Here is a 109,409-nt window from a genome sequence, read left to right on the forward strand (position 1 = left end):
AATAATTGTTAAATACTTAATATAAATGTCACTTTTCACATTGTGTAAAAAGTGTTATATCAGAAGAATAATCAGATATTAGATTGTAAATGTTCATCTGTTCTATAATTAACAATGTGTATAAAATTCTTCGTCAAGAAGGCATTTACCATCTATTGTAATTTGTAATTTTATACACAAATCAGATATTATAAGGCTTAAAAATACAGATTTAATAACTTGACATATTCAATTTGGTGTATACCATGTAAACTATCAACTATTTCTTCAAAACGATATCTATATTGTAATTGTAGTTTGCGTCAGGGAGTTGAGTAATTAGATGTTTTGCCCTACTCTGACGTAATTTGTACTTTATACGAAGTACATTTAAGAATACTATAGTAGTTTTTGGGTGGGACTCGAATCCACGACCTTCAGATCACTAGCCTGGCGTTCATACCTCTATCTACATTTCTATTTTTGTCCTTCAATTATCCTTCAATTAATTAAATCATTATACACCATTATTTGAATGACCTCAATTGCTTTACAGTATAACATCACCTGTATCAAACCTTTTTTTTAATTTATAAGTATAAAACTAATCAATATGTTGAATTCATATAATTTAATTGTATACATCATTTATATGGATTTCTGTACATTTCTATATTTACATTCTACAGTTTAATATAATTTACATATTGTTACTGTTCATTATATTTGCATAAATTTACATAATTTAAATATATCTTTCGAGGCCTCTTGTTGTTGAACTTTTTTAGTAAGAGTAGTAGTGTAATGGCAAGCAGTTTGTCATCTTTGAAATGCATGGAATTCAAATTTGTTAATTATCATTTCATTTTTTATTTATGAATTATTAAAAAAAAAATATATCCACATTCAATGGAAATACCAACATATTTTATGTCAATATACCCTCATAATTATCATACAGAATAAACTAGACTTCAATAAAGGTAAAAAATGGCTATTGGCCAATTATTAAACATGATTTCTGGCTTAGAGGCCTATGAACCCAAGCTCACATAAAAATTTGACTTTATCCAAGTACTGTACTACACCTGCAATCAGAATAACAAACTGCTTGACATTAAAAGAATATACGTACGCGTTTGATTCATTCATATTGAGGGCAGCATATTACAAATTTATTTCATGCAAAAAAAATAAAAAATTATGAAAATATCGGCTCATTATGAACAACAAAGCTAAAGAGTTGGAATTAAATTGGAAATTGTTAATATTTAACTGATTTCAGTTAAAAAATCATTTACAAATGCATAATGAATAAATTACATACAGTTTTAGAATATCTATTGAATATCAGATATGAATATCATTTGTGACAACATTATCAAAATATAATTTCAGTACATTAATGCTGTTAATTATAAAGTTAAATTAATTTCAAATCCATATGCAGTTCCTATTTGCAATACACAACTGGACACAGCATGTAAAAAGAACGCAAAAAAACAACAAAACTAAACTATAAATTAAACAAAATTGTTACTACCAATTAAAACAAATACAAGTTTGAAGACAGTATTTTTATTTTATGAAAACAAACGTTATCGAATTTTTGAATTTCATATTTTCCATTTTTATACCTCAAATGGCAAGAATTAAGGTTGTTGGAAATAGCATTGAACTTTGTATGAAGAAATTGGTGAATTAAAACCAAATTAAACTAGTTTTATATACTGTAAAAAAAGTAGTATAAACTAGTTTAGACTAGTTTTATATAAAGTGGTAAAAACTAGTTTAAACTAGTTTTATGCACAGTAAACAAGCAGTAAACTAGTTTATATAAAACTAGTATACAGTACATACAACTAGTTTAAACTAGTTTATACTGCTTTTTTACAATATATAAAACTAGTTGATTGTTAGTTATAATTAGTTTGACGATACTGTCAACAAACTATTCACAATACTATTACTATTACTACCAACTAGCAGACAACCATTTTGTTAAAATACAAAACTAATACTTAATGGATTATACCACTTTAATTTAAGGGAAGATATGAATTTCATTTGAGGTTAAATTTACCCAAAAAGACAATACATTCATTGCACATTTAACTACCAACCAACCCCAGTAGATATAAATAATCCTGTAACACTACCCTTTAGATGTCATTACTTAATGCCACTGCTTAATACAGGTATTTAAAAACAATTATATACTTCACAACAATTGTACCATTGTAAAAGGGGTGCTAGCACTTTTCTGCCGCTCCTCGAAACTTTGGCCCGACAGTACAGTTCATCATCATCATTTTATTAACATCCAATGACTTCCCTATATTTGAGTTAAACAGCAAAATGAAATAAAAAGTAAAAAAAAAAAATTATATAAAAACAAAACAGAAAATGAATTTTTTTGCAGGAATGTATATAAAAAATTGGAACTAAAATTAAATTTACAATTAAGGGCAAGCCAAAAAGTAAACTAATCCTCCCTATCATTTGAACAGTCTCATAGCCAAAATCTATAATACAGTGTCAATATCTCTGCAACCCTAAACATGATACAAGCAACACATGTGATGCAGAAAATCTGGTGCAAATTATGCAGGCCAAAGAGAATTTCATTTAATTTTCCTGAATAGAGTAAGGGTTTGGCAAAATTCTATATCTCAAATTTATATCTAAAATTAATCATAAAAACCTAATATAATTAAAAGAATTGAGCCTACATAACCTAGCATGATTGTACACAAATAATTCTCTACTCGTGCAAATATTTAAATCTAACATGAACCCGATGAACCATGCAATACAAATGAAAAATAATTGAAACTGATATGAGAATAAGGAAGACACCAATTAACTATAAGAATCATGACATTAGAAATATTACAGTAGTTTTAGCTAATTTTATTTTAATTTATTATGGACATTATTATTATAACATGATTACTTTTATTATTATTTTAGATTTTAAATAATGTAATGGGGTGCCAGTTCTTGTAGGTCATGAACGAGGCCTATATATTTACACAAAAAAAGAATTCTGTATGACTGACTAAACTTAAGTAAGCTCAAGAAAAGTTCAGAATTAAATAGGGTAATTTATTGCGTTGTACAAAATTATATAAATAAATAAAATTCCAAATAAATAAATAAAAAAGTAAAATAAATAATATCTCTATGATTGAACCAAAGAACACAGGCCAGGCTGTCTAAGTGCTTTCATGAATATTCATGACCTACAAATTTGGCACCCACTTAGGGCCTTCACACCTGCTACGGTTCCAAAGCCGCAAATAAAATCGCCTCTCGAGGATTCATTTCTACGATGTGCCACACCAGTTATGTGCCAATCTTTTTACTCAATAGGCACATGCATAGCCGCGAGCCGTGAAAATCCAACAGTCACAAATGCTGTACACGCAATCTGACACGAATATGAACTGGAGCTGGACCGGAGTAGGTGTGAAAGACCCTATACAGGTGCTTCTATAAAAATATGTTAATGACGGTTTAGAAATGAAACACATTTCTAAAATCAAAAATAATAACTAGTAAATAATAAGAAAGAAGAAAAACATGATGCAATAAATATTTTAAAAAATGAAATTAAAACATAATGCTGTATAAAAAACAAATAATAAATCAGTTTTATGTGTTAATTGTGATTTTATAGTAAATACTGGGTTAAACAAATCAAAATTATCTTTGACCCTAACTGGTCAATTTGTGATAGACTCCATGCAGCAACGTGTATACCATCATGCAAAGCAAGCCATCATGCAACATCGACCAAGCTTCCATAGCAACTTGCTTTACAAAGTTTTACTTAAATCATGACTTTGAATAATGCATTTTTGTAGGTCATAAAGTTGCTATAAAAACTTGGCTATTGATAATTAGCAAACCATTATATATAGTCTTGATTGGTCAAGCCAGTCTTCATTCTCAGTTGGAATAGGAGAACATAACTCGATAAATATAGGGTTGGATTATGAAAGTGGAAGAAATACTGTATCAAACACAGATATAAATATATTTTATTTAAATAATGTAAAGTTTTGCATAGCAATTTAGATAATGTTCTTTTTAAACAATTGATTTTATATTTAATTTAATTTTCTAAAAATTGCTATGATTTCAATTATATGATTTCTGAACATTAATTTATTATAGTTATTTCTCAAAAATGAATAATTACCAAGAAAGTGTTCACAAAAGTATCCAAAAGTCACTCAGAGATAGAAGGGTCAATGAGGTCGTGGAACAAGCCAATGAAACATTGAAATCATGCATGGCCGAGAATTACATGGATTTACGTTGATTGTATTTACCGGTAAACATGTTTCTTTGAAATTTTTGGTAAACGTTGGTTGAAAGTTGCCGGGCTGGAGAAAAGTCAAAGACGAAATAAAAATATAAATTTGTTTGCCTTTACAAAAAAATACATAGCCAAGACTGATATTAAAAACACAACATTAGCATCATACTAGGTTTATATGGACAGATTTGTTTAAATAAATATTCTGATTTTAAAAATCTTAGAATCATTGCCAGGGGCCAAGATATTTTGAACAGGGGAGTAAATTAATAGTAGGTAAAAAATAGATACCTCATGCTTGATTGGTAACATTGGGAGATTTTGTTTTCGTGACGCGCCACCTAACAGGCAGTTGTCGAGTCATTCAACGCAAAAATATGAGTATGCGAAAAATTACCATTTACCCGACACTTACTTCATAATCGAGTGGAGAGTTTGTACAAACATAATCTCCTAAATGTTACATGAACTCGCATTCCAGTAGCAACTTACAGTCGGTAAGACACAAACAAAGTTTTTCTTTTTCAAAGAAATAATAAGGGCATATACGCAGGCTAAAAAAATGCACTTTACAAAAATTTAAGTAAAATAGGAAATGGGAAAAATGTTAAATGAAAAAGCTTGTAATGTAAGTAAAAGTTTTTAGTTGGGTCTTTGCAATTGGTATGGGATTCCTCAATATTTGATCTGTCAAAGCAAAAGCTCTAGCTAGACATTCTAGAATCTGAAAATAACATGTTTTTCACTTTGTGCCTTCCATACTTATATGTGGCGCATTTAGAAACTGTGCATTTAGCACATGAAAAATAATGTTGCTACTGGAATATTGTGGTTTGAGAAAATAAAATTATAAGCAGTGCCTTATATTCTGTACAAACCATATGAAATGAACAGTACAGGTCATTCTATATTGATAAAAATGTAATCAATATAAAATTTAAAAAAAAAACATTTTAAAAAGTCATTGGACATTCTAAAGCGAACTTTTAATATTAGGTTACTGTTTGATTTTATAACTATTAATTTTAATATTTTTGAGGTGGCTATTATAATTCTAATCAAATTTATAAAATATTTGCTTTATGTTTTTCTGGATTCTCAAAACAATAATTGGAAATAAGTTAATATTTGTGTTACTTTTTCTTGTTTTTTATCCTTTAAATTTAAATTGTATGAATTTCAAATAAAATGAAACATTTGAGAGAAAAAATAATAAATTTTGTCTACTGCTAATTCACAGAAATAATATGTTCTATCTATTTCAAATATTATTATCACTGTCAATGGGTTTGTGTCTATATTGTTGCCTTTTAAACACATTTTTAGAAAATGTGTAAATCTATAACAAAAAAGTTGGTAGTATAGTAGTAGTAGTATTAACATTACAAGATATCAAAACATTCTAAAAATTGAAAAATTTCAGTTATATAACAAAATATAAAAAAAATGTACAAATGTATACATCTTATTATTCATATCAAAACTTACATCCAACTTAATTCTTAAGTTATTAAATTCCAGATAAAGAAACGTCTTAAAAATACAAAATATTGCATTGAATGGTAACGTATTATTTACAACCTAAAGTAATTAATTACATAATAATGTACTGTTTACAATATAAATATATAGATCAATTATATACCAAAGATTCCAAGAAGCAAGCAAAGCAAGTGTTTGAAAAGACACTTTGGAATTCAATATTTGCGAAAAAAATTAAAAAAGCATTACGAATTTCAAAAGCTCAAAAAAGCTAGCCCTCATGAATCATTGAATAATTACAACGCCCTCTATAGTATAAACATAGAGGGCGTTTAAAGGAGCATTTGAATCAAACGGATGATTGGAAGACAATGCAACTTTCAGAACGTTCCAAAACATTACCAGTTGTCGTAGCACCATCGTTATCAGAAGACAGATCATCCAAATGCGATATAGCACCAAGAGAGAATGCTCGCTGCGGCTGGTACGCCACAACTTCCATGACATCATGCAATCTATGTGCTACATCTACATTTGCGATTGCCCTCTGGGCACGATAACTACCATGGTTGTTTGATCGAAATTTACCCGGCGGAGAACCGGTAAGAAACGTCTTTAGTGGCAAGTCCTCCTCCTCATCGTCTTCATCATTGTTATTATTACAAGCATCGGTTCGTGGTCGACCGGTCACCGGCATCATGCGATCATTGTCGTCCCACCAGAAGTCGGGACTGGACGTGGAAGATAATGAGGATAGATGCGCCAGACGGGAACAGCAGAGAAAAGTGCAACAACAAGAGGTTACTGGTAGTCATAACATTGTACCTGAATTATGCGCCTCACGTCCGTGAGACGATAGAGATTGCATGTCAGTTGGGATACCACTCGGTTGCCGTGACATCCCTGTCCGACCATCTTTCATCGGTTTGTTTCCAAGAATTTTGTCAATCTCTAACATCATGTTTGGTGTTAATTTCTTGATAACCTTGGGTTAAGAAAAACAACCAATTGTTAGAATCCTTTCTCAGGAATAATTGAGCCAAGTAGTGCCGAATAATTGCCTATGCCTATTTTTGGACCAATATTCACCTATAGGAATAGTTCCTTTATGAATTTAGGTTAGGCCATTTTCTTGTAAACCATAAACTATTGAAAGTTATTTAGCCTAGGAAGGACAACTTCTAATTACCATTAGAACGGAATAGTTATGAACCAATTGAGATGAAATAAAGCAGTTAAGGAAAGAATGAACATAATCATTTGGAACATTCCCAACATGTCTCCAAGGATTAGAAAATTAATCAGTATTCTATCAGTAATCCCACTGACAGGGGTTATTTTGTGAACAATTTCAACGAAGCAATTCCCCGTACTCGTCTTGAATGGTTTATAGTCCTTATCTGAAAAGACTTCACCACCAGAACTAGGAGCGAGTCAGCGTCAAACCCATGCCTTAGTTATAGTAAATGGCGGCCCTGTCTTAATTTGACTTGCTGAATAATAAACAAAATCAAAAAACATAAATATAATTCAAAACTAAACATTTAAATAAGTAGGCTAAAAGCATCCACTAAACCTGCTCTGTAGTACTTGCTGATTTCCGTTATTTTTTCTTAACCGAGATTAATTAACAAAGTCAAGTACCGTATCGTTATGCCACGTAGTACACAGCCACGAGCCAATTACGAATGATAATCAGGTTACAGTACAAGGTGTTAAGTTTCAAAATTGAGATGCAAATTGATTCCAGGAAATTTCAGAAGAAATTTGAGAACTAAGTTTTTCCCTCAAGGTAGTGAAGAAGGATATTAAACGTTATTCCCTCAAGGTAGTGGAGAAGTTTAATAACCATTTGCCTTAGTTATCTTACTTCTTTGTTCTATGTTCTTTTTCTTTTTTTTATATCAATTCTGTTTACAGTCATCAAATAATTCACCACAGCTGAAATAATTTAATCTATGCTTTCCTGTTTATTGATGTCCCTAATTTGGGTTCCTATTGTTCCTTATTATTTTTGCTGGTAGACACTGTGTATCAAGAATGTGTATATCTTAACATAGATTCTAAGTACTGTATATTCCTTTGTTCATATACTAATTGATATGCTAATTTAGTGTCCAAGCTTATGTATGTGGGTTGCATTTAATTGGTTTTAGTATTACAGTTTATTTTTAATTTGGTTTTATCGAACTTCCGTTTTATCTGAGTATTATCTGTTTTAATCTAGTCTATCTTTATTTTTATACTCATATTTTTTTATATTGTATGTTTAATTGTTTTAAGGATGCACCATTATTATGTGTGCCGCTGTTCAAAAAGCGTTTTCCAAATAAATTATTATTATTATACAAATCCTAAACTATAGGTAAACATGCATAGTTCTATAAATGTAAAACTTATTCAAAGCCAGATTTCAACTAGGTGAATTTATATTTTCATCTACTTTTTGTGACGTGATGTGCAACAAGTTAGAACTTAGAAATGTTTAATTTCCACGAGTATAATTGTCTTGTGGAAAACAGAATATAAACATTTATTATTTGTTCTATGATACACCTACTTTTATTTAATTTCTTCATCATAAATCATTGACGAATGCTAGGCTAGAAAGAAAAAAAAGGTAGTGCTTCAACTTTAGACGCGGAGTAGAACAGCTATATATGGCACGCACAACAAATTGTTTTCCAACGCGATAAGTCAACGACGTCACAAAAATGTTCAAACATTTTCACAGAAAGCTGAAAGTGCATTTAAACATTAAAAATTATCATTATAAGATATATAGTGGGGTTCCTAATAGCTAAAAAAAAAAGGGACGATACTTCAAATTTGTTTAGAAGCATGACATTTGGTATGGCAAATTGTATAAAAAATGTTCAACTAACTGTGGAGCCCCACTAATAATTTTTTCATTAGGTAGAGCTACTAATTTCAAATGACACGCAGCGCATTATCAAATGGCAAGAATACAATCAGGTGTGTTATAATACAAATTACATCATAGCTAAAATTAAAATAAACTACAAAAAAAAAAAAAAAAAAAATATCCTAGGGTCTAAACATGTACATTTTCTTGTGAAAATTAATTTTTTTTTTTTTCAAAGGTTAAAATTTGATGGTCCAAAAGTTGATTTCTGACAATTATCATAGCATCAACATGATTGAACCGTCTGTGGTGGTTGTTGCTGAAACATACTGCACCTGCCTGCACACAATAACGATTTGGCTGATACATTTTTTATTAGGGCTACCCACCCATTCCTCTGTCTTATCAAGTAATGTCTAATGCACAGATCGGGTTATATGCAATTATAGTACACTTTTAAAATTTAATTTATGTTTGTTTTAATAATTACATACACCAATATGGTACACCACCTGTCTCCCTATATTTATACATAGTTAATAATAGCAGTGATCTCAAATATCACATCAAAAAGCCACAATTAGCTTTAAGTAAATAAAATGTCATTAATATTGATTGCTATCAGATAATGTTATCATAATAGAATTTCTTACTCGTAAAGCCTGGATATTTTCATAGAGTTGATTAGCGTTGGAAGCCCCTAGGATGACTGAGTTTACTTGTTCATTCTTGAGTAACCACGCTTAAGAAAAAAGAAAGATGATTAGTTTAAAATTTAAATGTCGATAATGATTATGAAACTGTTGAAACAAAGAGCAGTGTATAGGCAATCAAATAAAAAAAAAATACACATTACAAAAACATGAAGTTTGTAGTGGAGTTGTAGCTTAGTGGTTAACATGCTTGCCTTCCAATAAGGTTTTTAGATAAGGTCCAACAATCGGCTTAAAACAGATAAGATAAAACATACCAATTGCAAGCTGTGGTAAAGTGCATCCTATACGATTTGCAATGATGGCAATCTCTCTCAGTTTACTTTGCTGTCGTCGACCCTCATCACTTAAAATTCGTTCTTTTAACCATCCATACCCCTATTCAAAAAATTGTATTAATTAATTTTTTTTGACACACCAAGGAAGAGGTCACAACTATTTTCACAGCCACCTATTAAAAAAAAATTGTTATATTATTTATTTCTAGCTTTAAAGCTCAGGTACAGGCATGAATTTTAAATATAATATTTGGTTAATTGTACATAAATCAAATATTTGTAACAGAAATGAAGATGAAAAAACATGAATTTCCCTTAATATGGTCAAATACAAAATTTGGCAAAATTCTTCCATAAAAACCAGTAGTTAGGTAGGTAACCTATGGTAATAACATGTCTGGTGACTCCCTAGAAGGTGAAAAAAGATGGTGGATATACGGTGGATAATTTTTGCTATAGCATGAAAATAAAAATCTGAAGTTGAATAAAAATACCAGATATGTAATATTCAAGTTAAATTACCTATATTTAGTCATCTGATAACATTTTTTACCACACCATTTAGTTTTCATAGCTTTTTAAAATGCCTCTCTATTTACAAAATTTGTGTACAAAAGACCCCACTGATAAGAAAGTGCTTATTTTCAACAAGCTCATGTAACACAAATAAAATCTCAAAAATTATGAAACATAGGGGAAACTATATAGATCGATAATTATTGGAATGTATGATCAATAAACAATTTTTGCCTGCGCCTGGCCTTTAAAATTGTATTACTTAAAATGTTAATTATTTAATAGAACATTTCCTCAATAGCTAATAATGTTTTTTTTGTGTCCACTCTACCTTTCAAGTAATCAACTTTTGTACGCACATAAGTGGTGGGAACAATGTTAATGATATACAACTATAGTATATAACAAAGTGATATTAATAAAAAAAAAATGCAATAAAGCTCATTAGAATAATATCAGCTAATAGAAATGTAATTTATCCATTGTAAATTTGATAATACTGTTCACGATACCTCATATATTGTAAAAACATTTTTGAGTCGATAATAAAAAACAATACTCTCGCAGGTAGTTAAATAGAAAACGATACTAAGTATTTTGTCATTCAGTCAGTATGTCTACACCTCATGGTTATTAACAAGATATAAGTTTTTTTTTAAAACATGATCTTCTTGTATAGTAAATGGTTAACCAAAGCATTGCTTATGAAATTGGCTCGGTGTCATTGTTATGCTTGAACTGTAGCATATTTTATTGATTTTCCTCGGTTTTGGTTTTTCCCTCAACACAATATTTTAAATACTGTAGGTTAAAAAAATTGGTGCATTTTGGCAAAATTATTTTTTCTATGCTATGGTTGTATCATTAGGTTCTCATTGCCTTGTCCTTCAGATGGGATGTAAAGCCAGTGTCCTACAATGCATGACAAAGAACTTGGTGTGCTGGTCATGGTAGATGATGTCATGGGTCTGTAGAATGCCTAATCTGATTTTTCCCAATTGAGTATGAAAAAGATTAATTTACATTTATTTAAGAATAATTTTGCTTTAATTTCAATTCAATTTAACTTTATTTAACCATGACCCAGATCAACATATAGTTGTACAATTTCAACAATGTTTTAATATCACAATAAAGATATTTAAGATGCGCCCTGAGCGGTTAAGACAGGGGCGCCGCCGTCAACCATAGCTATACAATCGGCACTGGTTCAAGTCACTCCTCGACCATTGTTCTGGTGGTAGAATAGGTCTTCTTGGATAAGGACTTAAAACTGGAGGTCCAGTGTACACATCTGGCTTGTGTGCACTTTGAAGAACCCAGTACATCTTTCGGAAGAGTAGGGAGTTATCCGGTGTACTGGTCCATTCAGCCCCAGATAAACGAGCGCCGTATGGTGGCAGCACTCGACACGAAGGGACCCTTAGGGGAGTAAAAAGTTGCGGTATATGTCGTCACACCTGTGCATAATTCAGCCCAGTAGGCTACAAGTCACAGGTTATTCTCCCATTTACATTTACCTAATGTACAACAATAACATACAGTATAACCAGGGAGTTGAAATTACAACTTCCTGATATAACATTATATTTTTTCCAACTCAGTAAAAAAAACATCCAGTTCAGTTTGGCTGGTTAAAATGTTTTTTTGCAATCGTATTCTAGTAATTCAGTGTATACTATTGGTACTAAAAACTACAGTGGCGTGAGAGGCATGTAGTATGCCATTTGATTTAATTCAAGTCTGATACAAACAGTAATTCAAAATAGAGAAACTTAAAAAACATGCAATATAGTAGAATTGATAGTGAAAAAAATATAATAAAAGTATAGATTTAATAGTCATTTTTATAGGAATTGGACATTTTCAATAAAGAATTTCTCATATCCTTGAGAAAGCAATTTTTAAAAGAAATGTCACACTATGAATAAGAGATTACTTGAATTTATTCATTTTAATGATAAAACAGCAGTATATTATACAGCAGATTTATACAGTAAGCCAAATATAAATTGCAATGTTGTGTATAACAACAGCAGTACACACTTTTTTTCCCTGCCTATATCTTCTCAGTTTTTCCTGATTTGTTTATTTAATTGTTTTGTTGATTTGATTGGAAATAAAATAATCAGAATATTTGATTAGACTAATTAATTGTTTTAATGTGAAATTGATAATTAATTTACTTATGTTATAAATATCCTCTCTCTCTCTCCCCTCCAAACGTTTTCCGTCATTCGGACATTACGCTTTCCACGATTTCTTTCCATATTTTCTCTTTTTGGCAGAATGGTGCCAAAGTCTATATTTTTTCTTTTAAATCGGTTTTTCAATTCGGTTTATACAGTACAGTATATCTTTTGATCTTCCTGGTGATCTTTTTATTATTTTTCAGTTTCCTTCATTGCATATCTTTCGGTAGTTTAATTATGTGTCCATACCATTTTAATCTTCTTCGTTTAATTATTTTACTCCATCTTGTTTTGTTATTATTATTAGTAATCTTTTGGCTTTCAGTGAAAAAGTCACCCATTTTTTTAGTATTTTGCCTAAAATAAAACACACAATTAGACTCCTAGTATGCTGAAGTTTAATTTCATAATTACTTTTCACCTGGAACATGCTACAGTGAAAAATCACTGTCACTCCTTCCTCGTAAAACCATTATTTTATAATATATATAAAAGATTATTTTGTAACATTCATTCTTCTTCACAGCTATTGGAACGAACTCATTATCATAAACATCATTGTAAATTTTGAAGAAGTTTAAAACAAGGGAGAGATAGAGATTGAGATATAGCTATAGTAAAATCTTTGTGTTAATTACTGTAGATGAATGTACATGAATTTGAAATCAGAAATTAACCTAGTATGTCTGTGTCTACGTGTTGTGTCGTAATTACAATATTGACTTGCAGATTTCAAGATTATAATATCATCATTTGAGCTTTAATATTAGATTTCAGCTTGTCATGCATTGCTTGAGATTGATGTTCATTATGCCAGACAGGTGGAAAATTAGAAAAATAATGAAAAAGTCTCCTAGACATGCAACCAATTCTAGACATTATTCATTTTATGGATTTACAACAGTTTTTTAGTTATTATCATTGTTCAAATTCCTTCACTATAAACTATATGCATATTGTATAATATTCATAATCAATTTTGGAGTTAAACATAATTATTTAATAGGTTAAAACAACTGTGGAAAGGTCATGTCATGATCTTGTACATTAATACACATTTTGATTTAAAATTGAAATGTATTTATAATTTTGTAGATAATACTGTATTTTATTCATTAGTCAATATTACACCATATTTATATTAATACAGTACACAGTTAGCAAACTACAATATCATATGTATGCCCTCTTGGGCTCCAAAATTGTCCCATTGATAAAGCTGGTGTTTATTATCGTAGTTTATTGATAAAGAGTTTGTAATTATTTATGCTTGAGCCCTTTGCATCGTAAGTAGCCTATATCATTCCGCAATGTCATGCTTGGTAGAGGGCTGTACACATATGAGAAGTCTACCAATACAAGAAAAATATACAGAAGGGCATATAGTCTGAAAGTGGAGGCAACAATTTTAGAAAAGCTAAATTTGTTCCCTCCAATTTTCAGTTGAGGAGAGTATCTGGTTATAAGCCACTAATATTTAATAATAATTTTCTATTTGTAATATTGTCTTTAATAGTACATACCCACCATAATCTTTTAAAAATGTATACATCTGTGGACTGTGTCAATCATGGTATCTGTGATAGCGTTGTCTGCCCTTTTTCACAATGATGTTGACACCTTATTTTACTTGTTAAAACCATTTTAATCTTTTGATTCGTGTAAATCTTCATTTTGATGTGTTTTATTGTATAGTTTTTATATGTATCTCCTAAGGGAGGTGAATAAATTTGAATTTGAAGTGAATAACTTTTTCACTGTAATTTACCTTGAGAGCAGCTCTTGAACCTAATGGTATCCCATCATCATATTTGCCGGTCAATATTCCACTAGCCAAAGGTGACCATGTGATGGTTCCTAACCCTGCAAAATAAATAAATTTTACTTTTTTGACTATATATTACTGATGGTTATTCAGACAACCAAAATTGGAGGTTTATTTTAATTGGAGAGGTCTTGATTGTAAAGACTTGAAATAACAATGTGTTATATTTAATATTAAACACCTGTTTGGTTTTTGTAATTTAATAATTGTAAACAAATTGTTCAACAAATCATAACAATAGTGATTTACACTGATGAAATAAATGGAAAAAGAAAATATGAATTGATAAAAACCTATTTTTCTGTTAATATCTGGCAAGTATTTTTCCACTTTGTCTCTGTTGAAAAAATGATACTCTGCTTGTTCTAAAGTGGGTGGAATTAAGTTAAACTGCCTGGCAACTGAGTAAGCCTCCATCACTTCCATGTTACTCCATCGTGATGATCCCCAATACATAGCCATTCCATTATTTATACAATAAGTGAATGCTCTAACTATTTCTATCGAAGAAAAAGAAATAAAAAAACTGCAAAACTCGAAGACCAGTAAGGTCTGCTTCATAATTTTAGGTTAAAGACAGCCATAGACAATCCATGGACAATCTAACAACAGGATGCTAAGCTCCGGAGATCAAAGGGTTTATCTGTGGCTGCGACAATTTTAGTTCCACATCCCTTTGTAGACACTGCATGCCGTAGAATATGTACTGTACACAGTAAAGTACTGTTGGTAATTGTAGAAGCCAGACATAGGATTAAAGAACTGTTGAGAGTTCCTATCTTGGCAAGGCGAGCTCAGTGTCCTGTTGTTAGATTGGCTTGATAGAACTGATTATGTCTCTAGTACATCATTCTTATGATAATTACGCTAATGTGTATATTTCGAGTAGGTTACGTATGTCAACGATCAGTATAACTTTCCGGCATGCGTATGTAGAACTTTTGAGTCATACAATGACATACATCAAATAATTTAGTACATGCACAACATTCACCATACTACAATGTATACCATTGTGTTTCAGCATTTTCTGAACTTACACAAAGCACACCCGTAACTTATTTGACGTGTCAACATTGGCATACAGTATGTTGTAAGACCTGCTTCCATAAATTCCAGGTTCATCTCAGCTAGCAGTGTAAAAGGGTATTTAGATAATATTCTACAATAAACCATGCTATGCAAGTATACCAGCATACTGTATATAAATACTATTTATATTGTTTCAAATTATAATTACCATCTGTATTAAATGTAATTCATATAACATTATCAAAACATTTTGTTGCCGTAGAAACTTAGATTTAGATTTGACATACAATAGAGAGGTCAAATTATGTTTATGATATTCATATAAATACTATTTTAAATATAACAATATGATTATCTGTATACACCAGAAAATCAATATATTTTATGCATTCATCCTTTGGCAATGTATGTGTATCTGGGCTAAAGAGACATAAACTGTTTATCAATATGATTGTTCGATTAACAATTTGCTTTGCAGACAAATTAGTTTCTTTTTGTTATCCTTTTTTGATTAAAAAAACTATAAGGCTTATAGTTTAATATACTTTTAGTATTCTTAAGCCAGGTAATTTATGATAAAGTGCTCAAGGCACTGGTGCGGAGCAAAGTATAAATAAATAAAGATGCTAGTTACAACATCAACATTTTATTACACAGACTGCCTGTTTCATGAATAGATAAAAATATCTCCCCAATCAAGTGCTAGACTATATTACTGTATAGAGTTGTCACTATAGGCATAAGATACTGTATCTGACCAATTAGCACCAGGCTCTGCAAATTTGGAGTGAGCCAACCAAGTCTGAATGTGTGGCATGAGATATTCCTGGGTGTCGGATTGAAAGAGGGCGCAGTAATTGCGTAAAGGGAAAAATGTGGAAGTGGTTATAAGAAATGAATTAATATAGATGTTTTACGAAGCAAGATTAGAATTTTACAGAAATAAGTAAATGTGATACCACCACGTAAACATATCACTTCATAGTTTGGCTTCTTTGTCAATAGTTAATATATGTAAAGTGACTTGACGCATTCAAGTGTTAGAAGACGTTTAAGAAATCATGCATACGTGCAAAAAGCACTCAAATGGAACTAATGAATAAAGGAGCAATGACAAAGAATACAAAGGTAAATGGCAGAAATTTTAAGAATAAATAATTTGATGGAATTTAAATACCATTAAAATTATGTTTTAAGCTCTATCTATCAACACTATCAAACTAGCTTGACAAAAAAGTGTGATGTGCCCAAATATGGTAGTGCTATGCCCAAATATGGTAGAAATATGAGATCATCATGTCCATATATGACCACATCAAATATTGTTGTCACATAAAGTTTGATAGTGTAGACAGAGATTAAAGCTATACTTCATGTTTGTCCTTTCAAACTGGATTCAATTTTGTTTCAAAATGAATGTAATATAATTCCTTGTCTAGACTATAGACTGTCCAAACTAGTTTGACAAAAAAAAGTGTGATGTGTTCAAATATGGTGATGATATGACATCATCATGTCCATTTAAATGGGCACATCACATTTTTTTTTCTAGACTATAGACTGTCCAAACTAGTTTGACAAAAAAAGTGTGATGTGCTCAAATATGGTGATGATATGATATCATCATGTCCATTTAAATGGGCACATCACATTTTCTTCTTTTTTTTATAAAGTTTGGTAAAAATGTATACAGAGCTTAATAAACAGTTTTGAATACAGAAGTCAATGTTTTAATATTTTCCATTATTTCTAGATTCTTCTGGTATTTAAGGGACCACCATGTCAAATTAATCTACTTTAGTTACTGCAGTAATTTTTTAACCTCTTCTTGTATTTATTTAGCAAGCTTTTTTTAATAATCATTTATGCACTGTTTATTGCAGTAAAAAAATATAGTTACTGCAGTAACTTTGGTAGAAGGATTTTGACATGTTCCCTAAATGTTATATGCACAAGTTATTTTAGCTGTTTCCTTTCCATATATGCTACATGCTTGAAAAAATTATAAAAAACCTTAAGATATGGTGAGCCAAGGCAATCGAACAATAGAGCACTGAGCTCGCCTTTCCAAGATAGGAACTCATAACAGTCCTTTGATCTTATGTCTGGCTGCGACAAATGCCAACAGTACTGTACTGTGTACATATTATCAGCAGCGCACGCACGGTGACTGTGTTATGGGGCGTGGAACAGATCTTGTTGCAGCCACAGATAAACCCTTTGATCTCTGGAGCTCAGCATCCTGATGTTAGATTGCCTTGGGTGAACATAGATTGAATAAAACAGTGACTAAATTAAATATGTATGTTTACTATAAACAGCTAGAAAAAAATAATAATGGAACAATGACTTGACTTCACGTTTTCCTTTTTCTTCAGTAAATATTTGAAAAAAAAATAATCATATGTAGTGATTTAAAATGTTCAAATAAAAACAGGTCTTTGAAGTCTGGCATTTTTTAAAAATATTATATCACATATTTCTAACAAGATGATTTATCAACCGATTAATATTTGTGGTTGTTAGCTGAGTTTGTACAGCACACTTTGTGCATAATCATATTTTCACCTATATTGTGAATAAATTAAGGTTCGCATAAATTATAAAGTATCTTTCTATGTTTACCTTCCATTGGCGTGTTTTGATCTGGACGATTTGCAAGAACCACATCTACGTAACTAAGCTGCAAGCGCTGCAGTGAGGCTGTTAGTCCTTCAATGATATGTTTTCTAGAGAGTCCTCTTTCTGTTTCTGACCTGTTGAATATATCACATTTTAAATTATAAAATTACAACTCTTTAAAAGTGGTATTGATTCAAAGTTTTAAGATATATTGTTCCCCTGAAAAAAATATCTTTTTTAAATGATTTTGTTTAATATGCCATTTTAATGTCAATTAATCATAATTCACTTTAACAAATTTAAAGGAAAAAAGTAGTCAATTGGCTGCCAGCCAATGGGTTTTTGGTTGAATTTAAACGTTATTTTTTCATTGTATTATAAAAACATACTTTTTTTTCTATGAAAGTGATTAACTTGATTAAAAATGGCCTATTCAAAGTCTGATTTTATTCATTCTCCATGTTTTTTTATACCTGTAGATCTTTAAGAGTAAAACATGATGTCCTACAATATCACAAGTATATATGTATGATTAAAATTCATGAATGAAAAATTATTTTAATTCCAATTCCCCTTGTGAATTGATTGTATAATTGAGAGAAAAAAAATCATTAATTGGTCAAATAATAAAAATTCAGAAAACTTACTTTCCACCCCAAAATATTTTGGTTGTGACGACATAACTTGACCTTCGCCAATTTTTCTGCTTTAGAATTTTACCTAATACAATTTCTGCTCTGTAAAAAAAAGTGAAAAACATCTTTAGAAATTAAGATAAAAACATACTTATATTCAAATCATATAAAAAACAAATCTATAATATTCTTTTATGTATGTAGCTATTGCTACTATGTGGTTGATATTTCAATTTATTCCAGACAACATAAAAATTAAAGTGTTGAATTATTGAATCCTATACTTGTGTATGTATAATAATAATAATTTATTTGTATAAAACACTTTGTTATCAGTGGCACTCAACCATGTTGACAGTAAATAATATTTACAAAAAAATTACAAACAAATCTAAAGTAACAGTTAATCACCATTACCAAAATTCTACTGTTTACTTTCATATGACACTTTATAAAAAAGGGAACCCCTAAACCTCTAGCTAAGGGCGTGAAGAATGTCCAGACAACTCCCCTTTGTCATTGATGCATCCAAGATGAATTTGCAATGCACAATCCTTTGTTTTTAAATCGATTCAGTAGGTCATCAATCAATTGGGGGATGTCTTTTGCAACACTGTCAACGTACTTCACTGGTCTTCTTTCACTAGAAAGACAGTAGCCTCAAACAGATGTCGGAGATGACCAGTCCTGATCTTTTGATCTATGCTGGGCGACTATCAATAATAATAAAATAATAATATTTTTGTATATTTCTATATTGCGACATTCCAACGATCATTGTTCATGGCGCTGTGGCTTAGATGTTGCGCTTTTCAATTACATGCTTTTTCCCTACGGGTCACAGTGCTGCCAATTGTAGCGCACCTTCGCTTGTCCACGGAAGTGGATGATCGTCTCGAAAGATGTACTAGGTTCTTTAAAGTCCACACAAGCATTTATGTACTGTACACTGGACCTACGGTTTATAATCATTATCCGAGAAGACAGAACCATCAAGCGAGTGAGCCTCAAACCTTGCTGATGTTTATGGCTATAGAATTAAGGTTCCACTCACTCACGTTCAACTAGTCTCACAGGAGCATGCTTCACTCAATAAACCCCATCTCATTTTAAATTGATTATGGTACCGTAATATTATAAATCTTTAAATATTGAACGAAATCAGATCGTCCTTGGCAATTAATAGACTAATTGGTGCAAAAATGCATGATAAATCGACAACACTTGGTAGAAACCTTGCTTTTAATCCACCTATTAAGGATCTTTCACACCTGTTTCGTCATGGTTCTGGTCCGGCGCCACCAAATCAACCGGAACGTCAATGTTTATGTTTTCCCGTGGCTCCATCACGGTTCCGGTCCGGCGCCATCAAACCAAAAGGAACGTCAATGTTTTGTTTTCACATGGCTACTCGCATATTGGTTGGTGCATAGTCGCGTGAAGCATCGTTAGATTTGATTTGCCGGAACTGTCAAAGACCATTTAAGGGGACACCTTCCCATGAAATGAATGAGGGACAATACATGGACTTGGGTAACCAAATTTAGACTTTTGGTTATCCTGCGGGCAATGTTATTTATTTTATTCTGCAATAAAAACTGAAATTATTATATTTATTTTTATTTAATTTTAATTATCAGTGCTTTTTATAATAAAGAAGTTATTCTGGTCTTTAAATTGGGAAAATTTGGATTAGGCTCTAACACGGACTCACGGCAGCCAGCAGTACAGTGCCTACCATATACACACACCGGGAAACATAGTGTACCAAGTTCTTTAACATGCACTAATTTAATTAATTTTGTGACAAAACACAATTCAAAAAGTTACAGGCTTAAATTATGGGCTACTGTATATTGATGACAATTATGATCATTGGAAATTACTTTCTCTCTTTTTAAAATTTTAAATGTATTATCTCGATTTAATAGAGAGACTACTGTATGTTTTCAATTATTATAAAATCTATAAACTTAGTGAGAAGGCAGGAAATGTAGAAAAACGAAGAGCTCTTGTAATGTGTAATACATTCCATTGGGCTTAGGTTAGCAAGATTAGTGACTAGAATTTTCACAACACCTAGTTAAAGGTATTGATCGAACTTGCAAGTGAATGAATTATTGAGATAAAGAGATGAACCTCGAAAGATAGGTGGATGCGAGATAATTAGGTTATGAATTATTGAAATGAAAAATCGTTTCAACCGTAAAAGATGAAAACAAACATTTGAATCACGTTCCTCTGATTCCTTCATGTTTAATATTAAATGTGGATTTTATTGTCATTCCAGTAGATCAAAGGAGTAGAGGAATGATATTTTTGATGCATGTATTTAAGAAAATGCAATAAATAACTCAAGCGTTAATGTGTCTATCGTGGCTCAGTCCTTTGAAATGTTTTTGAAAATAAAAAAAAAATCTAAAAAATATGTATATTCATGTGGTTCATTTGCATAAATACACAATCATTAATTTTAAAATTAAGAAGCATACTTTCCACCAGCGTACACTTCAGCAGTATCAAAAAGATTAATCCCAGACTCATAAGCTAACGTGACCATTTCTTCAGCAACCTGCAATAAAACAAAACATTATATCAATGCAGAGATTTGAAAGAAGTGCAAATAATTATATTAACAATACGGTGATACAGTCCTGTAGCCATCTCATGGAACATACAAGATGTGACAAGATAAGATATTTGAGAAAATAATTTTGTTAAAAATGATCCCACGCACTTTACAATAATATTATATTGTACTTTTTATTTTAAATGAGCTAAACTTGAAACCTCCACCTTTAAACAACTTAAAACTTAGTTTTTATTAGCACGATAAATTGTAAAATAGCTTATCCATCCTGTAATTGGCTAATTACTCGCTGTTTAATGCATATGAAATAACAAATTTAGAAGGACATTAGCATTAACAAAATCTGTGATAGTGAAAAATTATTCTAGAAATAAATGCATATTGTAATCGACTAAAAAATTTAAATGCAGATTATTTTTACATAAGTAATATTTGATTTTTAATATAAAGTTTATAATATTCATTTACATATCTATATCCGTTTCCTCACCCTAGAGTAAAAACCTGAACTTCCGAAATGCTTTATCTGCTTTTATTTTAACTTATGAATTGAAAATATAATTAATTGTTATTTTAAGATCATAAGATTTATAGTTTTGATTCTTTGTATACTACTATATATGGAGGATTGCAATTTCCCTTTATACTGGCCTGATCCAAACAACATTCTAAGCAAGGCCTTAAAGATCTTACGCCTCACAAACCACAAATTCCTTGACATTACAATTTAATGACGCCTAAGAGTAGGAAAATAGTAGAATTCAAAAATTCAAATCCATCTGGGAGAGGCAGAATTATGTATTATGCATACTGTAATTATCCACAGGAGTCAAACTGTAAAAGGTAATTATACGAAATGAGGGTATAAGTACAGAGTTAAAGAACACGGACCATTTGAGATTGTTGATTATATATATTTAAATTTTAATAAGGAAAGATTGCGAAACGTCTCATTATGATTCTGCTATTAAGGTATGGACGGTTTAATAAGGTTGAGCTGAGTCAGGTTGGGTTCACAGAGGGTTGTGAAAATAAAGAGGGGCCTTCTTTGTAAAGAGGAAGAAAGGAGAAACTGGTGAAGCAGAACACAAAGTAATAATGAGAAAAACGTGTCATAAAAATATGCTGTTACATCTCAATTCGAAATTAATCTTGATGTAATTGCTGACTAATTGCTCATCAGAATACATGATGATAATCTTATTGATGAAGTGGTGTTGACAATAATGCTAATGATCATAGTTAGAAGGAATTTTGGGATATGGGTTATTTGAACAAGCACCGGGGAGGGGTCGGGGGGTGGTTGTAATACTGTACTCTGTAGTATTACAACAACAAAAATCACTCAATAGTTTAAAAAGCTTCAAATTATATCGGTATACTATTGTTTTCTATTACAATTTTGTAAAATCAGAAAAAAATATAATAAATTCATCATTAAAGTTCTTCACTGTCTGTTTGTGTTATGCATGTTTCCAATTTTCTGATTCATTGAATGCAACATCAAATTATTTCATTCACATAGAAATTCAAGAGAGGAAGTGTAACATACACCAAATGCAATGAAACATTAATAGCTTATTTTAGAAATTTGAGAATATAATGTAGTAATAAAAATAATAATGCTGTTTCAATTTCATTGCATGAATGGATTCTAAAATGGATCTTAACAAGATATTCAGATCAAGGCTCTTGGATCGGAGTACATAGACAGTTATGGTCAGGAAAAAGTAGTCTAGGTTCTTAGTAAGAAAATTAATATTTTGGCACATATGGCGTTTCATACATATAATACTTGTGATCCTTTTCCAGACAAAAATCGAAAGGCCAACTGGTATATTAACTTAAAGAAAGGACAATAAATAAAGAGTTGGGGCAATAAGTCTAAGAAAAAAGGTGTGGGGTGATTAACTCATAATGAGATAATTATAGTGTAAGAATTAATAATGTAAACATTTGGTAAAAATAAACAAAACCTTTATGCTACATGTGTATGTGTGTATTCATTCATTCAGTTACATAAAGTTTAGGCTTAATACCAGAAAGTTTTCCTTCAGTTGTAGAGTTGTGAACTCTGGAATAGCCTACCATATGTTAGTAAAAGCACAAGCTTAAATCAATTAAAGTCAATGCTTAATGATCATTGGACAATTCTCTTTATACAAGTTTACTTTTTCACACTTACTTATAAGAACATCCACCCAAACTCAAATATTATCATTAGGTATCTTTTTAATATAACAATCGTTAGAGAAGTACAATAATTTCCAAAAAAACTATTAAGTTATTACCTGGTCTGTCACCTGGCCACCAAAAGTCACCCAAGTACCTGAAAAAAAAAAACATACTAGAAAAATCATTTTAAGTATGTATACATCATAGAATAATTGTTAGTGTAGCATAGCAAAAAGCTATACAAAACGACCTTATTGCTACACATTCTAAAATTGTGTAGCAAAAAACACAATACAAAAATATATTTCTGGACTCAAAAATCTGATTAGCAATGTTGTAAACAAAATGTTAAAATAAAATTTAAATAAATTAACACATTCAGTTTAATTTTATCTCATTAATTATCTCATGAAACCCGATGCTAAAATGTCTGTGAGGCATCGTACAGGTGAGCAGGTATTCACCGAGACCATAATAATAAAATATCAATTCCCTGTCTTCAATTCAACTTGATATATTATCTCAATCAAGATGGGATCCCCATGGGTGGATGTACTTGATATGCGGTTATCACTCACTTGGGTCCTACATAAATGAAATGGCTTCGGTTTATTAAATAACACAATGTACTTTACTACATTATGCAACATATTTCATTAATGTATTTCTAGTTTCATTGTTTTCAAGAATGTGTGGATGGTAAAAAGTGATAAATATATTTTAAATATTTGTGAGTTTCTACATTAAGATGTGTTTACTAATAAAAAAGACTAAATCAACAAATAATTATATAATGAAACAATTTGCAACTTATTTGTTAATAAAAATTTGTATTGGTTTAGAATGATATAATATAATATTGAAAAACACTCAACAGATGTCTAAACTTATGATAACAAGGATGGAACTATAAATACTGTATTGACTTATAAATGGTAAATAAATGGAGTGTGTAAACTTCCAATCTCATAATGCTAAGAAAATTCTAGAAGCACCAATTTGAGACAGAGATTTCGACACTTTCTGTGTTGGAAAATAAGTAACATAGGAAACTCCTAAAGAATTGAGAAAAAAAAAGAGTAAGCGGAAGAGGGAGATTTAACATATCCCACTACCGCACATATACCATATATTAGGTTAATGTTTGCCGAACATTTTGGAAAAACTGATTATTTCTACCAGTACAAGAGTTATAGTAATCAACATATAATCCTTTTTTCACAAGGATAACGATCGACGATAAATAGAAAAAGTACAACTCATGGCAAAAGGAGGCCTGGACGTCCTCGAACATCTTATTCTGCCTATGTTCAACATGTTGTAGTGTACACTATGATGAAGGCATGATACAAGCTGAACAAATAGCCTCACTTGCCCAAGATCGAAGTGCTTGGAAAAGTCTTGTAATTGACTGTTCCACAGCATCATGATGTCATTGTGATTGGACGTGTGAAAATATTATTTTCATCAAAGGAAGCATAGACGGTTATCCTATAGTTCTAGATTTCTTTTTGTTTTATGTTTGAAAAATGCATATTTTTTATGTATTTATCGTCAATCGTCCTAGTGTAAATGGGCCTTATAGAGTCTTCAGTGATATTCTGTTTCTACAATTAAGATGTCAATTGTGATAACTCATCTAATACAAATTCTAGATTCAGGATATTGAGAGATCTTTATCTTCTTTACCTAATACGTAATTTGCATATTGCTTGCAGAAAGATGCAGTTACCATAGTGATACTAAGTTCACATCACGTATGACGTCATTGTACGATGATTATTATTAACGCCACAAACTACCGTAAAAGGGAGGAGCATTTCTTATGGATTCATAAAGGTGTTAAATCCTATTTATACAGTAGGATTAGCCTTTACAAGGTGTTAATTATAATTTCTCACTATTCTACAGGATTATAGTAATAAAACTATATTCAGAAATACTTATACATTTCTCTGATGCTACTATACACAGTAAAATTATACAGTATTCTATAACAGCAGCATTAGACACTCAAGCCCTACAGCATAGGTATGGCTTTTGGGTTCAGAAAGTTGTTTGTGGTATTAAGGCACACTCTAGCTTTCCTACCAAACACACTTTTTATGCCGTCTATTCTTTCCTCTTGAATGAATGTATGTATATACTTTTACAATATGCTTCATAACTTGTTGTATATTGTCTTTTTATTTTATTTAAGCATCAAATTGATCAAGACAATATATCTTCCATTCTAATTTATACTGTAGCTGAAAGTTAGGTGCAATAAATACTTTTTTGTTACTTTTAAATAGACAAAACAAGTGAAAAAGTTTAAAATGGTTCTCAGTACAGGTAACAATGCACAGTTAAGGACGATTTCATTTAAACAGGCCAGTAAGTAATTTTCACTGATGAATAATGTACCACATTCCCTTTGTGGATCAACAGGTGTCTCTCTTAAATGCCAAAAAATCATATATTCAAGTTGATTTAAAAAAGTGAGCCTAAATTCTAATTGATTTCTGAACTAAAAAAAATGCATTGACAGTGTCTGGTAGTCCTATAAGTAATAATATAAAAAAGTCACACAAACTAATCAACTCAATGATCACTGTTATGTGTACAAGAAAAAAAAATGACACTCCAATTTGTTTCCTAAATGGAAGAAATTCAAGCATTTATTTTCTTAGCAGCAGAAAAAAGACTCAATCATGAAAATATAAGTAAAAAATGTTAATTATTTTATTATTGTAGACTGATGTTGCAGCAGGTGTACATTTCTGAACAGATTGCATACACTGTTTAGGATTAACATAAATTATGTTAATATTTTTTCCAGAAATAAAAAAGGCAATACATAAAACAGTGCTTACACTTTCGGAGTTTAATATGTCACATGCACATCAGTTAAGTTTGTTTTACTCAAGAATGAAATAACAGTCCCTCTTTAGCAGTTTGGAAAAAATGACAGATAACACACACAAAACTAGCTCTTATTAACTCCATGTTCTTCTTAGATTTTGCTGGTTAAAGAAATCATTATATTCTACTGAATGCAATGAGAAATAACGGAACAAAAATGCTTTTAAATGAGTGTTTCACGAAAAAAGAAGGGAGAATCAACTTTATCACTGTGTATCACCAGTTTTACAGAGGCCTCATGATAACTCGGTGGCTTGAATAGAGATTGTTCTATTTTCTTGTGAAAACCGCACCACTTTATTTCTTGTGACTTATATTGTACATCACTGTATCAACTTTGCTTATTAAAAAGCATATAAAATTGTTCAATAAATAAATAAATGTATTATGCAACGGTAAATTATAATGTGCACAGCAATTCATGAATAACCATTTTGCACATGAATACACAATCTCAAATGTCTAGAATTTTACAAGCCAGACAAAAACATACCTGAGATCTGTGTGAAATAATTAGAAAAAGTGAAATCACTGAATCCATTGGGATTATTCAGTGAGGAACCTAGGCCTACTTGGGTTGTGTCAACAGCCACCATTAGATGCCTCAGACACAGCTCTGAAGTCCCCTTAATATTATATGAGCTACGTGAATATTTAGTCTAGCAATGAAAGATATTAATGAAATTCTAGCATAGCGGATTCTTCCAACAGATTAAAAACTAAGCTTACACATCCGTCACTCTGTCAGAGAGCATGGAGAAATAAATTGTGAGTTATGAGCTTTTGCTGACTCTCGGTTTACTTGATTTGTTTCTGTATAATGAGAAAATAATTAAATGTTTTGTTGGATTTCATAGTTGATACCAAATGTACAGTAGTTATAGAGCTGGGTAACTCGTCATAAATCCCGCATTACATTCTCTCTAAAATATTTTGCTTCTTCCTTCTAGACAGTAACTTAATTTGCTGTTTAGCTCCTAGAGTAAAACTGTTTAACAGTCTAATACTTAGAACACCACGTGTAGCACATGGCAGACATTAGGGACTTTATGAAACAGAACGGAAAGCCACAGGACGGTACTCATGAATAATTTATGCATGAGTTTTAACAAAGTGGGCAAAGCTTAGCGTGAAATTGAACTTCTAATTTAATTGTTTAAGGAAATAACATTTTCATTAGGTTGAAATGGCTGTGTTAAAACATCTTTACGCCATGGTTAAAAGGAATACATTTTGCTCGGCGTTTGAATGCAAGGCCCTACCTAGGAAGACTAGGCCTTGCTGTATCACCAGAGCCAAGCGATTCAGAAGGGCCCCGCGCCGCGAGACAGGGGATTTGAGGGAGAGAGATATTGCCGGTCATCATCTTTGCCCAAGGGTGCGTAACTTATAAAACGGCTATGTCGACTGTATATGATTTTACGCTCTAGCGAACACAGGATGTCCGTCGCTGTTAATACTCTAGAGTGGAATATTTTTAGTTAGTTACTTTTAGGAGTGGTTGATTATTAAGGGGCAGTATGCTAATTGGATTATTAATGTGAATAGTGCCTAGGGTAGGTGTGTGTGGTATACAGTGTTGTGCAACGTGTTTAGTAAGACTCATTTATAAAGTCTTTCAGATGTATCAAAACAATATCATCTTCAGTTCATTTGTATTATAGAAGGATAGGCTGCTTTTGTTACATATGTTGTAGTAAAATGTACGCATTTAATTGACTTGTATGGTCCTTGTTAGCGAGTCAATCATTATTCACTCAGGAAGTATTTACAATACATCACTTGTGAATGTTTATTACGACACGGTTTATTTTCAGATTCAGAGTGTAATAAGCTGGGTAAATATCAAAGCCATACTTGATACAGTTTGAACGTGTGTGGGAATTTATAATTAAGCGTGGGTGCACAATTTTCTGCGTTTTACTGTGTAGTAATAAAATATGTTTCAAGTTTAAATTTATCAGGTTGCCTAAATGACCTACTGTACATTAAAACATTATTACTGTTCATGTTTAGACATAATCACAATATAAATAAATTAATTAATGTTGTTTTATTATATAGAAAAACTTGTTCACTATTTAATTTGTTTTTACTCTACTCTACTCATGGTTTTATCAGGACTTTTTTGTATGATTCAATTTTTTGTCAATGTGAATGACTACATGTGACAAAAAAATGATCTATTCAGTAAAAAAAAAATCATGTTTTCAGTGGAACAGATATCTCAACAGCACAATTCTTTCTGTTACGTAAAGACATCAAAAACTACTTGGGGCTATTTCTAGAAAACTTGTCTAGACTTCCTGCAACACCCATCTCTTGGCCTTGGCAAGTATGGATAACTCAAATACAAATCTCGTCAAAATATCGGCATCGACATACATCAAATATTCATGACTATCGAATGTGACGATTAAAAACTCATACTGTAAGTATTCATCCTTATCCCAATTTCAGATTACGTAAGTAAAAAATAAACCCTAAAATGAGAGGATGATATTAAGTCTGTGCAAAAAAAAATACATGTTTTGACTTTTTGAAGAGGCATTATGTTATTTTGAACTGGGGCTGAAACCATAGTATGGAGGTTTAAATTATAAATATAATGTAATTGTGACTAAGCCTGATTGTAGAATAAACACGAACAATACTGAGTAAATCTACTGATTTGAAGTGAACAGACAGTACAGAGCAACAACCATACACAAGGCTTGAAATGTATACAGTAGTAGTACAGTGGGATCAAACCACAGTGTGCAAGTTTAAATATGTATACCATAAATATACTATATTATATAACACCTATATAAATTCCTGTCATTTAATTGGACGAATGTGGGTCACATGGCGTGCAATAGTACGCACTATTCAACGATCGTTAAATAGTACTTTTTGAAACATTTTTGTGTACGAAAAAAAAACGTCTAGATGTTATATAAAACAAATAATGAATGTTTTGTATTCGTGTAATGGTACAAATAATGGCACTTGGTGAATGATGAAAGGTTATATCAACTCGGCTTTGCCTCGTTGATATAAACCTTTCATCATTCACCTCGTGCCATTATTTGTACCATTGCACTCATAAACATTCATTATTTGTATATTAGCAACTGAGCCTCCAGGGTTGGTAGTACAGTAGGACACAACAAAAACCGTAGAACAAGATTTTCAGATAGGTAACGAACATAAAGAGTAACTACACTACTGTACAACAGCAGTGAAAAGTGTATCCGACCAAAGACGTATCAATTAAAACTTGGTATGGATGATTATTTATACAGTATCTGTATATTTGTATATGCGACGAAGCTTATGTGGTAGAAGGATAAACACAAAGAATACCGTAGAACAAGATTTTCAGATAGGTAACGAACATAAAGAGTAACTAAACTACTGTACAACAGCAGTGAAAAGTGTATCCGACCAAAGACGTATCAAGTAAAACTTGGTATGGATGATTATTTATACAGTATCTGTATTATTTGTATATGCGACGAAGCCTATGTGGTAGAAGGATAAACACAAAGAATACCGTAGAACAAGATTTTCAGATAGGTAACGAACATAAACAGCAACTAAACTACTGTACAAGAGCAGTGAAAAGTGTATGCGACTAAAGACGTATCAAGTAAAACTTGGTATGGATGATTATTTATACAGTATCTGTATATTTGTATATGCGACGAAGCTTATGAAGGATAAACACAAAGAATACCGTAGAACAAGATTTTCAGATAGGTATTAGAACATCAACCACTGTACTACAAGGGGTATCAAGTAAGACTGGTATGGGGGATTATTTAACTGTATAATTATTATATAAACACAAAGACTAAAGAACAGGATTTCAAATTGAAAATGAATGGACACTACAGTACATTAACAGAAACTATGACACAAGATATTGATGTTTCGAGGTTGAATGGTTATCGGTAGAATTTCAAACCCTTTAGCCAGCAAACGTAGACAAAAAAGAAATAACCAGATACCAAGGCATATCATTCAATCAAGTTGCCGATTGATCTGATTAGAAAATTACGATCGACAAATTTTCACACCATGCCTGGCAGACAATCAGACTAACGACATCACTTTGCAAGACATTCTTGTCTTGCGAACGTGGAATGCATATCGATTAGTGAATGTACCATTATGGATAATAAACTCGCAGCTTTGAAATAAGAAAATAAGAAAACAGGATTTTAAATTCACCATCTATAGGTTAACAACAATATGAGTTTTTTTTCGTATTTTCAAAGGAGAGGTTTGTCATCAGCAGAGAAGGTTAAGAATTATTTGTGCCTTAATTTATAAAAGTAATTTATTACTTAATATGTATATAATTTGTACAATTTTTAAATATGTGTATCAAATACAGTATCTTTATGTCACATAACAATTCAAATAGGTCAAATCTGATTTAAAAAAATAATCAATAATAACATTTATCTTAAAATCTTTGGTATTTAATCAATTCAATGCATTTCAGTAAAACCATTTTTTAAATTAAAGCAAATCTTTTGAAATGATTGAACATTTCTAAATTTGTTTAACCAAGATTTTAGACTGCATTAACAACAAATATTCTGTCAAATTTACATTGACATATTTTGCAGCAAGTTTCTAAGCCTTTGCTGTAAGTAAAATCGATTATCGTACACACAAGCTTGAGGCTAGAATGCTACTAATTCAGAACAATTTAACATTTCTCTGAAAGTGTTTACTGTATATAAATAATATTACTATAATTTTATTTTTATTACTATTGCTGTACGCTGCCAGCACTCCAAATGGTCATTAATAGTTTCCATATAGCCATTCATTTTTGGAAGCATTATCTTTAAACCAAAACATGAAAAATGAATCATACTTTGAATAGGAAATTTGTAGTAAATAGTAAGGTTATTCAAATTTGAGGCAAAAATGGTAAAAAAGTTATTAATCAAAACTGGGTTTGTTGTGGAGGAACTGTAGATTCATGGGCAATGGTGGAGCATTAACATCATTGTACCGTTTAGTCGTGCGCCCCCACCTGGAATATTGTTCAGTCATTTTTAATTCAATTTCTTGTACACAATCTCAGCATATTTCTAATTTTCAGATCAAATTTATTAGATTCCTTACTCGCACTTGTCCTAATTATAATGTTTCTCTTATTTCTCTTGAAAATCGTAGAGTTGTTTTTGATATGGTATTTTTATACAACTTTTTCAATTCTGTTTATGATTATCCTCTTGCTTTGTTTAAGTTGAATATACCAACTCGTACTGGCAGCAAGTGTTTGCTTCACATTACTTGTGGTCGTGTTGAATGCACAAAACGAGGTATTTTTCAGCGGTTACCTAACACAAATAGGTTGCTTGTTACTTGTTTGGATATTGATTTATTTTATGATAGTTTAAATGTATTTAAGGGTAAAATTTTTTAATCTCTTTAATGTTCCGATCTCTGTTTATGTTATTGTTGCTTATTTGAATGTATTATTATAGTTTATTATGTTTAGATTCAACCTGTCAACTGAATAAAAAATATTAAAAAAAACATTAAAAACAATCAAGACAAAATAAAAAGTTATTTGACTTCCTGGAAATGGACTCCCAGTTGAGAATCCTTTTTCCATTTTTTCCTGATACTATTTTTCGCACAAAGTGAAAATTATTATGTCACATTACATTTTGTTCAGATAGACAATATAGTGTACTGTAACTTTAAAGCATGGGTTTTAGTTCCTTGGGTTAATAATAATAATAATAGTGATAAAGTGAAAATTATCAACCAACAACCACTGTCCTAATCTATAAAACTACAAGTGTACAATTTAATCTATTTTAAATAATGACATACACATTATTGAACTTACACTGCAGTATACAGGGATGTCACCAGCTTTTTGGGGTGCCGGTCGGCAAATTTCTCGGGGGGGGGGGGGGGGGGGGTTTGTCGTTATTTCAGCGAAACATAAAGAATTATGAAAATAAATAACAACAAATTGCGTCAGGTCTAGGCCTAACCTTGTACCACCGGGGAGTCGCCGTTATTATTCGCGAAAACAAAAAAACCCTCACGAAATGAATAGCAATAGATCGCGTCAGGCTTAGGCCTAGCCTTGTAGACACTACGACCACTAGGCCTAGTCAAGGCTTATAGATAGATGCCCCAAAACCTGAATTCCACAAAAACGGGCGCTTCTTTATTTAGGCCTAATCCCTAATCAAATAATGTAGATAAATTATTAGCCTAGACCTTACTACTTGTTGCTCGATATAATGTTCGTGTTCTTTTGCGCGAGAGTTTTTTAGCGTATTCGCGAATTCCGGATTTTTTGTTTCACAACTGTGCGGCAAGCATGTAGTGCATGGCCGGCAAGAACAGAGACACGTGTTTATGGGTTAACTGAAGTTCAGCAACCTGAAGTTATCCCAGGGACGTGTAATTATTGTACCATGCTCGGCGATCATAAACGAACGAACTTGCCCGGTCTCACTGAACCATGCGCATGTTTTTTTATTTTTTTTAATAGTTCGTAGAGTACAAAAATGTAAAACTAGTAACATAATATAATTAAAGCAGGGTGACAAAACATTCAGCAATTAAAAATGATTTTGTTTGGGTCTATGTAGTTATACATTTTTAATTACTGCGTACTTGTTTGTATTTTTAATCTGTGCAAAATAAAACGCTTGAATGGTCGCTATGTGAACTTTAAACTTGTACACTATGTGCTGTGTAGCACGTTGTTCGCCATGACTCACAAGCTGTAACAATGAATACCAGGGCAGGGTAGGCCTGGTAAAGTAACGTACGTAACCACGGAAACATTTGCTGTAGTCTTTTGTCTTATCTATATGAGGCTAGCTTGTCTGTTATTAACGATGTGCTAGGTAAAATGTTTTAGTACGAATTTTAGTTAGGCCTAGGCCTAATATAAATATCGAAATGATTAATAAATAATAGTGGTGGTCGGCAGCCTGTAAATCCTGGTCGGAAATGTTGAGTGCTGGTCGGGGTCGACCAGCGCCGACCAGCGTGGTGACATCCCTGAGTATAGTCTTAACATTAATATAATCATAAATAAAAAATATAATAAATAACAAACTTAATGTACTGTATACACATACTTAAAATCATCACACGCATCATACATAGGCCCAATAAATATATGACAATTAAGTTTTAAATTTTAAAATTCATCAGTATTATTTTTATTAATTATTTAGACATTTTTGTTTTTACAAAAAGCTTGACAATTTACTGTGGTTGCTATATATCGGTTTTTAGATAGCAAACTATAAAAGCTCTGAAAAAAAGTCTGAAACTTTCAAAATAAAATGCAAAGCTTATTGATTGATTCAAGTACAGGTTCACATTAGGACAAGTGAAACACACACTGGGTAATGAATGGCATAGTGACGATAACTCACCAAGAAATCAATTCTACAACCACTATAAGCAGTTTCAACGCATTTACTAAAGTAGATATGGAAAGTGTTATCAATAAATGTCATGTGATCAATTCGTTTCGGAAATACTAAATTTATCATGTAAACCTAAAAATGTGTACTAAAATGAAATTCATCAAGTATCAAGTAATCTCTTTAAAATTTATAATTTAAATATTTACTGTAATGTTGCTCTTTTTAAGGTATTTTAAACAGTGTATAGATAAAGCTACTGTACACTAAAGTTTAAATGAAAGAAAAAGACAAAATCTCACAATGCCTCAATGAGTGAGGCATTGTCTGCATGGAAACAATCTCAGTTAACAGAAAAGGCCACAATGAGAGTAAAGTATTCATTAAGCCTACTTAGTATATATATATATATATATATATTATTTTATATCTTTGTTAATTTTGTGTTTTTAAAGTTTATTTTATTTACTGTTTGTATTGTTTGAGGGTCCCTAATGATCAGCTTATGCTGGATGGATCACCCTCATAAAATATTGTTGAAATAAAATTTCGACGAAACATATTATTTTTTAAGTTTGGTTTAATGAAAATATTTGTCTATATTGCTAATTTCACACCACTCTATCAAAACAAGGCACTCCTACAAATGATCATAATTATCTAATTAGTTCTTTTATCTTTGGCCATCAACTCATCCAAACAGTCCTAAATGCTTTATCTGAGGTACATTTAGATTTTTCATAATAGTTGTATATTCAAGTTAAACAGATATCTGCCTTGCACAGACAAAGTGTTAGGTCAAAGAACAAATAATTTTGAATTTGAAACAATTTGTGCAGAAATATATAATTGTATGTGTTTATTTAGTGCAGGTAAATTTCCTTCAGCATATTTTTTGCTGTGTTATTAATTATTAATGCATACATATTAACAAGTATAGTATATTAATCTTGCATTGCATTAATATATAGCAATACACAGTTTTCACTCTGCATCAACACAATTAATATTTATAATCAATTAAAAGAAAATGTGATCTTAGCTGTACTGAACAAGGTGCTAGTAAGAATAGCATCTCATTTGTAAGATGGGCCAATAAATAATATGACTGATAAAAAAAACCCAAAAAATAGTTGCAATTTAAAAAAAGAATAGATCACCCTAAAGTTTTGGTTGGGCTGTACTGCACTTATTGCACGGTGTCACATACAGTAGAAGTTGTACTAACTATTATGCAAATTAACAGTGCTGGTGAATATGCAAATTATGTGGACACGGTGGACGAACAGGAGACCATCATCAGTGGGGTTTGTGAAAGCGAACTTGGCGGTTTTTATGAAGATAAAGGCAGTCGATATAAACTTAAAAACAACTGTAAGAGAAAAGCTTGGGAACCACAACTTGTTGATGTTCCTGTTTAATGTTGGCCCCGTGGAATATGAATGTAGTTTATAGCTATTGTTTGTAAGGATAGCTGACGTTCACCGGTTCCTGACTGAAATAAATTAGTGTTTTGGATTCTGTGGATTGTGGTACGTGTGTGAGATGATCGGCATGTATAAATACCACATATATCCGGTAGTGACCCCGAAGGTGGATTGGTGGGGTGGAACGATTTTCGTTCAACATTGTTTTGACTCAACGTTTTTGTTAAAATGGCTTGTTTTTGTTGTGTACGTTGTAGTTGTCTGCCGGGAGAAGAAAACGTCAGAACAGGTGTATTGCAGCTGATAATTCCGGAGAAGTGGAGGCTGGAGCTGAACAGTGTGGTGCGGAAGTCTTTCCATGGATCCAGCATTGTGGATTCTGGACTGACTATGAGATTTGCTTGAGTATTGTTTTGCTAATAATTGCATTTTTTTTTTGTCTCTCATAGTGGGTTGGTTTAGGATCCCTGTATATCTAATCCATGCATAATTATAAGGCTGGGGTTTAAAAGGTGTTTTAATTAAATCTAATGTTGACCATCACCCGGTTATATTGTATTTCTTTATATGGTTTGTTACAGGACTGACGACGACCATTATTAATGTACACGGTGTCAATCATTGGAAAGCAATCACGTTGCTGTTAGATGCTTTACACAAAGAATATGGAAACATGTACTGTACATCTTGTTGTTAATTAATGCTTTAGAATACAGTACTTACCTAATCCTAAGCATGATACCCTTAGCCCTGCCCTGCCTAGATTTCTGTAGAAAGAAAAAACATTGAAAAGAATTTAAACCTCAAATAAACAATTGACTATAATACAGAAAAGGTAAATACTTCAAGGAACATGAGGGTGTGGTATTGTACAGTACTGTTGGTATTTGTCGCAGCTAGCTAGACATAAGATCAAAGGACGAGTTTAGTTACATGTTTCTATCTTGGCAATGTGAGCTCAGTGGCCTGTTGTTAGATTCTTGGTTAATATCCAGCAGTGGATGACGATGACGACAAAGATAAGGTTGCACTGGTTTGTGGAGGAACCAAAATAAAATTAAGGGTGTTTAACAACTTAACCCGTAAGCACTCAGACTGCCTTTTTACATGTGCTACTAAACTGATACTGTTAAGTAAAATTCCTTTGAAAACACAGAGCAAAGAAACATAGCTTTCTGTTAGTTCAAGTCTGTTAGAATTTCAGTTGGTAAATTGTATAGAATTGAGATTTTGATCACGGATGTTATCTGTAATCAAACTTAAATTAAGAGGTAGTATGACAATCAATTTAAAGATAATATCAAGACAATAACAATTTTAGCAATAAATCATATTCTATTCTAGTGGTATATTTAATGAAGAACTTTTCTAAATGGATTTCAATTATATAGAGAGACAGGTAAAAGTTAAGGCAAACTCGTCATACCATGAAGCCAGACGAGTTGTCTCGACTTGTAGGTGCTGTTTGAGTTGCAGCATGATGAGACGAGTCGTCTTGAGATAGCATCAGGCATAGTTTTTAGGTCGTCGGGAGAACTTAAACATGTTTATTTTTTCCCCGACAAGACGACTTGACGTACGACGCTGTCTGAGTTGGCCTTTACTGTACTTTATTTAGTCAGTATGTCAGTATAGAAAACAGTCCATATCCATACATTCATTTCGTCATTCCCAGACGTATTTTTTTTTCATTTTGGCGCTAATTAAATAGGCAAGTTTAAATATATTGCCTCATATTATTTTGATATTTGAGAACATTTTTCAATGCATGAATAGCCTTAAATCCCAAAGGTAATCTCAAATAAAGACTGTATACTGACATAATTAGTTTATACACATAAATAAGTAATCTATCTCCAGATATTATACTTTATGACTTAAGTAGTTCAACAGTTTCAATGATTTTAATTATTATTTTTAATTAAGTGAGCATACTGTATGTATAACTATAATACCATTATTGTTTATTCAGTTTTTTTCATTTTTTTATCAATAATACTCAATAACGTTTTATTCACGTAGTTTGTACAATCTCTATGTATAATTATTAAAACATGATTTAATTAATTAAAATTGTTACATTTTATTTTGTGTTATTGTAAAAAAAATGTAAATGTATAGCTTCATGATACAGATACTGTATAACAAATACAGTATAGCATTCTTCTTGCATTCTCTTTCAAATATGTTGTCCCTCTATATTGTAGGGCACCACTACTGTAAAACCTTTTTGCTGTTCCATTTCTATTCAGCTTTTACAATGTTTACTTATATTTATTTTTCACGAGGGCATGAAATGGAATAAAATAAATATCAATAATTATGTATATACTTAATTTATTATAATTGTAAAAATGAAACATAATACATACTGTATTGAAAAAAAGCATAGAAATGAACAAAAACAACAATTTTGGTTGCAAAGAAATGAAATTACGTATTTTTACAATGTTACAATTTGTATCTGTATATGTACAGTGATAGTACTGAAAAAATGGAAAAGAGATGAGTAACTCTCAAAAGACAAAAAAATATCAATAATTCACTGCATATCACTATACATTTACTGTGAGGTCTATAATAAAAAACCTATTGTTGTTTACATTATTTATCAATGTTAAAAATAGGTTTGAACTAGTGAAAGTACTGTAGTATTAAAAAAAGGTTTTAATTAAAATGTAATCACTTTAATAGAAGGAGACTACGTAGATTGATCGGAGCTCACAACAATCGATAAATGGAGAATTTAAAACCCACGGTTCACTGACCCTGACGCCACACTGCATGAATCGCATGATAATCAATCAGGTTTGATTATAGTGTAAGTGAACTATGAAAACTAATAATAATGTATTCATTTATATAACGCCAATTACAAATACATTTAAATGATGCTTTCACTTTATTAACACGGTTATTTTGATCAAACACGTATGGAAACATACTTTATTAATATTATGTTGCCGTCAGTAATCAGCACAGTTTGTGCTTTGACCTGGGTGGAGAGAGGCAAATGCAAATAAAATGTCTTTCCTAAGGATAAAAGCAATACGACGAGCATTGTGCTCAAAAGCCTAATCACGAGATCAGAACTAAATAATGAACAATGGGTGAATTGTTTAATATCTAGATAGAGTCTCAGTATTTTGATTTCTTAAATTGTTCTGTACTGTGCGGTTTAGTAAAACACACAGACCTGTAAAACCATGGTCAGTTAATTTTTCAAAGAAATGTAAATATATGTTTAAATTGTTGATGGCCACAATAAACAAAAGGTTTACTGGCCCGGTGGCCCATTTAAAAGACTCATGGATAGTCCCTGATTGGTGTTTAAAAAATGGTTTATTAATGCATAGAGTGCTTTATTCCATGATGAATGTCATAAATTTACACCTAAAATAAATATAAAATATTTTTTTCTGAACTATGATATTTAAAATGTATTACCTATATTGCATATCCATGGTGTTCTAGTAAAGTTCCTCTTCACAGCATCTGGTGAAGGAAGCCTACACCATCATTAACTGATCATGCTTTCTTTGCTGCAAAATAAAAATAAATAAATAAAATACACAAGTGCCGAATTCATGAATTATCTCTCTAAAATGACAATATTACAGTCTGTATGGATTGATACATTATCAATGTTACTGTTTTAGATGCGATACCACACATGTGGCCTGAGATTATAATGCATAAAACCATTGATTTTAATGCCCAGATGGTTATTTTATGTACAATAAAAAAGAAAATGCAAAAATGTATAGTATTTTTTTCTGTATAGTTTTGTTGTTTGGAATAGGGAATTTTTGACAGATTTGAATGGGATTCCTCGTACAAGAAATTAAAATTGGACTATAAATAAATAAGAAAGCTACAGTAATTATGATAAATAAAACATGTGCTGTATACTAAGAAATGCCACATTAAGGGGAAAAAAGGATAAACACTATAAATGAAAAATGCTCATAATGACCATTCAAACCAGCATACATTTATTTTATCTTAATCCAGTTGTTCGATTAGTTTCTTCAACAATACACACTAATCGAATCATGTAGATAAATAACCAAATGGTTTTAAATAAAGAAAAAAAACTAGAGAAACCGGAACGAAGATGTATCCCTTGGGTGCCGTAACAACACGGAACTGTCATTCGCTCTCAACTAACAACCCGTTATAAAAAGCTTTGAAAGATATGTGTTAACATTTTTATATTTATTGTCGGTAAACTTAAGGAATTGCTTGATGAAGCACCATGCTAAACGGTAGGCCGATTTCAACAGTGTCTTTTGCGGCTCATCGTAAAACAAGTGCTAAAATGAGATCCAATCGTTACGATGGAGTTTATTTGGCTAGAAATTATAACTAATCAATTAGATTGCATTATTTGACATCAGTGATAGTTTGTTGCGTATCATTGTTACTTGACCAGGTGAAAGGTGTGAATTAAGTTATGGATATTAATCAATACACCTAATCAATTATTATAATTAGATGTTGTTATTTGTTTAATTAGCTATATCAAATTAAGCTACTGGTATTGGATAAACCTTTCATAGGCTTGCAAGCATTAGAATAATATTGTGTTGTTGTTTTGTGCTTCAAAGCAGATGCAATTTTATCTTAACAAGACATTTGACTTAAAAATGTAAGTGTAAGAAACAAACAGTAAGCAACAGAATCTTCCAAAGTATATCACAATTAAAATAAAATCAGGTTGATACCTTAAAAAGTAACCAACAAAAATTAACCATGATTTCTGGTAAGATTCCATTATTATCTTAACTTATAAGCAACCATTTACTATATCATGTCTGGAAGTTTTGCAATCCCACCTTGGGTCACGACAGGATCCCTTGCGGTACCCCGATGGTTTTATTTAAAACTTATCAGAATACAAATAGAAAATCTTCCCAGAAAAAACAAAATTTTGGAAAATAAGATGTCTTAATGTGCCAGCAGTGTGTGTGAGAGTTGACTGGTACATTAAAAAGAACAAAATAAAATTACTGTAACGACAATATATTCATGAGAATTCATAGAAACTTTCAATTAAACATTACAATTTGTGATTTATTGATCAATAATTCTTTTTTAGTGTTATCGGTACTTTGCTTAAGTTGTTTAGTTCAGGAACTCCCACTCATGGTAAAAATGAGATACAAAATATTGCAAGCAGTCAGCAACAAACAACGATATCATGATTTACCAGCACTACAGTACAAAATATAATTGCATTGGAAATATCATGAATGCACAAACATTTCGTTTAAAGTAATATCAGATATTTGTTATACTCTGGTCAAGTCGTGTGATTTTAGTTTATGATTCCGTCTCGTAAAGAATAAAAAGTTTGATCTAGTTTCATAAATAATGAATTCAAATTGCCTTTGCCTTTATTCAAAACCTCTGTTCATTTTATTATAACATTACTAAATATTCTATTTAAACATATCCAAGTGCATCTTTGTCATTTGATTGGTTGATTCCCTATCTTCATGCCTTGGACCAATGGCTTTACGTCCCATCCGAAGGATGAGGCAATGAGAGTAAAGCATCTTGTCTAGGGATACAGTTAGTATGGTACAGAAAGGTTCGAATCCATCACATGCTAGTCCGATATATCATTACACCATTACTGGTTTTAGCTGATTTGCATACGCAAAGTAAAAATGCATCCTCATCGCTACATTCAACACTGATGACAAGCATTCTCTTACATTTTGTTTCAAATTATTAAAATTTATTAAAAGAATAATCTAATATTTGTTTGAATTTAAATAAAAATAATAAAAATACTTTTTACGTACACATATCTTCAAGTGCTGGTTTAGCTAAAAAAGACAAACAATAATATTTCATTGAATTGGCATCAATGAATCATCTAAGAAAAAAATGCATTTATTAATCAAGATAATAATAAAAATTTGACAAATTTTAAAATTAGTCAGAGAAATTCATGAATAGGGTTGTCATGGATATTAGTAATATCATAATAATTCTAAATAGAATTGGTTGAAATTTTAGCACAACAGATCTCAATCAAGATTATGTTTATCGATCAATACATAAAGAATTTACAATTATGCAGAAAAACATTTCTGATAAAATTGTTATATTTAAGTTGATATTTACCTATAACTTGAGAAAAATATTTCTAATTTTAAACAGGAATTATACAGTTCATAAAAAAATGAAGTTATGCTTTTACTTGCAACTGTAAAATTATGGTAATGGTGTTTGGGTGTTTCTTAATTGGTTGGTTTGAAAGGGGTATTACAGCAAGGCACGTTTTTTTTTTTTTATTTTGATTCTTCAGCTTTCTCTTCAGTTCTAAAATATGGAAAGAACAACTTTAAAATTTGATTAATCTATTTATAGCAATAACGTAGTAGAATTTATAATTAAACATAAACAACATTTAAGATGTCATAAACACATTACTACAATGTTGAAGGTCACTAAATCTATATTTATGGATTAAAAAAAAAACACCCAACAAAATAAAGTAACAAAAAACCCAATAACAATAAAAACGTAGGTAATAATAGCTTGTTTCTGGATTTAACGGCCGCGACAATACGCTCTCAATGATGTAATCTTCAGAGAGAAAATTGTTAATAAGTAACAATGACAACGAATAATATTGCGTGACGACTCAACGTCTACCAGATCTTTAATGTCATGCCACTTTACGAGTTGATTTATACTTTGTGCTGTTTCATTCATTAGTGAGAACACTTTTTTTTGGTTTGGCTCTGAATGAAATTGTTATAGTAAATTCTATCATGGTCTTAAAGTTAGAAAATCAAAGATGTCTTGATACTAAACACACACATGAAATGTATCCTTGCCATTTGATTGGTCAATTTTTGTATCACATGGTATTACTTCTATTGCACTGAAACAATTTTTTGCAATGCAAGGCTGGAGACTGATGGATTCTCTTGAACCACTCAATTCGTGTAGGCCATCAAAATGAGTATTTTGTTGCACCACCATAAGAAGTTTCTGTGTAGCAAAAAGTTTCTTTATCCAATAACAATATTGTGGTAAGCGTTAATGTCAGTCTACACTCCCAAGATTTTTCCAAGATAAGAAAATGATAGTGATTATACGAGTGAATCTGTTTCATTGAAGCATATTTTTATAGAAAATTTTAAACCAATTTAGCTTGATTAATTTTTATTTTGCATTATTGCTTTTGAAAAACTCATTACAATCTACTTTTTGTACTAAAACACCAAAGCCACCTAACAGTTTTAGTTAAAAAGTCTGAAATCAATTTCTAGAATTACTGTAAGATTGCTTGCTTGCCAGTTTTTGTCCACTCAGGCAAACAGACGCATATTGGAATGCCATCAACGTACAGACATTTGTGTTTACTCTAGAAAATAATTCTGGAATTTTTTCTTTATATTAAAATTTCAAAAACTGTAGGTTGCATTGAAGATTTATACTTCACTTAAGGAAATACCAATTTCTAAAAAGCTTACAAAATTGTATTTAAACTAGATGGTACGCTCGCTTTGCTCGCGTACCATCTAGGTCGTGCCCACATATGGTTATCGAATACATAGTAATTTCAGCGTAAAAAAACTGGCGATTTCAAAATGTAGGCCTACGTACCGCATGACTATAAAACATTTATTTATGTATTTATGTAGTCAACCAAAATTAGCACCGTGCGAATTACTTCCAAAAGAGAAACTTCTCACAAAATGAGTCCAAATGTTTAAACAAACCCAATTTGTATTTTGTATCTAACATTATTGAGGGTTGGGTTTTTTTTTTAATAGGCCTATAAATAACATAACACTAAATAGAGTAAAACATTTCCGATTTAATAACTGTTAAAATTGTCACTGTCATAGTCGATTGAAATAGTAAAGTACATGTAACGATACACCACCACGACGTTTATATTTTTTTTGTAATTATTAATTAATACAAACGTTGTGAAGCAACTGTCAGTAATAAAGTATTATATTATTATGTGTTTATAATCTAAAAGTAGGGGCTACCCACACTCACAGTAATAAAGTTTATTAGTATATTTGTTTATATTATAATAAACAGTAGGCCTACCAACGCACACAATAAGAAATTTGCGATTCAAATGGCTATCAAAAGTGGTTAATACCTATTTACAGTATTGTATAGCTTTACAATACTATTTATGTTTATTCTCAAAGGGCCCATAAATTGACCTACTTGTGTTAAATCATGGAGGTATGCAAGCATGGTTAAACCAAATAATTTGGAATGTTCCATTCATCGCAAATCAATACATTTGTATAAACGTATATTAAATCTATCAAAATAGTATTTTTTAAAGAAAATCGGCCTGTCTTCAACATTATGATACTCTACTCGAGCTGTTCAACCGGTTTTCAGCTATTAAAAGCAATTATCGTAGGAGGAGATAGGAAAATGCGAAGTATCCTCGTATTATTGTGTACAGGTATTTTTCATGAGGACATCCATTAGACAGTGTATACCACGATCGGAAAACACCCCTATTTGGGGCAAATGGTTGAACCTAAATTCGTTTTAATCGTCAATAACTAATTATCTAACTAAATTTAATTAGTAAACAGGGTTACATCAGGTGGTTAAAATCAGTACCGAGATTATAACCAACTTTATATACCATCGAGTACACATTCTAGAAATAACACGCGATTTACCGAATTTTGCCCTTACGTAAATTTATATATAGATGATATGAAAGTGTACTTTAATATTGGAAACAATTACATAAACGTTTTTAAAGTTTCAATATGAAAGTTCTGTGTACAAAAAATTAAAAAAACAAATTTTACCTGGTTAGATTCTATTGATTCAGGACAAAGTCAATTTTAGACAATTTGGATTTTTTACAGAAACGTAAAAAAAAACAGTTTACGTACATACTGACCAAAAACTATCTGGATAGGAAACATAATCGAAGAACTCAAAAAATACAATACATCATTCGAAAAATTAATGACAAGCCTTTTGGATCACAGAAGTGAAACAGTCATGAAAATGATTAGCGTATGTGACGTCTACCTAAAGACGAATAGCGCAACAGATGATGATGATGGCAATAAGGTAATAATGGTTGTCTTCACTTTTCGCAAACAAAAGAAAGAATTAATGACTAAAAGTAACAAGAAAAATGATGAGGAGGATCGGAACCATTTTTACCGCTTCTATTCACAGCACTTTAAAGCCCACAAATGAAAAAATCACCCGAACAGAACTCAAAATATAGCTTTAGTGAAAATTGTGCCCAACTATATTCTATCCTGTACTGTAAGTTTGATTAAAATACATATATCCGTACAGGTACAATAACTTTCCAACCAACATGTCAAAATTGTATTCTGAATAATCTTACAAAACAAGACATTAACATTTATTGATGCGAGAGGTTTGATTATTATATAATTGCTAATAAAATAATGTCATTAAATCTATTCCAATTTTATCACTAATTACATAATTTGAAACTAGAATGTTACTTATATTTTCATGTCTTATAGTACACTGTAATGTAAGTATGACATGATCGGAAACAGTCCGTCCATTTTTAAACATGTGTTGAGAAAAAAAACATGCATCGTAAATTAAGTAAATCGTAATACTCTGTGGTAACATGGACGAAGGATTATGTGAACGGAATAAAATACATTGAGTATGATGGATGACAATGTCGGGGTTGCTGCTCTTATGCAACAAAACGCTATTTAGATGTAAAGCAACAATGCAGAAAATATTTGCTACAGTCTGCCTGATGCAGACAAATAGAGCACAACCAGAACATACATTACAGTATTTTGTAGGATAAAATAATATAAACTGTACAGAGAAAAACATGTTCAAATGTACATTTGGTGGTTGAGTGTCTTGTACACAATTTATCCTTTCTAATATTGTAAATTTGAGAACGTAATTATATCCTGTTCCCACCAGTTACCTATCATTATGTATTGATCAGATTGTAATGAACAATATTATTTGAAATTTTATAATATTGAAGTCATTAAAATTGTAAAGAATTATAACATTATCACCTTTAAGTATAGGACAACCTACAGTATGTACAAGACAGTTTTGTACCTACGGTGGCCCACAACTGTCACGCACACTATAACACAGAATCACACAATTAAAGAAGGAATTACACAATAAAAGAAGGAATCACACAATTAAAGAAGAAATCGCACAATTAAAGAAGAAATCGCATGCTGAATGCTGAAAGAGCCGAACGTAATGGTAAATGGGCCGAATAGAAATGCGGCTAATGCTAAAAGAGCAGAACGTAATGGTAAAAGAGCCGAATAGAATTAAGTTTGCTGCCGGAGGCAGCTATGGCGTTCCATACGGACTACTGTACTTTAATTGTGCGAGGTACTTTCGAATTTGTTGCGGACTTCTTTAATTGTGCGAGGTACTTTCAAATTTGTTGCGGACTTCTTTAATTGTGCGAGGTACTTTCAAATTTGTTGCGGACTTCTTTAATTGTGCGAGGTACAGTACTTTCAAATTTGTTGCGGACTTCTTTAATTGTGCGAGGAGCTTTCGAATTTGTTGCGGACTTCTTTAATTGTGCGAGGAGCTTTCGAATTTGTTGCGGACTTCTTTAATTGTGCTTAGCTCAAGTTCTTTAATTGCGCGTTTCTTCTATTTTTGTGCATTTCGTTTTATATTTTCATGCTTTCTTTTGTTTATATGCGATTTCTTCTTTAATTGTGCGATTTCTTCTTTAATTGTGTAATTCCTTCTTTAATTGTGTGATTCTGTGTTATAGTGTGCGTGACAGTTGTGGGCCACCGTATGTACCTTATTTCCAGCAGTATTTGACACTCACTATGGTACTAAGACAATACTAAATTTTGGTCATTCCTACCACTAAAAACACTACGATATGACAGGACTCCCAGCACTGAGATGACTTGTATTCATTGATTGCACATAAAGAAAAGGTATTAAACATTAAATTAAGATATTTTAGCCTATGAATGTCAATAGTACTTTTTTATGTCGTGCTCCAACAGTAACTTGATGTATAATTCTATTTTAGGATTTTTGGACACTGTAGAAATCTACATTTTACGAAAATGTCTTTGATGTTGGAAATAAAAGAACATGCCAAAGCTTCTAATATTACTGTACGCTCAATAACATGCTTTTTTGTATGACATAAAACATAGATATCATGTTCGAATTACCGGTGAATATATATATACAAAATAAGCCTGCAGGTAGTGATACAGTATGCATGAATTAATTAATTTCTTGTTGGCAGTTAGTGGTGTGCATTGCACGATTGAGCACTGTACATATTTATATATGTTATTTTGTTGACACAGGCATTTCAACATCTAGGCTCATAAAGTACTGTATACTGTAATGTGTCAAATTGCAGTGTGTTTTAAACATTTTTTTTCACACAGTTATGCAAGAAAATGCAATTATAAAGTGTTGGAAAAAAAGTGAGGTGGTTTACATTTTTACCAGTACTGCATTTCAAAATGCAAAAATAATTACTATTTTGAAAATTCTTTACAGTAAGGCTGTTATGTGATTTTTACAAAACTTTGGTGAACCTGTATTAGTAAGAAATGAAGAATAATTTAAAAATCTTTGAAATTAAAAAATATTGAAATATGACTAAATAATAGAAATGCCACACAATCACATGGCATCACATGGCATCACATGGCATCGCATGGCATCACATGGCATCACATGGCATCACATGGCATCACATGGCATCACATGGATAAACACATTTGAGTTAAGTTAAGCTTTAATAATCACTGTCCAATAGGTGGTATTGTCCCTGATACAGGTAATATTTATTTGAATAAATGCCCAGCAGTATTTATTGTTCAGGAGGGTTTTTATGGGGGCAGGGAGGCATTTATTAATAATTGTATCAAAATGCTTGGTAAGTGATAGATCAATCAATGAATTCTACTACATAGAAATGTGTACTGTATGCATAATAATAGCGGGGTGTTTATTGGAGGAAATGAAATGAATACCTTGGGCGTTTATTTCAAATGATGTTCTATGAGTACGAGGGAGGGTGGTTATTTAAAGCGGGAAGTTTATTCGAATAAATATGGTAGTGTATCTTTTAATAACTGTAATGGAAAACAGAAATCTGAAAATTTTGTTTATTGAGTAAATGTAATTAACAATCTGCTGAGGTTTGTTTATTATGTCAAATATAAATATCATAATTTTTTAATAACATCATTATGATTGCTATCCCTATGTAGTGATTATTATTATTTGTTCTGCTATTTTAGATTGTAATGTACATTCAATGCAATTTACAATAAATAGCTGTGTACTGTAAGTTCAAAGAAATTGTATATTAAGTTAGTTACAGTTAACAAGATTATACAATTACAGGAGACAATACTTCAATTAGATTTGAACTCATCACTAGGATGATCATTCCAGCAAATACAACAATTTATAGTGCTACAGTATTTTGTTTACACTAAGTCCAGGGAATAATTTCGCCAAAAAGCTATACAAAACAACCTTTTTGCTACAGATTTTTAAAATTGTGTAGCAAAAGGTACAATACAAAACTATGTTTCTTGACTCAAAAATCAGTTTGATTAGCAATAAACAAAATTTAAAAATTAAATTTTCCCCTGATGTCATACAGTATTTTAGCATAGGACTGGTAACAGGTATGGTCTTATCAAAAGCATTCTGTCAAACATTGTGTAAATCCTTTAGTCTAGTGTGCAGTCTCAACAAGCACAGCCTCATCAAGCATGGTTTCATCAGCCATACAATATTCTTAAATACGGGTAGGGCCTTCTGCCCAAAAATCCTTTGCTATTTATAATAATAATATCAAATAATAAATATTATACCCTTTGAGAAAAAGAGTTTAAAAATTGCAGAAAACTCATACTTAAACTATTAACCCATAAGAACTATTAGTATATTATGCATGACTAGTCATCAATAAACTAATGGATTGGAATACATTTACCTTTTGACTATTTCAGGACTAATATATGGAGAACAATTTATTTAATACTATGTACGGTATGATTTCTTAAAATAGTATGGCAATAATACATTATCGCATTAAATTATAATGAATAATAAAGTTGTGCATGTCATTATGTAGACAGGTTTGAAGGATAATCAGTAAGCATGGATATATGTAGCATGTAATGCTATTTTGTACAGTACTGTACAGTGTAACAAGCATGGAAATGTGGCATGTAATGCTATTTTGTACAGTACTGTACAGTGTAACAAGCATGGAAATGTGGCATGTAATGCTATTTTGTACAGTACTGTACAGTGTAACAAGCATAAATGTGGCATGTAATGCTATTTTGTACAGTTATTGTACAGTGTAACAAGCATGTATTTGTGGCATGTAATGCTATTTTGTACTGTACAGTATAACAAGCATGTATTTGTGGCATGTAATGCTATTTGGTACAGTACTGTACAGTATAACAAGCATGTATTTGTGGCATGTAATGCTATTTGGTACAGTACTGTACAGTGTAACAAGCATGTATTTGTGGCATGTAATGCTATTTTGTACTGTACAGTATAACAAGCATGTATTTGTGGCATGTAATGCTATTTGGTACAGTACTGTACAGTATAACAAGCATGTACTTGTGGCATGTAATGCTATTTTGTACAGTTATTGTACAGTATAACAAGCATGTACTTGTGGCATGTAATGCTATTTGGTACAGTACTGTACAGTATAACAAGCATGTACTTGTGGCATGTAATGCTATTTGGTACAGTACTGTACAGTGTAACAAGCATGTACTGTAATTGTGGTATGTAATGCTATTTTGTACTGTAAAGTGTAACAAACATGCACATTGTGGCATGTAATGCTCTTCTGTACAGTACAGTATTAAGCATAGTAAGCAAGTAATGCTACTCTCTATAGTAGTGTAGCAAGAGTGCAATTGTGTCATGTAATGCATTTATGTACAGTACAGTGTAGCAAAAATCCACTTATGTACAGGACAGTGTAGCAAGCATAGACATGTGGCATGTAATGCTCTTCTGTACTGTACAGTATTAAACATAGACATGTGGCATGTAATGCTACTCTCTATAGTACAGTGTAGCAAGCATGCACTTGTGTGACATGTAATGCATTTATGTACAGTAGTGTAGCAAACATGCACTTGTGGCATGTAATGCTACTTTATACTGTACAATACAGTGTAGCAAGCATACACCATTTGTTAATTACGCATTCACCTTTTAAAAATATAATAATCAAAATCAATACAATTTGTACTCATATCATACCCTTTCCACACCTGCACATCTACACACTTATGGCATTTAATGCTACTTTATACTGTACAGTGTAGCAAGCATACACCATTTGTTAATTAGGTATCCACCTTTTACAAATATAATAATCAAAATACAATCTGTACTCATATTATACCCTTTGATGTAATATTTCAACCCAACACCTCCTTCACATAAATTACTAACACTTTTTACATAGAAAATACATTGCTTAACATGTACAGTAAAAATGTTTTTAAAAACACAGCAGGGAATGCATTAGTAGGCCTACTGTACTATTGGCTTTATTCAAAAAATAAGTCTGTTATTTGCTATTCTAAATATTTTAATACATATAAAATTAATTTTTTAATTATGCGAACACAACAATTTAATAGTATACTATAATAAATTACAGTATACAGTTTTTTGGGAAAGGTGCACTTTTATTAAACATTTATTTAATCAACATGAACTAATCAATGTGTAAAACACTTTAATATTATCGCAAAGCAATTTTTAATGAGCATTCATTTTTTCCTTCTTATTAAATAATCCTTCAATTTGAATAGTATTCCACTTACCTGTAGAAGTTATTATCCAGTGCGATTAAGCCTACACGCGGAGATAAATATCTCTGCGTGTATTTATGTGAACGTGAGGAGCCGAACGCAGGTAGACAAGAAATTCTGTGATGTGCCAGCTTCGTCAATCTCAATCCATGTCCTCTTTGCTGCGAAGAGTACATACAACACATTGATTACTTAACTGGTTACGCTTCAACGAATCTAGTCAATAAACTGCCCATAATGAATATTAATATCTTAGACTCCGATATCCAGAAACCACTCACTATGCTATGCTTGATTGGGTGGAGTAAATAAATAAAATTTCCATGGGAATATGGTGTGTGGAGTTGATGCGCATAATTTGTGCGAATGGGCTTTGCTGAAGCATAAGCTCTTCATTATGATTACACAGGTTGACTTGGCTGTGGCTATTTTATACAAGCTAAAAATAATACAATTATTCAGATGTTTTATAGACAAATGGATACGTAATCGTGTGGCATGTTTTGAACTAAAACTTTAATATTACTGTATTGTAATTAATAATTATTAATCAATATATTTTTACTAAAAAAAATATATCATTTTTAATGTAACAAATTATGATAAAGAAACTCTTCATTAAAAAAAAAATGTAATTACAAGTCTCCAAACAATTCAACACACTTGTAATCAGAATATAATACTACAGTATATTTATATAATTTTAAATGGTAGCTCCAGGTTTAAAACATCTATTGTTTATTTATTTATTTATTTATTACCATCTTTACTGAGGGTAGTCTATCCAGTTGCTAATGGAACTGATCATTTAGGGCCCTCGATAAAACATACATACAGTAAAACACATAAAATATTCAATATTCAAATGACATAAAATAGGCCTAACAATTTACAATGGTTATATTGTGAAATATAAACATTGATAAAATAACCCAGTTATTTTTTAAGTCAGTAAAACCATGGAGAAATCAGTTCCTAACTGATTTCTCCATGGTATAACATAATAACACGCAAGATAGTGTTCACCACTGATATTGTATCTATAGCAGAACACTCACTTTTTTTGGCAAAATAATACAAAGACTTCAAAAATAAAGGTACAGTAACTATAACTATACTGTATAGTTATTGCCAATTAGTCCAACTCTCCATACATATTGTATTAAAACTAAAAGAAAAATGACACAAAGGAAACAATTTTCAAAAATACTATACAGCAGAATTGTATAAAAAATTAAGTTTCCATAAGCAAAATATTCCAAACCCGAAACATAGACAAAGAAATACCGGGATTCAATTCAATTCAATTCAATAGACATTTATTTACAAAATCTGAATACATACAGTAGGAAAACAAGAAACAAGATTGTACAGAATTATAAAAGTATATCAGAAAATGAAGGCAAAAGCCCTGAAAGATGTTTGTAACATCTTGTGTTGGGCGAGCCTTAACACAAATAAAAAAGAAAAGAAATGCATTGAAGAAAATCATAATAAATTTCATAATCTAAAATATGAATAACAGAAAAAAAATAAAAAATCTTTTGGTACTGCAGATCGAGACATGACCGATTAATAAATATTTAATAAGTAGAAAAGGTGTATTTTTTTAATTTTGAGAGAAGTATCTTAGGGAAGCAGATTTTGAAATGGAGGGTGGTAGGTTGTTCCATAGGGTGGGTCCAGAGTATCGAATGTTATGTTGGAAAGAATTTGTTCTATGGGAGGGTATAGATAATTTATTTTTAGTACGTGTGTGATGGGAATGATAGAAGGATTTGGAAGTAAATAGATAACAAAGATGGTGAGGAAGGATGTTGTTTAAGGCAGAGTAGACAAAAATGGTTTGTTGAATTAAATTGATATCATTAAGTTTGATGAGATTAAGATTTAAAAATAAATGAGAGGAATGGGAAAGCGGAGGCGCGCCAGATATAATTCTGATAGCCTTCTTTTGGAGGGTATGCAATTTATTAAGGTTTGTGGGGTATGTGTTGCACCAAACAATATTACAATAACCCAAATAGGGAAGAATCATAGAGCAATACAGGATGCGTAGGATATTAGGGGGTAAATATGAAGACAAACGAAAAATAATACCAAGGCTTTTGGAAATTTTGTTTTCAGTTACACTAATATGTGTTTTCCACGTCAGGCCAGAGTCAAGATGGACTCTTAAGAATTTTGCTGATTGAACAGAGGGGATGTTTATATTTTCAATGGTAATATTGTATAGAGATGGGTCAACATTTTTTAACTTCTGGGGAGTCCCAAACAGGATGAAGTTACATTTTGTATGGTTTATAGAAAGTTTATTAGCAGCAAAGTATTGGGACAACATCTCTAGGTGGGAGTTGGTAGTATTAAACAGAGTTTGGATTTCAGGGTGAGAATAGGTGACAGTTGTGTCGTCAGCGTATAGGTAAAAATCAACTAACGGGGAAGAAAGATAGATATCGTGGGATGGTGACCGGCAGAAGATAGTTTATTACGTTAGCCTTTTATTACAAATTTATTTTCACTCTTTCAAACAACAAACGTCACTATATATATGTAATTAAAGAATAAGTTAATTTATTTCATTTTGTTTATTATTGTTTACCACTGTTACATTTTAACATTTTTAAATGCAGAATAAATTTGCAGTATTTATATGCCCGGTAAACCAAAATTAACCAACTAAAGACAGAGCTTGGCGAACTTGGTGGCCCCCTAGCACCCCATGGTTGCTCGGTTTGCTTACAAAGTACTCCAATATTATGAAATTGGTCCCAATTATATAACTCTGCACCCACCGAAAAAAAATACTGCATACGGCCCTGGTAGTACAACGAGGCTAGTGATAAAATTAATAATTTTAACTTACCGCGTAATGCTAAAATAAGGATCTTAAGTGTTTCCTTCTTTGCATACCTAAGTCTTGCTTATTCTATGCTATAAGTAGTAAAAAAAAGGATTTGTTAATGTCTAGTATTATCACTCTAATATCTTAATCTCAGTTATCTCACAATGCATGTAAAAATCACTTTCCATTAGAGAACTGGTGTCAACACACAACTGTAAAACATAGGCCCTAACCTTTTTAAAAAAATTGTAAAAACATAAATCTGGAAATCAAACCAACAACCATACAATCCCTGACCACATACAGTTAAATGCCAACAAACCAAACGAGTCTTAAAGCCACTTTCCCTAATCTGATCTAATTTAAGGTCACAAACTACATTTTATGTCAATTTAAATACTATATTTTTTTGTCTTTAAATGGTCAAAATGTGAAATATAAGTTGATTCTAATAATTAAAAAGAATGGCCAGAGGACTGAAAAAAGGCAGTTTTTCTTCACTACCTATTAAAAAAGGAAACACTAGAGAATGTGCAAACAATTGTACAGTCTCACATGCAAGCAAGATCATGCTCCATATCATCGCAGCAAGATTAAGAAATAAACATGAAAATGAACTACCACCCGAACAATCTGGTTTTAGAAAAGGAAGAAATCAGATTGGAACTTTGAAGAACTTGATGGAGAAGAAAATAGAGTTCCAACAGCCTGTATTTCTATGTTTCATTGATTACAGTACTGTGTACAACCATGGAGTAATCTTTACTCCATGTACAACATCCAAAATTATGGAAGATCATAGAGGAAATGGGTTTTTTCTACACATATGATTACCCTGGTCAGTCAGATCAGTGACCTGAGAGTGACAATAGTGTTTACAATAGGGAAAGGAGTTCACCAAGGATGTATCCTCTAACCATATCTATTCAATATTTATACAGAATACAGCATGCGGAATGCGCCCACCAATTTTAGATGCTTATGACATACTCTCCTTGCAAGATCCAGGATCTGATAGAAATAGTGAAGAACTTCAGTGAAGAATATGGTGTGACTGTTCCTCAATGTTAAAAAAAAACAAAAGTGATGGTGTGTACGCGAAAAGAAATGACCAACAAGTTCAAGCCGACGGTGAGGATATAGAGGTTGTCGATCACTTCAACTTCCTAGGCTCAATGGTTTTGTGGGGAGAGGCTCTGTAAATGTGTTGAAACAAAACGACGTCTTGCTTTAGACAAGATCATCAGCCTTAATACAAATATCTGAAAGGAACGAGGAATTTCTAGGAATACAAAAATTACAAAAAATTATGATTTCCCTGGTAGGAAGCTTGTTTGTTGGGATTAGGCCAACTTCGGCCACAGACAATTTCGGCCACAGACAATAATACTACCATATCTATGGAACGCCCATAGTGCCATTGATAGGGGAACAATGAGACACGACATTGTAATACAGGATTATCGATTTCATTGTGTTTTACTTTTGTTTTTTGTTTTTACACAGGAAAACACGGACACGGACAAACTTGGCAATTAATTAATAATGGAAATAAAATACGAACACGTATTTTGTAGCTAGGTGGCATGATGAGATAAGAAACAAATATTTCAGAGTACAAAAAATACAATACGGTGAAAATTAAAATGTATAGTTTTTACAAATAAACAAAATGAATTGAATTAGGCCTAAGTGATACTAATTGTATGCGCCAGGGTACAATAGAAATGATTTATAATATAAGAAACAAAGATTTACTAAAGTGATAATGAAATGTTTTCAGTAAAGAATTATTAACGTCATGTACATTTTTCCTGATATTCCTCTTTGTTCCTTAGGTCACCTATTAAGCAATGGAAGGAAAAACGTTTTAATTAAATTTCTTTTTGTTTTTCTTAGCATTTCTTCTTTCATAGCCAAACTATTAATACGTCTGTACTAAGAGCAAACTAATAAAATACAATTTACTCCATGATACAACTAAACTGGAAACAACAAATCTAATAAATGCAAATGCAAATTGTAGTGGAATAACGTTAAGAATGATAACACTGTAATGTGTAGTAATAATAGGGCCTAGCTAGGCCTAGTCATAAAAATACTAGGCCTGTACAACAACAAAACATGAGATGCGATAACTAATAATTATTAATAGCAAAAACAATAGCACGGTCTAATATATGCGTGAATGGCGCGCCATAGAAATATGTTGTGGCCGAAACTGTCTGTGGCCGAAACGGTCATATGCCGTTTGTTGGTGGGCAAAATCAAATCCCTTTTGCTTGGCGCGCCTCTAAAACACAAACACTTGTACTAGACTACTAGTACTAGGCTAGTAGTATACTGTCAACGACTTCTAGGCCTATTCAACGTTTTCTAAATATATTATGTACCTAGGCCTAGGCCTCCTAGCTAGCCTTTTTAGGCCTCTATAGTACTAGGCCTAGGCCTAGCCTAGGCCTAGTTATAATTAAATTAATTAAGATTGTGTGATAATATAATATACGCCTAAGACTCTATTTAAAAAGATCAACGTCATACACCACCACTAGACTAGACTAGATTACGTTCATACAAACAAAGAGCGCGCACTCTTAATTTTGACCTAAATACTAGCTAGGCCTAGCCTAGGCCTAGGCCTAGTTTTTGTTTTACTCTCTCACTATATCTTTGGTATTGTATGTATACGTAAACAAACTTCATTCAAATTTGGCACCCTCACCTCCTCAACGTGGACGACGTATAAGCGTCAACCACCGTCAAATGATTATCCTGAATAACTAATTTGCGTCACCTGTTACAGTTTTAGGCAAACATTAATTCATTTTCAATGTTGTATACAGTACTCTTTACAATAGGTTCAAAGGACAATAAATGAAAATAAAATTAGAGATTCCTGCTGGCCACTACGTTTCTATCAAAAGAATTAGTTAACGGATGCTGACACTAGTTGACGCACGAGTTCTGTGACTTCTATCGGGCGCACTATTGACAATTGACGAGATATCATAATTTTTGCGGAGGAGACATCGCGACAAAAAAACTGATATAATAAGTGAGGCATTTAACACACTTTCATCACATTTAGGGCGCTAATCGTAAACATTATAATTTTAGTAGAAAACATAGTAAATACATTTAAAAAAAACAAGCCTAGCTAGGCCTAGAGGTAGGCCTATAATATAATGTGGCTAGGCCTAGCGAATTACTGACATCCTACTACTACTAGGCCTAGCTAGTAGGCCTAGCGGTAGCTGGATGATTCGGCCCAGGAAGGACGATTCGGCCCCGGCCTATTTATTTAAAGCACGTACCCGTACATGTACTCAATATTTAAAAAAAAACGGTTGGTAGCTAAAATTATCAGACAAAATAGCCGCACGACTTTTATTTGTTGAGTGGAAGGAGGAAGAAAAGATATAATTAATGTACTTACTAGGCCTACTTATTATTGTAAAGTAGTAATAACCTATAGTAGGGCCCTAACTAACTAGGCTGGATATCCTACTGTAGCTAGGCCTAGTTAGTAAATCCGTTAGTAATAATACACTCAATCCAATACCGGACATCTTTGGGCCTAAATATGTCTGGTTTTCTAGAAAATCTGGTATTCAGAATGTGCTTTTAATGGTAAAAAGGAATTTGGACGTCTGGTAATTGGGAAATTTTCAGTGAGTCCTGTATTGGGAGAGTTTACTGTAGTAATAATACTATAGTACAACTGCATGTGCTTTCACAGTTTCAAATTATGCAAAAAATAACATTTTGAATTTTATACTTTTTTGGGGATTTGGTTATAATTGGTTTGGCTTGGTATATAGGAGGACTTCCTTCTGGTTTATTATATTAAAGTATATAGTATTCCCCACCTCTAGTCAACCCTAGTCTTAACCGTATTTATTTGAATAAACGCCCAAAAGCGTTTATTGATCAGGCAGGGCGGAGCTTGGTTTTATTCAAGGGAGCCGTTATTTTTTGGCTGTAAATGTAATATGATAACATGTTTGCATTTAATCAAATAAATACCCCCTAAATATGAAAAAAATGCAACACAATTAATATCGAGAATTGTATCAAAATGCTTGGTAAATTTTAGATGGAATGTCAATCAATGTTCTGTATTCTACTACTACAGAAATAGAAATTTGTTGTAATACATGCGTTTATTTGAGGAAATAAATAAAGTCCAAGGGAATTTATTTGAGGTGGGGTGTTAATTCAAAATGATGTTCTATTGGGGAGGTGGGGGATGGAACAATTAATCAAGGGAGGCGTATAATCAAAGCGGGGCGTTTATTGGAATAAATACGGTATTCCCCAAATTCCATACCCAGGCCTTTGTAAAACAAATTAAAATTTTTACACAAAACCAAATTTTTCATCACATAATATTTTCTTTTAGAAACAATACTTGCAAAGAAAAAAATGATGAAGAGAAGTTAAAAGGAGACAAAGAAATAAATTAAATCAAGTGATTGAAAAGAGAAAAAAAAATGGTTCAGGTGTATTCGTGCCACCACTTTACCTCTCAGGAAGTGTTCACTTCTCAGTGCGAGCCCTTAGCGTCATGCTCGTCTGAAGAATTTGTCTTTGTTGCCACAGCTAGACAGACAGTGGAGGCGCATACTATGACAAAGAAAGGCTGCCCTCTATTGTGCACTTTTAGTACAGTTGGCATTGTTACAGATTTAAATTACTGCAAAAGAGGTAATAGTAAGAATTTACTATCATTATATTTCATTTTAAAGTACTGTAGTTTCTTTTTCGTGTTAACTTTTCAATCTATCAAAACCTACTATACATTCTTGAGTTTTAAAATCATTGCCAAAGGGACTGCCAAATTGTCATAGTTCAGAGCTGTTAGCCACCAATACAGTTGGTAAGGTTTCAAACTGACCACTTTTTGGAAGAAGCCTGTGATATTCCCATGGTCTGCATAGGGGATTGTACCCTCTTGTTGCGCCAATAACTGCCCCACCTTAATTCATGTGGCTGGCTATGGAACTGTCTAATCAGTCTAATCCTGATCATTATAACCAGCAGCATAACTCCATTACAGTGCCATAGCAACAGGCATTAAAGTGGTGCAGTGCAGTGGTTGTAAAAAGAGGAAACAATCCCCTATGCAGGCCATGGGGTTGTCAAAAGGTCTTGTCAAAACGTGGTAAGGTTGAAACTTTACCAATCAGACAGGTGGCTTTGACTCTGCATTATAATTGCCATCATCACTATCTCTATGTATAATAGTCACCATGTTTAACTACTCTTATCCAGTAATTATCATTGTCATCACTGTATTGTCATAATATATATCACCATATCTACAACAACTAACATCAGAAGAAGTCATCACATCTTAACTGCTGTACTGTATGTTAACACAAACAGTAGGCCTCTTCTTAATGATCAATCATCACGACTACAGTACCACCACTGTCATCAGAGCAGCTTCACATCATTACAACTACTAGATGGCACGCTCGCTTCGCTCGCGTACCATCTAGGGGTGCTCACAGATGGTTCTCGAATACAGTAGAATAGAATAGAGACAACAAAACCAATACTGGATTCCATAAAGGACAATTAATTTATGTGGACTAAAGAAATTAGGGAAAAATGGAAATGTATGTACCGGGGAATTGGGCGGCACGTGGTGGTGGTGATGGAACCGCAGTAATAAAGTTGATTGTATTTATATAATATTATAAGAACCAAACTAAATAAATAGACCTAGACATTCTGCATTCAAGCTCCTATTCAGTGAAAAATTAAACTGTAGTCTACCTAAATATTTAGGGCAAATCATCGGTTGTGGTGGTTGAAATTCCTGTAAACATTTGTGTGAACCAAACTGGGTCGAATTTCTGTCATGAGTTCTGATTTGTTGGCCTGTGATTTATGACGCCTAAGGGATCTATCTAGACTTATTTTTTAGAATAATGTACGTACCTGTCAGATACAATTGTCTTGTGTCGTATAATAAATAAGTACTGTAATAGTTACTGAAGTTACTATTACAATCTCGTCAATGAAAACACGAAAATGTATATGCACTTACTTATGAAAACGTATACAGTATTATACTCAGTTGTTGAAACAGTAGGTTTAAAAAAGTTTCGTTTGTCTGTAAAATGATGTAATCAAGCTGTTTACATGAGTCTTATTTATAAGCACATCAATAATAAAATAGTTTATCTATCCTGTAATTGGCGAGATTATGGTCGCTGTTGAATGAAATAAAGCCAATCGGTATCATATTTGTACAGAAACGTTTTCGCGGCCGAAGGGTGTAACCTAAATTTGGACTAAAGAAATTAGGGAGAAATGGAAATGTATGTACCGGGGAATTGGGCGGCACGTGGTGGTGGTGATGGAACCGCAGTAATAAAGTTGATTGTATTTATATATTATAAGAACCAAACTAAATAAATAGACCTAGACATTCTGCGAAATGGAAATCGGAAATTCAAGCTCCTATTCAGTGAAAAATTAAACTGTAGTCTACCTAAATATTTAGGGCAAATCATCGGTTGTGGTGGTTGAAATTCCTGTAAACATTTGTGTGAACCAAACTGGGTCGAATTTCTGTCATGAGTACTGATTTGTTGGCCTGTGATTTATGACGCCTAAGGGATCTATCTAGACTTATTTTTTAGAATAATGTACGTACCTGTCAGATACAATTGTCTTGTGTCGTATAATAAATAAGTACTGTAATAGTTACTGAAGTTACTATTACAATCTCGTCAATGAAAACACGAAAATGTATATGCACTTACTTATGAAAACGTATACAGTATTATACTCAGTTATTGAAACAGTAGGTTTAAAAAAGTTTCGTTTGTCTGTAAAATGATGTAATCAAGCTGTTTACATGAGTCTTAATTTATAAGCACATCAATAATAAAATAGTTTATCTATCCTGTAATTGGCGAGATTATGGTCGCTGTTGAATGAAATAAAGCCAATCGGTATCATATTTGTACAGAAACGTTTTCGCGGCCGAAGGGTGTAACCTAAATTCGTTGTATTATCGTCAAGAACTAACTGTAACTAAACTTACATAGAAAGTAGGGTATCATAAATTTGGCCTTAGCACTCGGGGGAGTGGCTAAGATGTCCGTGGGACTACTAAATATAAATTGTAATGAACCTCGAGGGACATAAATAGGAATATTTCATGTTTCATTATCAATGTATAATAAATGGAAACTGTTTACCGATTCAAATAATATAAATTGGTTTTTAACATTTTTCGAACCTATTGCAAGTTTATTCTCAAAGGGCCCATATATTTACCTACCGTATGTGTTAAACCAAGGGCTCATAAATTTACCTACAGTACTTGTGTTAAACCAAACTCTGGCAGACTGAGAGATTGGGATGTTCCATTCATCGCAAATCAATACATTTGTATAATCGTATATTAAATCTATCAAAATAGTATTTTTTAAAAGAAATCGGCCTGTCTTCAACATTATGATGGTGTACTCTAGCTGTTCAACCGGTTTTCAGCTATTAAAAACAATTATCGTAGGAGGAGATAGAAAAATGCGAAGCCTCCTCGCATTTTTTTGGCGGGTATTTTTCAAGACGGACATTCATTAGACAGTGTATACCACGATCGGAAAACACCCCTATTTGGGGCAAATCGTTGAACCTAAATTCGTTTTAATCGTCAATAACTAATTATCTAACTCAATTTAATTAGTAAACAGGGTTACATCAGGCGGTTAAAATCAGTACCGAAAGTACGAACCAACTTTACATACCATCGAGTGAAAATTCTAGAAGTAAGGCGCGATTTACCGAATTTTGCCCTTACGTAAATTTATATATAGATAATTATTATCAGAATAATTTTCATCACATGACATGTTGCTACCACTACCATTGTTGTCTGAACAGACATCACCAATTAAAAACATCATCATCAAGTTAATAATTATTGTATAGTACAATACTGTAAGTAAATTTAAAATTTTTGTTTCTAAATTTCTTTTCCATATTAGGCAATTTTGTTGCAGCATTAGAAAGTAAAAGCCTGAAACAAAAATTAGTCACATTTACAAGAGTCTACATGAACTGGGCTAGAAGCGCACCAGGTCAACCAGGTCGTGTCAGGGTCGCAGGTCACAGCTTACGAAATAAGAAACTTACAACAAAAGGAGATCAGTTTGAAGTAATTGAAATACCAACGTTTAAATCTCCAAACTCAATACATTGTTGCAATCTAACGGGTAACATTGCTATTGGTGTCGACACAAGCGTTTGCCTGTTCCATTTACGTGAACAGGGAACCGACAAAGTATTTTATGACTTTGAGCATCTTATAAACATTGATATGGGATTTAAAATTTTAAACTCTGCTATATGTTGCAATTATTTAGCTTGTATCTCGCAAAATGAATTACACATTTTCAAAATTGATTTTAAATCCAACCGAACAAACAATTTACAAAATGAGGAAGTTGAAATGGGCCAGAAATTAGACAGAATTACGTCGGCTGCTGGCAAAAGTAATTCATTTTTTGTTGAGGATGATGATTATGTTTCTTGGTCATTTAATGACGTAGAAAGCTATTCTAGTTTCCAAGATTCATGTGATCATAATCAAGGGTTTGAAACACTGCTGGCAGCTGTCAAACTGGACAATTTATCAACCAACAAAACATGCTTACTGCCTAGTGTCAAACTGGAAGAGATGTATATCGATAGGTCTTCTGACCCAATGGAAGTGCTTGGGCCAATAAAAAAGGTTAAAGGTCATCCATTGAAGGTTGATTTACCAGGAAATCTAAGGTATTTTTCTTTTTCAAGCTGTTCATCTCATCTAATGTAATATGAAAATAGAAGTCTTTTATTACCGTATTTATTTGAATAAATTCCCCCTCGAATAAAGGTCTCTCCCCCCACCCACCCACCCATAGAACAGCATTTTGAATAAACGCCTCACAAATAGTTTATTTATTTCCTCGAATAAACGCCCCCACATCAAATGTTTATGAGTGTAATAGTACAAATAATGGCATGAGGTGAATGATGAAAGGTAATATTTCAACAAGGCGAAGCAAAATGCCATTATTTGCACCATTACACGAATATATTACATAGCCTATGTAAATACGCGAACATGATTGGTTGAAACTGCATCACATGACTTCCACTGCGAGGATCGTAAATCGTATATATCCTCGAGAACGATGATATTGACTGAGTAATTTTCGCGTAATTATCGTGTCCGTGTCACTAATCATATAAATTCTCGAGTACGATGATATTGACTGTAATTTTCGTGTGGCAACACTCGCGTTTGCCGATAAATAAACACAAGTCATCTACTGGGTCTTGAACTCGCGATGAAATTGTCACTCCATAACAAAACAACGCTTCATGCGCTGCGCCACGGAACTTGCTTGACGAAATTAGTCATCTAAACTATTTAAACTATGCAAACATAGCGCGCTCATTTATTTTTAGTCCTCCCTAGATGTGATGAAACACCGTTTGTGATTGGTTAATGCTCATAGTAGTAACGGGTACGCACTGAACATCTGGTGATTCGGCTCGAAAGAAGACGAATTATTATTTATTTGGCCTACCTGATAATATTAGTATTATTAATGTAGGCTTACTGATGGAAATTCTTCTGTTATTATTTAAACGACCTAGGCTAGTGAATATGTTAATGTCAAGGAATCATTAATTAGTAATTATCTGTATATTATTCTTTGAAAGGTAAGGTGTCTGGGCAGCTTGTTTACATACAATACAAAAAGGAGGCCTACCTAGCCTAGCTACCCGACCCAGCAGATATTCTACTTGTTGTTGGCTATGTAATATAACAGATATCGCCTTTTATATCGGTAAAATATAAGATTAGACATCCCCTCGGGAATGATATTAAGTTCTTGGGAATTATATATTCCCTCGAACATAATTTCATTCCCTCAGGGATGTCTAATCTTATATTTAACCTCTAAGCAGTCAATATCTGTATAATAAAACATTCATTATTTGTTTTATATAACAACTCGTTGATATATAACCTTTGATCATTTACCTCATGTCATTATTTGTACCATTACACTCATAAACATTATTAGTAATTTCACCCAAAATAATAAGCCTCCCTGAATAATTTATACTTCCAACAGTTGATTAACTTTTTTTTGTTTTCTTAGTTTAGGTGATGACCAGAATGATGTTGTTTTAACAACGTTAGTTTATCGTCGGTTTGAGGCACCTGAAAATAATGAGGACGCTTTACATTCACTTCAGTTTCAGTCAACTTTTTCTGGCAAAGGTATGATAAACTTACATGTGATTCACATATAAAATAATGTTTTTAAAAGTATCCAATTTAGAACTGTCTCAAGATAGGTCTATTATTTTAGGTAATCTTACATATTATGTAAGTAAAATATCGCTAAAATAATAATATGTTGTGGCAGCAGGCAAGTGTAAAAAATGGAGACTTCTTTCCTCTTTAACAATTTTCTCTTAAAATTTTAATATTCAAATGTACATGTATTTTAAAGTAAAGTACTTAGTCCTTAGATTTATTAGATTTATCCTTATATAAATGTGTGTACAGTATGTACAACAATATTCATGTTAGTAATTTTATGACTCAGAAGGGTCCAGGGGTCATGAATTTCACATGCAACCCTCCACAAAATTACAGTCCTGATTCATTTTTTCTCTGCCACATATTTAATAATAGTTTATTTGATTTTTACAAGATATTTTGAAATGTGACTTTGGATGTCTGGGTTCCAATGTAGAACCTGTTGGATTATGCTGCTTTGTCTCAACACAGACCACAGGTGCCCTCTATGATGTGCATTCAAACGTTCAACTCATTGCCACCTATCCTTACACAGCAGACACGAAGCTAGCTGTAGTAGGGAGAGACATGATTCATGTTGTAACAAAGAACGGTCTAGAGACATACACTTCACGATCGTTTGCTGCAGCAATACCAAACATTGAGACGATTGATGACATTGATAATGTAAGACTTTACATGGTTCAATCCTGACCTAGTGCCATGGTTGTTACTCTCAAATCTCTTTCTACTCTACTCCATAAGCCTCAAATTAGACTTATACCCTTTTCACATCTGCAAAATGTAACAAACCTAACCAGGTTTGCGTAGCCAAAGACAATTTTGTGGAAAAGCTTCCGTGATTTTACAGGGGTCCCTTGTGAAATCTCGGAAGAAAAAAACACAAAACAAGACACCTGTGTTTTGGTTCCGAGATGTTCCGAGTTCTTATTGCGTGCACATGTATTGCCCTGGTATTAACTGATCAATCATAGTAATCAAATAGCATGCAACTATTCTTTCCTCCCGAGATTTCACAAGGTTCGCGTATGCGTGTGTGAAAACATGTAATAAGTCGGGAAATCACACCTGGTTACAACTTGTTACAATTTATGTAGATTTGAAAATGATATTAGTGTATAATACATTGTCAAACTAGTTTGACTAAAAAAGTGTGATGTGCCCAAATATGGTAGTGATATGACATCATCATGACCATATATGGGCACATCCCATTTGTTTATCACATAAAGTTTGATAGTATAGACAAAGCTTTAGCATGATATAGACGGTCCTACAAACTTTGCTTTATTGGTTTTAAAATGTCAACTGACATAAACTTGTACCAAATACATAGAGCACTCTCGAATACTTGTACAAAAATACTAAATCATTAACCTCTTTAATTTGTTTTCAGACATGTCCACCTGCTTCGCAAGAACCCAGTTTGATCGGTCTTCGACCTTTCATTGGTATATTTGACATGGCAAAGTCCGACAACCATCTTATTATGTTATCAAAAGACTCACAAGCCACGAGGTGACATTATCGCATTCATATATACGATATGTTTACTGGAAAGACTTGCATGAAGTAGCCAACCCTCCAAAATATTGAAATAATTGGGCTGGCCAAAAATATCTGGGCTTTCAGAAATGTTGGTATTCTGAATTTATGAAATGTTTAAAATTCAATTTAGTGTTTACTTTAACTGAAAAAAATTAAGTAACAGTAACATTTTTTTGGTGAGTATTACTCATAACAATATTTCTCCAATGGCAGGTTTCATAGTGTTTACCATTATTTTACACCTTTAATTTGTTTTCAGTGATGGAAGTTGGGGAATTTATATTCTGAAGGATGCCCGCATGGTTGACCTGTACACTGATATCATTGATTTAGCCTTTCGTTACCAGACATGTAATGTGCCTGCATATCTAGTTTTATTGGAAGAGGCACACTTGTTTCTGAGGTCTGCTATGTTTCATAGTGGAGCGGAGGATGATTTGTTTGAACGATTCAGGCGGACATGTAGATTACTTGGAGATCATTATGCTGGGTATCAATATTTAATTTCCTTCACTACATTTTAGCACCAAAAATAATGATGTTTTGCAATTTAAATAGTAAAAAATTGATATTATCGACAGCTGACTCGGTTGGTTTGTACAAAGGCTGTGGAATACAACACTTTGTAATCAAAAAAAAATCTAAAATTTGTAGAACAGAGGCTAATTATCAAAAACCACTATTGTGCTGTTATGGTACAAACAATTTTCATCAATGCAAAAACAAGAATACAAGCTTTCAGAGGTGATATATCTATTATATTGGATCATCCATTTAGAATCTTGCATTTAGCTATCTTTCTGTCAAGCTTTGCTCAATCCACGATTCAAATAAATTATAGAAATTAAAAAATGAAGAATTGCTTTTTAATAAGAAATATCAGACATAATGTGAGAACCAATTATATAGTTCAACCTAGTAAATATAATCAAAAAACATATATACTACAAAAAACCTATTATTCATTGGTAATACAAAAATAAAGATTAGTTATACATTGGTAAATTTGATTGTGTTTTTTTTTTTCACAGGTCAGACTCTGAATGTCCTCATCTAGCACTTCCATATTACAACATGTCTGGAAAAGAATTGTCTAGCATAGTAACAGATCAAGATGAAAAGCAAGTCAAACAGGTAAACTAACATTATAAGATATAATCATTGTCCCCCTGAAAAACATTTTTGTTGTTGTTGAATATGCCATTTTAATGTCACATAAAAGTTATACACTTAAAAAAAGGATTTACCTGAAAAAAAAACCTGTATTTAAAGCAAACAAATGTGGCACATGCAAGCAAAATCGGACATAAGTCGCATGTGTAGATTTGTAGAAACAGCCAAAAACAATAAAAGGCTGAAAAATTACATTTATTTTATTTTTACAGAAAATGATAGCTAAAACAATATTTATTTACTTTACCTTGGTGTTTTTCTATTTTGAGAAAAATAAATAAATACAATTTAACAATTTGTGTGGTTGTTGGTTAAAAAGATGGTGTAAATTATGTATGATTTTTATAAAGAAACCTACAGTATCATGTTTATGCTTAAATTGAAAGTGTTCCTTTGGGTTGATTTTAATGAAAATTGTTCATAATAATAGAACAATAGTTAATTAACAAAGGTATGAAGTTTCATTGAAATAAAACAATTAGAATACCCTTTTGCTAAGGCGTAAACTGAATTAAACGCCCTATTTATTTTTTTGTACCTGTCATTTCCTGTTTTTTAACTTTAAAATCATTTTTCTCAAACACTGATTGTAACAGCCAAAACTTCAGTAGACATGGTATCAAGACATTTTTTTCAGCATTTTAAATCTAGGATTATGTAGTTTCAGTATTTGTGGAAATCTCAATTTTGAAAATTCCAACTTACTGTATGTCTGATTTCCCTTGCATTTGTGCCACAAATATTCAAAATGAGTTTATAATTAAATTGTTTATCTATGGAAGCATGGAGATTATTTCTCCATGATGGAAGTGAATAACTTGATTCAACTGCAAAATGGCTTTACCTTTGAAGGTCTGATTTTATTAATCTTCATTTTTCATGTTTTTTGGGAACAATACACCATTAAAGATTGACTAGCATAACATACCCGAAAGGAGAATTCAAGCCAATCCCTATCACCTATGATTTGGTTTTATTATAAATGTAGAATGGATGAGAGTACAAAAACCTAGTTAAAACTGTCTATCATTAGTTTTACAAATTTAAGACTCCACTTATTGTACATTGTTTGGCTCTGCTAAAGATCTTAGAAGCCAAAGGCTAGATCCGTCATCTCCAATGCATTCGAATCACGAAACATGTCCATCTGTGGAGAGCTTCTCCAATATGGCTGCCGGCAAATCAACCAATCAGACACGGCAATATCACTACGCTGCGCAATATTTAAGTATTGTTTCCATTTGTCAAGCTCGAACTAGTTAATCTAAAAAATATAATATACATTTAAACTAAATATATGTCTTGTTTTTTATGTGTTTCTTATTGTTATTGATCTGTTTAAAAATTGTCGATCAAGCCCGGCAGCCATCTTGTAGAGAACTTCTCCATAAGATCCTTCACTGCCACCTACTGTAGCCTTCAGCCTAATATTATTTCTATGAGCTCTGCTTATTGGCATGTAAATTTTAAATATTGTATCATTCTTACAGTATATGCAGGTTGATGGAAATTCAATTGGTCTGTTATGTTATCTCAACCACCAACTATTTAACCAAGCAGGGAGTGTTACTCTAGATGAACCTACTGCAGAGATCATTCTTGGCATTTACATGAGTGCTCAGCCAGACAAGCTTTCAAGTGTTATACTGGAGTCTAAATTAAAAGGCTATTCGCTTGAATATGCCCTACAGCTGGTAGAAAGTTTGAAGACATTGAGGAAGAATGATGGATCACAGTATATGTAAGAGAATTTCTGACAAATAATATTTGTATTTATTTATTTTTTTTTTATTTTATACCATCTTCTGTATTATGATTTGACAGTTTATAAGTTTATATTTTACATCTTTACTGTTTTCTTTTTTAGTATTTATCTTTAATATTAACAAATGTTTACTGTGCATACACAATAACATTTGATTGTTGACTGCTTTGTGATAACAATTAATACTGAAGTTTACTGGTTTTTTTCTGAGAACACATCTGAGTGAGTGAATGGCCGAGCGGTTAAGAGAGTGGAACCGTAACACATAGCCATATATCGGCAAGGGTTCGAAGCTCACTCACTCCATGGTTCTAGTGGTAGAACAAGTTTTATCGAATAAACGCTATAAACCGTAGTACATCTTTTGAGACGATTAGGGAGTTAACCCTGGTGTACTAGCACACTACAGCCACTGTTGTGAACAGACTAAATAGCGCCTTAGTTGGCAGCAATGACATGACTCTAGGGGAGAAGCATGTAGTGTAACATCTAAACAACACACAAATGCGTTTCAGATCAGTATAAGACCTTTGGTTTATATTTTTTTTCTAAAACAGATATGAAAACTAAATGCCAAAATGATTTTTTGTACTAAATTATCATAAATTGAATTCATTACAAACAGTCCAACTGCTGTAGACATCATTTGTCAAGCTGTGATTCAGCTTAGCCTCTGTGAGCCAGACCAGGCTAGATTCTTGCTGAACAGTGTATCTGAAGTTGACATCATCAAAGTGTTCTTACATAGACCATGGTTGCTGTGCAAGGAAGGTCAATTTTCCTCTTTAGCACAGGTAGGTTATATTTTTATACCGTATAAAGTAGATTTTGCTATTGTTTTGATGTGTTTACCTAAATGATCATAAAATCAAAACAGTACTAGCGATCCTGTCACCAACTTATAGCCAACCATTCATAGAAACTTCTGATGTAGGATCGAGTATATCTTTACGGCGACTGTTGCTACAGTAAAGTTAGTACTATATTGTTACTATATGACCCTTTCATAACAACTTAGCTAAAATAAATTAAATTACTTGTTTAGTTCAGTAAATCTCTATACATTGTTTTTCTTTTTTACTTTAGTTGATGCGACAGCATAATTCCAAGTTGTTTATTGAGGTTTTGATTGCATTGCACGATAATAAGTCTGTTAGCTTGCATACAACGTTAAAGCTCTTTGAGGTGAGTGATTTGCCTTTAAAGGGAAATAAATTAAAGTAATAAGTAATTGAATTATAGATGGGTTTATCTGAGATTGTACTTAACAATTTTAGTAGTCTAACTCTACCTAGAACTCTCACCAGAAAGGAGTCATCGACCAAAAAGGGATTCCCTACCAGAATGCTGTCTTCTGCCAGAAAGAAATGGAGTCCTCTAAAAGAAATGAAGTCCTCTAGAAGCAATGGAGTCCCAAAAGAAATGGAGGCCTCTAAAAAAATGGAGTCGTAAAAAAGGATGGAGTTCATCACAAAAGATTCCTCTACCACAAATGATTTGTCTACCTGAACTGAATCCTCTACCAGAGGGGTACAAATGTTATAGTGCATTCATATCACATCATGTTTTTGTTGATTCATGTTTTAAATAGGCAGAATGTGATTTATTTTTTCTTTAGGGAGACTCAGCATATCAGAATCCTAGTAACACACATTTAAGAGATTACCTAGAAGCAATTCTGAGTGCAAGAAATAGACAAGATTCACATGAACAAGCTGCAGTAAGTATTTTTGTTTCATAATTATGATGATGTCATACCACTACCATATGTGGGCATATCACTACCATATTTGGGCACATCACACATTTTTTGTCAAACTAGTAGTTTGATAGGGTAGACAGAGCTTTAGATTTTCTTCAGGCTAATTTTATTTTTAGACTTTAGAAACTGATGTGTGTGTTATGTTTTAATATTTAAGAGGTAATTTAGTTGAATATAGTAACTTTGATGTGATATAAATATTCCAAAGGTAAAAGAGTAGCAATTGTGATGAAATAAAAATTAGTGTATAAATGATAAAGATGAGAAAGTTTGCACAAGACAAAAATGATCACCCAACTGAAATTGATACAAAATATTTGATGTTCACCCAAATAAAAAAATACCAGCATTTAATTTTTTATTTATATTTCAGGAACTTTTAGTTAAAATATACATTCAGAGATTGAATGACTGGAAGCCAGCCCAATCAAGGATGGTGAAAGGAAGGGGTCATGTTCATGTTGTAAGGATTGTTTAATAGTGATGGTCAATTTAATACCCTGAAAACTTGAAACTAGACTACCAGGGTCCAGGGCCAACCATACTATGTCAGTACATTCTGGAAACATTGACATAAATGAATGTCACTCATTCCAGGAGTAAATGAATCTCACACTCATTCCAGGAGTAAATGAATCTAACTCTCAATACAGGAGTAAATGAATGTCACTCTCATTCCAGGAGTAAATGAATCTCACACTCATTCCAGGAGGGAATGAATGTCACTCTCATTCCAGGAGTAAATGAATCTCACTCTCATTCCAAGAGTAAATGAATCTAACTCTCAATACAGGAGTAAATGAATCTCACTCTCATTCCAGGAGTAAATGAATCTCACTCTCAATACAGGAGTAAACTAATCTCACTCTCAATACAGGAGTAAATGAATCTCACTCTCATTCCAGGAGTAAATGAATCTCACTCTCATTCCAGGAGTAAATTAATCTCTCAATACAGGAGTAAATTAATCTCACTCTCAATCCAGAAGTAAATGAATCTCACTCTCATTCCATGAGTAAATTAATCTCACTCTCATTCCAAGAGTAAATGAATATCACTCTCATTCCAGGAGTAAGTAAATCTCACTCTCATTCCAGGAGTAAATGAATCTCACTCTCATTCCAGGAGTAAATAGATCTCACTCTCAATACAGGAGTAAATGAATCTCACTCTCAATACAGGAGGGAATGAATCTCACTCTCAATACAGGAGTAAATGAATCTCACTCTCAATACAGGAGTAAATGAATCTCACTCTCAATACAGGAGGGAATGAATCTCATTCTCATTCCAGGAGTAAATGAATCTCACCCTCATTCCAAGAGTTAATATTTAAAAATTCACACCAGCCAAAGGAAATTTTAGGATGTATCACAACTCTTAAGCTCTGTCTACACTATCAACGTTTATGTGACAAAAAAGTGTTATGTGCCCAAATATGGTAGTGATATGCCCAAATGTAGTAGTGATATGACATCATCCATATATGGGCACATCACATTTTTTTGTCACATAAAGTTTGATAGTGTAGACAGAGCTATAGAATACAGTAGCATTAAATAAGCTTTTTTATGCACAATATATTCTCTCAATAGGAAAAAAGTTACACTTGAATATATTTTGATTAGCACAGATTGTTAAAGTTCGGTAAAATTTAATGTCATTATTATTTTTGTTGAACAGGATGTCGGGGGATACTTCAGTTGTCGTTACGATTGGTTAGATGATATTCCACCCTTCAAAGGTAATTAAATTGCCTACATTCAGTGATGCTATGAGCACATTGCATACTGTAGTTCATTGCATTACTTGATTTCCAAATCATGTTGTTAGAAAAAGCAGTACAGGGAATGATTTTCCTTTTAAAAGTAAACCTCTCAACTTTTGAAAGCTTTACAATTTGAAACCTTTAAATCTTTCATGTACATAACAATACTGTAACTCTTGTCATGGAAATGAATGTAGTTTTTGTATAATAGAGAGAGTTCATTGAGAAACATATACCTCCTTGGCGGAGGTAAATTATTGAGAACTTTATAATTATTTACTGCTTTTATTCATTTTACGTGCAGGCCAAGAAGCCCTCAGAAAACCATGTTCCAAAATGCGTGTAAATGATCAAGTAATCAGAAAGCCTAGCCGTCAGATGTCAAGAAAGACAGAAGATTGTATGGACAAGGAGTGCCACTGCTGTTGCTGTTATGAGGACCTCATCAAGGCCCAGGTGAATATGGTTTTGGCAATATGAATTTACCATTCATCACAGAAGGAATATAGCCAAATTAAACCACACTTTTTTAATTTCTATCGTAAATGGGTGCTATTTATTAATACAGGTATGTATAGTATATTTCAAAATATGTGAAGTATGTTATGGATGTACAAGAACAATAGTCCAGGAGGTTCTGGATGAGGGTCCAGGGTTTGGCATCTTGAGTAATTTACAGTAGGTCATACCATGTAGATACGTATTCAAATTACTGTTTTGTATGTATTGCAAAATTTTTGCCATTTTTATGTCGAATTTAGTTTTAGTTTCATTTTTGTTTCAGTCTCTTTTGTGCACCACATCTATAAATCTAGGCCCACATAAGCTGATACTAGAAGCAAGTGATACAATGGATTTCATAGGCTTAGAATCATTGAAACTGTTGAGTCTATCAAGAACAGATCCAGGCCTAGCAGCTAATTTAATGTTAGAAAATTACCCTAACCTAACAGTGGCATTTGTGAAAGATACTTTTTTTTCCGATGCAAGTCTTTGGACTGATTTTCTGGAGACATTATTTGATCAAATACGAACATTAAAATCTGAAAAGGATAATAAAGACAATTTGAAAATGTATTCTAACATATTAAAAGGTAAGAAGTTCAAAAATGCATTTTCTAATTTTCATAATTCATTCACCCTTTGCTCTATTACAAATATGTATGATGTGCTACTGTCCAAAAAACTTACCATGAACTGGCTTTCAATGTGTATAGTAGTATTGAAACTGAAATGTGAAGTGATAATATGGCATTCCCTATGGGCAAGGTTACAATATTAGATAACGTCGTACTAAATATTACTATTTCAGGAGCACCCTATAGTTTTAATCAGAAACTTGCAAGGCCAAGTATATTTGTGTAATATTTTAATAAGTTTAAAAAGAACAAAATATTTTAATGTTATTATAATACCCTTTTAATACCCTTTATCTTTTATCAAGTACATTTGTGTAATATTTTTATAAAACAAGTTTAAAAAGAACGAAATATGAGGGGTATTTTAATACCCTTTATCTTTTATTTTCAAAAGTAGACCCTTTGCTGTATTACAAATATGTATGATGTGCTACTGTCCAAAAAACTTACCATGACCTGGCTGTCACTGTATAGTTTATTGAATATAATATAATATTATACTGTAACCTTGTCAAAACTATAGTATGAATGCATTGCAAATACTCATTACGTCTTAGTTATTATATTATTTTGTATCATTTTATAGGTGTGTTAGACTTGGCTATTTCATCTCTAAATCATGATGTCTTCATGAGTGTTCTACCAAATGATGGCGCTATATCGTTCTTCCTTCCTTACATTGAGCGTTGTTGTCTCAGGTTAGAGGCAAGCAAGTTAAGAAACAGCATTGCGGCCGATCTTATTGCCAAAACAGAAATGACCCAACGTTCCCATTACTACTGAATCTGGTTGTAAATGTAGCACAGTAAAGCAACTGTTGTTTTGTTCAATGCACTATGATGTGCCTCTCATATTTTTTTGATAATCAAATAATTTTTGTATAAAACATGCCAACAAATGAATGACATATTCTCTCCATTCAACAAATACAAGGCATTCATTATTTTTTTTATAACACACCTACTTTTATTACATTTTTGGAAATCAATCGTAAGTCATCAATGAATGCTAAGCTGAGAAGCTAGGCCATTAAAAAAGGCAATTCTCCAACTTTAGACGTGGAGTGGAACAGTTATAGACAGCTTGCACAACAAGTTGAACATGATCAATCAACACTATCTGGCCAAAATTTTCAAAATGTTTCGAAACGCTGAAAACGTTCTTTAGTTATCACCATTAAATATAACTTTTCCGTGAGGTAGGGCTAATTCCAAGTGACATGTGATACGTACTTAACCAATCGAATTGCAACAATTGTTTTCTACGATGTTCCTACCAAATTTGTTCGACAATCTAAATAATTTTTATATTAAACATGGCAAACAAATTTAGTATGGTAAAAGACAATAGTCAGCCCTGCCCACCAAGCCTGGGACAAAAAAATAATGTGCAGTGATAAATGAAAATAGAACATTTCATCTTGCACCAAATTTAATTATTTGTACCATTGCATGAATATAAAACATTCATTATATGTTTTATAACTTGCCTATTTTTAACGAAAGTCTAGGCCATGACCATTTCAGAAGGCTGCAAAGCGTATAAAAATTAGAGCAGTCTAGCCTCACGTCCTGGTTGCTCACTGTGTAACAAATAAGATGTCAAGTACTCATAAAACCTTGTATCAGTACTTCTTATATCTATACCTAGAAAAGCAATTAAAACATATAAATCAAATTTCCAAAAGTGTCATTTTATTTTAGCAAAATGCATCACGACACTTTTTTAAATTATACAGTAAATTCAATAATTGAAAATAGTATAAGCTCCATCCTGTTTCTTTAACATAAAAAAAATGCTGCACTGTGATGTCAAAAAATATGATAAATAGAAGCACATGTATATTTTGTTTTTCAATGTATCACTTAATTATTATGGTAGCATTATTTCAGATTCTAGACATTGACATTACAACACCTTTCAGGTAACTGTAAATACTAATATGGTGTGGGGAGATGATGGTCAGATGTTTTGACCTACACAAAGTACAATTTATGTCTGACCATTAAAAGTATATTTTACACATATCACAAATACATATGATTATTGATCATATATATTACAATATTTTCATATGGAATATGATATGGAACAATAAATAAAACAATTGTGTTGTATTTAAAATTTTACCCAGATGAATAAAATAATGGAAAAAATAATTTAACAAATGTTATGTTTCATTGTTTGCATTTATTTTGATTTATCTTTCTTTTTTGTTTGTCTTTTCTCCTTAGCACCATCTTTCTTCTCATCTGTATGTTCTTCCTTCTTTTTTTGCCATGGTAGTGGATTTCTTCTAAACATTGGCCATGGTGGTAATGTGAGCTACAAGAAATTAAAAATCTAATATGAACATAGTTACATAAAAACTGAAAGAGACCAAGTGAATGTTAAAGAACTTGGTAAACTATTCCAAAAGAGTAGTTGCACTTTTGCCGTCCGTGGGTCCCTATAAAAAGCGCATTCCAATTTCTCAGTTTCTAAGATTAAATTAAAATTTTTAACTGAACGCAACTGACAGCAACTCGAACACAGTTGTTCAAAATATATCAACAAGAGGGCATTTAGGTTTATTTCTAGTGGACTTGCATTGTGTGTGTGGTATGACAGAAGTGGTCTTGTAGACTAGTTCCTCTTTGTATCATAAACATGTGCATATTGGTAACTATAACAATCAGTTCCATGTTGACTAGTGTTCTTATGCTTGAACTTATCAGGTTATTTTAGTTCAGTTTCTTGAAAAGTGCTCTAGTTTTTTTTTGTTTTTTTCACAAACTCGTCAATTTAAGGATGGATAAACTATTTTACAATTGATAATGCTAATAAACTAAGTCTCATTTGAGACTTAGGGCCCCAAGGTGCTCGCAAACTCTCGCTCTGACCTCTAATGAAACATTGTATTTTTATTCAATATTTTATTATTCAACTTCTACTTTTGTATTTAATTTTTTTTCCCACTATTATTAAAAGTCAGTGTTATTTTTCACTGTTAATTGGTTGTACTTATAAATAATCACTATTCCATATTTATTATTATCATTATTGTAAATAATCACCTAAATAAACATATCTTATAATTAATATTTTTTTGTAAAAATCACGTTATTATGGTTATCATTATTATGACTAAAACAAAATGTTATGGCTGATTGAATAAAGTTCATAAGAAATAAGAAGTTGAAAGAGTCGTGAGGCACTACGTCAGGATTGAACCCTGGATCCTGGGATTGGAAGGCAATCATGTTAACCACCAAGCTACTATACAGCTCCACTGCGCAACTATTTTGTTTTCAATCGAATTGCATTCAGTGTTAACTTAACCAAAACATAACTTTACAAGTTAAAAAAAAAACACAATTTGATTGTGGGGATCACAAAATACTTACTATACATGATAATATAAAGCCTGCACCAAGCATATAGACTGTCTGCACAAACTGTTGGACTAAATATCCCCAAATAAATCCTACAACCTTCAGTAGAAAGAAAACAAAATACTTTATTTTCTATTTTTAGGATTATTAAACATTATAATTTTAAGATACTACAATTAGGAAGTGCAGGTTTTAAAAATACAGTGAGAAATAAGGAAAAACTGGTTAAGAATACACAGAGAAATATTCAATTAATTTATAATCTGCAGAATCAGCACTACCCTTCTTAAAATGGACCTGAAATGGATTTTCGATTTTTTTCATTTTAGAATGATGTTTTGGGGGCTATTAGGTGTTGCTAGAATGTATATTGTTACAAAATATAAATTGGCCCTTTTGGGGAAAGCCCCATTTGAAAATCAAAAAAATTCGCGGGTGACGTCACTTTGCGAATATATTCCTATCCCTCCAATGGACAATTTGCAGTTTTTTTGCTATAACTCTTGAAATCTATGGAGTATTTTCTAAAAAATGCTTGTGCATATGCAGAAACGTATTTAGAATTTGTTTAGATAAAATTATTACCGTATAAACGGTTATTCATCGAGTAAATGACGATTTAAAATCTTAAAATCAACGTTTTTTTTCTGGCAATACCGAAGTTGGCCTGGCAACGTTGTCCGGGATACAGCTCCGTGCGCAATGATGATGCGTATCCATATTTTCCGTTCGTGTATTTTGTATATCGTTCGTAATTTATACTGCTAAAATGTGTTAGTTTCTTTAGTTTTTAGTTTAGCAGAATTAAATTAGTAATATGAGATGATAATTTATTTGTCACAAATCAGGCAGTTCGAAAACAAATTTTATTCATATTTTACTTTGGCTTGACAATGAGCGTAGCACGTTGTTGATATCGCTTTGGTCCTTGGATGCACATGAAACGGAGCCTCGCCGCATGATGTGGGTGGTGGATCGACTCCGCGCGCTGGATTGGGGGACTAGGCCTAGTAAAGGTTTGGGAGGTAGGCCTTCTAAATTCGGGTTTTAGAACAAACGAAGTACATTTTAGGGACCTATATTTCAACAACATTAGATATTGAATAAATTAGTATTAGTGTCAACGCTTCGCGTATCTTTCCAGGCCGTCGATCATTCACTGACTATCGGGCGGCATACACGCTCTCGATATCATCGTGTGTATATGTGACGTCGTGAATATAGAGGCTTCCGACGGCCGTTGAAATAGAATATTGCAATGGCGTGAGTAATTTTCGCTAATTTACCATGGTATCTTAAAATTTCGTTTTTACTCAAAATACTATACATTTTGTTTTTATTTGTATGGGTTTGTGTTAATTTGATACATTTAAATAACTTGTGTGAATTTCTTGAAAATCGAAATTCCATTTCAGGTCCATTTTAAATAAGGAAGGGAGGGGTGGTGCTGGAGCAAAATAGCCATATTTGTACTGGAAAGGTTTTGATATATTTGAAAACTGTCACGGAAAGGGTTGTTAGATCAGTAATGGGATACAAACAAAACCAGAATTTATACTGGGAAGCTTTTAAACTAAAATATTTGTTGGAAGAAGTGGGTGAAGGGTGTGGTAGGTGTGCTAATTAGAGAAATACTGGCCCCAGAATTTCACTGTGAAAGTTTTTAACTACATTTATATATAAAATGCAAACATAAAGGGTCAGTCCGAGTACACATGGCTCAATTATTTAAAACTTTTCATACATATAACCTACCAAAATAAATGAACTCGTGCCAATAAAAAATGAAATACACACAGTCATTTATAATATTAAACCACCATACAACCCTTACACATTTTAAACATATCATCTAAAGCTCTGTTTACACCATCAAACTATGGACATGATGATGCCATATCACTACCATATTTGGGAATATCACTACCATATTTGGGAATATCACTACCATATTTGGGATTATCACTACCATATTTGGCCACATCACACCTCGTTTGATAGTGTAGACAGAGCTTGAATATTATAAGCATTGTTTCTTACAGCAAATAAAATAATAATTGCTTGAAAAACTTGCTCTGCCAGCTGCTGTCCTTTATAATCCTGAAGAAAAAAATTACAATATGAAAATTTATCATTTTTGGTCGGAAAATGTAGTAAATTATCACCAACTTTGCCAGTTCCTCTCTGCCAAACAAACTACTGTAGTTAAAACACTTTTTAATCTCAAAAACCATTTTTTGTATGTTTTTTAGATTAAAAAGTGTTTTAACCTCAATCAGTATTACGTGTATTATTTTTTTTAAGTAAAAGAAAAATTTGAATACGTTTATCTCGTATAAATAAAGTAATTGAAACCTGTAAAATAATGTACTTTTTGAAAATCATTAAGAAAAAATGTTTTTTTTTTTTTGCTTTCTACAAAAGATTACCACTTATTTAAAGTTTCAATGTTAATTATGATTTTAAAATTAGTTACCAGAGCCTGCCTACTATGTATTTAAATCACAATTTACGAAACTCTTTCGATGAATATGATATCTATGTTATGCGCAATTTGAATTTGTGCAAAGATTTCCTTGCACAATTTGAAATTGTGCTGCACAATTTGGACACTAATAACACAAAATTTAGTACAATTTATTATTATTTGCAGAAAGGGGAAGCCCTGTATTCACTCTTCATAACACCCATGTGACGCAGCGGCAACAGGTATATTTTTGGTAGCAAAACCAACAAGAATTTAATAAAAGTACATCACTATATAAAGCCCATGACTGCTGTTACACAGGAGGCACAAGTGGCAGGTACCCACACATATAATCAATAATGTGTACTTCATGGATGGATTAATAAATATTCATTAATCCATGGTTACTGTAACAACACATTAGTTCACTTCATCCACTCGGTATGTATGTGTGACAGTATGACGAGAACTCAATTATAAACTTAACTATAACGGATTTACAAACGATACTCTTGTTGGCTATCAGGCCCAAAATCTTAAGACTAGGCCTATAGTAATCTATATATAAATTTACGTAAGGGCAAAATTCGATAAATCGTGCGTTACTTCTAGAATGTTTACTCGATGGTATAGAAAGTTGGTTCGTACTTTTGGTACTGATTTTAACCACCTGATTTAACCCTGTTTACTAATTAAATTGAGTTAGATAATTAGTCATTGACGATTAAAACGAATTTAGATTCAACGATTTTCCCCAAATAGGGGTGTTTTCCGATCGTGGTATACACTGTCTAATGGATGTCTATCTTGAAAAATAGTAATAATAATTTATTAGGAAATGACACCTTTGCATCGGTGGCACACACAGAAGTGGTGCATCCAATTTAACATAATACATCACATCAAAACAATACATTATAATTATATGACGGATACAGGTTCTTAAACTATTTGCAAAAATATAAAAGAAAAATCATTATCAACATGGTAATACAGGTACTGTATTAAATTGTCCTGGACAGTATCAATATATCATAGGTTTGAGTTGATAATTTAAAAAGGTATAAATAAACATAAAATATAGTAAAGAGTTACATTACAAACCATTGTGTTTCAACATCAGGTACTGAAGACCTATAGTTGTTATCACAGGTGTATAATATTTAATAGTATCGAGCCAATTACTGTGTGTAAGACTGGGACCAACGTCCAACCAACCAAGATGACGATCGGGCCCGTACGATAAAGAAATCGGCCCGATCGTCTCTATTATGATGGGCCCGATCGTCCGTGGACCCGACTGGATTATCTCATCCGCCTACTAGACCTACTACTAGTAGTAGTAGGCGGCATAGCCTATAGGCCTAGGCTACTAGGTCTAGTAGTAGTAGTAGTAGGGAGGGCGCGCCGGCCCTCTCTAGCTAGTAGGCCTCTCTAGACCTCCTAGGCCTTAGCCTTAGGCCTAGGCCTAGCTTAAACTAAAATAATATTACCCACTACTAACCATGTGTGTGGGTATTGACTTAAACATATCCAACATTATTACGTTGGTGATTTCTTATATCAGTAATAAATAAAATTAATATTATAACAAGAAAGGTCCAATAAAACAGCAGGTTGTTGTGTTTTTAAATCGACGTTGCCTTCAGTTCTAGTTCATATATGGGACGCCGTTTGGGACTTCGACAAATAGACAAAGTCCACCAGTTGGGGGCGTAGTGTTTTTCTACCAAAGATAGTGTAGCCTTGTATTAACTACACTACGTTTTCAAAAAGTGTCATGAAATGTTATTGGTCTACTTAAAATGGAAATTCATTTTGATTGGCAAATAAAACTACAAAGAAAAATACATCAAATTGCAAAAACGCTATAGGCCAATGTTATTTACTAGGCAAATGTGTTAAAATACAGTAGGCCTAACTCTTAAAAACGCAGATTGCTAAAACGTAATGTGCCAATGTAAAATATTGTTAAAACGATTAAAAACGATGAAAATTTTAAAAAAATACAGCATATTACAATATCTCTTCATATTTAAATCTACGCGCACTTCGACCAGGGAAGAGTGACTTTCACTCTTTCCATGCTTAGACTAACTATGAACACATTTACTGATGATGTCGTTGAAAATTAATGACGAAATATGCTTGGCAATAATTCAAAGGTGTTTTTATTTCTGCTCGAAAGTTTGGCAGCCTAGTGAATGACTTTACCCTGACAGTAAATTCACCAAGCAAGACTGTATACAGTATACTATAGAGGGATGGTGTAATGATAATACCGGACTAGCATGTGGTAGGCATGGGTTCGAGCCTATCTGTACCATACTCACTGCATCCTGGATGGTGTAATGATAATACCAGACTAGCATGTGGTAGGCATGAGTTCGAGCCTATCTGTACCATACTAACTAATTTAATTAATTTAATTTCAAAGCCGTTGGTCCCGCGTACTTAATAGTGCACGTTAATGAACTTGGTACAATATTTGAAAAAAAAAGAGTAGGGGATCGTCTCCCCCGGTATGCTGATATGGTAGGCGCTGCACTGCCGTGAGAGTCTGTGGAGGCCATATCTAAATTTCCTAAGTTTTCAGTTAAGCTTGAGGACCAAGAGTAATACATTTAACATTTACAGAAGGATTAAACTACTCAGCAAGAAACTTGCAAGAGCAGACCCCGACACTAATTGATTTAACAATATCTTTATTTTTTTTTAATCATGGTTCGAGATAAAATTTATTTTGTTCTTCATCAATTTTAAAAAGTTTCTTTTTATAGAGACTTATAACTCTAATAAGCCGAATATATAATATGCGGTAACGTGTACGGCTTACCATTAACAAGATGTTATTGGTTGGTGTGTGATAATTGGTCAGTATGGGCAGGTGTCCTGGAATAATGTATTTCCTCACATGTGATCTTGTGCAGATTTTGAACAAAGACAATAACATTAATAGGTAATCCTATGATCTTATTTTCCAAGATCAAGACGTTGTTTAAATCACACGTAACTTCATTATTTGAGTGATAAAATCAGTAAGACGTTTACATTGCTTAAACGTGTAATTTCTGTTGACGCTAATTAATACACAAAAAGAATGAATCATCACCGATATAGCAACTAAATCTACTTTATTTCTTGTGCTTATATATTTCAAAAACATTTTGAACTCAATCTCGTTGTTATAATACCATTCGTTGCTTTCTTCACTTAGCAAAAGGCATTGTGAAGTCAGCTTATAATGTCTTACACTTTACTTATTCAGTATAATAAAAATAATTATATTTTTATTTAAAATTGGTTTTCTCATTTTAATTTGAAATATATAAAATACATATTAAAATGTGCATCTAACAATGAAAATACAAATAAAAAAAACTATATTTGATATTTTAAATATTATAATATGATGTTTTAGATCAAAGATGTATTGTCCCCAAAGACCATGAAAAATTAAGATTAATAAAATCGGACTTTAAATAGGCCATTTTGTAGTTTTAATACATTTAATCAGTTCCATTGAAAAAAAGACGAAAAAGGTTTTTACTTATAAAAAAAATCTAGACAAAATAAACGGTTATATTTTTTGCTTTAAATTACAGTTTTTTTCAGGTAAATATTCTTTCAATCCAATTTTTGGTCTAAATGAATAACTATTATGGGACATTAAAAAGGCATATTAAACAACAACAATTTTTTTTAGGAGGACAATATTATTTTCAATCAAAAAACATAATTTATATTACCTATCTCTAAATAGTTAAAACTGATGATTTATTTTTTGTTTAATAGTTGAAATAGCAATAAAAACATTGTACACTTTAAAATAAGATAAACACAATGTAAATAAATTATAACGTTTAGGCCTACAGCTTGTTTTAAGCAGAGCTGTTTATATATTTGTTATAATATCTTGTTTCTTTCATGTTCTTCATTCATTCATTATATCTGAACTTCATCTGAGATTCTCATTACGCACGTTCACAAGATTTTGTCGTTGCTTTCGTAACGTTTTTTTTTTTTAAACAATAATAATGAATTTTTTATATCTACGCCTATAATATTATTTAGATCGATTTCAATATAAAATATTTAAAGTAATTAGTATCGATATTTATAATCGATTAATTAAATCTTTAAAATACCTAATTCATTACAATTGGACCTACCATTTATGGCTGATCGTAAATAATATTGATAATTACGGGGAACAAAGTATACAATATCATTCGTTGCTTTCTTTACTTAGCAAAAGGCATTGTGAAGTCAGCTTATATTGATAATTACGGGGAGCAAAGTATGCACTATCATTCGTTGCTTTCTTCACTTAGCAAAAGGCATTGTGAAGTCAGCTTATATTGATAATTACGGGGAGCAAAGTATGCACTATCATTCGTTGCTTTCTTCACTTTGCAAAAGGCATTGTCAAGTCAGCTTATATTGATAATTACGGGGAGCAAAGTATGCACTACCATTCGTTGCTTTCTTCACTTAGCAAAAGGAGGCATTGTGAAGTCAGCTTATAATGTCTTACCCTTTACTTATTCAGTATAATAATAATTATAGGCCTATCTAATTAAATCTAACAATGAAAATACAAATAACAAAAACTATATTCGATATTTTAAATATAATAAGATGTTTTAGATGTATTGTCCCCAAAAACCATGAAAAGTTAAGATTAATAAAATCGGAATTTAAATAAGCCATTTTTTAGTTTTAATAAAGTTAATCACTTCCATAGAAAAAATGTTTTTACTTATAAAAAGGAAAAATACACGGTTACATTTTTTGCCTTAAATTACAGTTTTTTCAGGTAAATATTTTTTCAATCCAATTTTTGGAGTGATTAACTATTATGGGACATTAAAATAGCATATTCAATAACAAAAATTGAGGATTTTAGGAGGACATGTTATTTTCAATAAAAATATATAATTTCTATTACCTATCTCTAAATATTTAGAACTGATAATTTTTATTTTTTTGTTTAAATAGTAGAAATAGCAATAAAAACATTGTACATTTTAAAGCAAGAAAAACACCATGTAAACAAATTGTAACGTTTCTTTTTCTATATTACAATCGATTAATTAAGTTTTTAAAATACAAATCTATTAAAATTAGACCTACCATCTATGGTTGATCGTTAAATAATTAATAAGGATACATGGTGTTACAATCATTAAAATATGCCTTATATTAAAATTACCATCAATTAGTGATGGTTTTTTAATGACAATAATTACAAAAGACATGCTTTCAATGTTTTAAATTAAAATTGATAATGACGAATCTATTATACTAAATTCAATATACTAATTCTATCTCAGTAATAGCTAAAAACTCTAAAAAAATGTAATTTTTAAAATAACATCGAACATGGAAAATACAAATATGCTGCATTGCTATATACAAGCGTTGAACCATGGTAAAACTAATTAATGTGCTACAAGGTAAAAAAGATAAGTAGAGCTATTTGCTCGTCGAGAAGGTTCCGTGTGCCCATTTGAGTAGGCCTGCGGTATGCCAACCTGGCAATATACGTTGCAAAACAATGTACTTTACTCAACACACCTACTAAGCATCAAAATAGTCTAATAACTACAAACTCTGATGTAATTTTAAAAATAACATCGAACAATGGAAAATATAAATATGTTGCATTGCTATATACAAGCGTTGAACCATGGTAAAACCATGGAGTAAAGAATACTTTACTCCATGGTAAAACTAATTAATGTGCTACAAGGTAAAAACAAGTAGAGCTCGTCCAGAAGGTTCCCATTTTGAGTAGGCCTACAGTATGTCAACCTGGCAATATACGTTGGCAAAACAATGTACTTTACTCAACACACCTACTTGGCATCAAAATAGTCTAATAACTACAAACTCTGATGTAATTTTAAAATTAACATCGAACAAAGGAAAATACAAATATGCTGCATTGCTATACAAGCGTTGAACCATGCTAAAACTAATATGCTACAAGGTAAAACAATTCGCTCGTCGAGAAGGTTCCGTGTACCCATTTTGAATAGGAGGCCTACGGTATGTCAACCTGGCAATATACTACAAAGTATCAAAATCCACCAACTAAGTTTACAGTATGTAAACAAAATAATGTTTTTGCACATTGTAACACTACGCGTAATCTACATTATTCGGGGAAGGTTTATCAAAATGCCCCAGCAAATAGATAGAAAGTGCATGGTAGTTGTGTGATTTGCTGTCACGCATGTAAACAAGTGTTAAAAGATAACGGTAGACTGGGTATGATTAAAGTCACTGACCAAATATAATATCATCTATAATCCTCCTCCAGCCTATCTATGAACCAATTGCCATCACAATAACTGGACACCAGCAACATAAATCGGCAAAAACTATGAACTCTAACTTTGTTGCGATTCTGATTATTTCTTCTTCTTTTTTAACTTTGATAACAATTGAATTACCAAAGATGATAATCCAATTAATAACAATACAGTACTCGTGAATCTTCTTTTTTTAATAAATCATCACACGAAAAACGATCAATTGAAGGCTCGCAGACATCGATTTCACTAAAAAGGCAACAAAGACTGAATAGGTCTGAATATCTGTAAAAGAGTCATATACATACAATTCAGTATTTTGTTGTAAACTTTGACATGTTAAGGTACGTTGACACAACTATGGCATAAATGGCAGTTTGAGACTAAAATTGACAATATGCTGGATACTTAGTCAATCTAAAAGGTTATTAGTATGACGGTTTGGAAATAAACAAATTAAATTATTGGCTTTAAGCAATTATTTAGCTTAACCAAAACTATGTTAATAAATGCCAACCCAGGCTTGCAGTTCAGAACTGAAAGACGGCTAAGGAGGTACGGACAGAATATTCTGTGCAGTTACACAAAGTGATAGAAACTGTAAAATGGACAGTATACTAGATACCAAAAATGATTAATGTTGCTTAGAAAATAATGCCTTCTTAGATATCAGTGCATATTAAATTGATTTGATAATAATGTTAAATTGTATTGGATTTTACAATTTACATTCGATATATAAATACCAGTAAATTACCATAGAAAAATACCTACAAATGAAACACTAATGAATTTCGTTTAAGAGAGTAACTTATTCTAAATTTGCTTACAATTGTTTTACGTTTTTCAGTTCTTCAAACATCTTGTATCCGTGAACTTGCAGCTTGTTGTCTTTTATGTTTCTGCAGAATATAATGCATTAACATATAAATGGCAACTTAATAAAACATTTAAAAAGAAGATTGAAGATTATTAAAAACTCCACAAGCTTTATATGATTGGCAAATTAACAGTTTATTATTATTATATAAACATTTCATTACTTACAAATATTGAAGTGATAACGTAAATGAAGAAAAGGCAGATTGATCAATGGTACTGATATAATTGTTCTGTAATTCCCTACGTAACACAAAACGGAGAATTGTTAATTATAATAAATGTTTACTTTGGAAGATGTGTATGACCTCTACCTTCCAACGTTTGACAACCTGGTCCAAAACATAATTAGGCTGATTTTTAATAGATTAATACGAAAATTGTAAATTGCAGAACTACGGTAATCCAAAGAAATTGCACTTTTATATGAAATCAAATTTTACTCATTTACACTCATACGTGTTTCCTGCACCGTGCGCGCGTAAAAATGTGCGCACCTGGTGGCAATTTTTCAAAGGCTTAAAATGACCTGAATCGTGCTCTAATTTAATCAGAAATTGATTTGGAGCATTTTAAAATTTCAAACGCCGTTTACTCGCGCACTTTCCAATGTTACAAATTTCGGTAGCGATAAAAAAGTTAGCAATTGATGTGAAGCAAACGTGGCTGAAAATGACGTTAAAAAATATTTATCTGTTTCGAAGTTATGATCAATTTAAGATTTTCTGAAAATCGTGCGTAACCTACGCTACGCGGCTCTGCCAGCGTCCAAAAGCTTGGCTGCACATCTTCAGTTAAATGTCTAAATGTTTACAAAGTTACAACATGTTATGTTAACAGGTTGCAGAGAAAAGCTGAACACAAAAATCGGCGGAAATCCAGAAGAATAACTAGAACTTAAACTCGTCACCTGAGGACGAGTTTGGTTATCCGCCAGCAACAAAACGTATCTTGCGCATTCAAGTACTTTCCAGTTGTGATTTTTCAAAATAGTAGCCTATTCAAAATTAAAACTTCCCTTTCAGTGTAATAACTAAACAAATCCTTTTAATTAATTGTTTTCCCGTGACGGGATTCGAACCCGGTACCTCTGATACCAAAGTCGGTTGCACTACACATCGAACCATATGAGCACCTGCTGAAGAAAATCCGAAGAAAGAGTCCTCGTTCATTCGGTATGTCGTGAACCCCCTCGATGCAAGTTGATTATTACATATCGAACTTAAATCATAATTTTTACTATGATGAAATCTTCACAAATTTTAAACAGTTACATTTTATGAAAGTGCATACTTTCAAGTTTTATATATTAACATGTAAAGAAAAAAGATAAACGTTATGTTTATTGTTTTACTCTTTGCATATGTTTATGTTTGTTTGTTGATAATTATTTCAAAAATTACATTTAATATGCAAATAATGTAGCTATCAAACACTTTTTAACATTCAAGACTATAATAAATTAGACCTATGATTAATACACTGCAAGAAAAAAAAAATGGGGGTAACCTTGCATTCTGATGAACTGTTTCATTTTTAAAAGTAGACATATTTTGTAACATTTTCACAATTTGTTGACGTTTTCGTGCGCAACCTGTCATGTTTAACGTGCTCGTAGAACGCCATTTCAAGTTGAAAAGTGAATAAAATAACGTAAAATTGTTAACCGAAGATTTAAAAACACAAATCGTGTAAAAGAAATGTTCATACGTGTTTCCTGCGCCGTGCGCGCGTAAAAATTTGCGCACAAGTGGCAATTTTTTAAACGCTTAAAATGACCTGAATCGTGCTCTAATTTAATCAGAAATTGATTTGAAGCATTTTAAAATTTCAAACGCCATTTACGCGCGCACTTTCTAATGTTACAAATTGCGGTAGCGTTAAAAAAGTTAACTATTGATGTGAAGCAAACGTGGCTGAAAATGACGTTAAAAAATATTCATTTGTTTCGAAGTTATAGCCAATTTAAGATTTTCAGAAAATCACGCGTAACTTACGCTACGCGGCTCTGACATCGTCAAAAAGCTTGGCTGGACAACTTCAGTATAATGTCTAAATGCTGAACAAGTTACAACATATTATGTTTACACGTTGAAGAGAAACAGCGTGCACAATATAAGAAGAGTAAAATATTTCAAACGCAATTTACGCGAAAACTTTCTAATCTCCAAAAATTTGTTAAACATTCCAAAAGTTAGCCATTGATGTGAAGAAAACGTGGCTGAAAATTTCGTTAAAAAATATTTATCGGTTTCGAAGTTATGACCGATTTAAGATTTTCAGAAAATCGCGCGTAACTTACGCTACGCGGATCTGACATTGTCAAAAAGCTTGGCAGTACATCTTCAGTTAAAATGTCTATATGTTGACGAAGTTACAACATGTTATGATAACACGTTAAAGAGAAAACGCGTGCACAAAATCCGAGAAAGAAAGAAGAATAATAATAGCGGATAACCAAAAATAAAAAAAAAAGATCCTTACAATAACAAGGGCTTATCCGCTTGAGGCGGATAACCAAAAAAAAAAAAAAAAATCCTTACAATAACAAGGGCTTATCCGCTTGAGCCGGATAACCAATAAAAAAAAAGAAACACTACAATAACAAGAGCTTATCCGCTTGAGGCGGATAACCAAAAAAAAAAAAAAAAAAAGATCCTTACAATAACAAGGGCTTATCCGCTTGAGGCGGATAACCAATAAAAAAAAAGAAACACTACAATTCCAAGGGCTTATCCGCTTCAGGCGGATAACCAATTAAAAAAAAAAAGTAACACTACAATAACAAGAGCTTATCCGCTTAAGGCGGATAACCAAAAAAAAAAGTAACACTACAATAACAAATGTTTATCCGCTTGAGGCGGATAACCAATAATAAAGATTTAATACAATAACAATAGGTGATCATTTTATTCTAAATGATCACCTAATTAAACAATTCTTACAGTTTGTTCAATGATGTTAAATCAGCAAATACGTTGTCTGGCAATGTTCTTATTTGGTTTTCGTTCAAAGACCTTAAAAGTAAAAACAATGCAAAGTAAGTACATTAACATGTCAACTTACATTTCATTCCTATGTCATATTCGTTGGTAGTCTGAATATTCATAAAATATTATAAAAAAACAATGAAATTAACTTCACTAGAATTACAGACATACCACTGTCTGTAGATGACTCGACAATCACAGAATCCCTTCGTAAGTATGGTTGTAAACCCAATATTAAACCACAGAACAACTTACTAATTGTTGTAATAGAGATAGAATCCTTTTTTTTCACTGCCATTCCGAGAAACATTAAAGCAAGGATTTGTTTTTATATTAATTGACAAGAAAATAAAACAAAATACATCTCTTTTGGAAGTAATTTCCAGGGTGCTAATTTTAGTTGAGTCACAGGTTTTGAATATAAACAATTCTTACAGTAGTAAACTATTTTACTGTGTTGAAGTCTATGTTTTGTTGTAATCACCATTATAAATAATTTAAAAGTGTTTGAAAATAAAACAATTCTCACAGTTTGTTCAATGATGTTAAACCAGCAAATACGTTGTCTGACAATGTACTTATTTGGTTTTCGTACAAATACCTTAAAAGTAAAAACAATGCAGAGTAAACATTAATACATGTCAACTTACATTTTCATATAAATTAATTCTTTTGAGTATCTACAGAGTATCTTAGTCTGAATATTCATAAATTATTATAATGTAATCACTAATTTCAGGATTGCCTGATTAGTAAAATATTTCATTTTAGGAATGTCGTGAATAATAATTAATTTGTCAATATATTTTTAATAGTTTTCAAAAAGTAACGTAATTTGAAACATTCTACAATATAAGTGCACACAATGTTTCTGACTTGTTTGTAATCATAAATATGTTACAAGTAGGTTAACATAATACAATTCTCACAGTTCGTTCAATGATGTTAGACCAGCAAATACGTTGTCTGACAATGTACTTATTTGGTTTTGGCGCAAAGACCTTGAAAGTAAAAACAATGCAGAGTAAGTACATTGATACATGTCTTTGTTTGTTGGTAGTCTGAATATTCAATAAAAATACACTACAGAGTATCTTAGTCTGAATATTCATAAATTATTATAATGTAATCAGCGTTATCATTAATTTCAATAATTTCAGGATTGCTTGATTAGTAACATATTTCATTTTAGGGAAGTCGTGAATAATAATTATTTTGCAAGTAGCGCAATTCGAAACATTGTACAATATAAGTGCACACAATGTTTCAGATTTGTTTGTAATCATAAATATTTTACAAGTAGGTTAACATAAAACAATTCTCACAGTATGTTCAATGATGTTAAACCAGCAAATACGTTGTCTGGCAATGTACTTATTTGGTTTTCGTACAAATACCTTAAAAGTAAAAACAATGCAGAATAAGTACATTAACATGTCAACTTACATTGCATTCCTATGTCATATTCGTTGGTAGTCTGAATATTCATAAAATATTATAAAAAAAACAATGAAATTAACTTCACTAGAATTACAGACATACCACTGTCTGTAGATGACTCGACAATCACAGAATCCATTCGTAAGTATGGTTGTAAACCCAATATTAAACCACAGAACAACTTACTAATTGTTGTAATAGAGATAGAATCCTTTTTTTCACTGCCATTCCGAGAAACATTAAAGCAAGGATTTGTTTTTATATTTGATATAAAGATGTATTGTCCCTTTGACTAATTCCCCCAAAAAAATTGTTTTTTTATATTTCGAAAAAAAGTGGGTCATTTAGAAGTACCATAATAGTTATTAACTTTCACCAAAAATTAGTTGAAAAAAAAATAATTTAACCGAAATACGGACGTTTTTTGGTTTAAAAAATAACTTTGACTTCCAGTCAAAGTTTTCGATCAAAACATATCTCATAATGCAACGCGCTTGTTTGGCTACTCTGTATGCATAATCATAAAACTTGCTCGCGATCTGTGTGAAAACACATTTTCAACCGCGACGAGTTGTAAACAATCCTAATTAGCATCATGCATAATGCATACTCGTGGTTTGAAATCTTTGTTTACTCGTGACGATTTTCCAGACGAAATGTAATCAAATTAATTTACCTGTTAATTACGTAAACTTGTTGTTTTTACTCAAATTTTCGACTTAAAGTGAATAACTTTAATATTACTTTGATATGGCCAACTTAAATTTAGAATATTTTGACCTTCATTTTTTGTGTTTCAATGGACAATACATCTTTAATTGACAAGAAAATAAAACAAAATATATTCCTCTTTTGGAAGTAATTTCCAGGGTGCTAATTTTAGTTGTGTCATAGGTTTTGAATATAAAACAATTCTTACAGTAGTAAACTATTTTACTGTGTTGAAGTCTATGTTTTGTTGTAATCACCATTATAAATAATGTATAGGCCTAAGTGTATGAAAATAAAACAATGCTTACAGTTGGTTCAATGATGTTAAATCAGCAAATACGTTGTCTGGCAATGTACTTATTGTGTTATTTGACAACCACCTTAAAAGTAAAAACAATGCAGAGTAAACATTAAAACATGTCAACTTACATTTTCATATGAATTTATTCTTATGTCTATGTTTGTTGGTAGTCTGAATATTCGATACAAAATACAAGTATCGTAATAAGCGTTATAATTATTTCACTAATTTCAGCATTGCCTGATTAGTAAAATGTTTCATTTTAGGATAGTCGTGAATAGCAATTATTTTGTCAATATATTTTAAACAGTTTTCAAAAAGTAATATAAATTCGGAAAATTCTACAATATAAGTGCACACAATGTTTCTGATTTTTGTTGTAATCATAAATATTTTACAAGTAGGTTAACATAAAACAATTCTTACAGTTCGTTCAATGATGTTAAATCAGCAAATACGTTGTCTGGCAATGTACTTATTTGGTTATTGTACAACCACCTTAACATTAAAAACAATGCAGAGTAAGTACATTAACATGTCAACTTACATTTTCCTATAAATGTATTCTTATGTCTATGTTCGTTGGTAGTCTGAATATTCAATAAAAATACTCTACGGAGTATCTTAGTCTGAATATTCATAAATTATTATAATGTAATCAGCGTTATAATTAATTTCAATAATTTAAGCATTGCCTGATTAGTAAAATATTTCATTTTAGGAAAGTCGTGAATAATATTTATTTTGTCAATATATTTTGAATAGTTTTCAAAAAGTAGCGTAATTCGAAACATTCTACAATATAAGTGCACACAATGTTTATCATTTTTTGATCCTAGTTGTGTCATAGGTTTTGAATATAAAACAATTCTTACAGTAGTAAACTATTTTACTGTGTTGAAGTCTATGTTTTGTTGTAATCACCATTATAAATAATGTATAGGCCTAAGTGTATGAAAATAAAACAATGCTTACAGTTGGTTCAATGATGTTAAATCAGCAAATACGTTGTCTGGCAATGTACTTATTGTGTTATTTGACAACCACCTTAAAAGTAAAAACAATGCAGAGTAAACATTAATACATGTCAACTTACATTTTCATATGAATTTATTCTTATGTCTATGTTTGTTGGTAGTCTGAATATTCGATACAAAATACAAGTATCGTAATAAGCGTTATAATTATTTCACTAATTTCAGCATTGCCTGATTAGTAAAATGTTTCATTTTAGGATAGTCGTGAATAGCAATTATTTTGTCAATATATTTTAAACAGTTTTCAAAAAGTAATATAAATTCGGAAAATTCTACAATATAAGTGCACACAATGTTTCTGATTTTTGTTGTAATCATAAATATTTTACAAGTAGGTTAACATAAAACAATTCTTACAGTTCGTTCAATGATGTTAAATCAGCAAATACGTTGTCTGGCAATGTACTTATTTGGTTATTGTACAACCACCTTAACATTAAAAACAATGCAGAGTAAGTACATTAACATGTCAACTTACATTTTCCTATAAATGTATTCTTATGTCTATGTTCGTTGGTAGTCTGAATATTCAATAAAAATACTCTACGGAGTATCTTAGTCTGAATATTCATAAATTATTATAATGTAATCAGCGTTATAATTAATTTCAATAATTTAAGCATTGCCTGATTAGTAAAATATTTCATTTTAGGAAAGTCGTGAATAATATTTATTTTGTCAATATATTTTGAATAGTTTTCAAAAAGTAGCGTAATTCGAAACATTCTACAATATAAGTGCACACAATGTTTATCATTTTTTGTAATCATAAATATTTTACAAGTAGGTTAACATAAAACAATTCTTACAGTTTGTTCAATGATGTTAAACCAGCAAATACGTTGTCTGGCAATGTACTTATTTGGTTTTGGCGCAAAGACCTTGAAAGTAAAAACAATGCAGAGTAAGTACATTGATACATGTCTTTGTTTGTTGGTAGTCTGAATATTCAATAAAAATACACTACAGAGTATCTTAGTCTGAATATTCATAAATTATTATAATGTAATCAGCGTTATCATTAATTTCAATAATTTCAGGATTGCTTGATTAGTAACATATTTCATTTTAGGGAAGTCGTGAATAATAATTATTTTGCAAGTAGCGCAATTCGAAACATTGTACAATATAAGTGCACACAATGTTTCAGATTTGTTTGTAATCATAAATATTTTACAAGTAGGTTAACATAAAACAATTCTCACAGTATGTTCAATGATGTTAAACCAGCAAATACGTTGTCTGGCAATGTACTTATTTGGTTTTCGTACAAATACCTTAAAAGTAAAAACAATGCAGAATAAGTACATTAACATGTCAACTTACATTGCATTCCTATGTCATATTCGTTGGTAGTCTGAATATTCATAAAATATTATAAAAAAAACAATGAAATTAACTTCACTAGAATTACAGACATACCACTGTCTGTAGATGACTCGACAATCACAGAATCCATTCGTAAGTATGGTTGTAAACCCAATATTAAACCACAGAACAACTTACTAATTGTTGTAATAGAGATAGAATCCTTTTTTTCACTGCCATTCCGAGAAACATTAAAGCAAGGATTTGTTTTTATATTTGATATAAAGATGTATTGTCCCTTTGACTAATTCCCCCAAAAAAATTGTTTTTTTATATTTCGAAAAAAAGTGGGTCATTTAGAAGTACCATAATAGTTATTAACTTTCACCAAAAATTAGTTGAAAAAAAAATAATTTAACCGAAATACGGACGTTTTTTGGTTTAAAAAATAACTTTGACTTCCAGTCAAAGTTTTCGATCAAAACATATCTCATAATGCAACGCGCTTGTTTGGCTACTCTGTATGCATAATCATAAAACTTGCTCGCGATCTGTGTGAAAACACATTTTCAACCGCGACGAGTTGTAAACAATCCTAATTAGCATCATGCATAATGCATACTCGTGGTTTGAAATCTTTGTTTACTCGTGACGATTTTCCAGACGAAATGTAATCAAATTAATTTACCTGTTAATTACGTAAACTTGTTGTTTTTACTCAAATTTTCGACTTAAAGTGAATAACTTTAATATTACTTTGATATGGCCAACTTAAATTTAGAATATTTTGACCTTCATTTTTTGTGTTTCAATGGACAATACATCTTTAATTGACAAGAAAATAAAACAAAATATATTCCTCTTTTGGAAGTAATTTCCAGGGTGCTAATTTTAGTTGTGTCATAGGTTTTGAATATAAAACAATTCTTACAGTAGTAAACTATTTTACTGTGTTGAAGTCTATGTTTTGTTGTAATCACCATTATAAATAATGTATAGGCCTAAGTGTATGAAAATAAAACAATGCTTACAGTTGGTTCAATGATGTTAAATCAGCAAATACGTTGTCTGGCAATGTACTTATTGTGTTATATGACAACCACCTTAAAAGTAAAAACAATGCAGAGTAAACATTAATACATGTCAACTTACATTTTCATATGAATTTATTCTTATGTCTATGTTTGTTGGTAGTCTGAATATTCGATACAAAATACAAGTATCGTAATAAGCGTTATAATTATTTCACTAATTTCAGCATTGCCTGATTAGTAAAATGTTTCATTTTAGGATAGTCGTGAATAGCAATTATTTTGTCAATATATTTTAAACAGTTTTCAAAAAGTAATATAAATTCGGAAAATTCTACAATATAAGTGCACACAATGTTTCTGATTTTTGTTGTAATCATAAATATTTTACAAGTAGGTTAACATAAAACAATTCTTACAGTTCGTTCAATGATGTTAAATCAGCAAATACGTTGTCTGGCAATGTACTTATTTGGTTATTGTACAACCACCTTAACATTAAAAACAATGCAGAGTAAGTACATTAACATGTCAACTTACATTTTCCTATAAATGTATTCTTATGTCTATGTTCGTTGGTAGTCTGAATATTCAATAAAAATACTCTACGGAGTATCTTAGTCTGAATATTCATAAATTATTATAATGTAATCAGCGTTATAATTAATTTCAATAATTTAAGCATTGCCTGATTAGTAAAATATTTCATTTTAGGAAAGTCGTGAATAATATTTATTTTGTCAATATATTTTGAATAGTTTTCAAAAAGTAGCGTAATTCGAAACATTCTACAATATAAGTGCACACAATGTTTATCATTTTTTGTAATCATAAATATTTTACAAGTAGGTTAACATAAAACAATTCTTACAGTTTGTTCAATGATGTTAAACCAGCAAATACGTTGTCTGGCAATGTACTTATTTGGTTTTGGCGCAAAGACCTTGAAAGTAAAAACAATGCAGAGTAAACATTGATACATGTCAACTTACATTTTCCTATAAATGTATTCTTATGTCTATGTTTGTTGGTAGTCTGAATATTCAATAAAAATACACTACACTACAGAGTATTTTAGTCTGAATATTCATAAATTATTATAATGTAAACAGCGTTATAATTTATTTCAATAAATTCAGGATTGTCTGGTTAGTAAAATATTTCATTTTAGGAAAGTCGTGAATAGCAATTATTTTGTCAATATATTTTGAATAGTTTTCAAAAAGTAGCGTAATTCGAAACATTCTACAATATAAGTGCACACAATGTTTCTCATTTTTTGTAATCATAAATATTTTACAAGTAGGTTAACATAAACAATTCTTACAGTTTGTTCAATGATGTTAAATTAGCAAATACGTTGTCTGGCAATGTACTTATTTGGTTTTTTTGCAAAGCCCTTGAAAGTAAAAACAATGCAGAGTACGTACATTAACATGTGGACTTACATTACATTCTTATGTACAGTATATGTTCGTTGGTAGTGAATATTTAATAAAAATACACTACAGACTTAGTCTGAATATTCATACATTTTTATAATGTAATCAGCGTTATAATTAATTTCACTAATTTCAGCCTGGCTTGTTAGTAACATATTTCATTTTAGGAAAATCGTGAATAATAATTATTTTATTTATATATGATTATATATGATTACCGCATGCCTTGGTTTATGACTGAATCTGGTTCTTTTGGCATTTTAAAGAATTTTAACGGTTTTTAATGATTTGATTTACTGTGTACTTGTATTTATAATATTGTTGTTAGAGTCTGTTGAATTTTTACTTTGTCGGTTGTTTGCAGAATTATTCAGCCGGTGGCTGCCTTCTGTTTGTACTATTTATGTGTTTTTTTATGAATAAATACCTACATACTTACTTACTATAAGTGCCCACAATGTTTCAGATTTGTTTGTAATCATAAATATTTTACAAGTAGGTTAACATAAAACAATTCTCACAGTTTGTTCAATGATGTTAAACCAGCAAATACGTTGTCTGGCAATGTACTTATTTGGTTTTCGTACATATACCTTAAAAGTAAAAACAATGCAGAGTAAGTACATTAACATGTCAACTTACATTGCATTCCTATGTCATATTCATTGGTAGTCTGAATATTCAATAAAAATACACTACAGAGTAGTAGTAAAAAGTGGTGATTGTGTAAATTGTATCTTTAGACAAGATGCTTTACTGACATTGCCTCGTCTTTCGGATGGAACGTAAAGGCGTTGGTCCCGTGTACATAATAGTGCACGATAAAGAACTTTTCGAAAAGAGTAAGGGGATCTTCTTCCGGTGTGTTGATCTTGTAAGATACGTAGCAATAAAGTGAAAAATTAAAGAGCAAAATTCCACAATAAAAATGCATACAATGTCTCCGCTAATTTCAAAAGAAATTAAACAATGTTTCTGATTTTTTTTTTGTAATCATAAATATTTTACAAGTAGGTTAACATAAAACAATTCTCACAGTTCGTTCAATGATGTTAAACCAGCAAATACGTTTTCTGGCAATGTACTTATTCTGTTATTGGACAACCACCTTAAAAGGCCTTGCATATAAATGTTGTGTACGCCCTCTATTAGAGTATTCTAACACCGTCTGGGACCCATATAATTCCAATTTAATTGGTAAACTTGAAATGGTACAGAGAAGAGCGGCTAGATTTGCCTGCAACAACTATAAGCGCACGTCAAGTGTAACCGAAATGATGAAGGTCCTTGGTTGGGAAACCTTGGAAGAGAGGAGGAGGATAGCTCGACTGTTAATGTTCCATAAGATACACTACTGCAATGTAGCAGCCGATATGAAACTGGTCATGAAAAACACCTCTAGACCCAGTCGGAGAGAGAACAGTCAATCATACCATATTCCTCACTCAACAGTTGATTATTTTAGGTATTCATTCTTTCCACGCACTGCCATCGACTGGAATCATCTACCAGATAAGGTTGTAAATTGTACTTCTATTCTGGAATTCAAAACCCATATTGTCCAAACTTAATTAAATAGGGTACCCCTTGTCACAACTTACTCTCTGGGGGTCTCTGTCTTGGTGACAGCTCGCTGGGCAACTGGATGGCTGAGGCGGGGTAAATGGGTATCCAGCTACTTTATTCTGCCTCCTAGGTAGCGGCCCAGGAAAGTGATAGCGGTTGGCACGGACGGTAGACTTCCATAGTGTTAATGTTGGGTACAGTTTACTCTTTTTTTTACTCTTTACAAGGTGTCTGAATACAATACAATTATATAATAGATAGGATAGATCCAATAATTATATATATTCATACTAAACATGTATATATAACTTTAAAAAAAGAGATAAGGCAAAGGGAAGAAAAGAGAGAAAGAAAAGTGAAAGGAGAAGTATGGGGAAAAAAAGAAAAGAAAAAAAAAAAAAAAAAAAAAAAAAAAAAAAAAATTCAAAAATTAAAAAAATAATAATAATAATAATGATAATTAATAATAATAATTATAAATAAATAAGGCAGTCAGTTTCTCTCTGTAAAAGAATAACTAAATAGAACAATAATACACAACCAAATACAGTAGAGCTAGCAAAACAGAGTTGGAGGAGCAGAGTCTTCACATATGAAGTTGGCTCCTAATACGAAGAAGAAGAAGAAAGTAAAAACAATGCAGAGTAAACATTGATACATGTCAACTTACATTTTCATATAAATGTATTCTTATGTCTATGTTTGTTGGTAGTCTGAATATTCAATACAAAATACACTACGGAGTATCATAAACAGCGTTATAATTAATTTCACTAATGCTAATTTAACATCATTGAACGAACTGTAAGAATTGTTTTATGTTAACCTACTTGTAAAATATTTATGATTACAAACAAATCTGAAACATTGTGTGCACTTGTATTATACAATGTTTGGAATTGCGCTACTTGCAAAATGATTATTATTCACGACATTCCTATAATGAAATATTTTACTAATCAGGCAATGTTGAAATTAGTGAAATTAATTATAACGCTGATGACATTATAATAATTTATGAATATTCAAACTAAGATACTCCGTAGTGTAGTGTATTTTTATTGAATATTCAGACTACCAACGAATATGACATAAGAATACATTTATAGGTAAATGTAAGTTGACATGTATTAATGTACTTACTCTGCATTGTTTTTGCTTTAAGGTGTTTGTCCAGAAACAAAATAAGTACATTGCCAGAAAACGTATTTGCTAATTTAACATCATTGAACATACTGTAAGAATTGTATTATGTTAACCTACTTGTAAAATATTTATGATTACAAAAAAAATCAGAAACATTGTGTGCACTTATATTGTACAATGTTTCGAATTGCGCTACTTTTTGAAAACTGTTAAAAATATATTGACAAAATAATTGCTATTCACGACTTTCCTAAAATGAAATATTTTACTAATCAGGAAATCCGGAAATCAGCAAATACGTTGTCTGGCAATGTACTTATTTGGTTTCCGTACAAAAACCTTAAAAGTAAAAACAATGCAGAGTACGTACATTAACATGTCGACTTACATTACATTCTTATGTACAGTATATGTTCGTTGGTAGTGAATATTTAATAAAAATACACTACAGACTTAGTCTGAATATTCATAAATTGTTATAATGTAATCAGCGTTATAATTAATTTCACTAATTTCAGCCTGGCCTGTTAGTAACATATTTCATTTTAGGAAAATCGTGAATAATAATTATTTTGCAAGTAGCGCAATTCGAAACATTGTACAATATAATTTATATATGATTATATTATTACTGCATGCCTTGGTTTATGACTGAATCTGGTTCTTTTGGCATTTTAAAGAATTTTAACGGTTTTTAATGATTTGATTTACTGTGTACTTGTATTTATAATATTGTTGTTAGAGTCTGTTGAATTTTTACTTTGTCGGTTGTTTGCAGAATTATTCAGCCGGTGGCTGCCTTCTGTTTGTACTATTTATGTGTTTTTTATGAATAAATACCTACATACTTACTTACTATAAGTGCACACAATGTTTCAGATTTGTTTGTAATCATAAATATTTTACAAGTAGGTTAACATAAAACAATTCTCACAGTATGTTCAATGATGTTAAACCAGCAAATACGTTGTCTGGCAATGTACTTATTTGGTTTTCGAACAACCACCTTAAAAGTAAAAACAATGCAGAGTAAGTACATTAACATGTCAACTTACATTTTCTTATAAATGTATTCTTTTTGTTTTGACTTGATTAGTAACAAGGAAAGTAGGGAATATTAAATATGTTGTCAATAAATTGTTTAAAAGTTTTCAAAAAGTGGAGCATTTAGAAACATTAAACATTAGTGCATTCCATGCAATGTGTTCAATGATCTTAAACAGCAAATAAATTGGCTGGCAATGTACTTAAATGTTTTTCGTACATATATCAAGTTCGTTGGTAGTATAAATATTTAATAAGAATACACTACAAAGTATCGTAATCAGCGTTATAATTGTATGGTTTTTTTATGTATAGGTTGGGAAAATAATTGTTTTTCTATAAATTAATTTGTTATGTCTATGTTCCCCGGTAGACTGAATATTCATAAATTATTATAAATAAACAATGAAATTAACTTCACTAGAATTTACAGTTAAAGACATACCACTGTCTGTAGATGACTCGACAATCACAGAATCCCTTCGTAAGTATGGTTGTAAACCCAATATTAAACCACAGGACAACTTACTAATTGTTGTAATAGAGATAGAATCCTTTTTTTGTCACTACCATTCCAAGAAACATTAAAGCAAGGATTTGTTTTTATATTAAAGATGTATTGTCCCTTTGACTAATTCCAAAAAAAAATAATTTTTTTTTATATTGCGAAAAAAAGTGGGTCATTTTGAAGTATCATAATAGTTATTAACTTTCACCAAAAATTAGTTGAAAAAAAAAATAATTTAACCGAAATACGGACGTTTTTTTGTTTAAAAAATAACTTTGACTTCCAGTCAAAGTTTTTGATCAAAACATATCTCATAATGCAACGCGCTTGTTTGGCTACTCTGTATGCATAATCATAAAACTTCCTCGCGATCTGTGTGAAAACACCTTCTCAACCGCGACGAGTTGTAAACAATCCTAATTAGCATCATGCATAATGCATACTCGTGGTTTGAAATCTTTGTTTACTCGTGACGATTTTCCAGACGAAATGTAATCAAATTAATTTACCTGTTAATTACGTAAACTTGTTGTTTTTGCCTCAAATTTTCGACTTAAAGTGAATAACTTTAATATTACTTTGATATGGCCAACTTAAATTTAGAATATTTTGACCTTCATTTTTTTGTGCTTCAATGGACAATACATCTTTAATTGACAAGAAAATAAAACAAAATATTCAATAAAAATAAACTACAAAGTATCGTATTCAGCGTTAATTTCACTAATTTCAGGATTACCTGATTAGTAAAATAATAATAATTAGGTTGTCAATAAATGTTGTAATAGTTTTCAAAAAGTGGCGCAAAAATTCTACAATTTAAGTGAATATAATGTTTCTCCTATGTTATAATCATCATTATAAATATTTCACAAGAATTAATACATGTAAAAAACATTTTCCTGTAAATGTATTGTTATGTCTATGTAAGTTGGTAGTTTGAATATTGTAATCAGCGTTATAATATTGTATCGCCTTGTTGGTAAAATACACTAACAATAATAATATTGAGAATTATTTGAGAACTTTGTTGTCTCCCTATTTAAACGTCATGCTGAGGGTTGTCTCTGTTGTCAAGATTTCCAGAAAATAAAGACTACTAGTTCTATATAACGCAATATTGAAAAGATTTTTGTTGAGATCGTTGTTGAACCGAACGTAATGGTAAAATTCCGAGTAGAAAAGCGCCGAATGCTAAAGGAGCCGAATGTATTAATGATAAAAAGGCAATAAAAAATAACATTTTGACAATATATATTTCGACTTACTATAGGCCTTACTATGCTATATAAAATACTATATTTATTATGTCTGAATTTCGACCTACTCTGGCGAAATTTCGACTTACTATATCCTGATACAACAATTTAAGAGATATGCAACAAATTTAAGTTCTTTTGATCTTTGATGATTCGCCTCTTGGTGGTGAATTCATTGTTGCAAATCATGTGTTCGTCAGATGTAGTGTGTCATTTTGTAACGGCTAACTAGCTAAAAACACCAGTATCTGAGAACTTCGCAATTTCACTAAAAGACGCTCCAGTGTAATTGATGAATTTTATTATGATTGAATAACTATTTTCTGTATTTTGATGTACAATTTATGTTAAAAAGTAATTTATTTTTAATATGTGATTAAGTATGATTATTTTACTTATTTTATAGATACACCCTGTATTCACTCAAATCATTTTTCTTAGTGTAGGCCCAATGTCGTCGCATTGCCTTTTTTTAACCAGGGGTTAATCACATGGATTCACGTGCATTCATCGGCGTAATTTCGCTGGATTCTTTTCTTCATGTATCACTGAAGTTGAGTAAAAAGTACAAATTCGCCGAAAACTAATGAGTTTAGCTAAAATTTGCATAACAAAGACTAGACTTGCCCCAAGTCTGTATTTATTGTCTTTTTTTATTTATTTGTTTTTATTTCGACCACGATTTTTGTCTGAAAATACAGACTTGTGAAACACGTATAGAAATCGATTTGCAAACCGCAAACATCCGATAAGAATGACGTAGGTTATCATACCGTACTTGGCTATATGGGGCGGGCGGTATGTAAATATGGATTTCGAATCAACCAATGATCATTTTGTTTCAAAATGAAAAAGATCGAGTACGTACGTACAGTGTGCTGAATGTACGATCGAGACTGAAGAACTGTTGAAATATAAAATCGTGTTGCCAAGTTGTTTTGTTTATTAATTGTTCTGGCCTAGGCCTCCTTCGTAGGCGGGTTCGTAGGGCTACTCAACTCGTACGTATGACCTTCCAAATAAAACGCCAATAAGGTACATACCACCACCGACCGGCACACAACAGGGCTACACCACCACACATAACAGGACAGGGTCTGGGTGGGAATTAAATCAAATTTTCTCCGCATAATAAATGATCCATTCAATGTTTGATTTGGCGGAGAAGCTAGCCTATCATATCACGACGAGTTTTCATGTTCTTGGGAAAAATCTCATCAAATGTTTACCAGACTACTAGGCATATAAAATCATTTTTAGCCTTCAGAAACTTTCATCAATGTACCCAATACCAAAGAATATATATAACAAGAATGAGTATTCCGCGATTTTCCCTGTAACAGTAATATTGTCCATGTGGTAGGGCGCCGCCATAAGTGTGGATGTATCTGGGATGTATACAACTTTTTGTGACGGTTTCAATAACCAAAGGCTAGACCACCGGTAGTATTTTCATGATAAAAAATGTTATCAACTACATGCCAACATCATGTTAAATACTATTTGGATATTTAATTGTTCGTTTTATGCAATTTATTTAGTAAAAACTGCCGTATAAACAGTAATTTGCTTTATCTACGATAGCGTGACCGGGCGTGTTGGTGTTTATGCGTTTTCACGAAGGATTGTTTAATAATATTCCTATATTTAACTTGTTTCTGGTAAAACAAATAAATGTTAATAACATTTAACATTTTGTCCTATTAATAACATGTATTTTATACTAATTTATATCATAAAAACAATACTTAAAGACCCCTTCCCTGCAATTTTGGACGTTTTTTGGAAAATAATACATATATATCACTTTAAAAACATTAAACCATGTCATTCCTTGTCTTAAATGTACGTTTTATGGTAAATTATGATAAAAAGTGAGAAACAATGCACTACCTAAGTAGCTCGCGGCGATCGACCTCTCGTGGACGGTCTTAGGCCTAGCCTAGCTAGGCTTAGTTTTGTAGGCCTAGCTGGTAAACATCGATAACGTACGAACATCATACGCTAGCTATATACCTAGCCTGACGTTGTATAGTTGCTGCATTAATTGTCTTTCTATTTTTGCCAGACTCCGTTGATACAAATTGGGGAAAACCCGGTATTTTCGCTGAAAAGTTAAGAGTCTTCCATTTGTTTTGGCTTCACGATCGATCGAAAAGTGGGCGAATTACAGGTGAAAAACAAAAATATCAATCCGCGCGCAATGCATTTTGGGATTTATAGCGGGCCGCTATAATTATTAGAATCGATTTATTTTTCACATTTTTAACCGTTTAAAGACAAAAAAAGTTATCGCAATAGGACCATATAGTATTATTTTTACATTAAATATAGTTTGTGATCTTAAATTAGATCTAAAAAACGTAGGGAATGGGGCTTTAATTTACCGGGCGTAGAGTAGTACACGGCAATGGTAAAGAATAGGCCGTGCTGAGTAACGATTCATTGATTTTTGGTGTTGCTGTGTTAGGCCTTTTTTGTGAACTAACTTAGCATGTTAGTAAATAATTGTCTGTAAAAGTGAATGTACACTAGTTTGTTAATAAATATGTATTATAAAATAGTTTACAATTGCAAAAACTATTATCATAATTCTATTTAATGTGACATGTATAATATCTATTAAATCAAGTCTTATTTAGTATGTATACATCCGCCCTTATGAGGGCGGGCATCACTCACTGGAGCTCTCTGTTACAAATTTCTCATGCAAAAATCGCGGAATACTCATTCTTGTGATATATATTCTTTGCCAATACCTAAACGTAACATAGCGCATGCGCATCGTCTTAGACGTTCAGTCTTTGAAATTCTGAAATATGAATATTAAAACAACGTACGAGTGAGTAGCCAATGGCATGCGGCTGAAACTAGTCAACTGGATAATTTATGCACCAAGAATTCTTGGTGTCAAACCACGTGACTTATGCGTGTTTCCCCCCCCCCCCCCCCCAGACGGAGTATCCAAACTCAAGTAATACACGTATGAAACGCCATATGTGCAAAAATATTTATATTTTTACAAAACTCCGTCTGGAGCCCAGACTAAACAAAGACGCACACGTGAAAACTGTCGGCAAGTGCGAAACAAAATGTTACCAATCTCTAGTAATTGGTGTCTCAGCTATAAACGGAATTTCGACATACTATGTCGAAATTCGGCTTACTATTTCTAAATAACATTTATACATATGTGCAATGATTAAGCTTTCGTAAAACAATTCTTACAGATATTTCAATGATGTTAAACCAGCAAATGCATTAGCTGACAATGTACTTATTTGGTTTCTGGACAAATACCTTAAAAATAAAAACAATATAAAAATGTCAATAACTGTCTGTCTGTAGTCTGAATATTAAAAAATAAATACACTTAAAAGTATTTAATCAGCGTTGTAATTAATTTAACTAATTCCAGGATTGCCCCTTCAATACACGGCAATGGTAAAGAATAGGCCGTGCTGAGTAACGATTCATTGATTTTTGGTGTTGCTGTGTTAGGCCTTTTTTGTGAACTAACTTAGCATGTTAGTAAATAATTGTCTGTAAAAGTGAATGTACACTAGTTTGTTGATAAATATGTATTATAAAATAGTTTACAATTGCAAAAACTATTATCATAATTCTATTTAATGTGACATGTATAATATCTATTAAATCAAGTCTTATTTAGTATGTATACATCCGCCCTTATGAGGGCGGGCATCACTCACTGGAGCTCTCTGTTACAAATTTCTCATGCAAAAATCGCGGAATACTCATTCTTGTGATATATATTCTTTGCCAATACCTAAACGTAACATAGCGCATGCGCATCGTCTTAGACGTTCAGTCTTTGAAATTCTGAAATATGAATATTAAAACAACGTACGAGTGAGTAGCCAATGGCATGCGGCTGAAACTAGTCAACTGGATAATTTATGCACCAAGAATTCTTGGTGTCAAACCACGTGACTTATGCGTGTTTCCCACCCCCCCCCCCAGACGGAGTATCCAAACTCAAGTAATACACGTATGAAACGCCATATGTGCAAAAATATTTATATTTTTACAAAACTCCGTCTGGAGCCCAGACTAAACAAAGACGCACACGTGAAAACTGTCGGCAAGTGCGAAACAAAATGTTACCAATCTCTAGTGATTGGTGTCTCAGCTATAAACGGAATTTCGACATACTATGTCGAAATTCGGCTTACTATTTCTAAATAACATTTATACATATGTGCAATGATTAAGCTTTCGTAAAACAATTCTTACAGAAATTTCAATGATGTTAAACCAGCAAATGCATTAGCTGACAATGTACTTATTTGGTTTCTGGACAAATACCTTAAAAATAAAAACAATATAAAAATGTCAATAACTGTCTGTCTGTAGTCTGAATATTCAAAAATAAATACACTTAAAAGTATTTAATCAGCGTTGTAATTAATTTAACTAATTCCAGGATTGCCCCTTCAATAAACTTGTTATTGTAGTAAAGTCAGAAATAATAACTATTTTGTCAAATAAATTTATAAATATTCAAAGTAAAGCATTTAGAAACATTACATTAGTGCAAATAATTTCACACGTATATATGATCATAAAACTATTCTTACAGATATTCCAATGATGTTAAACCACGGAGGTAAAAATTGTTCTTTACCTCCATGGTTATAGCAGCATCAAATACGTTGGCTGACAATGTACTTATTGTGTTATTGTACAAATACCTTAAATGTAACAAGGCCATATATATGGCTGCAGTCGCGTGCTCAAATTTGAGTTCGTGTTTACCGACCGACAAACCGACCGACCGATATAGCGAGCCGTAGAGTAGCGTTTGCACGCGACTAAAAACAATGCAGAGAGTAAGTTTATTATTTAAGTCAACTTTCACTTTCTTATCAATTTATCTCCTATGTCTATGTTCGTCGGTAGTCTGAATATTCAATAATAAATACATTACAGGTATCGTAAACAGCATAATTATTTTGTTAATAAATTGTTTAAATGTTTAAAAAAAGTTGAGCATTCAACAAAGTGCATTCCATGAAATGTGTCCAATGATATTAAATAGCAAATACGTTGTTCTTATTCGGTTGTTCGTTGGTAGTATAAGTATTCAATAAGAATACACTACAAAGTATTGTAATAAGCGTTATAATTGTATGGCTTAAAGTTGGGAAAATATTTATTAATTTGTTATTTGTATTGACCAATCACAAACAGCCTTTCGTCGCGTCTATAGAGGGCGAACAACAAATGAGGGCGCTATGTAGGCCTATGCATAGTTTAAATAGTTGTTTTATTTCGTCAAGCAACTTACGTGGTGCGGCGTGTAAAACGTAGTCTCGTGATGATGTGGATTAATCTACGCGAGTTCAATTCCCAGTAGAAGACTTTTGCCACACGCAAATTACACAGTCAATATCAAACTCCTCGAGAATTTACTGGATTTTATATGTTATATGGTACACGATAATCACGCGAAAATATCATCGTACTTGAGGAAATATACGATTTACGATCGTCGCAGCAGTAGTCATGTGATGCAGTTTCAACCAATCACGTTTACATATTTATTATATGTAATATAATAAAATACTGTACCGTATGCAGCGTTATAATTAATTTACTAATTTCAGGATTGCCTGTTTAGTAAAGTACTTCATGGCGCAATTGGAAAATTCTACAATATATGTGCACAGAAATATTTCTGATTTCACAAGTATTTGTCTATCTATCTATTCTTACAGTCGTTCAGTGATTTTAAACCAACAAATACATTGACTGACAAGCACTTATTATAGTAGAGTAATACAAGTCGAGGAGTTTATATTCAAAAACCGATAAATGGCATTAAACAAAATCTAGATGTGCAAATTGCCAGAACGTTGCAAAAAATATCAATGTTTATATTGCGAATCAATTTCACGTTTTGTTGCCAAGATCGATAAGTACCATGATGCCAATGTTTCTTTATTCCTTAGTCACGTCTAAGAAATAATGACAGTGCTCTTTGACGTAATTTTAGTAAACCTGGTGTTTACATATTATTGGTATTGTTATTCTTTTAAATAATTTCATATTCCAGTTAATTGTAACTATTACATGCAATAACATGATAAGAATTCTTAGAGATATTCCAATTCCAACCAATTAGGTTTATAGCCAATTTTAATGTTACTCAATAAAAGAAAGCTAATTATTTCTTCTTTTTGTGTTTTAATTGTTGTTTGTATGGTTACGGTCATATACCTAAATGAAGACTTATCAAAGTAGTATCACACTTACAAACGTTTTATTGGATGATATCGATTGTACTGAGTGATTTCAGCAGCTGTTTAATTACTCCATGAAGAGCACCGTACATGGTCGTCATAGTCTTGATAATTACAGTCACAAGCTCTCGGACATGCTGCGTCTGTAACATGTAAACAATAATAAAAAATCTAAAATAGTCCAAACAACTCAAGAATAATAGTTTAAATAAATTGATAAATGAATAAAATTATAATTTGATTTTCAGTCAATTTTATTTTTTATTACTTGTTCTTACTCACTAATAAATTATATGAATAGTTTTTAAAAACATATACCGTAATAATTACGATTAGCATTTTAAATTACAAATTTCGTAATAATGAAGTTGTGTGTATTGAAGATTATAAAAAAAAATGATATGCTCCCAACAAATTAAAAAAAAATATTATAAACTGAAAATAATAACAGGGATAATAGTACATTGATGTGATTTCGCGCCGTTCAGCGGAAATTGCCTGGATATTTGGGCACATAGAGTACAAATAATTGTAATATTTGAAACCACTTAAAATAAAATTAAGATGAAAAATAAGATTTTTTTATAATGAAGAATATTATGGAAACATAGAAAAGGATATAAATATGGACCGACACGTTATTGTATGGTGGTATTACAAATGGAAATGATAACCTTATGAAGTTAAATTAATAGCTATCATAATTATAATTTGTCTTATGTAGCATGTTTTTGTAGACATATTTTAAAAAGGAATTATGTTCTACATCAAATTAGTTGGGAAATTGAATATTGGTGAATCCCACAATGAGAAACAAAAATTGTACACGGTCGAAAGTAATGTGACGTGAGTAAACAACATTATGCCTAGGCCTACTACTCAGGAAATTGATGCTTACATATTCTAGTAAAAATAATGTGTACAACCGTTTTGAGGACTGGCCTTCAGAAACATTTAGTGGTGTAATGTAAATCTATAAAGCGTCATATAATACGTTTAGTGGTGTAATGTAAATCTATAAAGCGCCCTATAATACGTTTAGTTTGTACAGTTCAGTGTTATAAAGCTAGGACTCAATTGGTCAAATTACTTGCGTTGCACAACGCTCTTGCGTTTCCCATGAGCGTGGAAACCAAGCTTTGGTATTTCATCATAAATGCACTTAAAATGGACCTGAAATGGAATTTCGATTTTCAAGAAATTCACACATGTTATTTAAATGTATCAAATTAACACAAACCCATACAAATAAAAACAAAATGTGTAGTATTTTGAGTAAAAACGAAATTTTAAGATACCATGGTAAATTAGCGAAAATTACTCACGCCATTGCAATATTCTATTTCAACGGCCGTCGGAAGCCTCTATATTCACGACGTCACATATACACACGATGATATCGAGAGCGTGTATGCCGCCCGATAGTCAGTGAATGATCGACGGCCTGGAAAGATACGCGTAGCGTTGACACTAATACTAATTTATTCAATATCTATTGTTGTTGAAATATATGTCCCTAAAATGTACTTCGTTTGTTCTAAAACCCGAATTTAGAAGGCCTACCTCCCAAACCTTTACTAGGCCTAGGCCCCCAATCCAGTGCGCGGAGTCGATCCACCACACCCACATCATGCGGCGAGGCTCCGTTTATATCAACAACTTGCTGCGCTCATTGTCAAGCCAAAGTAAAATATGAATAAAATTCGTTTTCGAACTGCCTGATTCGTGACAAATAAATTATCATCTCATATTACTAATTTAATTCTGCTAAACTAAAAACTAAAGAAACTAACACATTTTAGCAGTATAAATTACGAACGATACAAAATACACGAACGGAAAATATGGATACGCATCATTGCGCACGGAGCTGTATCCCGGACAACGTTGCCAGGCCAACTTCGGTATTGCCAGAAAAAAACCGTTGATTTTAAGATTTTAAATTGTCATTTACTCGATGAATAACCGTTTATACGGTAATAATTTTATCTAAAAAAATTCTAAATACGTTTCTGCAAATGCACAAGCATTTTTTAGAAAATACTCCATAGATTTCAAGAGTTATAGCCAAAAAACTGCAAATTGTCCATTGGAGGGATAG

General features: G+C 31.8%; 3 protein-coding genes and 1 long non-coding RNA gene across 5 annotated transcripts; 1 reads left to right on the plus strand and 3 right to left on the minus strand.

The window, feature by feature from the left end:
• Nucleotides 1-6,047: 6,047 nt before the first annotated feature.
• On the minus strand, nucleotides 6,048-50,001 carry LOC140043561 (voltage-gated potassium channel subunit beta-2-like). 2 transcript variants are annotated; one of them, XM_072088084.1, is made up of 12 exons: nucleotides 49,882-50,001; nucleotides 38,429-38,523; nucleotides 35,705-35,748; nucleotides 23,349-23,386; nucleotides 20,960-21,039; nucleotides 18,480-18,569; nucleotides 17,836-17,966; nucleotides 14,472-14,678; nucleotides 14,122-14,216; nucleotides 9,625-9,745; nucleotides 9,308-9,396; nucleotides 6,048-6,773 (listed from the first exon to the last, which is right to left on the minus strand). In XM_072088084.1, the coding sequence occupies exons 2-12, from the start codon at nucleotides 38,443-38,445 to the stop codon at nucleotides 6,600-6,602; spliced, it is 1,086 nt and encodes a 361-aa protein (XP_071944185.1). In that variant the 5' UTR covers nucleotides 38,446-38,523; nucleotides 49,882-50,001; the 3' UTR covers nucleotides 6,048-6,599. The 2 variants fall into 2 exon arrangements, with proteins under 2 accessions (XP_071944185.1, XP_071944186.1); XM_072088085.1 differs by lacking the exons at nucleotides 23,349-23,386; nucleotides 49,882-50,001 and having other exon boundaries at nucleotides 38,429-38,460.
• A 6,055-nt stretch (nucleotides 50,002-56,056) lies between these two features.
• On the plus strand, nucleotides 56,057-73,002 carry LOC140044857 (BLOC-2 complex member HPS3-like). Its single transcript, XM_072089544.1, has 17 exons — nucleotides 56,057-56,142; nucleotides 57,117-57,421; nucleotides 60,727-61,516; nucleotides 62,899-63,020; nucleotides 63,460-63,731; nucleotides 64,462-64,583; nucleotides 64,873-65,103; nucleotides 65,645-65,747; nucleotides 67,277-67,527; nucleotides 68,177-68,345; nucleotides 68,638-68,736; nucleotides 69,170-69,271; nucleotides 69,687-69,776; nucleotides 70,996-71,056; nucleotides 71,385-71,536; nucleotides 71,865-72,174; nucleotides 72,806-73,002. Exons 2-17 carry the CDS (start codon nucleotides 57,208-57,210, stop codon nucleotides 73,000-73,002), a joined length of 3,285 nt encoding a protein of 1,094 aa, XP_071945645.1. The 5' UTR covers nucleotides 56,057-56,142; nucleotides 57,117-57,207.
• A 68-nt stretch (nucleotides 73,003-73,070) lies between these two features.
• Nucleotides 73,071-79,721, minus strand: LOC140044858 (signal peptidase complex subunit 1-like). The gene is made up of 4 exons (XM_072089546.1): nucleotides 79,565-79,721; nucleotides 77,634-77,693; nucleotides 75,606-75,692; nucleotides 73,071-74,544 (listed from the first exon to the last, which is right to left on the minus strand). The coding sequence occupies exons 1-4, from the start codon at nucleotides 79,598-79,600 to the stop codon at nucleotides 74,410-74,412; spliced, it is 318 nt and encodes a 105-aa protein (XP_071945647.1). The 5' UTR covers nucleotides 79,601-79,721; the 3' UTR covers nucleotides 73,071-74,409.
• A 3,769-nt stretch (nucleotides 79,722-83,490) lies between these two features.
• Nucleotides 83,491-88,260, minus strand: LOC140043562 (uncharacterized). Its single transcript, XR_011844314.1, has 4 exons — nucleotides 88,205-88,260; nucleotides 85,428-85,502; nucleotides 85,211-85,282; nucleotides 83,491-84,665 (listed from the first exon to the last, which is right to left on the minus strand). It is a non-coding gene; the product is annotated as an uncharacterized lncRNA (long non-coding RNA).
• Between the last annotated feature and the right edge of the window lie 21,149 nt (nucleotides 88,261-109,409).

This window comes from Antedon mediterranea, chromosome 3 (assembly GCF_964355755.1).
Source record: "Antedon mediterranea chromosome 3, ecAntMedi1.1, whole genome shotgun sequence".
NCBI lineage: Eukaryota > Metazoa > Echinodermata > Crinoidea > Comatulida > Antedonidae > Antedon > Antedon mediterranea.

Coding starts and splice junctions, on each gene's coding strand:
- LOC140044858 (XM_072089546.1), bottom strand. CDS start 79,600: ATGTTGGATATGTTTAAGTCAATACCCACACACATG. Junction 75,693..77,633: donor CAATTATTATTTTATTTGCT/GTAAGAAACAAT, acceptor TTTCTACTGAAG/GTTGTAGGATTTATTTGGGG. Junction 74,545..75,605: donor GCTTTATATTATCATGTATA/GTAAGTATTTTG, acceptor AATTTCTTGTAG/CTCACATTACCACCATGGCC.
- LOC140043561 (XM_072088084.1), bottom strand. Junction 21,040..23,348: donor GTGGCCAGGTGACAGACCAG/GTAATAACTTAA, acceptor GTTTTATTGCAG/GTTGCTGAAGAAATGGTCAC. Junction 17,967..18,479: donor AAAATATTTTGGGGTGGAAA/GTAAGTTTTCTG, acceptor TATATTCAACAG/GTCAGAAACAGAAAGAGGAC.
- LOC140044857 (XM_072089544.1), top strand. CDS start 57,208: ATGGTTCAGGTGTATTCGTGCCACCACTTTACCTCTCAGGAAGTGTTC. Junction 65,104..65,644: donor CTTGGAGATCATTATGCTGG/GTATCAATATTT, acceptor TTTTTTTCACAG/GTCAGACTCTGAATGTCCTC. Junction 69,777..70,995: donor GAAGGGGTCATGTTCATGTT/GTAAGGATTGTT, acceptor TTTGTTGAACAG/GATGTCGGGGGATACTTCAG.